The sequence below is a fragment of the Cygnus atratus genome, chromosome 10, assembly GCF_013377495.2.
Source record: "Cygnus atratus isolate AKBS03 ecotype Queensland, Australia chromosome 10, CAtr_DNAZoo_HiC_assembly, whole genome shotgun sequence".
Classification (NCBI taxonomy): domain Eukaryota; kingdom Metazoa; phylum Chordata; class Aves; order Anseriformes; family Anatidae; genus Cygnus; species Cygnus atratus.
Window position 1 is genome coordinate 12,593,470 of NC_066371.1, and position 139,674 is coordinate 12,733,143.

The 139,674-nt window shown below is 49.1% G+C and overlaps 3 protein-coding genes across 11 annotated transcripts; 1 reads left to right on the plus strand and 2 right to left on the minus strand.

The window, feature by feature from the left end:
* Window positions 1-3,165: 3,165 nt before the first annotated feature.
* Window positions 3,166-14,573, minus strand: ABHD6 (abhydrolase domain containing 6, acylglycerol lipase). Of its 4 annotated transcripts, none has more exons than XM_035546504.1 (10): window positions 14,416-14,518; window positions 11,995-12,070; window positions 10,232-10,375; window positions 7,894-8,050; window positions 7,390-7,503; window positions 6,976-7,108; window positions 6,065-6,222; window positions 5,385-5,439; window positions 4,935-5,035; window positions 3,166-4,466 (listed from the first exon to the last, which is right to left on the minus strand). In XM_035546504.1, the coding sequence occupies exons 3-10, from the start codon at window positions 10,348-10,350 to the stop codon at window positions 4,290-4,292; spliced, it is 1,014 nt and encodes a 337-aa protein (XP_035402397.1). In that variant the 5' UTR covers window positions 10,351-10,375; window positions 11,995-12,070; window positions 14,416-14,518; the 3' UTR covers window positions 3,166-4,289. The 4 variants fall into 4 exon arrangements, with proteins under 4 accessions (XP_035402397.1, XP_035402398.1, XP_035402399.1 ...); XM_035546505.1 differs by lacking the exon at window positions 14,416-14,518 and adding an exon at window positions 14,077-14,289; XM_035546506.2 differs by lacking the exon at window positions 14,416-14,518 and adding an exon at window positions 12,821-12,878.
* Window positions 14,574-19,998: 5,425 nt separating this feature from the next.
* Window positions 19,999-27,779, plus strand: DNASE1L3 (deoxyribonuclease 1 like 3). The gene is made up of 8 exons (XM_035546503.1): window positions 19,999-20,130; window positions 21,206-21,294; window positions 21,653-21,745; window positions 21,884-21,996; window positions 22,367-22,479; window positions 23,188-23,345; window positions 24,069-24,165; window positions 24,412-27,779. The coding sequence occupies exons 1-8, from the start codon at window positions 19,999-20,001 to the stop codon at window positions 24,538-24,540; spliced, it is 924 nt and encodes a 307-aa protein (XP_035402396.1). The 3' UTR covers window positions 24,541-27,779.
* A 2,974-nt stretch (window positions 27,780-30,753) lies between these two features.
* Window positions 30,754-103,002, minus strand: FLNB (filamin B). Of its 6 annotated transcripts, XM_035546502.2 has the most exons (47): window positions 102,508-103,002; window positions 78,767-79,015; window positions 77,721-77,818; window positions 76,711-76,858; window positions 74,055-74,173; window positions 73,268-73,345; window positions 72,444-72,606; window positions 70,995-71,192; window positions 69,139-69,276; window positions 67,901-68,027; window positions 67,153-67,289; window positions 66,567-66,760; window positions 66,105-66,218; window positions 65,440-65,583; window positions 64,969-65,092; window positions 64,546-64,706; window positions 63,872-63,962; window positions 63,448-63,617; window positions 60,958-61,075; window positions 59,945-60,207; window positions 58,746-59,343; window positions 58,339-58,512; window positions 57,798-57,960; window positions 57,281-57,441; window positions 55,842-56,009; window positions 55,015-55,101; window positions 54,054-54,177; window positions 53,242-53,398; window positions 51,433-51,622; window positions 49,264-49,511; window positions 48,521-48,595; window positions 47,687-47,789; window positions 46,685-46,825; window positions 44,997-45,125; window positions 44,301-44,474; window positions 43,991-44,149; window positions 43,418-43,621; window positions 42,645-42,797; window positions 42,205-42,327; window positions 41,370-41,636; window positions 40,770-40,907; window positions 40,564-40,679; window positions 38,557-38,689; window positions 37,292-37,468; window positions 34,577-34,795; window positions 33,417-33,620; window positions 30,754-32,579 (listed from the first exon to the last, which is right to left on the minus strand). In XM_035546502.2, the coding sequence occupies exons 1-47, from the start codon at window positions 102,854-102,856 to the stop codon at window positions 32,392-32,394; spliced, it is 7,956 nt and encodes a 2,651-aa protein (XP_035402395.1). In that variant the 5' UTR covers window positions 102,857-103,002; the 3' UTR covers window positions 30,754-32,391. The 6 variants fall into 6 exon arrangements, with proteins under 6 accessions (XP_035402395.1, XP_035402391.1, XP_035402392.1 ...); XM_035546498.2 differs by lacking the exon at window positions 55,015-55,101; XM_035546499.2 differs by lacking the exons at window positions 48,521-48,595; window positions 55,015-55,101.
* Window positions 103,003-139,674: the final 36,672 nt, after the last annotated feature.

A 139,674-nucleotide genomic window follows, 5' to 3' on the forward strand; every position in this document is an offset into this window, starting at 1 on the left:
ACACCCAGCTCCCGGCAGAGCCCAGCTGGACCCTGTGCTCTTGTAGGGCATCAGCACCCAGCCAGGAGAGGGTGGAGAGTGGGCACGGGGACAGGGGCAGCTCCTCCTCCCCGTCAGCGATGCGCAGGGCCAAGCACACATGTGCTCTGCCTTCCCCCGGCCAGAGGGAGTTATTTCCGACCCCTACAAAAATAGATTTGGGCAACATCTTAGATCCGCTTGTTGACATTGTATTGCTTCCTCGACTCTGCAAACGCTCCCCCAGGAGCCAGCCCAGCCGGGGCGTGCAGCAAGGACCGAACACCAAATGGGCTCCAGCGGGACCCGCAAACGGTGCCTGGATGTTCTGGGGGAGGCCCGGGGCCCTGCTGCTGAGGGTGCAGCGGGTGCAGGAGCACCGAGGCCACCCCTGCTCCCCTGGGTGCTGCAGCCTCTCCCCACGCCGGTCACTTGCTGCCACCTGGTGCCACCACGCCACAAGTGCTGACGCACGGAGCTGGCCAAAGCAGGGACCCCACAGGCGCGTTTGTCCACGTTGCTTGCAACAGGGCAAAGAAAGAGCTACAGGAGCAATGTTTCTTTGGTGGTGTTTTTATCATGCAGGACAGTGTCATTCCCAATGGAAAAATAGGGATCCCCAGCTTACACCAGCCCACAGTGATGCACGACGTCTCGCAGCTCCAGCAGGACTTAGTTCCTTGTGCAAGCTGTGGGAGGGAGCTCAGCAGCCACCCAAAAGGTGCTGGGACTCGGGATCCTGGCAAACAGAACACAAAAAGGAGGAAAAGAAAGGTGGGGGGGGATAAGTCTGGAAAAACAAAGGTGAAATTCTGTGCTTAGGTATGAATAACCAGTTGCGCAAAGGCAGATGACAGGCTCGAAAGTAAGACTGCAGAAAATGGTGGGGGTGAATCATGGCTGAGCAATGTCATGTGGGGGGGCTTGGGGATGTTGGTCGGGAGTTTTACTTTAAACCATGCTGGCTGGTGCGTGTGTTCTTAACATGCTCGTGAAGTGAGCCCCCCACTGTCTGCAGGCAGCAAAGCTGGGGACAGGGTTGTTCCAGCTCCGTGCATCGCCCCACCAGGTCCACGAGGGGCAGCTGGCAGAGCCTGCAGGGTCAGGGAGATTTTGTCCTGAGGACATGCAAGAGGGAGCCGCAGGGAGCTATGAAGACACTCCTGGAGTCCTGCCTCGCGAGGACTTCATGCTATGTGCCCCAGGAATGCAGGTCACCCTGCGCCCAGGTAGCCCATGCCAAGGTGACAGACCTCAGTGCTCTTCTTTGGTCTTACAGCCCCCGTGTGATAAAGAACACACCCTGTCCTCTTTGCTGGGACAAAGCACAGTTGTCACTTCTCTAGGCTGACTTGGAATAAGAGCACCTGGCAAAAAAAGGCACCACTGACCCTATTGATCTTTAGCTTGAATTCTGCATGAGAGGAAGATGACTGATCAGAAGCAAACACTGCCCTGGTGGGAGCAGCGTGGCGCTGGCCAGCACAGTTGGGAAAAAACATGAATCCCTGCTCTGTGAGCAGAAATCCGATGGCTCACCCAGTGCTCCCACACAGCTTTTCCCTGAATACACATTAAAAAAAAATAATAAAAAAAATCAATAGAGCAGTACATCAAGGCTGCGCGTGGGTCCCATTTTCCAGAGCAAACCAAGGGTTTCTAGGAAGTGGCTCAATGCAACGCCACTGCCTTCGGAGCAGCATTCTCACAGCTATTTGCTGTGCCCTAACATAATAATAAAAAGACAGCAGTTGCTGCCCCCCAGGACAGATTGGGCAGCCCCAAAAAGGGCCTGCCAGAAGGGGGAAAAACACCAACACCGACCAAACAGAAAAAACCTCTATCCCATACTGAAAAAAACCCAAACCAACCCAAACACAGATCCTATGCGTTTTCTTGGCGTTCCCCCTGCTGGTTTCAGCGGGGCAGCACGGCAGGGCTGGCAGGGCGCAGTGCTCTCCGCGGGCGCCCCGTCCCATGCAGGCAGGACGGACATGTCCCAGGGTGCTCCCATCCTGGTTTCCCCGGGATAAACACATTTCACGGCCAAGGGGGTTGCGAAACGCGTTGAGTCAGGGGAAGGTTCACCGGCCTGTTTGCAGAGCTGGGTGAAGGACTCGGGGGGAGCGGGGCTGCTCCCCAATGGCAACCTGCACCGTTCGCTCCTGCTCCCGGGTGCCACCAGCACCCAAACCGCAGCACCCACCACGGGACGGTGCCAGCAGCTGGCAGAGCCCCAGCTGTGTTCTCAGACACAGCCTACAGAGTGCTACAAAGGCTTCGAGCTGAGCGCCCAGCCCCATGTGTTTCTCCACCGCTTACCAAGGCCTGCAAACAGCCCAGGCCAGCAGCAGCACCAGGACACCCCTTTTTCCCAGCACTGAGCACCCAGGAGCAGCCGCCGCTGGCTTCATCCTCCCCTCCCACTGCCCAGGCTCACCCTAACTGGGACCCGCTGGGCTCCCAGTGCCCCAGCAGGGCAGCCAGATCCCCATCAAGCAGCAGGAGCCCCCCTGCCCCTTCCCAAGCCCCATTCTGGGGACACTGCCCTACCTTGGGGTGAGGAGTCCAGTGCCAAGGAGCAGCTGAAAATACTGGAGCAGCCCTAAATGTTGGGCAGTGCTGGGCTTTGCTGGCTCCCAGCAGGAAATGAGGGGCAAGCCCCACAGTGCCCCATCACCAGGTGTTTCTGATGTGTTTCCTGATGCTCTCAGTGGGCTCAGCTGCTGCCAGCCCCCTCCCCTAGAGGCCAAGGGTTTCTATCACCCAGGGACCTGCTGCCCCCAACCCCTTTCCCTGCGGCTGCTCCTGCAGAGACATCCAGCTACAGCCAGGAGCTGCTCTGAGCACACTTTTGACATGTTTTAAAGTTAATCACTGCACTTAAAGCCTAAATCTCCTGAGCTTTGAGGTTTTATTGTGTTTAGGGCTATCTCCACTTAAAAAAAAAAAGTGAAATTCCTGTCCTCTTTGAAGAGGTGAGCATAGAGCCTTCCCCGCTTGCCACCATCTCTCCTGATATTACCAAGCATCCTTGTGGCAAAACCTGGAACTTGCAGAAATGTGGAGAGAAAAGAAGGAAACAAGCAAGGCCCCAGTGCTGCCATCCCACACAAGCCCAAAGGAAAAAGAAATCACCACATGGCGCACTCTTTAAATTACTAGATTTTAATAGCCATATAAATCCCCTGAATACAGCAATCTGTGGCATATGAGAAACCATAGAGATCCAACAATTTTTTCTGCCTTTTACCACATAAAACTATCAATGATTTTTTTTTTTTAAATCAACTCCTGTAGTAGAAACAATAACCAAGCAATTAACACCAAATTTCTAATTTTCTAAAAGAACAAACGTTTCTTCTCTCAAAAAGAGCAGAGAAACCACCGGGGAGTTTCAAATATATGTACAGGTCGTAGTACCTCGGACCGATGGCAAGAAGATGGCTCAGAAATACAAGCGCCGGCAGCCTCGCGGGCGCGCTGGAGCCACCCGTTACTGCGACCACGCTTCCCCCTCTTCCATGCATTTCCAGCACCGTCACCACCCACAGAATTCACAGAATTCATTAAGGAGTTCGTTATTTACATTGGAGTGTTCAGCAGCACGACGGGATAGAAAAGAGCCGAGACACGCGCTCGCCCCTGCACTGGCTGCACGCGCAGGCTGCCCGGGGGCTGTTAAGGCATCACACATGCACAGGAGCTGCTCGGGGATTGGAGAAAATCCACTCGCCAGAAGTGTAAACAGGTTTGCACACACAGCCGTCTGCCTTCCACGCGTGTTTCTCATGTGTTCTGCGTGACTGACAAGGTAAGGAGCTACACGGAGGGCGCTGCGCCGGAGCACGGGTTCTCGCAGCACGGCGGCATGCAACGCGGGGTCTGGGTGCAGGGGGCACAGCGAGTCTCGGCCCGGGGCGCTTCCCCCTTCCTGCGCTTGTATACTTCAGGTAAAGGTCATTAACAGCTATCTGCAGGTAACTGGGATAACATGGGCTGCATAGGGAGCTTCAGCACACTGCATGGCTAGCGTTTTGTCATTTCAGCTCACTTTTACCTAGGAGTAGAAAAGGTACGGATCCTGTTCCTGCATCTACAAAGGTTGCTCAGAGTTCCTAGATCAGTGTGTCAGTAGTGCTACAGGTTCGTGTATCAGTGGCTCTGCCTGCCTCAGGGACTTTGGCACGTTCACCACGGTTTATACAAGATCCCTGAGAACTCATCGACGCTTCAGTAGGTTACGACTCCCAGGCATGGCGTCAGCCCCATCACGCCTGCTTTTTGCTGTTGCCCGTGCTGTGCAGCAGCGCCAGGAACTCCAGCATGAGGTTCGCCGTCTTCCGCGGCCGCTCCACCACCACCGAGTGTCCGCAGTTCTCCAGGATGGACACGTGGCAGTCCGGGATGGCGCTCGCTAAGAGGTGGGCACCAGAAACATCCAGGACCTGGGCATCAGGGAAAAAACAATCACTGCCACAGAGCTGGGCTTTCCTGGCCACAGTAGAAACCCTGCTGGAGATGCCTTTGCAAGCTCAGGCAAGATGCCGAGCAGGAACGTGGTCCTTGTGATGCCTCTAGGGGCTGGGGCCGTGCTGTACCCCCCTCCCTGGGGCTCTGTGCTGCGTGCCAGCTCATGCCTTTGCATGCCAGTGTCTTGCCCCCTTTCCCACCCTCCAGATGTCTTCGCTCTTCCCCCTGTAACCACACGGACACCCAGGGAGATGAAGCCCCACACTTCTCCCTTGCCACCTACCCACGGAACAGCACAGAGCAGCACATCTCCCCCAGCTGCCAAGACAACTCTGCTGGCATGTTATTCCTCTTCCTAGCCCACACCAGCCTTGGCAGCATTGATGTGGGTAGGGATGCAGATGCGGTCCCCAAGAGCCCAAAGCCAAGAGGTGTCTACGTACCTGGTCCTGCTTTCCCCAGATGACCTGCGTCGGCGCTTTGATCTTGCCCATGTTCTCCTGGAGGGAGTGCCTGGACTTCTCATCCACGATTTCTAAAAACACTAGGGTGGGCAGGGGGAGAGTCAGTCCTATGTGGGAGGCACACTTCGCAGGCAGCCCCTGTGACACCGGTGGGAACCAGCCTGTGGGCAGGGGCGACGGGCAGAACCCCGAAGGGCTGTCCTTGTGAAGGTGTGACAGAGACATCCTCCTCCGACCCCACCTCCCCACAGACACCGGTAGGAGTTGGACCAGCTGGGAGGACGAGGGCAAAGCAGCAGCTCCACCACCCACTCATCCCCAAATCCACTCGCCCTCTTGCTCCCTTGGGCCCTCAGCACAGGAACGTGGGGCCAGGGCGCCAGGGACATGGTGACAGCCCGGGGAGCGTGGGTGCCACCTTGCACTTACGTTTCCGATAGAAATCGTTGTGTGGGATGCGGACGTCAACCAGGCCCTGGAGGATCTGCAGGGAGAGCACAGAGACCTGCCAGTGGGGCCGAGCACAGGGCAGGCGGCCAGGAGCATCGCTCAGTCCCAGCACGCCCGGCTGTCACAGGGCACTAAGGGAACACGCCTTTCAGCAACAACTATTTCGGTCTTTTATGATGCAAAACGGCATTTTTCCTCCGATGGCTGGCAGGCTGTCTGTCTCAGCCATGACTCCGCTTTTCTTCCTTCTTTTATTCTTTTGCCAGAAAATTGGTTTTGGCATTATCTTACTGGTTTTTTTCTTATTCTCCAATCTACTCATCCCAGATTTCCTAAGGAAAACCAGCTAAATAGTGAGCCCCTAGCCAAGTTCCTCTCACCTCACAATGTGATGATTAACATTCCCATTGCTTCTGCTAGAAAAGCAACAAACAATCCCCCTCCAGGCCAGACAATAGCCTTCTTCTTTATTTATTTAGCACTTCCTGCCAGCCATATTTATTGAAAAACACTTGTACATCCCAGCCCACTGCCCAGGCTCACGTGGGGATATTTCAGCTGGTGCTGCTGAAGGACAGGGGGAGAAGCCAGCTGCTGGAGGACAGAGCTGGGCAGAAGCAACCCCACTTCCACCCCAAAATCCCCTTCTTGCTTCTCACCTGCTGCGGCACCTTGAAGCGAACATAGGAGCAGAGCTTCAGCATGTCGGCCATCTCCTCAGGCGTCGAGGGAATTAAAGGGATCCTGTCGATGCGCTCGGACTCCTGCAGCTCCCGGAGCTGCTTGACGAACTTGCTGTCGGTGGAACTCGGCAGACCTGGGCCGAAGGAGAAGGGGTGCACAAGCTGGAACCCACACGAGACCACCATGTGCCCAGCGGGCTGGTGCTACACAAGGTGTGTTCCCTGCAGGCAGGCACCAATACCTGGGGAAAACTGCGGCACGTAGCCTCATGCATACAGTGGGTGCAAATACCAGTACCCAGCCTGCCAGGGCCAAGGAGAGGACATGAAATTGCAGGAGTGCCCCACCCATGAGTGCCTCTGCAAGGGCTGTTCCTAAGGGGCTGGAAATCTGGCAGCAGTGCAGACCCCGCACAGGGGTCACGCATCCAGTAACACAGGAGGTATCAGCCAAAACCCCTCCAGAGAGGGAGGAGCAGGGCTCGTGGCGGCTAGGTGATGTTTTGATTTGCTTCGTTACTGATTTCTCATCTTGGAGCTGATCTGGTGCAGGGAGGAGCTGCTGGAGCAGCACAGCTGCAGCACAGCCCCCGGTGGAAGCCCTCTGCCCTGCACCCATTTGCCCCTGGCTCAGCTCTAGCTGTGGCACAGAAGGGCAAACTCCAAAGCCCTGGAGAACAGCAACCTGGGCAGGGCTGGGATTTCCTCCTGTGTGCTCTGTGCCCTGGCAGTGTGCCCTGCCAGAGAATTTCAGACTATACATATTAATTATATCCAAAATTACTGCACTAACAGGCAAGGTCTACTTTGCCCTCAGCACTGCTCTGGGCTTTCGCACCAGCTCCCGCTCGCTCTCCTCCACGTTTCCCCCTCCTCACGTTACGCACCCGCGGGGCAGATAAGAGTCAGGCTGCAGATGTCCTCTGGGTACTGCGCAGCATAGACTCCAGCAACGTTCCCACCCATGGAGGTACCGACCAGGTGGAAGGGCCTCTTGTTCAGCTTGATGCACTCCACGAACTGCACAGGGGCAGAAGGAGCATATTTAGGGCAGGGGAAGCAAGAGTGTGGGGTCATTAGAGAAATTCAACTCAAAACCTTGAGGCCAGTGGTCCTGGCAGCCCAGGAAGGGCCATGGGAGGGAGCGGGGCCATGCAGGAACCAGCATCTCTCACATCCCCGTGTGGTTTCAAGGCCAGGCACAGCAGGAGCAAAGCACCGAGAGCACCAGTGGCCTCACCAGTGCCGACACGCTGCAGGGCAGGCACAAGGAGCAGGACCAGGTGGCAATGGGGCTTTACCTGGTGGATCCTCTTCACTTGTCCCATAATGGAGTAATCGTCCAAGGCCGAGCGGGTTGTGCCCTCGTGCCCAGGCATGTCAACGCACACCAAGTGCAGGTTCTTGGGGAGGAACTGCCGGAACAAAACGGGGGCGATTACACCAGTGGGGAAATGCTGGGAAATTCGTGGAGGAAAGGATGGGGGCTGGTAACTGTGGTGGGAATGTGTTTTTTTTTTTTTTTTTCCTCCCAGCAGCCCTCGGTTACTCTTGCTCTAGAATAAATCAGCTCACATACCAGGGGTGAAATGCTGAGAAACCACAGGCAAGACTTGCTACCACTCTTACCCTGCATGTCAGAGGGATGCAAAGGATTCAACAGACACTGAGCACAGAGCTGGGGGTACTCCTAGCACCCTACAGACACCATCCCAGACCACGCATGCAGCTCTGCAGTCCCCGCACTGCCCACAAGCCCAGGACTGTTGATTCCCTAAGTAGTGACAGGAGGAGCGCCGCCCCACCTTGACTATGGACAGCCACATGTCCTTGTGGGCTGAGAAGCCATGGAGCATCAGGATAGACGGCCGGTACCCAGGTCTCCCTCTATAGGAGTAACAAAACTGATAGTCGTCGTAGTTGGCGTATCGGACCTGCATACCCAGCGCTCGACGCCAGTACCTGGAAACAAGGAGAAAATAACTCCAGGAGCAAGGCAAGACCAGGGCACAAGAGGACCTCTTCCCCATATGCCACCCCAATGATCTTTAAAAACGTGCTTACAGCCACACAAAGATTGGAGGTGGCCGTCCCCACTCAGGTGATACCGGCCTGACCCCAAGGAAAGCCAGGCCATTTCTCTGAAAGCAGGTGCAGACAGCTCCCAGCAGAGCAGGCTTGCAGCCTGGTGAAGGATGATGCAGTGAAATTACCAGCCAGAGGGGACCTGGGCAGAGATTATCAGTGACACTTTGGACACATGATGTGTACGTGCCGTCCAGGACTGAGGAGCAGGCACGGTTTCTCCGCATTTCCCCTTATGGCCAAAAGTGACCCTTGTCAGTGCAACTGCTGGGTGACTCCCAGCTGCCAAGATGCTTCCAGATACTTTTGTACACAACATCAAAATTTACACGAGACACAAGAGCAAGGTCACCAACACTGTGCTGGGCTGTCCTAGCTCTCTGCCCACTCAAAGCTTATGCATAGCGCAATCCTCTTTTATCATAATCCCTTTTTTGAGGGAGTTAGGGGGACTTAGGCAGCATCGTGGCCGTGTGCCGGTCCTACAAGGAGAAGTGAATTTCTCCCTGAATAAGTGTCTTAAGAGTGCTCGCCTCAAAGGCACCGGTGTAAACTACCGATGGGCAAGATGATAACATTTTTAGCAACTGATCCCGATGGATCAATTGAGCGGAAGACAAAATAATCTGCGCAAAGCTGAACTGATCCCCTGCAAGGTGTTAACAGGCTTAGTGGCAGCAGCTAATCCGATTAACCCCGCGGGTAGCAGAGGCCGGTGGCCCCGGGTGCCTCCCAGCCCCCATTAGTGGCGGTGGGGCACGATCAGCCACCGAGGTCCCTGCGTGGCCCTGTGCCACAGCAGCTGAGGATGCGTGCAGCAATGGCAGTGGTGACAATACAGAGGGAAGTGAGTGATGGGAGAAGGGAGAGGTGTCCCAGGGATGTGCTGCTGCTTTCTCCTCTCACTCAGCCCCTGAAGGACAATGCTGTGGGCTCTTCTCTCACCCCTTCTCAACACGAAGCTCCCCAGCGCCAGCCCCCCACCCCTCATTCCCCTGCCATCTCTGCCCACGTCCCTCCAAAGGCTTCACTCCTATCAAACCCCACCTGGCACAAACACCTTTTTCTGGCTGTGCTCCTCTGACCTGCAGCCCATCATTGTCCCCGCTACCCTCCGTCATCCACTCAGGACGTGGGAAGGAAAAATCCTTTCACTGACTGAGCTGGCAATGTCTGCACCAATTCCTGGTCCCTGACAAGCCGGCTCACTTAACTCACAGATGCTGAGATGTCAGATACGGGAGAAGCACATCACCTTTGCCATGTGAGGCTCAGCCCCAGGTCCCACCGATGGCCCTTGGCACCCCCCCTGGTTCATGAGGCGACGCATTGCCTCACCACGTGGTGTGAGGAGCTGTGTCCCCCTGTGCCGCTTTGGCTGCGGGGGCTGGAGGCATCTCACCCCCTGCCAGCTCCCAGCTGCTTTGATCAAAGTGCTGCTGGTGAACGCTCCCTCAGAAAGCTCAGAAAGACGGCCTTAATAGCCGAACAGTGGGGCAGGACAGCGGCCTGCTCTGTCAGGAGGTGACTTTGGTCAGGAACACCTGCGAGCAGGACGGCGGGAGCCACCATCTGCTGCTGGCACGTGCCGGCAGCCCACGCGGGAGGCCGGGTGAGACACCGGGATACTGCCCGACTCCCCACAGGAGCGCTAGTTCGGCTTTCCTCCGCAACAAACCCAGAAATGAAAGCCAACAGCATGCTTATCGCTAATTTCCAGGGACGAACCACGACTGAAGGACGTGGCGCCTGCCTGCTGTTATCAGAAAGGACAGGGTAAAGAAAACGATCGCTGAGACCTCTCTGGTGCCTCAGCGCAGAAGAGAGGGGGAGAATGGGGAGAGCCCCCTCCATAACTGCTGGTGCGAGGACAGGCCTTGCCCTCGGAGCAGATCTCAGACCAGGAGGGAGCGGGTGACCTCGGGGAGGCTGGGGGGCCCCCAGCCTGCTGGGGCTGAGGGCAGGAACAGCAATTCTTGGCCCGGCCACAGCCCCGTCCTTCCTAAAATGCCCAAGCCCCCCACGCTGAAATGCAAGCAGCCGGAGTAACTCACTCACCAGTAGTAGATCCGGATGAGTGCCGAGGGCCACAGGAGGAAGGAGGCCACGAAGGCCAGGATGGGGATGGCCAGGGTGCCACCGGCTATGACGAACATGTTCAGCACATCCAGGTCCATGCTGCTCCTCACGGCCCGGCCCTACCTGTGTGCATCGAGTGAGGGTCAGTCAGTGCTAAATGACATCTCCGCAGCCAGGACAAAAGGAAAGTGGCAGTGCAAGAGGCAAAGGAGAGCAAAAAGCAGTGCAGCAAACTGTCTTTCAGTTTTAAAGCTCAGTATTTCTTCCAGCTCCTGAATGATGTCTACTGCAATGTTATCCTCACAGAGCGCCCATCCCAAGAGGGCAATAAGCCTCCAGATGGGCACGGACTGAGACAGCGTTGATGGGGTTCAGTTTTTGCAGCGCCTGGCAAACCCACCAAACGCAGCCCCACACCCATGAGATGCTGGGGGCCCCACAGGGCTGCCCCCACGCCAGCTCCACGTCGCTTTAGGGTGCCCAGCTCCCTCCCACCTCCCCTGCCTGCTCCCAAATCCCCAGCACACAACCACTGACCTAGAATTCACGGTTTGAGCCCGGCTCCAGACTCATTACCGCTCCGCACGGCCACCAACTAATCAAGGGAGCAGAGCCTATTAGTGCTCTCGGGAAGTGATGGAAGAAACCTGGCAGGGTGCTCTTTGGCCACCCGCCCTCATCTGAGACAAATTCATCCCCGTCCCTGATACAGCATTGAAATATCGCTGTCCTTCCCCCTGCCCTAGAAGCATTTTGCCCTTGCTGCCATTCCCAGGTCCCACCCCAGCTCCCGAGTATCCTCAGGACAAAGTCTCCGGCAGGTATCGTGCACAAAGACAAGCGTTCATGCAGCTCCTTGCTCCGCTCTCCTGCTCATGGGCAGCATGGATATATTTTTCTCATTAAGGGATTAAACCCTGTTACACACACACAGCCTTTAATTCCTGCTGCTAACCAATGTATGCCTCGTCCATCGTCCATTTCCTCAGCGCTAGCTCTTTGGTCACAGTTATAAAACAAAACGTTTCCAGCGCCTCATGTCCCCCACCATCGCTCCTCCTGCCCCCCACGTTTCCCCACGTCAGTGCAGGCAGGGTATTTCTGCTTCCTTTAACTGTCATGTTATGCTGCAAAACAGGAACCAAGTCACCACGGTGATATCCTCTCCCACACCGACACTGTAATACTGAGTCACATTAAAAACACAAATTACATATGGCTGAGATATAAAGTTTAGAGAAGCTCTGTAGCAAAATCCAGGTTCTCCCTCTTCCCCAGAGAGAAAAGGGAGTAACTGAAATTTGATGAATACAGTAAATATTTGCATTAGACACCTCCCTAACAAAACCAAACATCAGTTACTTCTTCAAGCCTCGACAACACACATTATTTGTTTAATTAACATTTTCTAGAAAGACCTTTGCTCCCTGCGCAGCCTGCCCGTAAGCCCACATTTTGTGCAGCGGGTCCACCTTGTGCCCGGGAGCAGGGGGGCAGCACCCAGACCCACCCGTGAGCACTTGTTGCCTTTGGCTACGCCACTAAAATAGGGAAGAAATGAGGCACAGAAAATAGATGACACCGGCAGACCCACAAGGACAAGAAGCCCACAGCGGGGCCGGTGCAGGGGCGAAGCGCAGGCCAGGGGCCACTGCTCCCGGGTCACCACCTCGGCTCTTCCACCTCCAAAGCTCTTGGAAAGCAAAACACCAAGGGGAGAGGTGTTGGAAAGCCCAGCTTACTCTGCAGAGATCCCCTCCTGCTCCTCCTCTCGGCACAGGTCCCGCTTGCTGTGGGTGTCGGCAGCGCCCACAAGCACTGTCAGAAGAGGAAAACAAGGTTAGGAGCTCTCCTGCTTGCCTTCTTTCTGACCCTGCAGGCACGGAAAGCAGCCACTTCAGGGTATTTAAGGAAGCAGCTCCCCTTCCAGATACATCATCGTTGCCTTCTGACCAACCTTTCCCCTATTTGTGTAAATATGGTGTTTTGTGCAATACGGTGCTATCAGGGCGCCGGTTCCGAGCAGGACCAAAGTGCGAGCCGCTGGCGGAGCCAAAAGGAAAAGCCAGGCAGTGCAAGCGTGGGGCACAAGAGGATGGCAGTGATAAGGCTGAGTTCGTGGCAGGGCATGGGATGCTGAACCAGGGCCACCCGTTTGGCCCCCGCATCCCACAGCTGCTGGGAAGGGGCTGGGGGGTGCCCCAGAGCCAGGGGTCCGGGCAGGCTGGAGGGGTGCCCCCAGCCCTGCCAAGCCCCCGCAGCTAGCAGGGTGCACCACCGATGGATGCTGATGAGTCCCCAGGGCCACTGGCCAAAAGGACAAGTTACTGTGGGCAAGGTTGGGATCCCCATCAGTATTTTTTTTCTCTTTCAAGCTTGTTGGATCATCCCAGGAGGCCAGAGAAGATCTAACGGTGCAGCTCAGATGTACATATTGATTTTTTTCAAGCCCCGTGTAAGACGCAGCAGCAGCACATGCCAGTGTGTGGGATTAGAAACCTGCATTTAGCTCAAAAGGAAAAAAACCAACACCCAAACCCACAAATGTGAAGCAGCTCAGCTCGTTACCCAGGGAGACCAGGAGGCTTTGCAATAGGATTGGTGCTGCTCACAGAGCAGGTCTCGGCTGCAACAGGCACAGGGCGAACCTCTCTGATGGGACGAGGGCTGGCGGGGGCTGCACAGGGGTGCCGGGGGGGCTGTGGCCTCACAGTGCAGCCTGGTTCAGCAGGCTCTGGCTGGGGAGGGATGCACTGCACTGTGTGCAAGGCCGGGGAGAATTTTCACCCGGAGAAATCCCCTGTGCACACCCACTAATCAGACGTGTCAACATTCAAGTGTAAAGGTTACGGGTCCGTGCTGCACACGCAGGGCTGCTCCCCTGCACACTGCTCCCCGTGCCCACAGCTGCTGGTTTCTGACCTGCAGACCAACCAATTTTAAATCTCCAAATATCCAAAAGACCAGCAGCACATTTAAGCATACTCAAATTTTTGCTTGAAGAGCAAACATCAGGCAATTTTAAGTTCCCACTGGAGAAACGGGGGGCTTTGGCGGGCCTCAGCAGCTGAAAGAGGGCCCCAGGAGCCCTGACACACCACTACCCGGGTAGGAAAACCCAGCAACATGCAAATGAACATTTCCCTTGGAAACCACCTCCCCCTCATCAGCCTCAACACCCAGCAAAACACCACTGACCATAATCCATGACACCCCTAACATTACAGCTCCTCAGAGGTATGTTTTGCAGCGTGACCTTTCGGATACCAGTCAGGGTGCAGTTATAATTTCAGATCTGTTGGTATTTGCATGATCTCTGTCCATCAGCCAGCTCTCTGTCTTAATCCAGCCTCTGGAGGGCTGGAAGTAGGAAATGTGCCCTTTCACCTTCAATTATTTATAGACGGCAGGAATGAGATCATTATTTCTGCAGCGCCGCTTCATAAAGCGCCCTTCTCTGACCCACTTGCATCTGCACGGCGCGGCTCGCCAACGTGCGCGGGAGAGCCCCCGGCCCTGGTGCTGCACCCGGGGACGAGCCATCAACGTCACCGCCGGCAGCCTGGGGACAGCCGGAGCCGTGCCACCAGCCAGCTGATGGCTCGGGAGCCCATAACGTGTCTGTCCCCATGCCAGGAGCCCACCGCCGTCCCCATCGCGCTGCACACGCGGATGCGGATGCTCGGCGCAGCTGATGTCACGAGTGCGCCCGGACTCAGCCCCCCCCGGGGGTGGGGTTGGGGTGCTGGGGGCCACCTCTCGGACCCCCCTGCCGGCACACAGCCCCCCCCCCCCCCCCCATACATCTCCCCCCACGCACACACCCGAAACCTGCCCCAGCACAATGACGGCATCCTCTAGGCAGCGGTGCCCGAGCAGCATCACTGCTCTCCTCCCCTTCGTGCCCTGCTTTCCGATTATTATTATTATTTTTAATTCGAAAGCAAATTCTTTACGATTTTTAAATAAATCGTTAAAAATTGCCTCTCGCCTTCCAACCAAGGCCTTTCGGCTTCTCCCCCAGTCTCCTCCTCCCTCCCCGCCTCCGTCAATACCAGGGCCGGGAGGCACCGGGAGGCACCGGGGAGCGGGGGCGGACGGCGGAACGGTGCCCCCCGGCCCCAGCATTGCCTCCATCAGCTCCTCGCCCCCCCCCCGCTTACCGTGCCGAGCCGAGCCGTGCTGCAATGGCAGCGCTGGGCGAAACGAGGCGGCTCCGCTGCGCCCTCCCTTCCGCGCCGGTACCGGCGAGGCTCCGCGGGGGCGCAGCGGAGCGCACCGGCGGCGCTGGAGAGGCGGGGGGGATGCAACGGGGAGGTGCAAAGGGAGCTGCAGTGGGAGAGGAAGGGGGTTCAGGTGGGGTGCGAGGGGGTGGGGGGGGAAAGGGGGTGAAGTGGGGTGCGGGGGGGGATGTAATAGGGGTGCAAGGGGGGGGCTGTAACGGGGCTTCAATTGAGTTGTCCGGGGGGGGTGCAATAGGGTTGCAGCGGGGGTCTGTGAGGGATACAACAGGGGTGAAAGGGGAGGATATAACGGAGCTGCAATGGGACTTTAACCGTGGTGCAAGGGGGCCATGCAATAGGGGTGCAGTGAGGATGCAACAGGGGTGCAACATCATGGGGCTTCCGTGGGGGTACAAGGGGTACCACAATGGGAGCGAGTGAGGTGATGCAATGGGAGGGCAGCGGGGTTACAACAGGATCCAAAGGGACTGCAAGGGGGATGCAATGGGGTGGGAGGGGGCTGAAACGAGGCTGCAGAAGGGAGGTTGCAAGGAAGGCATGCTGAGGACATATAGAGGTATACAAAGTAAATACAGCTGGGGTGCAAGGGGGTGCACTGAGGATGCAGCAGAGATAGAGGGGTTGCAATAGGGATATAGGAGGGGATTTGGTGTGGCTGCAATGGGGTTACAACAAGCATATACAGAGGTGGATGCAACGGGTTACATCAGGGATGTAAACGGGATGCAGCATAGTGGCTGCAGGGATACAAGGGCAAAATCCAGTGCTGCACCCTAAACAGAGGCTGCACAGCCCTCTTGCACCAGGCCCAAAAATATGAGATAATTAAATTAGAAATAACATCAGCTCCTGAATAATCACAAGCAAACCACATCAAATTCTCACCATATGCACCTTGATAAAGCATGTTCCTTTGGCCTGCCTGGCTGGAAAAGCTGCAAGAACTGGCGCACACAGCTTTACAGGTCAGAGTTTACTCCAATAACCCAAAGCTTTTGATAACATGAGCTGTCAGAAGACATTCATCAAACCAAGTACAGGCAAGTTAAAGCAGACATAATCCAGCTGTGCTGCCAGCTCAGGATGGTGTCAATAAACAAAATCCTGGTTTCTAACTGGGCTGGTGAAGCCAAGGCACAGCTGTTTTAGGAGAGTCATTTAAAGAACTTCCCAGCCAAGTTAGGCTAAGCAAAGAAGAGCTCCGACTAAGGTGACCTAAGCAGGCATATGAGTCATTTCATGAGTTTCTCAGCGGTGTTTGCATCATATTTGTTTGTCCACACCTGCTGTGCCAGGCGCGGGGCTGGAGCAGCCCAGGGCACCTCCCGCAGGACACGTGCGGGCGGTGAGTTACAAAGGGGGTGTTTGGTGCAAGTCACCTGGCAGGAACCCCCTGCAAACAGCCGTGATGAACCACCACACTTAAATAGAGAAGCTGAAGCAGAAACTTGCAATGGTTTTGTGCTGAATCATGGTGGGAGCTAGCTGGGAGCCCACGTACCCTGTGCTGGCCTGTTCTAGCAATCCCAGCGCTGGTGCTCACATTGAAGACCGGTGCCTGCACTAACCTGCCCTGTGTGCCTGGTGTCTCCTCTCAGTACAGACACGGCCCATTTTGGCAGCTGAACAGGATGGGGGCACCCCCATCTCACCCCATGGCTGGTGGTGGTGTTTCGTAGCCAGGTGCTGGCCACCCTGTCCCTCAGCTGAAATTCTTTATTCCTGGTCCCAGCATCAGGAGCTGTGCGTCCCACCAGGGCAGGAGCACGGCTGTGATGTTGTGAGTAGAGGGGCAGATGACTTAGCATGTAGTCAGAAACAAAAACACATTTCTAAATCAGAATAGCCACAGGATTTCAGCCAGGAAAAAAATAAATCAGAGTTGGCTGGCCTTTGCCCTCAGAAAGGAGGCAGCAGGACAACCACAAACCATCTTGTTTCCCATAGGAAAGCGGAAACTCTGGCTGTACCCAGGCCTGGGTAGCTACGGATTACCAAAGCTCTGGCTTCACCAAGCTGGAGAGCAGCACTGCTTCACCAGATAAAAGGCTTCCACGCTATTTTCCACCGCTGGGTCACGCATCCGCAGAGAGCACGGCGCGATTACTTGCAACCACAAGCGACCGCGCGCCGCTCCGGTGATGTGAGTCACCTTCCTGGGATGAATCCTCCCTGCCTGCTCCCACTCACCGCACGGTGCTGCCAGCAGCCCCAGGGACACCCCAGGACCGGCTGCTGAGAGCACCTCACTTGTAATGACGGGAGGACAAAATGCAGCCCGGGGGCAGGGGCAGGCTCCCAGCACCTTCATCGCACAACCAGGGAGCACAGCAACAAGTGTACCTGGCTCCCACAGCGCTTTGAAGCAAGACTTTTAGCAGCTTTCAATGATACTTTTTTGACTCAAAGTTGTTGCACATATTACACGTGTTTTAATTGCATGTTTAACTGCTAACAATTGCTGCATACTAATAGTCACAAAAAAACCCTTGCTTATTTGGTGGCTGCAACACCTTTGTGTCTGTGTACTTCAAAGCCCTGTCTAATTGCCACGCGTCAAGGGCTTACTCGAGGGTTCAGTTCAGAGCATCCCAAGTTCTTCTGCGCCTCAGCTACACAGCCTTGCTCAAGAGGTTGAAAACATGATGAGGCACTCTACCTTGAACTGCCTTCGCAGGCAGGCTTTCCTGCTTTAAATCACTACTTGACCAACACAGAGGTATCACGTTTAAAGGAAAACCCTGTCAGAGCCCTGCACAGCAAGGATCTGTGCTCCAGCAGTGACGTACCAGGCAGAACGTGCACCTTCCAGACCTGCAGACAGACTGAGCAAGGCAGCAGACCCTGCTGACTCCGAACAAACACCTTTCACTTTGCACAGCTCATTTTCACCCCCAGCTAACTCTAGATTCCTGCAGGGTGATGTGAGGACAACTGTTTGTGTTACAACAACATAAAAAACCCTTCCCAAATGGCCATATTTGGTCTGCAGCCTGGTTGTGAACTTTAGCAACACAGAACAGCCTCATCGCTATTACTTATTAACTTGAAATTCCAAGGGATGGCAATAAAGCACTGCCTGACAGCTGTGGTAAAGCCAAAGGCCCTCACCCAGGCCGCCCCACTTGCCCAGTGCCACCAGTGACCACAGGCCAGCTCCCACTGCCGACACACAATGGGATGCAGCCTGGCCCATGGCTTCCTCCCCCTTGACCCTTCCAGTGGGGCGCAGGAAGCATCAGAGCCGCCAGCCCCAGCTCTCCGGCAGGGAAAACAACGCTGTGAGTGCCCCGCATGGCAGCAAGGGCCATGACTGAAAGGAAGCGTCTGCGCCTGAGGGGTGAGAAGGCTGCTCCAGACATCCCGTGTCCCCGCAGGGACTCCAGTGAGACACACAATGAAGAGACACATCCCATCCCACCCCACCCATCCCTCAGCACCTTCCTGGGAAGGGAAGATGATGGAGAGCTGAATCGCTGCTCCAGAAATAGCAAGGCCCCAACACCTGCGTGGTGCAGGGCAAGCAGGCAGAGCCCCCACCACCACAAGCTGCCCCCAGTCCCGCTGATCACACCCTCTACCCCCAGCTGGGGGAGGTTTTATGGGAGGGTGAATTAGGGAACGGCCTGCAGCTGCTGCTCAGGTGGAGGCAGCGTTTTCGTGCCAGCATCCCTCAGGGCAGGGGCAAACAGGAAAGGAAAAGCATCCCTTAGCGAAGCAAAAAGGATTCCTATATCTATGGCCAGTGTCAGGGGTGCTTGTCACCCATGTGGTGGCAGGGACAGGTACGGCACCCACAGAATGGCTGGAGGTGCTCTTGTGCAAGTCCGGGACAGCCCAGAGCTGGAAAGAGCTCACACTACACATTACAGCTTGATACGGAGCAAAGAGTACAAGCAGTAAACTGGGAGATAAAGCAGTGCAGGAAGGAGCAAGAGCCACCCAGTAACATTGCTGTGTTGCTGTCACCTCCGCAGAGGGTGACGCCGGCTGTACTTCTGATCAGGTGCGGCCTGGAGGGGAAAGTGGAGCTGAGTCAGGCTCTGACAGCAGCCACCCTTGGGCAAACACAGCTGCAGGAGGCAGGGCACCCGGTTCAGGACTAAAAACCCTCAGAGGCACCACAGCAAACATTTTTGACACTGGGGTAGCACAAGCAGGCCTGGCGTGGCGTTTTGGTGTCTCGGACACACACTGAGGCTGTGCCCCACACCACAAGCATCACAGGATGAGGTGGGAGGCAGGTTCACCCCCCTGAGCTGCTGCTCTCCCTCCTGGCCACCCACAGCTGGGAACACAGCAAATCTTTGGTTCCCCAAAATTACACGCAGCCATCTCTAGCCGAGGAGCTTCCTACTTACCTCCTTTAAAACAAGGCTACTCCTGAGCGTGGAAAGCCCCTTAACATCACTTTATAATTTACTGTTTTCCTGTGGAGTCTTTCCTGCCCAAGCAGGGCCCAAAGGAGAGAAAGCAGCTGGGACAGGCTCACTCCTGTCCCCCTGGTGTCCAGGACAGTTGCTGTTATTTCTGACCACAGCACAAACCTGTTTAATTAATTAGGTGGTGATTAGAGATTGTGCTTCTGGATATGGCATTAAGAGGGGCCCTGCCGCCCTTCCCCAGTACATGGCTGTGCAGGCAGGGCAGCGGCGCGTTGGGGCTGTGGGGCTTTCTCAGGAAAAGCAGAGAGGATGTGAAAGCACGCTATCAACCGAGAGAAAATTCCAGAATGCATAACACCATCTGGCCTGACTTCTTGTTATACCTCCTTTCCCATCCACTGTGCAGCACGGGTCTGAGCCACATGCAGGCTCCTTGGGCCAGCAGCCCAGGACTGCTGTTTGCTGGGGACACTTGGCTGGGAGATTTTGGGGCTGGGGCCATCACGTACCTGCCCGTTACTGGGCTGGGATGGCTGAGCCAGGGCGAAGAAGCAGAACAAAACATGGGCACAGTCAAAACCTCCATGTTCAGGGTATCCCACCACCATTCCCTCTCACCGGAGCTTTTGGTGCCCACCATTAGCGCCCTTCAGGCATCCCCATCTCCCCACCGCTGCCTCCTAGACCCGTTCACCACCCACCCCCTCCACCTCCTGCTCCTCCAGGTTCACCCAGGGAGCCTGGTCCTGACCCAGGGTGGCCCCAGCTGGTGGCCAGGGCTGGTGGGCACCCCACGGCGGGTGCCTCCCCACCAGGAGGGGTGCTGGGGGCCGGCAGAGCAGTTGCCTCTCTGGGACACAGAGGCCAGCTCAGAAAAGTGGGTTGTCCCCAAAGGGCAGAAGTTCAAAGTCTCAGTGCTGCCTTGGGAGATGGAAGTGAGGGAAAGGAGGAAATGGCAATTCCTGTTCGTGCTTTTGATTGACAAAACTGAGCGTGCGTTTTGACCTCTCAGCTGGCTGCAGGGGGACGGATGCACAAACACACACGCACATGCACACACACGTGTATATATTTATAGGCACACTCCCAGCGGCTCATTTTGTCCGAGGCCCTGAAGATGTTGCTCTTCGTCTTGTTCTCGCTCTTCTATTTCAGCCCATCTCTGAGCCTAAAAATCTGCTCCTTCAATGTGAGGTCTTTCGGAGAGACAAAAATAGGCAGACCTGAAGTCATGGATGTCGTGGTAAAGGTACGTTCATTTGCCTGGGGGAAACAGATGTGGAGCTTTGCAGGGGCTTCTTATCCGCATAATCTCGCACTTTATTTATTCATACTTGAATTTCAAGTAAAAGAATGAGTGAATAATTGAAACCATTTATACCGTTAGAGTGAAAATCAAGCCTGCAGTTGAGCAGGGCATTCACAGTTATTTTAGCTTGCGTGAGAGTATAACAGAAACAGCATTTGCTATTTCCTTTGGAAATTGAGTTAGGAAAAGAATGAAAATTTTTGTGCGCAGTAAAAATAGCTTTTGCTTTGAATCCACAGAGCTTTGTTTTGCGATACATTATTTACCTTGCTCATGTGCTAATTATTCTGAAATATCCTTGCCTAATTAAATGTATTCTCAAGATAGCAGAGTATCATCTTGGAGTGTGGTGCAAAACTGAAAAACCTGAGTGCTAATTTATTTAAACAAAACCTCACCAACTTGCTAGCTCTGTGGCAGCTGAAGATAACTTTTCCATTCTAGTGGAAGGAGCCAGGTTGCGGACTTGCAGCCTGGAAGCACCATCCGTGACACCACGGTGGCAGAGGACGTGGTGCCGGTGCTCGTAGCATGCCCACGTGCACCAAGCTGCAGCAGGAGGGGCTGCTGCTCTCTGTGCTTTAATCCCGCCGTTGTGAAGAGCTGGAGAAGAGGGGTTTGTTGCAGGGATTAGACCTGCCATTCGGGACTGTCTTTACTATAGTCAGTGCTACATGCAAGATAAAGTAAATGATGGCAGCATATGCATTTGATATGGTTTTAGGGGACGAAAGGGGCTTTTTCTCACAAATATCACCCGCAAAATTTGAACAACAAAACCAGCTCACACTGCAGCCCCAAAAATGCCCTACTCCCAAGTTCCCTCTCCCAGCTCCTGCGTGGGCCGGCAGCAGCACCAAAAGGAGAAGGGCTTTGCTCGAGTTGCTGCCCGCCTCCGGGACCCCGGGGGGCAGCGCTCTGCTCCTTCCACAAAGGACTTCCTTCGCACCAGTAACCACTTCTTTCTAGCCTCTTCCTAATGCTCCAGGCTTGCTTCTGCTCTTTCCTGTTGCAGATCATCTCTCGCTGCGACATCATGCTGCTGATGGAAATAAAGGAAGCCAAGAACAGGACGTGTCCCCTGTTGGTGGAGAAGCTCTCCGGGTAAAACAATGTGTTGTGCCCCTGGGCCAGCACACGTGAGGCATGGGCACTGCGGGAGGGCAGGAGGCCGCGCGGCCAGGCGGGCGTCCCTGTGCTGCACAGACCAGCTCTGACCACAGCCTGGGCTGGATGTTTCTAAGGAAAGCTTAAAAATAAATAAACCTCATAGCAGGCAAGAATTGGGCAGGACACTCAGTCTGTGCCCATCTCTAAGATGATTCTGTCTCCATATCCCCCTCTGAAGCCAGGCAGCCAGTCTCTCACCCGGGGCATAGGCGCTGATGTGAGACCCATGGGACATCAGCTCCTCTGCCTCTGGCAACACGGGAGTGAGCTAAGGCAGCTCCTCTCCTTCCAGCCAGACGAAAGGGCAGGAGGAGGAATACAGCTGCATGGTCAGCGGGCGGCTGGGCAGGAAGACCTACAAGGAGCAGTACGCCTTCATCTACAGGCAAGTGTGCTCGGCAGGGACAGCACGCCCGTCCGTGGCCAGTCCACAGCACGTCACCCTGCCCTCCTGCAGCATGGGGACGGGATGCACATCCAGCGAGCCACGAGCACCTCCAGGAGCTCTGCTATTCCATTGCAGGCAAAATCTGGTATCGGTGAAACAAACCTACCAGTACCCTGACACCCAGCCCGGGGACGAGGATGCCTTCTCCAGAGAGCCCTTCGTTGTCTGGTTCCAGTCACCAAAAACTGGTGGGATGCTCTCAGAAATGTGTCCTTCTGCTGGTGGCGGGGCTGGGGTGGGTAAGGGGCAGTGTCCAAGCCCCCGCCGCAGCACCTGCCCCTCAGCAGCCCCAGGGGCCTGGCAGCTCTGTCCTGCACTGGTGGCACGTGGGTCTGGAGCAGGTTTGCAGCAGCATGGCATGTTCTCACATCCCCAGCTTGGCCTCAGCACTCGTGCTGCAGATGCTGCAATTACCCAGCAAATGCCCTCTGATGTGCAGCCAAAGCAGAAGCTGTTTCTTCTTTCAGAAAACTCTTCTGGCTTCCAAGCCAGTCTCTTTGTGATTCATTGCGTGTTTAACCATTATATTATTTCCTTTTCTTTTGCTTTGTTTTTAAGCTGTCAAAGAGTTTGCTGTAGTCCCTCTGCACACCACACCGGAGATGGCAGTACGGGAGATCGACGAGCTCTATGATGTGTATTTAGACGTAAAACAGCGCTGGGACACCAAGGTTGGTTGCCACATGTGTTACTATAGCAGCTCTGGGACTCATTCACCCCGCACAGTACTCAGAGCCTGACAACCTGAAAACTGTTGACACTGAGCCCCAGATTTTGAGCATCTCTTTGACGTACATTCATTGAGGTCTCCACCTTTTGACCAGTAAATGTGATCCCCAGTAAAACCGCCACACCTCAGAGGGGTGCATTGCCTGCCCCTTCTCTGCCGGCCCCTTCTCTGGCTCCCAGCCAGGCAGGGATGGAGCTGGGAAGTGCAGGGCTCATCCTGAGCAGCACAGCCATCAAAATCAGGAGCTCATTGGTAACTACATTACAGCAGAGGTGCAGAACATCCTCCAGGAAAAGTACCTTTTTTTTTTTTTTTTTCATACTCTTTTCTGCTCTTCCGTTAATGGACTAGCGTGTGCTTCCCTAGGATTGTAAAATATTTAGGTTTTTCTTCTTATGTGGGTCCAGATCAGGGAAACCTCCCCTGACATCAGCAGTGCCTATCCCCCGTGTGCCCCGGGGGTGCCAGCTCGGCACAGGCAGCAGCAGGCTGGGTGCACGGCCCCTGCCAAGCCCCACAGCGCTCCTGAGCACTCGCTGCATGCACTGCAAGGGCCGCTCGTCACCTCTGTGGACCATGGAAACCCTTACTGGTCTTATTTTGAAGATCTATCCTCAGGACTGCCTTTGAAATCCCTCCTGCCTTGCAGAACTTCGTCTTCATGGGGGACTTCAACGCCGGGTGCAGCTACGTTCCCCGGAAGCACTGGAAGAACATCCGGCTGAGGACCTACTCGGAGTTCGCCTGGCTAATTGGTGACAAAAATGACACCACGGTGAAGAGCAGCACAAGCTGCCCATATGACAGGTAAACAGCTCACAGCCCAACCAATCCCTGCACAAAACACTCACATAAAAAAAAAAAAAAAAGTAATGGGAAGGTGTCACTGACTGTCAGACAAAGCAAACTGCGTTGCTTTGGGGATGGATCCGAAATCATCCCATCAGCAGGGAGAGTTGCAGCTGCCCTGCTGCAGAGGGGCCTTGGCGATGCCAGCTTTGTGCCACGGTTTCGTGCTGAGGTTCTTGTTATTGCACTCATAATCTGAAGGGACAAATGCAGAGCCTTGTTCTGCACAGCTGGTGTGAAGCCTCGCCCGGACCCGGCATACGGCAAGTCCTGCTGGGGCAGGCAGCTCCCTCGGCAGGGACAGGGCGTGCAGCAGCTTGCTAGAGCACAGGGGCAGCCAGGACTTCAACCCCTTTAACGAGCGCCTGCATCAAAGCCTGACTTTGGGACACCCCAGTCCTTGGTGGCTTCTGTCTCCAGACTCCTGCTTTGAGCTCTGTGGTGGTTTCGATGCACATCATTGCACGTTGGCTTCCAAGGCCAAGGTATTTGGGTGTCTCGCTGCCAAGGAAAGCAGTCAGACAGCTGTGGCACAAAAGCAGCTGCTGGCATCTCTCCGCAGCCAACCCCAGGTGGGGACAAACCTTTTGTAGCTGTGCCTGGGTGGAGGCCACCTCTCCAGCCACCGGCACGGCTGCCACTGGTTGTGGAACCGGTGCCCCATTCCCTTGCCCCTCACAGGATCGTGGTCAGCGGGGAGCAGCTCAGCCAAGCCGTCATGCCGCACTCCGTCAATATCTTTGATTTCCAGACGGCTTTCCAGATGACCGAGGAGCAGGTAGGCACAGCACAGCCCACGCGGCACCGCCGGGTTCCCCTGGGAGGGCCAACGCGGCGCACCTTGGCCAGCACAGAGCCATCTCCCTGCAGCAGGGAGGTGCAGATACGGGCACAGCTTGGGCCATGCATCCTCCCAAAGTGACACAGCATGCACGTGTCCCCTCCCAGCGCCACCAGAACCCCTCCAAACAGGGCCTGGAAGGCGCGTGGATGCTCCCAGCACCCCTGTGCCCATCCCTTGCAGGCGCTGGGGGTGAGCGACCACTTCCCAGTGGAGTTTGAGTTGAAAGCAAAGGGCGGCTTCTTCGACTGGATAAAATCCAAGTTCTCAAAGAAGAGGAGAGGAAGAAAGAATCGCCAGGCAAACTCATGAGCATGCTGGATCTGCTCACATGGAGTGACAATACAAGGATGCCACCAGGTCTTTCAGCAGACCAGCATCACTATACTCACAGCAAGTGCAATATTTAGCAGGGGAAAAAAAAAAAAAGTTTGTTAAACCAAAAATAAAGTGTGAAGGTGAATTAAACCTTCAGGTTATTTTCCTGATTGTAAGTGCAGCAAAAATAAATCATCTAGAAGCAGCACGCTAGACTTACTGTACCAATTACCCATGTAAAGCAGTAACACAAAATGCTTCCCCGTGCTTTATTTGTAACACCCGAGGGGCAGAGGCCCCCCACACTGGCTCCACTACTCCCTGTCAGCAGCAGAGGGGCTGCAGGACCTTTCTGCATCGTGTTGTGCTTCAGGGCTGCCACCAACAGGATGCAGGGCTGTGCGTGGCACCTTGCAATGTAAAACATGCAAAACGTCGCTGAATTCGACTACTTGGTCGGTCTGTGAAATGCAGAGCGCTCACAGCATCAAGGGCTTGGGGAAAGACAGAAGGAAAAGACAGATGGGCAGACAGCAAGAGTCCCTTCTCGGCGCTGACACAGCCACAAGGCAGCAGCAGTAACACACGGGTGGTCGCACTCCCGTCCCGCTGCCAGGTGCGCCCACCCTTCCTGGCTCACAAGCCTCAGGTGAGAAGTCTTGCAGAGCCTAGGTGAAAGGAGAGCAGGATCAAAATTGCAATTAAAAATCTGATTTCAGCACCCTGACATGGAAGTGAGCTAGCCCCCCCCGAAAAGTCATGGCAGCCAAAAATTCTCCAATAAACCAGATTTTAATGCTGCTTATTTAACCTCAAGGCACAGTGATCTGCTTTCTCAGATCAGCCTCTATTTAGTACAAACCCTGTCGCACAGAAGACATCTGAAATGTGCAAATAATCCAGCAGTTTGTGAGGGCAAATATTCACAGTCCTTAATCCACGCCCCTCATTTTGTCTGCTGACCAGGGGAGGGCTGGCAAACAAGATACTCTTGTAGGGGAGGAAAACAGTTTGGCCTTTGTGAAAACGGCCTGTCTGCGGAGAAAGAATTTGAAGAAAGAAAATAAATCTGGAGGAGATCATGCCAAAAGGGGGACAGCAACAGTCCCAATTTTCAGTAGCAATTAATCTGAAAGTGATACAGCATTTCATAAGCTCCCTTGATTAATGTCCCAGCCAAGGCAAAAGGAAAGAAAGAGCCTGATTTAGAACAAATATTTACATTGGGATTTTTACAGAAATGCCACTGTCTGGCTGACAGCAGCGATGTTTCATGTGAAGGTTGAAATCAATCTAAGTCTCTGGCCTCGCATCTTAGTCCACATGACAGATGCTTTCTGGCTTTCAGAAAGAAGCAATGCACACAGGAACAAAGCTCACTCCAGCAAAGTAATAATGGATATATTCAATCATGAAAAATATGTAAATATGACTAAGCTTTACTGAAAAAGGTTTATCCTTATTTGCAACATCGAACATTATGCTTTAGCCAGCATTTGAGAACAAGAGGCATGCTCAGCTACTAATCGCTGCAGTGGCTGCAGCCTGGGGCATGGTGTTAGCAGATGGCACTCTGTGGATGGCACAGAGGATGAGAATTTGACCTGCAGAGGGACATCTTCTGCAAAGTGCTGCTCCTTTGCACTTTTGGAGGACTCAGAGCAGACAGACAGCATCGCTTCATAAGATTGCAGAGGGGCTGGGAGGTGCCCAAAGCTTGTACGGTCAGTGCAGCAGGTCTCTAGATATATTCCTATGCTTATCCCACACATTCATCAGACAATATTGCAAATATATACATATAAACTTTTAACAGTTTATGCCTTCTCTGAATTTTCCACACCAGGGGATCATTACCCAGTTCTCCCAGCTGCAGAGAGGTTTTTAAATAGTTCAAGCCTCCGGGATCCTGGATGCTCTGCAGCCAGAACAAAGCCCCTCTTTAGATGAAGGAGGCTTCTGGAGCTTTATTTATGACCAAACAGGAGTTTCACGCTAGAAATCAGAAATGGCCCGGGGAGACGTTGTCTTGCGCGAGCCAGGTCTCAGCTGAGGGCTGGGAGAGAAACAAAGAGGCTGTTCTGAGGCTGGAAACTCTCCGCTTCCTCCACGAGGGCCTTGGCCAAGTGCAAACAAAGAGCAGAGGGGGTTCAGCTAAACAAAAGGTGCTGAGCCCTTTGGCCCTGGGCAAGCATCGCCATGCCTCCCCTCGGGTACCAGAGGCTGGGAGAATGGGGAAAGGGGTACTGGTGGCAGGAAGAACAGGGGGACACCAGTACAAATCTGCATGGGGATCTGGCCGTTTGGGGGGCTCTGCATGTGCCCCGGAGCAAACTGGCACAGAACACACTGCAGTTGAAAATGCAGCGCTGGCGGAGCATTAAGAAATGATAAATAAATCATCATCAAACAGAACGTGCTGTTTAACCAACTGGGGTCAGCAGGACTGGGGACTGTCCCCTCTCTGCAGCAGTACAAGCATCCCCAGCTCCAAATTCCTCCAGCACAGCGATACCCACGTGCAGCACAGCCCCTTCTTTGTGTTTACACCCATGTTTGTTTTGCTTTTCCAAAAGTTTAACTGTGCACAAATACAAACAGAAGCAACTCCAGCCTGCACAGCTTCCAACGCTCCTGCTGCTTTCCTGCTCCTGTGGCAAGGGGAGGCCAGCAGCAGGCACTGGCCACCCACCAAAGCCACACCAAACACGGGGTGTGCAGCGAGCCCCCAAGCTGCAGCCCCAAAGCAGGCTGTGCTGTGCAATCACCTCAAAGCAGGCCAGCAGCAGAAATATCAGAGGCAAAGAAATCAGGGAGCCTGCTTTCTTGGTCATTAAAAGCATTTCCACGACCTCTGTAAGCCCCATGCCCATGATAACACCGGTTTCTGCCTTCTGCAAGCCTCTCTCCACCTCTCGCGTGGGGAGCTACGCGTGCAATAAATATTATTATGGCCCCCCCTGGTGGCACCATTATAAATCCCAGTGCCTGTGGTGGCACTGCTACAAATCCCAGTATCTGCGTGGGCCCCGCGCTATCCGGATGCCCATACTGCAGCACCGCCTGCAGACCTGGCATGGGAAGGAGACGCAGCTCTGACCGCAGAACCTCACGGACCTGCATCCCCACACACGCCTCATGCAGCCCCTCCTCACTGACCCTCGAGAGTTGCCCCCAAAATGGCCCTGGTCTCACCATATCTGTAAGCGAGCTGGTCACAAACCCAGGCTGCAGTTGGAAACGCGCTGCGGTGACCATTAGGAAGCCTGCCCTGCCCAGCTGAGGCAGACAGCATCGAGAAGGTGGGATTTTTGGGGGGGTCTTCCTGCTCAGCCCCCCTGCCTTCCTGAGATGCGAGGCCACCTTTTCACCATCTGTCACCTGGTATAAAAGCATGAATGCCCTCTCTGTGCACTCTGGTTGTATATCAGGAAGGAAAAACAAGGTTAAATGCTTCAGGTGTCATTTTAAATATAGCGTCTCAGCTGTCGGCATTTGCACGGTATTTTCTATTAGGCAGAAGGCAGATTTATAGGCGTTAATTTACATATTGGCAAAGGAGATAGAAACCTTCAGTGAAACGTTCTGTAAATGCTGGTAGTTGGACTGGGACCTCCTTTCTGTGCCTCCGAGCTAGGAGGGGGCTTGGCCCCAGCTATTTTCAGTGACGCCAGATGCAAAAATCCCCCAATTCCCCCCAAAATCCTTAGGACATTGCTGTCAGAAAGAAATATCCTCGCAACCTCTCAAAGTAGGGCCAGCTCCTCCACAGGGCTCAGAGGACTCACAGGCTTCAAGCTCAGCATATATGTAAATATTTGCAGTACCAAGGTCCTGCAGAAAGGCAGTTCATCATAGGAAGGAGCTGTCAAACATACCTCTGGGTCCTGCTAAATTATATTTTGCCTATCAATTTTTTTAAAAACTCACATATATTAGCCTTTCATTCGTGTTGTATAAAGAATGCACTTTAAATTCACTCGAATTAATAGCGACACAACCATAAATCCAGCCTGATCTCGTGACATTGCCAGCATTTTTTCTAAGCATGCAATATGAATTCATAGCTCTGGAAACAAACCCTGCAAGCCTGGGAAACGTAGAGAAGCAATGGAAAAGCATTTTCCCAGGCGGCCCCGTGGAAGCAGGAAAGCACACGCAGGATTTCTGGCAGCAGGGCTGTTTCGATGCCCTTCTATGAGAGGGACCTGCTGGTCGGTAACTCAGCTGCAGCCTGTCCTGCTGCTTCTGCCCAGCTCTGTGCCCTGCCCTGCGTTAACAGTCTCACTTCAGCATCCCAGCTGCTGCCAACTGATGCCTGTTTGTACGTAATCTTTCTGGGCAGTCTTTGAAATGCAATTAGGACATGGTTTGTTTCCTTTAAGCAAGACAAGTGCATTAAAGTGCAGTGTAAAAACAACAAAAAAAGGCAAAAATAAAATCAATTCAGTTTTAAATACATTTGGACGCTAAAACTGCCCACAGAATAAAACAACTGGAAATTTCACAATCTTGCTTTCCACAGAATGACAATTAGAGGGGGGAAATGATTACAGGCTTTGCACAATCTGAATAAAAACAGTCCTGCTAAGCAACAGCCCAGTGATCTGCACTGCCGATGCATGTCATGAACACCAGAACAGCTCGATGCTTGTCAGGGGGTGCAGGGAGACCTGTCCTGGACACACGAGGTACTCTGCACAGTCCAAGACCCAGCGCAAGCTCCAGAAAAAATAAGCTAGGTTACCTTTAAAATATAAATGTATATTTAAGTTCCACAGGGCTCTCCTGCTGGTGGCCTGGAGCAGGAGCAGCAGTGCCGCTGGAGGGAGCCGGGCCTTAAGGCGCTGCCGCAGGAAGCCTGAGGTGACTGAGGAAAACACGTCCCCAGGCCAGCAGGCCACAGCAGATGAGAGGCTGTGGAGAAGCCACACTGTGGCACTACACACACATGCTTAAAAACCAGCCAGTCCGCTCAGAAGACTGGAATTAAGCAGATGTGTGGCTGCCTACGGAATTAGGGCCACCTGGTACCTGAGGAGAAACAACGCAAGTCCTGTTTGGACAAGCTCAGAAGAGCCCCCACAAGCCACGCAGCCTGTGCCAGGGCCCTGCCATGCCTTGGGTTTTCCTTTGGGGTTTTCCCCCAAAAGGATGCACGAATTTGGGCCTACATCAGTGGGGTGCCACAGGGCAGTGGGCTTAGAAAGGACGTCCTGTCCAGCTCACCCCGCAGTCCTCCTCCCAGTCTCTCTCCCAGGCAAGACCCCAGGGCATGGCAGGAAGGAGCACGGCGAGAGGCACCGGGACGCCAGTAACCAGGCACACCGACATCCCAGCCCCCCTGCAGCCTGCCTGCCGTGGTGTAACCCCTCAGACAAGCTAATGATCACAGCCCATCAACTTCAGACAACTCTCCTTAATTCCAGTTAATGTGATTAGACCAAGTGGTAACAGGCAAGAGGAGGCCTGACAAGAGCAGGGCGATTGGGTAACACCAGTTACACAGGCACAAGCCTCTCAGGTTTACTCAACCTGACAGCTATATTCAGGCTTTTTTTTTTTTTTCCTTTCAAAATTTTAAATAGGAGCTTCAAGCTGACACAGCACAAAGTTAATGAAACACAATTAACTACAAAAAGGAAACAATCTGATAAACCTTGGGCAGGAAAGTCCTTGGCAGCAGCTGCTGGCCCGCTGCCTCTCGGGTTTCAGTGGTGTTTCCAGTGGGAGCTGTGTTTGGGAAAACATCTGCTGGTTTCCATAGCCGTGTGCTGGAGCCGGCTGGCCTGAGGTGCCACGCCAGGAGCCACCTTCTGCAAACAGCCCCACGGTGCTGCTGGAGAGCACCAGAGAGCTGCATGGGTGCTGCTGGCAGCGATGCAGGAGCAGCCCCACAGCCCCACAAGCACTTCTGCTCTCCAGCTCCGCTGATCCCCCATCACCGCGGTCTGTGCAGAAAGACCTGGCACAACATGGTCACGTCCTGCCACGCTGATGCCGTGGCTTAAGCTTTTGCAATGTTTTGTTTTAGCAACAAAAAAAGTGAGGTTACAGGAAAACATACAATGGCACTGAAGCTAGGCCCAAGTTTTTGGATGCCTCCTGCATGGCTTGTGGTCCAGAGGTCACTCGGCATGTCTGGAGCTGCTACACACTGTAGTTTTGGTTTGGACTTTATGGACTACATATGAAAAGAACCCGGTGTTGTTTTTAACATGCACATTTTAATGAAGCAAACATTTCTATTTAATAAGTTATAAGATACAATTTTACAATCCTGCATTTTATTCCAGTTTATTTTGTTTTCACTTCCTAGTTTACAATGTAGTGAGCATTTCACATTAAGGCACAAAAAAGCACAGTAAAAAAACAAACAACCGTCCTTTATTTCCCAAATCAACTGTGCTCAAGGGTAGTGCATCCACAAGTAACTACAGAACTGTAAGCACGAACTTCTCCATAGGGACAGACAGTGACATTTCAATATGTTTTCAACAAATCCTATCTTCTCCTAATCACAGAGTTAAAGCTCATTTGGAGAGTTTTACTAAAGCCCCAGCAGCTGACAGCAATTCCGATACACACTTGGAAAGTAATATTGAGTAATCCAGGACAAACATATAAGTTACAATGGAAGTTTTCACTCCTTGACCCTAAGCATGAATCCCCCTCACAGCACTAAAGGAAATTTTGGAAGAGATGAGCATGCTTCAGGCACGTCCTTGGACTGAGATATAATAAAACAGTTTGCACCAAAACCAAGGGTTTGTTGGTTCTTATTGCCATTGTGTCAGCACATTTACACACCCACCCGCCCTCCCGCCCACTACCCAAGTACAGATGTGGGTCTCCATGCCCAGGAGGGGTTTGCACCATCTCCCTTATTGCCTGCCCAGCAGCAGCCAGGGAAACTGCTGATCCCTTCGCCATTATACTGCTGTGCTCTGACCTGCGTGGATTTTGGGTCACTCAGATGAGAGCTATGCCTGGCTTGGCAAGCTAGGGACTTTATTTAATGCAGCCAAACTGGGAGTTGTTCTTAAAAAGAAAATAAATCAGTAAGCGTGTTGGGAGTTACCTGTAAAGCAAAGTTTTAGAAATTTCACCAGAATCCCAAGCTAATTAAAAAACGCATTGCTAGCATCACGGCCAAAAAGCTACCTGTATAGATTTACAAAGCATTAACATAAAGGCTGAAAGCTCTCAGGAAATAATTTTAAGTCTGCTTTTGGTCTGCTATAAAAGATAAACTTTTCCTAAATGTAAACCGTTAGCAATGCATTTTCAAAAACATTTTAAATTTGAATGGTAAAGCCACTTTTAGTAGCCTTTTATTATGTTAAGCATTAAAATTGATCAAGTATACAAAGGCACCTATTACAGTACCAGTTTTATCTCATTTCTTTACAGAAAAGAATTTGAACTGGGGACAGCCCAAGTCATGTTCCATAACTAAAATGTAAAGTCTCCAGTCAAATAAAATCAGTAGTTAAGATACCCAATTACAAAGACAAATTCCAGTTTTCAATTAACATCTAAAGTCTTTAACATCCACAAGGGAAATTAGTGTCTAGTTATCCACATGATTCTCCAAACATTGACAGTGACCTGGACAGTACTGCAAAGGTACAATTTGAAGAGGATATTAAATAGATTTACATTATGTTGATAAGTAGAAGAGAAGTGAAATGCTTGTAAAAACAAAGTTACAGAATTTACTTCTGAGCGTATTGAAATGTGAGCCGTGTGTATCTAGATACTGCATTTTGCAACAGGACTGCACCCAGTATAACTCTACATCTGAATTGCAAACACACAGACTGACTCGGATGTGGGTTGGGATTAAGGAACAGTGATATGGAAAGGACTCCCAGGAATGTGCTCGTCGCCCCACTTCACCGCCAGGACGTAGTCACCCCTCTCCTTGACGACGTAGGTCACATTGTACTGATGGCTGCCCAAATGCTTGATGGATACTTCTTCGCACGGTATTGTAGGCCCGTGGACACCGACTAACAACATATTTGAACCTAAAGCAAAATAACAGACTGTTAGCATTCATAAGCTTAAACAAACAAGCGTGACGACTGTACCACAACATTAGCTCCATAATATTACCACAAGATTTTGTTATTTTAATTTACAATTCAGAGCAGTAATCTGAGGTATGGCTAAGGTAGTTTGGTTTACGAGGGAATTTTATTTAAAAATCCTCAATCTCATAGAGGCAAGGGTCTATTTGTGCACTTTGCTGGACCTGACACGCTACCATTATCTAATTACAGCACAGGAGAGATTAACGCTGTGAAAGCAAGCAGGCACTGCCTCTCAGGTACTTCCTTAGAAGTCAGCAGCAGAGACCAGCAAGCACAGCTGGCCTGTCATCTGCCCACCACAACACCTGCAGGTGGTGATCAGCACTCAGCTTATGGGAACATCTTGCACTACAGGCTGCGATGCACCAAGAGGGATGCTTAAGCTTAGCAACCTGCCTGTTCTCATGCCATAACCCCATTTTTCTTTCAGGTGCTCCTGGCTAAGAAAAGCCATTTGGAGAGGACGTGGAATCTTTATAGCCTCTTAAGATTGATTTGGTGAGCACCATGCAGCACTTAGAGTGTTTCTTTACAGCCAGATCAGCACCTCGAGCTCTGAATTTCAACTTCACAAAATGCTGATTTACAGCTGAAGCTGAAATCAGGTCTCAGATTGCTGTTAAGAGCCCTCATTAATTCATAGCTGCCAGCTCACAAAGTCATGCTCTTCCTCTTTCCTAACACAGAGTTTGCAATTAACTGAATGATGTTTTAATGCAAAAACCACCCAGCTAAGCCACCATAACATACAGCTGGTTCCTATACCCTTACCTGCTTTGCTGCAGTCCACAGAAAAGGAGCTTTTCTGACCCACAAAAGCCTTTGAGAGTCCTGCTCCCCGGGAAACCACTTTGCTGGCATCCGAGGTGGATTTGGGAATGGCACTATAGCAGGTTTCAGTTGATGACCTCGTCACTGACTCTACCATGATGGAAGAAGTTTCGTTTGCGCTGCCTGGGCTAACCAGTCGCTGTCCTGGAAACAGAAAAGACTTCTGACACTCAGATTCACCCCATCTGAAAGGCATCTAGCAGGAGGTTTTGAAATCCTCCTAGCAACTGGCATGCATTCTGCATCCAAAATGCATTTTCAGAGGAGCAATTTCCTTCTTCGGTATTTAAACCAACATCTTCCAGTAACACTGGCAACAGTCCCATCCCAGAGCCCTTAAGTGGTTAAGGACCACAGGAACTTCAGGATTCATTAAGCAAAGCTGGCCGCTGGAGAAGAGTTAATTGTGCTCCAATCACCAAAATGCCAAAAATGGCTTGAGTTGGCAGAAAAGCAGGTGCAATTTTGCAACAATCCATTTTGAAAGCAGAGCATGTCCCAGCACGGGGGAGTGCAGTCCCTACCATCTGCCCCCCAAGACCACCACCACGCCTGGGCACCAGGAAGGATTCCTCTAGCTTGGGGCAGCAGTAGAGCTAGCCTATGCTTCAACACAGCACTGAAGAGAAAGAGCTCCTAGATGTAAAACCAGCCTTCCTCACATCATCTGAAAGCCCCTAGACACTATGGCCCTTGGTCAGGCCACGGCAGCACCAAAATGAGACCAAGAGGGGCATCATTTGTGCTGTAAGTCTCCAGGTTTCAGGGAATGGGGAGGAAAAGTGGGTAACCAAGTCGTATTTCCCCACTGCCAATGCAACACCTTAGAGCTAGGTCAAAGGCTAGCATTTCCCCTGAAGTTGTTTTAGAGCTGAGCTGGCAAGCTCCACGACTGATGCTTCTGCAGCCCGCAGGCAGTTCTCAGCATCTCCCCAAATCCCTATCTAGGGTTTGGAGGTGATGGGGAAAAGTGTTTTTTGCCTCTCGTGTTTTTGGGCACCAGGCATCTAACCCTGACTGCTGCGCTATCTCAGAGGGTCATACTTGCTGAGTGACACAAACTACTTCAGGCACGCAGTAAATACTGGTTAGCTTTTTACCTGTAACCTTTGCCTTGAAGGGGCTGCCCACTATGTGGTTAGGTCCACCATATTTAACTCCAATTAAATAGTTTCCTGGAGCCATGGGTGTGTACATGACTTTGTAACCTTCTGGAGTTTCCTGGCAGTCCATTTTCACCTTTGATGGCCCTTCAATTGTAACAGAGAGGGTACCTGGACCAGCCTTGGTCGTGTTAATGAAAAACTCCGACTGCAACCCTAGAAAGACGTAGCACAGTAAGACACACTCTTCCTCAAAGCCGTTGTTACAAAAGCAGCCTCAGTTATTAAACAGGAGCTGATGATTTGATGCAATGGACAAGACAGCCCTTCAGGACCAAAAGGGAAGTGTCTCGGCATCAAAAGGCCGACTTAACAAGGAAAGGCAGGACTCTTTGAACGAGGGCCTTTCTGCTGGGAGCTGGAGCCCGCACTGAGGCGAGTTCCTTCGTGTCTAAGCTCAGGGAAGTTCAGAGCCGTCCCACCACACGGGCCATAAATCAGTGGTGAAGGGCCCACAAGAAAGCCTGAGAGAAAGCCCACAAGAAAGCCTCAGCCACAAGGGCCGAGAGGTCTCCTGGAGGAGCCGGGTGTTTGAACTGCTCTGCAACAACACTCCAAGCAGTCTGTGGAAACAAAAGCTTGTTTAATTACAGCATCTGGCTAACAGAGCTGAATTACTGCTCTTAATACTAAGCCAATGACACAATGCCAGCAGCACGAGAAGAATTTAAAAGTGAGGCTTTTAGTCCTCAAGTAATTTACTGTCAAACTGGCTTCAAATATTTACGATCTTTGGTTGCTGTATCAGACGCTGCTGACAAGGAATAAAGGGCTCGAGTGCCATCAGAACCAAGACAGCTATGGGAAAGTTTACTACAGAGAGACTGAAGCATGTATGTGTGGTGGCAAACCCGGGGAAGTTTCTAGCCTTTCTGCATAAGCAGCCGCTGTGTTGCAATGCTGGAAGAGCCTGGAGCTCCCAGAGGCACTGTCCCCGAGCGTGGCAGCAGGAAGCCTTACCAAGGAGGCCGGGCAGCCAGCTTGCAACACGCTCTGCTTAGCCACAGAGTGTTCCTGGTGCAGCCCCGTCCCCTCCCACACGCTGCTAACAGCAAACAGGCTCTGCCAATTAATACATCAGAAGCTGGAGGAAAATTAATTTCCCAAAGCAGCAAGCCTCACAGCTTCTCCCTGCAGACTCCTCGCTCAGGAGCTGCGGCTTTTTCCCGGTGCCCCATCTGAAGGCTGCCTTGTTGGAGGCTCCCGGGGGACACGTTTCAGGTGCTCAGCCCCCAGCTATCCGGGTCTGACACTGGGCCATTGTTCGAGAATGCTGCTCCCTTAGCAGTGGCCAGGATTCAACAAAGGGGCACAGAGTAACCTTGCTGAAGTTAAACAGTCTATTTAGATTAAAAACAACCCCAAGCACCTTTATAGACGGAGGAAAATTCCCCCGTCCCTGATGCATCAGTGGCTAGTATTAATGAGTGCTTTTGTTTCCACCTATTAAAGCAGCGCAGGCTGCAATATCTTTATTTTACACAGTATATCCATACGCTTCCAAAACTAACTGCTTGGTTTCTCCAGAACAGCACAAGCTTTGGCTGAATAAACACAGTACTTCTTCCAGGGACAAAAAAAAAAAAAATAAAAATGTATAAATAGAATCCTCAAAAGACAGCAGTGGATAGCATAAAGGGAACTAGCTGCTGCCTTGCATATCAAGGGGAAAAAAAAACAGCTTTATTCTGCTCTTCACCTGTGTGTGGCCCACAAAAGCACACAATTAAAAATCAAAGCGCATATTCTGGAATGCTTTCATATTTTCTTACAAAGACCAAAATCATACAAATGAAAAAAAAAAAATCTACATTCCTGAGTTGAGAACTGTCAGATGGGGCAGCCAAAGTAGATAAATAGGTGTCAGATTTCCAAGTAGTGTCAGTATTCATGCTGCATCTGAAGCATATATGAAATACTACAAACAGAACACAATTCATCATATTCCCTAGGTTTTACACATCATGTTACATTTAACTTGACATTTCTTAGAGGTGCAAGCACTAAGGAAAAGCTAACTGGGTACACCCTCGCACCCAGTTGATTAACAGGGGTATGCAAGTTAAATGAGACTCCTTAAACTAGTCAGCCGGCTGAATAACTGCATTCACTACAGGAAAAGCTTCCAAAAACCCTGTTTTGCTGTTACTTCTCATTACCAAGTTTCAAGACAAAGGAAAATAAAAACTAATCGACTACATTTGTTCCCCCCCAGTATTTCGCCCACTCTGGAGCATACATGCAGGGCAGTCACTGACTGCTTTCTGACAGCTGTGTAACTCTGCAAAAGCCTCCGTCCCTTGCAGGTTCACGTGTGGAACAGGGCCAAAGCATCTCCAGAGCTCTGGGGGACCACCTAAGCAGAGTTCGGCTAACCAGCTCAAGTGAACTTTTGCTGCAGTTGCTGCTTTACAAAGGTTTTAAGTTTATTAAGGCTCAGTGTAGCATGCAGACCTGCTAGTGATGGTTATGAGACTTCAGGAGCATGCGAGAAAGCAAAATTAGTCTGCACCCAGGTCAGCAGAGAATGTGTTAGTTCAGCTGCCTTAGCAGAGCAAGTCATGTAAAAATATGCCTACAAACAGCTTCTGGCTCCTTCAAGAAAGCCAGAAGGCCAACAGGTTTGTACAGGAGCTCTAAAAGAAGGGTTACCCGTGGTACCGCTCTCCAGGCCCGGTCCGTACGCCGTGACGAGCGCAGGGTTGCCCGCCTGCCCGGGCTCGCCAACGCGCACTTTGAAGGGGCTGCCCACCACGTGGCTTCCGTTGAACTTCACGTCGATGGAGTGGATTCCATTCTCGTGGGGGATAAACCGAACAGCGTACTTGTCTGCAGGAGAGAAGAGGCTTTTCTGACATTTCGGAGATGACAGCAACAGCAACTAAACCCAACGTGGAGCTGGTTAGCGGCCCAAGCAAGGCTTCCACGTTTCAACATATTTTGGTCCCAACATAAGCAAACTTGGCTTTACAAGCTGCTACGCTCCTATTTAAGTAGAAAAACGATGTATTTATCACAGGAGGTGTCACGGATTGCATTTTCACCTTGTCTACCAGAAACTGATCTCAGTTGTCATCCAGCCAGCAGCTTGAGTCTCAGCGTTATGTGCCTCACCCGCGAAACCAGAGGTGACAGCTGAATCACAGCCCAACCTGTCAGTGGCAGACAGAGCAGCACACTGGGCTTCCTTACGAAAAGCAGCTGGGAAAAAGCAAGTCAAGTTGTACCAGCAGGCTGAGCGTGCTGCTCTGACACCACAGACGTGGCACCTTTAAGAGTTATTCAGCAATTTGCTGATATTTCATGTTTTTCATTAACCCAGAGGAGTGACTGACCTTCCCCAGCTGGACTACAGCTAGACTGGCACAGTACAGACCATAATTCATTCAAACTTCAATTGAAAAAGAAAACCTCATTGCTGAAACAGGTGTTGAGCTTTCTGTAGCGTTTGCTTATATTCAGTTTCCTTAATGTTTCATATGAAGGAGTGCAAGTTAAAAATAAACTATTTGTCAAAGATGGAAGCATAGCTTTGAAAAATAAACTTCTTCACTGGCTAAATTCAACAACCACATCATATTTCACTCCCTTCCTTTACAAATAATATCGCCGTGCCTTCACTGGCAAGCCACGATTTCATGCAAAAACTCTATTTAGAGTTTGCCCTTAAATATTAGCATCTTACACAAGTTAGGACTCGGTCACTTCATTAGTTATCTAGGAAGAGCATGAATGTAAACTTGATTGAACAGCTCTTAATGAAATTGCTGACAAGGAGAAGTCATTCTCCAAGCAAGCTGCTCACTCCTTGGGTACACTATTAGCAAGCCAAGGGATTAAATCCAGACACTGTGAGGCTGGGAGAGTGTTTTTGCAAGTCACCCCATGTGTTTTGATAAACGTAAAGCTGTTCTCACCTGGCTCCAGCTCAGACACATGGCACTCTTCTACAGCTCCGGAGGGGCTGTGGACTTTAGCATCAATCTTGCCCTTTGCCCCATTCAGCCTTATAGCAAAGGATGCTGGCTGATTAACTTTTAATCCAGACTCCTGAGAATGCAATAGTCAGATTACCAAATTTAAACTTTTGTTTAAGATTAGTGGCAGGGAAATAACCATTTCAACATAATTTTTTAGATTTCAACAAAAAGACAGCGTTATGACTTAACAGTAACTCTCAAATCAGAAGTTTTTTCTTCTCTATTCTTTTTAAACTCTTATGGAGTGACTGATTTAAGTCACCTACATCCACTCAGTTGATTTTTTTTGATAGTATAAGACCATTTTTGGAAGCCAGATGACACTCTGCCAAATCAGGCACAGGCAGGTTTACAAGACTAGTCACCCATTATCACCGAGGTCAGACCCCTGTACGCAGGCACTTGATTTAAAGGATGTTTAAGTGATAGCTCCATTTTCAGCCCATTCATTCATTCCAGATTCATTCAGGGGAAAAGCCTCTGATAATCCAGTTGTCTGAAAGAGTAATAGGCATGTTTATATTTGCCACAAGAGGCTACATTTAGAACGCCACCACAAGATGTCTTAAAATGAGAAAGTAATTTAAAGCACGAAACCAGATGTTGCTGTGCTGTCAGACCATCGGCGCTGCGCAGCATTGCTTGCTGGAAGGTGACTCAGCTCAGCACCCATGCTGCACTGCTCGTCACAGCTAGAGAAGAGCTCTTGCAGCTATTAGAAGTAGTATTTTATGCCGAACATACATTACCTGATTTCATTTTCAACTAAATCCTGGAGAGGTAAATAAATGCAACTGAGTAGAACTGAGGTACAATATACAAAGCAAATCCCTGATGCAGGTTTAGCAGAGCGATGCTGCACACGGAGCTCCTTTACAGAATACTCAGCTTTATCTGCCTCTCCAGGACTTAATTGAAGTGAGTATTCCTGTCAAAGAGTCTTTAAATGAAACACAAGAGAAACATCAATACCACAGTGACTAATTAACGCCCTTGTAACTCGTTGGCAGAAGAGACACTACAGGAACAGGCTGTCACCATTTGTTTACACAGAGAAGGTGGAGAAGCCCAGGCAAAGTCCAGTACAGGCACATCAAAAATAGCCTCAACTGAAGTACTAATTGCTCGTCACCACTCAATGAGGACTGAGGTACAGTATATTTAGACACACACTTTACTCTCAGTCTCCTTTCCAAGTTTCTGGCTTTGGAGGTTTAAGTCAGACCTTTAATGTTACTTGTACTTTAATGCAAGTAACCACACACACAAAAATAATTGTAAGGTTAACAGATGAACCCGGACCAACTACAAAGCTGGAATTCTCTCCTACAGATTTGCTGCCATTCATGAATTATCTGAGCTGTGACTGTGGTTTCGTGACATCAGCCAGAGCGAATTCGTGCTCTGACTTCATCGGGGGGCCTCATCCATCTGCCTGTGCAGATGCTCAGCGCTCAGACAAGGCTGCAGTAATGTCCTGACCAAGCAGGCCTACACTGTCTCACCTGCAGAAATGCAGCTTTTCAGCCCACGTGCTGACACAGCAACTTAGTTATCAGCATGATCACTGCTTGTTCATTTTCATGCTTCAGTTCTAACTGGGCCTTCCCTAGCTAACTGTGAGGGAAAAACAAGTTTTAGCTCTACCAGTGCTGCTTCTAGAGCCTTTTATTTTTAATTCTCAAATGTTACTACCTGTAATAGACTTATTTTAGCCTTCTGCCTTCAAATCCTAGCTAGTTAAAGCTGGACCAACTCTACTGGCCTAAGTTACCAAGAGGCTAACTGTCAAAAACCTCTCTCTATCTGCAAGCTGAACTTGAAAACAAGCACCAACCAAGGCAAGGTTATCCCTAAGAAGAAAGAGCAACCATTTTGGTCTCAGAGAACAAGGACGAAATCAGTCTCTGTGGCAAGTTGTGGAGATGTTTCCTTATGTCTCACCTGAAGGCTAGTGACAGTGAGCCTGCGAGCATCATCAGACGGGGCGATGACTGGAACCAGGTAGGGGCTTTCAGGAATGTGCTCATCATTGAACTTTATGGACACCTCATAGTTGCCTGGGGGGAGAAAAAATGCAGTGAGTTTCCTTCATGTCTTTGGAAACAGCTTTCAGTTTTATTTCAGTACATTTTGGTCTTACTGTGTACCTGGCTCTTGAACTATGTATGATACACCACAAGATCCATCTTTATGGTCTTCAAAGGCAATTTCTGCTTTACTTGGGCCTTCTACTGCAATAGACAGTCCTCCAGCTCCAGCTTCCCGTGTCCATATGCTGAACTCAGCTGTTGAAACACACAAGAGCATACACAAGAGTAAGATCACTGCAGCTGGGTTTCAGCTTCCTTCTAACATACATCCTCTTTCTAATAGCAGCATCCCATAATTATGTGTATGAGAAATGGTACATTGAGCCATGGTGCCGGGTGATAACACTTGGCAGCTTTTCCAAGAGCCTTGAATTAGCCTATTAGCTTTGAATAGTACACTAACAACTTCAGGCTCATTCTGAGAGCAGTTACCCAAACATGGGTTTCCATACTGTGAGCTTCTCCATCTGCACGATGCAGCAGTATTATTTCTTTGCACATGTTTCTCCACTGACCACCCCCAGGCATGGGGCGAGCCTGCAGTGTTACACTGAGCTCTGCTCAGGCTCTCAGAAGCAGGACTTTCACAAAGGCCAACAGAAACCAAAGCACTGCACTGCAGACCCAGACACTGAAGCCCAAGAGCAGAGGACTCACCTGGGATGCCTGTCTCTCCACGCTCCAGCCCCGGGCCTCCAGCTCTCACTTTATGAGCTCCACCCTCGCCAAGCGGCCCCACGGTGAACTGGAAGGGGCTGCCCGGCACGGGCTGCCCTCTGTATTTGACATCCACAGTGTGAACTCCCATTTCTTGCGGTACAAAGCGGACGCAATAGGTGTTTTTGTCAACTTCTACTATTTCTGCATCAAAGTTTCTTCCAGAGGGACTAGTTACCTGGGCTGTCATGTCCGCGCAGTCAATTTCTAAGGAGAACAGAATACAAAATGCAGAAGAGAGGGACAAAGGGGCTGGGTACTTTGTTTTTTGAAGCAGAAACTGAGTTCAGGTGATAATGATGACAGCACAGATGACAGAACAGGTACATAGGTGCTAGGTTGTACTGTCAGCTAGATGCACGCTGCTGAGCAGCAAGCCTGACCAGTCGCAGCTCTCCAGGTGCTACAAAGGCAGATGAAAACGCTGGATAAGCCCAGCCAGCTTATACTGGTCTATGATTCACATTTGCCAAGCAGCAGTACAAACACTTAACAGATTATCTTAAAACCCTGGAGACAGGCTGAGCTGTGCAGCCCATCCTCCAGCTTGCTTTACACACAACAGATTAAGGTCTCCCTGTTATTTATTTCTCCATTTGCTGATCATGGTTATGCATATTTTTAACAGTTCATAGAGACCACACTACCAGTATTTCTTCCCTACACTGCCTTAACACGAGGATGACTTAACACTGAAGTTCCTATGTCCACTGCTTCAGGTACACCTACGCTATACAAGTGCAATTTATGGTTACGGGAAAAGAATGTCACTTACCTGGAATTTTTAGGTTCAGATCACATATGCTTCCAACTGTTGCAACAGAGGGAGCCCGTCTTGTTCGTGTGATGCTCTCCTTAACTCTTCCCTCACCACTTATCTTCACAGTAAATGGGCTGCCTGCAAGTGCCACAGCAAGTCATTCCTCTTTTACTCACTATACACTGCATCAAGGGGAGGAGTGAAAGCTTCCTCTAACTTGCACTGTATCACAGTGGAAGTTTTACAGCCAGTTTACAGTCAAGTCCAAGTGAAATACAGCCATGTAACTAGAACAGTTTTGGATGCCTGCTTGAAGGGTACTGGTAAGACCTCCTCAAATCTTCAGGACTTACGGTATGGTCCAGATCACACAGCCCACCCACAGTTCCAGCGTGCTGGCCAGCTAGGTAAGACCTTTGCTGCACTAAACAAAGGTGCCAAACACTCCTGCTTACCTGGAATATGTTCATCTGCAAATTTAGTAGACACAATGTACACGCCAGGTACGGTTGGAAAATAGGACACTTTGCAAGTTCCATCTTCAAGGTCTTCGGTTTGGATATCTACCTTGCTGGGTCCTTCAACTGCCAGCGAGATGCCACCATAACCTATAAAATAGTTAAGTTAACGTCACATTTCTACAGTTGTATCATAAATTTGACATAACATACTCTAAACCCAAAGCAGTAGCTAGTCATTAGCCAGCTTGTTTCAGAATTCAGGAGCTGCATGATGTCTTAATAGTACTTTGGTAGTCCTCATAGGTCAGATCACATTCAATGAATGCACATAATGCATTCAGCTCCTAAAACGCTCCGACCATATCCCTTTTATTTCATTAACATTGAAAAGTTAGCTTCAAAGACTGCAGGCAAGGCTCCACGTCAAACCAACAGGAAAATATCTTCCTCATGTCCTTCTTGCTGTACACTACGATTCTAGAATCAGCACCATCAAATGGAAGAAAAGCTTTGTCAGTCCCTCAGTGACAGTCCCTGTTGGCTGTAAAGAAAGACACTGGCCAAAATACAAAGCATTTTAGAAGTTCATAGCATTGCCTGAAGTTAATAACTGAGAACAACAGTGTATGCTTAATGTGCTCTTTGCATTACAAACAGATCTGCTGCTTTGCAGTTTGTGACCTGGTGATTCCCTGCTGAGGAAGACAATGCTGTCCTTCAGAGAGTGTGTCTCACAGCAACTCACAGTCCTGTGCAATGGAACTAACCCGCATCTCTTGTGTCTACAATGAAGTCACACATTTCAAAGGTTCGTCCTTCTACCAAACCACGTCCAAAAACTCTCGCTCGTCTGGCATCTCCTATCTCAGACTGGACCACCATGATTGTTACAGGGCTGTTTGGTACATGGCTCCCATTTTTCTTGATGCTAACCAGATGTTCTCCTACTTCCCGTGGAATGAATGAGATACCTACAAAGCAGAGAAATGTGACAAACTTACTCACTTTTTATGCATGTTTTACTTGATTAAAAAGCCTTAAGCATACCAAGCAATAAAGAACACTCTTTACACATGTTGAAGTGTTATTCTCAAATGGGCCACAAAGCCATTCACATATGCTGACAAACCAGCAGCTCAGTCACAGCCTGGAATGCTAACAGAAAAGGTCAGTATTCAGATCCTTCTGTGTTTCACCAACCATACCAAACAACAACAACCATTTGGTTTGACAACATACTTTTGGGAAGGTGCAGAGAAGAATTAAGTCATTTTACATAGCAAAGAAAACTGGAGTAGAGGCTGCTACACTGCTACCAGATGAAGACTATCAGAACTTACCAATGTGGTTATTGGGCAGCCTCTTCAGAAGACAAGGCTCATCACGACCTGATGGGGCTTTAATGCTGGCTGTTAGGAGACTGAGATCAGTCTCAGTGATGTCCAATAAAAAGTCAGCAGCAGAACCAAGCTTAACCTGGGACCGTCTTCTGTTATCATCTGTGGAAATACAGAGAAATGAGTCCAAGATATCAGGTGGTTAAATGCAGAACAAGTTGGGGGACTTCATGCTCTTGCTGCAAACCAGCCCCCCATGCTATCAGAGGTTAACTTTCACTCTGAAGTGCTTCCAGAAGTCTAAGCTTTATACCTGTAATCTTGGCTGTGAACGGGCTGCCTGGGATGTGCTTGTCATTGTACTTGACCAGTATGCTGTAGTTCCCGGGTAGAGTAGGCAGGTATGTGACTGTGCACGTCCCATCTTTGTTATCAATGCAGCTGATTTCTGCTTTTGAAGGTCCTTCAATAGCCAAGTCCAGTCCACCTAGGAAATAAGGAAAACAGCACTGCTGTAAACCTTCATGCACAACAAGATCAACGACTTTTAAAGAGGAAGATCCAGTACTTGGTACTGGAAATGCAGCTCAGATTTACCTTTTCCAAGGATAGCAGCAAAAAAGAGCTCAGGCCAATCCATCGAGGCCACGAAACCATTCAATCTGTTAGATTTACTTAATAGTGATTCTACATCCACTACTCATATTCCACCAAATCTAGGCTGCCTTCAGCTTAATTTTAATCAAGTGAACTATTTGTACCCTGTACCATATCCGAGCCTACTTCTCTCAGAAAGAAGTAATAAAACAGTTCAGTTGTTACTGCACAGAAGATGCAGCTTAATGAAAGCCATTTTGCATTATATTTGCATAAACCATTATTTGTATTATACCAGAGATTCTTATTTGGACAAATGAATGCAAATTATGCTTCAAATTAAGGCTGACACACATCACACTTCTTAGAAGTTTCTAGTTTAGAGTAGGATGGATTTAAAGAACAGACTTACCCTCTCCTGCATCTTCTGTGACAATGGTAAAGGTCGCTGGCTTATTGGCAACCCCATAAATGAGGCCAGGCCCATAAGCAGACACACTGCCACTGTTTGGATAATTCACATAGAATTGCAGAGGACTCTCTAAAGAAAAAAAGCAAGAAGCACTTTTAAGAATGAGTGGCCTGGACTACAAGTTTGAAACAGGCATCAAGCTGCTCTGACCCAATGGAATCTTAGGCTATGAATATACCCACATTTTTCAATGCCATTCTCACCATTTGGTATTTGAAGAACCTTTGCATGACTCTAGGGCACTTTAAAATGAATAATCCTTCCCCTTCATCTTCAAAAGATACCTCTCCACAATTTGTTCCACATTTAGTCATGACAAAGTGCTACTCTAATCACCACAGATAAGCTTAAATGATGTCGTAAAAGGGTCCTGCGCATCACAAGTTTATATTTAGCACATTACATCAGAACATGACTCAGAGAAGCGCTCTTTCAGTTCAGATACAAATCCTGAATTTCACTATTTCAGAATTAGGAATGAGCACTGCACACTGCCTGACTCAATGAACCTGAACTAGGGAATTTGAAGGGTATCCAGAAACACATTTGCCAGCCTCAGATTAGTAAAGCTGGTGCACAAGAACAAAAAGTACAGTCACCAAAAGCCAATAATAGTTTCAAGAAAAAAGGCACAGATAGCTCTCAAGTCCAAAATGAAATTTTGCAGCTGAGACAGAAACAAGCTTAATTCATGATAGCCATCAAGAAGGAAGCATTGCAGCATATCATCCTTCTCTGGCCAGGCACAGGCCAGTGCTCTCACTGAGCCAATACGTCAGATAGTTTGGCACTTACTGAGGTGCTACATCCACATGCACTACTGCAGATACTGAAGTAGCACTGTGCATCACATTATCTGAGCTCCCTGTTTCAGCCAGAGTTATCCTGTGTTTCCATGTACCAGCAGAACCAGCAGTGCTGATGGTATTTTGTCCCATGTCTGCACAAACTGCCATGGGGCTGCCCCTTTTCCCCCATGCAGCTGACATGCCTGTGGTTACAGGGCAGTGTGAGCTGCCAGGCGAGGCAGAGCGCCGGTTGTGGAGCTGGTGAATTAAGGACAAAAGAAGAGAAGAGAAAGGGAATGAAAGGCAGCGGTTTCTCTTTGTTAAGAAGCAGCCAGGAAGAAAGAAAGATTACAGCACAGCGTGCATGAGTGTTTTATTTTATTGCAATGAGATGGAAAGAGTAACTATAGTGTTTTAACCACTTAGTCTTCCCCACAGATGATAGCTTTTATGCCAATGCAGTTTTAAGGATAAACATGTACTGTAACTATTAGTTTTGTTGAGCACCAAGGCAGTAAATTTCAACCTGAAAAAAATGGTAGTTAGAAAATTGTATGTTTCTTCTTCATAATAAAATGCCACAAAAGCTAGCTTCCAAAACCAAAATCCATTTTAAGCCTGGCTGGTACTATTAAACCACAATGGAAGCTCGCGTGTGCCTGCACTTACTCCTTTGCTTTCGTTTCTCTTTGGACTGCCTGCAGATGAACTGCTGCTGAACAGTAAGATGTCCTAGGCAGCTTCTACTGCAGTGCATACGACTAAGCTACAGAAACCTTAACAGGGAAAAGATGCATCAGGACACTTGACTCAGATCTGTGTGTCTGTTATCAGACTCACCTGGGATGTGCTTTCCCATATATTTAATGTGCATTTCATGCAGTCCAACTTCAGTAGGAGCATATCTCACTGTTACTGTGCCGTCCTTGTTATCCACAATATCTGGAGTATCGGTCTTTCCAGAGGGCATGTGTACTTCACCTACAAAAAGCCACCATGTGAGTTACAAAAGGAGAAACTGCCTGCTTCCTCTCTCCCACCCACAAAGAATGGTCCAGCCTTTTTAAACAAGCATTTTAAATTGTTAAACTTTTTACCCACAGGCACAAATAGGAGACTAATGGGAACACTAAACAGACATGTTTTCTACTTAAGCTACATGAATACAGCACAGTGGTAGACATCTGGCAAACAGTCCTGTGACCTTACAAACTCCACAGGCAGAGCTGTTTGCTGCAGCCACTGGAATTTCCATGGCAAGCCCCAGGAAAGGCACTGATATACTTCATCACAAGACACCCCCTCTCTAAGATCAAGAATCCCTTCAGCAGGGGCAGACCAGGGCTCAGGGTGGGACTGCTGAGCTAGAGAGCAAGGGGGCCCCAGCCCACATGCACAAGGGCTTTGTGTGACTGGGGTGCTGCCAGATGAAGTTTCATGCAGAAGGGAATTGCTTTGGAGAAGGGAAGTGACAGGGATGCAAGATTAGATTTTTTTTTCAGCATCTGCACAAAATATATTCAAAGATAATCAAGGATGTATATAGTTGCTCCAGAGGGTAAAAAGCAGCAGCAGGTCCTGCAGCATGGTAATTCACAGCCTAGCGCCAAGGGCCATGGCAGCACCAAGAACTCCCTCGTTTAACTCAAACCAGCACATGGGTGTATCCCACTTAACCCTCAGCGGGTGCCACTTGATGTGAAATTAAGCAACTAAGTTACTGGCACAGTACAATTCTCCTCCACACGCTCTGACCTAGACCACACAGATTGTTAGCTGCAAACGGCTAAACACGCTAACAAAGAGCAAAACCTCTCCGGAGACTCTGTGTCCTTTGGGTACCTGTTATTTCTCCTTTCCTTACAGCAAAGGGGATAACCATATCAAAGGGCCTGAATCCCATGCCGTTCATGTCTCCAACCGGTACATAAGCTTCTTCCGTCACCTGCGGGAAGCAAAAGGGTCGGTCACATTGTGGATGAAGGTAGGCACGAGATAGCTGAGCTCTGAGCAGCTCCACCGCGAGCAGAAGCAGGACAAGGCGCAGTGATTATGGTGGTCAGGCAGCCCCTGGACTGGGCCCAGCTAGAGCAGCGGCCAGTCAAGCTTTCCTCCACAACACCACCACATGGCAGAGCAGAGCAAATCAAACACGGTGCGGGTGGATGGGAGGCATGCTGGAAAAAAGTGAGGTCAAAATGGAACACAAGAGCATGGGAGACAACGTAGTGCACGCAAGACCCAGAGTGGCTCCATCTGAAAGGATTTAGTTGCTAAGGCCTGGAAGAGAAAGTGATTTGAATGTGGCAGGGTGATTGCAACACAAAATTGACAAAAGAAACTAGTTTCACAATGCGACTCTGGACTCAAGACACGGTGCTATTTTACTGGGAAAACAGAGCAATGCAGTCAGGTTGCTTTTGCTAACAGGAGACATTGCAGAAGTAGAAGCTGTGGGCGTAATGATCCTCTTCGTGTTTAAGGTTATGGAGAGTTTACTTGGAGATTCCCTTCAAGCAACATGGAACAAGCAGGTCTGGATCCCAAGAACAATTGATCAAACAGAAAGAATGAATACAATGACCAGACAGAATCAAGCAGTTCCAAGAAGCAGGCCGTCATCTGAAATGGAACACAGATGGGGGAAACCAACCAAAAAATGTAAAAATTGTGTACCCAAGGGCGGAATCCAGCGGGGGGCGCACCCACTGTCTCCTGTGACCGCACGGCAGCAGCATCTGCATCTACAGCCTGGTTGGTGGTAAAGGCAGGTTAGGCGTTATTCCAGTGCCATTATCCCCACATTTCATGACAGAAGGCACGGCACCTGCCAGCTTCTGAACACTTTCCTCCCCCCACCGCCCCTCCCAGCGGTCCCACAACCATGGCCACCTCCAGCCGGGGGGGCTGCTAAACCACCTGTACCCACCACCGGGCTGAGGCATAGGGGAAGGTCACCGGTGGCACAGCAAAGGGACAATGCAGTTTGGGGGAGTTTGGGAGGGAAGCTGGAAAGCAGTGCCTAAACACGGGTCAAACTGAGTTGCACACCGTTTCTTAGTCTGGGGTCAACATTACAGAGTGAAAAACGGACAAGTCAGAGCACTGTATCTGATGACAGCTGAAATAATTAGCTTTAGAAGCTGATTACAACCACCCTTACATCATTTAGAAAGAGAACTACATAGTCAGGAAATGAAATATTTTGTTCAGGGCAGCCAAGCCTTCAGCCTCTGATAGCTTCTATCCCTTTTCACCTAACCACATTGCCTGCTCAAAATAAGCTCTGCGAGTAACAAGGACTCATTAGCTAGGCTAATAAATACCTAAAAAATTACACACACAGTTAACCTATCACTAAAGAAAACATGGAAGCAGGAATCTGAGCGGGAGGTATTTGTGGAGCAGAGCTGGCTTACCATAACAGTGAAAGGACTGTTGGGAATGTCCACCCCACCAAAGCGGACATAAATCACATAGGTTCCTGGTTTGGCAGCAGTGTAGAAGATATCGTAAGTCCCGTCCTCATTTTCAACAACATCTGCCTCAGCTTCTGTCCCATCTGGTGTCAGGACGGTGCAAGTCACTTTTCCCTTCCCTGCTGATTTGGCATCGACCACAAAACCAACCTCCTCACCAGTCTTCACAGTGGGTGCAATCCCAGGACCTACAAGGCAAGTTTTGTTACAGAAACCATTCAGAGGGCAGCCTTCCCAGGCAGGCAGCCTGGCACCAGAGCCCCACAGAAATTGCTGGGGAAGCAGACGTATGGCAAGGGACGCTCACAGCACTGGCCAGCACAGGAAAGGCTGGCGGTATGCAAGAGCTCACCACCCACCTTCCTCCTCCTCCGCAGTCATGGAGACTGGATGAGAATAGAGAAGAAGGAAGTTTGAAGGAAGCAGCACCTTACACATGCCCTTATCACCATACTCTTTATGCAGTGCCACAGGCATTATCTTTTACTGCCCTGGCCAGTGGCTTAGCTTTAGCTATCACTGCTTTAACCCCAAACTCCCTGTGCAAGCATCTGCACCACCACAGCCTGTAAAATGGCACAGTAGCAGCCATGGCCATGCTTCTTCTTACATTTACAGCAAACAATTTTCCACTGCTTTGCCACGCGTCCAAAACAATCATGAAACAATGCCCAAATCAAGCAGATCCAGCCTAAAGAGTGCTGTGTTTAAATGAGAACTATTAACTCTTGTTTGCAGTGTGTATTTGATACTCCTGCTTTTGACCACCGCTTGTTACTGGGTAAATGGCTCATTTTCAAATGGCAACGAACCTGCCATTTTAGTACCTGAACAGTATTCCAGCAGCTACTCCTACAGCGACTGCATTTCAGCTTGGCAGCTGAGAATCACAGCCACTTCTTGGAAATGGGAAATTTAACCTGGCATCTGCGAGGAATTGCCATTACTGTTATTTTGAATAGTTAGCGACTTGAGTTACTTGGAACAGTATCAGATTCAGCAGCCATTAGGCTCTGAACAATTTTTGTAGCAAAGGGGATACCTGCCGCTCTGTTCTTTCCATTGTGCCAGCAACATATTTCTGGTTTAAACAGGCCTGAAAGCAGCCAGCTGCTGGTCTGGCACTGGGCACACTCTCACTGCACAATTCAGGTCGGTACAATGCCCAGACAACTCTCACGGGTCTACAACCAGAGATTAAGTTTCCCTGTTCAGTTTGGTCTTGCCCAACATATTTATTTATAAATCACAGGACTTAACATTCAGTGATGTTGCTGTAACTAGTTCCTACCCCTTCTGCTCCTTCCCACAGCCTCTTGCTGCCTGGGAGGTGGCAGCTTGCCACGGTGGCCAGCCCAAAGCTGCATGATGACCGCTCTGTATGAGAATGGGCAAGGGCTGAAGCTGTAAATGTGCTCCACCAGCAACAAATTCAGAATTCCTCCCCTCTACCGAGGTACTGATTTTTGAGTTGTAGTAACTTTTTACCTTGAAGATCTCTCCTTCCACTCCCTCTTCCAAAAGTCTGTCCGTACTCTGGCCAACTTCAACCAGACAGAAAAGCAGCAGAAAACATACCCAGCCTGAGCAGGATTTGCTAACCTTAAAGTACACAGCCAGCTACTTTCACCCACAGCACAAATTCTGCTCTTGCTCAGAATGAAAAGCTTCTTGCAATTCTAGCAGTGTAAAGAGCATGAATGCAGTGAACATGTGCAGAGGTGTTATTCTTAAATCAACCTCACTGCAATTCTCAACAGGGCTTACCTAGGCCAAAATAAGCATCAAACTTCAGTTGCATCTAGCTGTTTATAACAACACCCTGGACGGTTTAAAAGATTTTGCTAGAGAATGCAAGAGATTCTTGTTCACTCCATGGGGTAGAGGGTTCTCTACCTTTATGAGAACCCCTCTTGTAAGAGCAGCCAGATTACACAAATCTCTAGTGTCTGCTCTTCCCCCCCTCAAATTAGCACTTTTTCAGAATTAACACTCATTAGATAGTGCACAGGGAGCACATGCAGCCTGTTGCATCAATTGTACCACACCCTCTGAAGGCAGCTTTACACCAAGTACAAACAACTGCAATACACAGGACCCAGCACACACCTGTAGCCAAACACTTGCTGGCATCCCCTGCTGGAGATGCCCGGATGCGGTAGGGAGAGGACGGGATGTCATCGCCACCGTACTTCACACCGATTGTATAGCGGCCCGTTTTGTCGGGGACGTAGGTCACGGTGTAAGTGCCATCCTTGTTGTCATGAATGTCCACTCTCTTGGGCTTGCCCTCTTGGTCCTGAGGAAAGCAAAGCACATGATCTAGGCACCATGAAGTTAGTTATGATTTCCTTCAGCAGGATAGCAAACCTTTCACAAACATATTTAGATGGTATCAAACAGGTTCAGAACTGAAGCTCAGAATCAAAGTACTAGGAATAGACTATTATAAGCACTGTAAAACAGTCAGTGCTATCAGCAGCTAGGCTTTGCTTGATACCAAAACCTTTAAGAGATGTAGCAAGCCATTTTAATTAACTTTGCATTAACTGTACGAAATTTTAGGCTTTGTTGTCATATAGCTGCTGGAAATGAAGAACACCTCCCACGTCCCCAAGGCACAGATCAGGAGTTAGACCAGGCATCTCTATCCTGATAAAGCACCGGGTTGCTTTGCCCAGCTGCTCCCTGAAAGGTTTGAGGTCAGGAAGTACTGAGGAGGGCTGACAACAGACTCCAGTATGAGGCATCGAGCTCTTGAGATACTGCAAGGTCTACAGTTAAAAGCAGGTCCGTGCAGTCCCTTCAAACACTACTTCTATACTGAATAGAAGAATTAAAGAGCTGCATAAACAATACAGACCTGAGCTTCAGCATCAAGCCTTCTTACCTAAAACCAAGATCAGTACTGTGTATAATGATTTGGACAGAGCTAGTCCCAGCTTTCAATGCAACTCAACAGCTGCAAAGCGTGAAGCACTTTAGAAAGTCCTCCACACCTGCTCACACACAAATCTACATGTTGATGCCATTTATAATTTATGGCTTAAACTGCCTGGACTACAGTATAAGCTGCGATGGACTTGAGATTTCAGGTACAGTGTGGAAGAGCTTGCTCCTATCAGAGAGCCCTGTGAAACATTTGACATTCAAGAGCTGAGAACCACAAGCTGTAGCAAATGCATTCCCACCGCACAGGGCTTGTGGAACTTAATCTTCAAAGCCATAGCCATGCTGGGAGCTCTGATAAATATCCCAGATCCTTTAAAGGGCACACTTGCATTCCAGAATAAAGCCAATTGTTTTGCAGCACCTGAGCAGATGGGACAGCACAGGAGCAAGAATGCAGAATGGCAAGTACAACCGGCCATGCCATGACCTAGGCATGCCAGGGCTGAGAAATGTGCTTTATGGCCCACTAAACAGAGACATTTTTGCTGAGGCCATGGAGACCAAGCATCTGAAACTTCAGGGAAAGCAATAACCAAGTCAAACAAAAAACATTCCTGTAATATCTCTTTAAATGGCTTACGACTTCAAGCAACCTTGAGGGAAACTCGTTATCATCACATAATGCTCAGTGTGGATGTTACATCGTGGCCTTGCTGAACTACACTGATAGCAGGCTGTCTCCATTTCAAATTCCAGCATTTCTGTAATCTTGTAAAGAACCTGTATTTATCTCTTTGGGGGCATTTGCAGAGTGTAAGGTTAATTATGAGCCGAATATAGTACAGGTGATGACTAAGACAGAAGTCTCAGAGAAGCAATTTCAAGAGTTTCACAAACAGAGCTTAAGGCCCAGCCAGCAGTCCAGTCTTCAGAACACCAAAGGCTGTGCAGACTTCATACTGGAGCCACTCAATCCCACCTAGAAACAATTTGTTGCAACCCCTGCATGGCTTTGCAATTACTCACAGTTATCTGTACAGCGAGAAGCCCCTGCCCGGCATCTTTAGCATCCACAGCAAACTCCACAGGCAGGCTGGCTGGTATGCCATAGGAACTGAGACCTGGTCCACTCGCTGTCACTTTACTGGCATCATACGTAGGAAGCACCTTCACCTTGAAGGGACTTTAAGAGAAACCCGTTATCAACCCCTCCTCCTAAGTCAAGGTTGATCATTGTTGCAGAACATACTACACAGGTGGTAGTATGTACACAAGGTAGTAGTACACAAGGGGCATTTGACAAACTACCAGCTTCATTTGAGCCTTTAGCCAATGGCCAACCAATCACTGGGACAGTTTTCCCTTCCCTCAAAGATTGATACAGGACACTGCTAACTCAAGAGGAGATCTGACATGCTGTGGAGCCTTTGAGCTACTGGGGCACACGCGCATCCCAGAGTCTCTGCAGTGCCTGAACCCACGGAACAGTGTTCTGGTTACTGCCCTGAGGAGTAGGTGTGGCTCTCCCAGTAACTGTCCGAAGTGGAAAGGAAAGCTTAAAGCAGAGCTTTGTCGCTGGGATGAACAACCTCAGAAAGATCACGGGCAGACAAGCTGAGACAGAGCCGGTGCTGAGGTGCAGATACACCTCCCCTCTGGCATCCCTGCTGTAGAAGCAGCAGTCTCAAATCACCGCTAAACACAGAAGCCGTGCATGTAGCTGCACTGGTTTTAGTAGAAAGGACCACAGCTAGTCCTTAAATGGTGCTCAAGTGCTTCGAGAGCACAATCAGGTCACGAACTCTTCAGGTTATCTAAGTTTATCCTCACCACCTTACCTGCGAGGAATCTCTTCATCAGCATACTTGACAGAAATCATATACGGTCCCTCCAGGGTGGGGGTGTACACCACTGTGTGGGTGCCATCTCCATTGTCTACCACATTAACAGGCTCCACAATTCCTAAAAAAGCAACAGACAATTCTCAGCTGCAATATTAAAACTCAATTCCTCACCAGCCATTTGATGCTCCAAGATGTTCTGCTGATTTACAGTTTGGAACAAGTTAAATTTCAAATTTTTTTTTATTTTTTTTTATTTTTTTGAATGAAGATAGTGGGCATGGATCAGTGATCAGTTTCCCTTATTTTGTATTTAAGAGCCATTAACTTAAGATAGATTTGCCATCAACTGCTCTCTGGGTGCCCGTCTTCTCACTGTAAACAAAAGCTAGCATGAAGATACTGGAGAAAAAAATCTGCCTTTTTGTACAGTCCTGGTCAAGAGCAATTGCTCAAAATACTCTGAAGATCTTCCCACGAAGAAAATGAGTAATGGTTATAATTGCCTGAACCGCCATTTACAAGATTACATACTGCTACTGGGATTCACTGCACAGAGTTGAGCCCTAAAGCCTGTTAGTGCATAGCATTCACCAATTTGAGTCTTTCACAATCAGGTATTAGGAAAGGCAGGCTCACTGCCTAGACAGGAGAACCCTGCAAGCTGCCAAAGTCCTAAGAAAGCAGGATCAATTATTTCAATTTGCATTAAACTAAACCTACAGCAGATTATGCGACATATCAGTCCAGATCGACACACAAAGCAGTCTACAATTACAACTTGGCTTGAAACACAGGAAAGATTAGCAGTATAGCGAGTGCAAAAGAAATGTATAGTTGTCATGCAAAGCCTGAAAAGCAGCACAGTTTGTTCCCACTCCCTCCTCCAGATGATTCTTGCTGTTGCCAGTTGGATTTCTGAGAGCCAAAGTTGCCAGTAGTTAGTAAGAGTTCAAACCTGTTGCAGTGTCACCCTTTGGATCACCTTTAAAATCCGAAATCGTTTTCAAAGGAGAGCTCGATCCCTGGGAATCCGTCTCATCCACTAAAATTAAAGAACCGTTACCTGAAAGTCACTTGCACCAGGACGACCCGATACTTGAGCGGTGAACTCTCACCTCCTAGCAAGGTGCAACTTAGAGGCATCTAAACAGTTCAGTAGGGGCGACCTGTACATTACCCCTTGCTACTATTCTAGTAGGGCTTAAAGTTGCCCCTCAGCTGTGCCTCGTGGATGGACAGTTATTTCACTGCTGGGCTCTGGGGATCTTTTTAGTGATGTTGCTCCACAGAGGGGCAAGGCTGTAGCAACGGTCCTGCACTGGTCTGAGCAGCGCCCTCGCTAACAGAGCTCTGCTGTGTGTTCAGCGAGCAGCAGCTGCCCTGACCGAGGGGCTCCTTGTTCTACGTGAGATGCTGTGCTATGCCAGCCAGCCCAGGTTCAGATGGAAGGCTGCTGTGAGACGTCGGATTTACTTGTTTATGCCTAAACCTAAGCCATGTTTGTTCATCGGTGATGCTTACTCATCTCACTTCTCTAACCTCTGAAGATTAGGATAAAGCGATTTAAAGACATTGCTCAAAGCAGCCCTGCACAACACACAGCTCTCCTCCTCTTACAGCAACACACGTGGATCAGCATTCCAGATGCATGCACCAGAAGAATGGGAACCAAGGGAAATGCTCCTACAAGGGGCATCACCACCCATGCAAGTAGGGCCAGTAGCATGATACCCACCCAAGTGCAGAGATGGGCACAGCCAGGTTGAGTTCTTCGCTTCTTACCTCTGGGTCCTGCCACCACCACCTCCAAGGGCGCTACTCCTGCCTTGCTGGTGTCTACAGTAAAGGACTGTGGGATTTTGGCTCGAACAGCTGTTCCCAGACCTGGCCCTGCAATCTTCACCTTGCTGGGATCCACAACATCCTTCACAGGAACCTTGAAAGGACTGCCTGGAAGTTAAGGCAGACAGTGTTAAAACAACACAGCTTTAACAGTTACAGTAAAATGCCCAAACGCCTGCAAGTGGCTGGCTCTGGCTTTGCAGGCTGAACCATTTTAATACCTTGGGCACTTCTGTGGTACCCAAACAAGACGAGTTACTATCAAAGACAGCACCAGTTCAGCCTATGCTATGCACTAAATCAACATAGAATAGAACTTGCAAGGCACAGGCAACTGATCAAATGGCAGGTTGCAGTACATAACTTAAAATGTAGAAATAACACTTTTAAAGGGGAATATATGAAGGGTTGTCAGACTGCACCTGGAAGTAGCCAGGCTGAGTGCTGCAGACTGCTGAACCCAAATTGTCTGCTATAACCCAAGTTTTAGTCCTCAGACCATCTGCTTCTGCTCTGATCACAGAGTAACAGTTGTGATTTATCAGCTTTGAACACCTGAGAAGAAATTCATGAAACCAACCAGAAGCACAAACAAAGCTTCACACAGGCACTTGTTTCTTTCATTTTTTAACAGTTTCAGTATGTTGATAAATAAAATGGGGCCAATAGGAAAAAAACAGCTCCCTCTGAATGCCTGGGAAAGAATATTAGATATATGCTGTATGACAGCACTAAGCACACAGTGCAGCAAAACGTGCCTGGTGTTTAGGAGCATTAATCACTGGTTTCAAGCAAAACATCCTTCTTTTAATTGTAAACTGCTGGCTTCCAGATGCATCTGGAACACTGCTTAAATCTACTTCAGCTTAATATCAGTGCAAATACACACACAGATTAATGCTTGCTTTCAGAAACGGTCACTACTCTTCCCTGCAGTGACCAAAACTTAGAGCATTTAATACAATCCCCATGACAATACACTTATTACACTGTCCATCCTCATGACAATATGGGCTTCATATAACCCCCATTAGACCATATTACTGCAGAACAGTCTGGAAGGCATCCAACAAACCAAAGGGCTATTTTCTTAACCTAACAAGTTACGCTGCACTTAAATCATGTCCTCCCTGACCCAACACAACCAGCATGGGCTATATGTGCTGTTTGTCAAGGCTAGCATCCCTGTCCTTATCCCACCCATCTGGACATGCTCTTTTGCTCCCCTCAGCCAGGTACTAAAGTTTCTTCCGGTACTCCCAAGAAAAGCAGAATGTTAAAACCTCAACATCCTCAGCAAGAGTGAGATGCAGCGAAGGCATCAAGTCCTTAGCTCAACACCTTCCCTCCTCAGAAAGCCACTGAGCAAGAGCTCTTACCAGGAATATGTTCTCCCCCATAAGTGATGTTGACATCATAGTCTCCTGGAACATAAGGAACATACTCGGCGCTGCAGCTCCCGTCCTTGTTATCTTTACAGCTAATTTTAGACTCTGAAGGTCCCTCAACAGTTATTCCTAGGCCACCAATTCCTGCCCCTCTGCAAAAGAGAAATACAGATTGTTAGAATTACCCATTTGTAGGAGCACTCGTGCTACCTTTAATGAAAATGCAGCAGCCTGACTTGTGATGTCCAGCCTTTAGTGCTCTGGAATGCAAAGCAGTTCAGCACACTCACGTTTTCCCAAAATTTTATCCTCAACCATTATCAGCTTGTAATCTCTGCAGAGCAAAGTGCTCAGTAACCTATGAGGTAGCATACACATTAATCAAGAGTACATAGTTTGGCCCTTTTATAAATATTTGTACTGGATTTAGCATCTTACATTGCACAGCCCATTACGCTCCTCCCTCCCTCCCTCAGATATTCTTGAAAGATCAAGTAGGCCTAGGTACCTGGTCACAACCGAAAAGGCATTTGGCTGATTTGTGAAAGCTTCTTTGAGTCCGGGTCCTTGCGCCTTTACACGTGACGGGTGGCAGCCCTCTGTCACGTTCACTCTGAAGGGACTGTTTGGCACAGGCACACCATCGTATGTTACGCTGACTGTGTGGGGACCTGTTAGAGGAGGAAAACACACACTAAATTCCCTAAATATTTTAAACATTTCACTTCTACAAGATCCTATGGACTTAGATGTCAGCAGATAAGACCATCCTCCTGCATTTCACAAAATTTGAGTAGCGTTTCATAACTGAGACACCACCTACGCACTGTTCTTCTGAAGCTAAGTTACAGTAAGTCATTTATTCAAGTTAAAATAGATACTTTCTGTAGAATTAGCTTCTCTACTGGCAAAAAAAACCTGCCAGAATGCAAAGTTACTGGCAGACCTCAACAGTTTGCCAAATGAAAGTGTCAGAAGAGATGTTTGCTGTTAGTTTTCCCCTCTCAAGTGGAAAAAAAGACAAAAAACAACAAAACAACAGAGGTTACCCTTTTCAAACGGCGTGTACTCTACTGCATATGTTCCATCAGCATTGTCTTGGATCTGACAGTCTGCGGGGGAGCCAGATGGGCTTGTGATCTGTGTCCTGATGTGGTCACCACCAGCTTTTGTTAGAGGTCGAGCATCCACAGTGAACTCAGTTGTAGCTTCCCGGAATACATCTGCAGAACAACATTTTGAAGAGTCACTTCAAGAACCACATGCATTTCAGACGACAAAACATTTCATGAACCAGCATGATAAACAACTCGTTTGGGAACATAACAAAACAACCCCTTTGAAGGTCACCATGGAAACACACAAAGCTGTTACAACTTGAATTGCTTAGAATAGCCTGTGTAGGGTAAAAGACCTTCAGTCCTACAAACTCTGACAAAAGCTGGGTTATTCTCACCTTTCCCTTCCACTCCTGGTCCAAACACTTTAACTCTGCTTGTGTCCACTGCTGGCTCCACTTTTACCCGGGCAGGGAATTTAGGCACTTGCTCTCCTCCATATTTCATCTTGATTGTGTACATGCCAGCCGAGAGAGGCACATATGTCACAGCGTAGGTCCCGTCTTTGTTGTCGTCAATCTGGACTTCAGCTTTAGAACCAGTATCCGACACCATGTCCACTCGAAGGTCACCAGGACCCGCTTCCGTACAGTCGACATTCAGCAGCCCTGCCTCACCTACTTTGCCACGTTCAAGACCTGGGCCTGTGGCAACAACTTTAGAGACATCAAATGGCATTTCTATGTCTGCTTTAAATGGTGAACCAGGAATGTGGACCTCTTCGAAGAGGATGTTTACGAAATACTCTCCAGGCTTTGTGGGCAGATAGGAGACAGAGCAGGTTCCATCACCGTTGTCTGAGCATTCAATCTTAGCTTCACATGGGCCTTCTACTGTCAAACCCAAACCGCCAGTTCCTGCCCCTTTGGTATCTATCGTGAATTGGGCTGGTTTTCCAACAAGGCCTCCTCGAAGACCTGGGCCATGAGCTTTTACCTAGAAGAGAATATGCAGTTGAGCTTAACTTTTCATGCTATTAATAGCACAGACCACCTAGACAGTCGTTTATATGTGAGACTTGACTAACAAGCTCTTAAAAATAGACAGAAAGCAAAGTCTCTGTCACTCCTCCCAGCTTTACTGTACAGTTGGTGTCTCATTACTCCAAACAAGTTTCTAGACAAGGATATCCATGCTCTTGCCACAGTTGTTTTTATCCAGCCACTGAATATAAGAGGTAGACATATTGAATAGTGGATAGCTGTAGACAAGTTTTCCTTGAAATTTATTTCCTTAGAAAGAAACATCTCAATTAATACATTTGATACAGTCATGAAGCCAACTTCTATTAAATTAGGAGCAACTCTTGCATGTGCCACACTATGCAAGATGCCTGCGGTATTCTTAATTAGTTCAAAATGTTTCCAAATGGCGTTTTAAGGATGACTTCCATGAGTCACAGAGTCTGCAAAAGAAACAACTCAACGCTCTGAGGAAGGATGTTCCAGGGACTAGTTCGGCCAAAAGTTTCATACCATAGCACACGATTCAGTTTTCAGTTATTATCTGCTGTTACAGCCATTAACCATTCCCTTACCTTGGAAGGATCTGGAGGTAGAGTGGCCTCCACAGTATAGGGGCTCCCTGGGATCGGATTGCCATCATAACTCACGTCAACCATGTACAGTCCTTCTTCTCTCGGGATGTACTTCGCCGTACTGCACTCCTTACCCGGAACTGGCTCCACCAGGCATGGCACAGCTTTCCTTGAAGGACTGGCAATATTAACATCCAGTTTACCTTGTCCACCAGCTCCTTTGGTGTCAATTACAAATTCCTGATCCTTCCCTACTTCCACTCCTGAAAAAAGTACAAAATCCATATTACTACATTGAGTACTTAATGTTTGACAATGCTCCAACAAATCCCTAATGCACATATCATTGAGGGAGCAAGCACTGGCAGAGCCTTACTCAGCCTACGCCCTTCTACATGGAAAAAAAAACCAACACAGAACGAACAAAAAAAAAATCAAACAAAAAATAACAAAGTGCCCTGGCTAATTGGAAGTTACAAAGCTACAGTGCTAAACAAGGCTGCAAGACATGGCCTAACAGTGTAATAAAGGCTCTTTTCAGGAACACAACATTTCACAGCCCTAAGTTGTTCTGCTTTCAGAAAATGAGACTGTATGAATGAAACTCCACACTGTAGCAGTTACATATATTTGAACAATGATCTAGCCCCAGGAAAACCAATTTCGTCAGCAGGTTCCTGGTTTGGTGAAAAATCCAGCCCTGTTCACCACAAGGGACTAAACCCCAACACAAACCTTGCTACATATTTTTTTTGTCATATTTTTTTTTCCAAAACAAAAACAAATAAAACAAAAAAAAGAGGAAATTTCAAATTTAGTCCTCTAAAGGACCAGCTAAGTCAGAGTAGCAATGCTATGAAATTGCATGAAGCTGGTTTATCCCTCGATTACAGCAAGTTAAAGAAAAGCTTGTTTCGCCCACTTATGTTATAGCAGAACATGTTGGCTGTTGCACAGACCTAGGAGACCTTTCAGAGGCAGGCTATGGGGCTTCCAAGCCCAGACGTACTTACTGTTTTCAAGTCCATTGACTTTAATTTTGCTTAGGTCAAGCGGAGCAGCAACTCCCACAGTGAAAGGGCTTTTAGGGATAGGATCACCACCATAAGTCACCGAGACCTTCATTGGACCCTAGTTGGAGAATTTATGAGTTAGATTAACGCCTCACTTCATACAGATGCACTAATATTCAAGCAGTACATAATCATTTCACCTAATCTGTTTTTTTCTCCTGGCATGGAGGCGGCACAGGCCGTCTCCCACCCTCCAGGCCCTGCAGACCAGGTATCCCACCCTGCTGCCCCGAGGCCAGGCCAGAGCCCGGCCTGCAAAGAGGCCATATTATTACAGCATTTCAAATACCAGGGCTTTAAGCTGTACAAGTCAGAAAGATTAATGCTCTTGTGTATTTTGGCTGAAATACCACACAGCCATGGCAAGTTCCAGCCCAAGATGTGTGCTCCTTTTATTCTCTTCTACCGCAGTCCATATTTTAGCTATATTCACAGTTTGCTTACTTTTCGTTCTTGGCTCGTTCAGCTCCCAAGTGAAATAATCATGGATGTTTCACACAAGCTAGTGAATAGCTTCCATGATTATTCTTAGTTGTTTTTAGAAAACACACACACGGGTAGCTGTAGCAACACCACAAGTGAGAGAGATAAGGCTGAGTAAACAGCATTAAACCAAGGATCCTCTGCTGCTGACGTGGTCCCTCAGGAATTTAACTACCTAGACAGTCCTCCCACCGCTCTTTAAGAGTACAGAGTCTCACCGCTCCTGCTGGCGAGCCCTAAAAAGGCAGGGTTCAGGAATGATCTACGCACTCACAGGCTGGAGGAAAAGCAACGCTACTAATTACTGTACAGTCTAATTTCACCTCTTTCTAACCACTGTTTTCCTACCATCGCTACCTGTGAGCATCTCCTGTCAGTCCACAGCTTTTCCACGACCCAACATGCTCCCTCAGATGCAGGTTTCCACCACACAGCCACGTACACACACACTCCACAGCCAGGGGACTTGTACTGCTCCAATGTTGAAACATTACCAGCTGAGATGCTCCCCAGAGCGCTGCAGAGCTACCCCTGCAGCATTAGAATGCCACGGTCTAGCAGCTGAAGCTATGTTATCACACACCAAGTGTTGTCCATAGGTTCTTCAAGGTTTTCTTATTTTTCCCAGCTTTGGGACTACACAAGGAAAGATGTGAAAGGCTACCAGGTCTGCCCATGGCTTAATAAAATCCAAACTCATTCACTAACAAAACTATCCCTCACACAGAGGCAATAAGCCAGAGGGTTTCTAATTCTGGCACCAGGGTGCAGTAACACTGAGGACAACCTATGCAGAGGACACCTGGTTTCAGTATCTGGCTTGTCTCACCTCTGCCCTTTGCATGAAGCAAGGTCACTGCTCACAATACACACCCGCAGGCTTCGGGTTACTTTGCTCCCTCCTGCATACCAACCCTGACTGAACAAGCAAAAGCTTCTCCAAATAGACACGCCAGCCACATCCTGAGATCATGCAGCTACTTTATTCAAAAACAAACGCTAGCTCTACGATGCGCCCAAGAATGCTAATCCGGTATTATCAGATAAATAATGCTGCAGTCCCCCATATCAGCCCATTTTTATACAGCTACATTCAAGGAATTCAGTACAGATGACCAAGAAGCTCACTTGTTTGCTCAGGATAGTAAAACACTTTCATCTCAGCACTACAGTGCCTGTGTCTTCAGAAATACATGAGTTAGGCATTCTGGAGTTTAACACCACTTTACAAACACACAAGCACAGCACAAGCAAAAATACTTCTAGTTATTAGCAGCTTCCACTTTCAGCTCTTTAATGGTGTTGCTGGAAGCATCTGTCTGAACCAAAATGTTAGACTGAAGTTATTTTCAACCCAAGGGCAAACCTCAAATACAGGCAAATACTTTGACGTGTTTAATCTGCAGTCCAGCTTCCCTGCTCAGCACCAATTCCTTCACTTTTCTACTTGTGTGGGGCAGTACCATTGCCCAAATGCTGTGCTTTTTCACCTTGTTCTGGTTTGCAGCAGAGCAGCTGCTCGCTGAAAGCTGGCACACTGCAGCCCCAGGATTACAGCACTGCAGACAGTGGCAGCAGCCAGGCCAGCTGTGCAGCAGCTGGCTCCGTTTCAGACCCCAGGATGGATCACCACTTTTCCTTTTCAACAGATAAGGCAGCACAGAGATATCACCAGTGTGGAATGACAACATGAGCTCTGTGCTGCTGCTTCAATAACTCACTTGGTCCCAGGAAAGAAAACAGTGAAAAGCTACCCATAACTAAACCAGAAATCTGTACCACTAGCTTCCAATTCACTCTGTCATGAAGGCTTTGTCTTAGCGGAACTGGACATCCTGGCAGGTTTTAACCACTAATTCCCCTGTGTACAGGCACCAGGGAAGGCAGTCATGGCATTACAGCAACATGAGACATTCTCTTTTGTATTCCTACAGGAGTCAGACCTACCTGCTGTATTGGGGTGTACCGAACGGTGTGGGAATAGTCATAGTTGTCAATGATATCCAGATCTGTCACTGCCTCTCCTGGCACAGGGCTGCTGAACTGCACATCCAGTGGTGCTTTTCCAGCTCCCTTGGTGAACACGGTGAAGTGTGTTGGCTTGCCATTTTCCACACCTGAAGAAAAATGTTAATTCTAATTTACGCAGAGCTCACGCACAGAAACTCTTCTCAGGAAGCATTCAGTACCTATAAATGCTGCTCAAGCAAAAAGCCAAAGGAACAGAGCCCTTTCCAATTGCCTGCCACCCCAACCAGCTGTATCCAGCACTGCATTGCTGAATCCCGGCAGTGTCCAGAAAGGCAGCAGCTACCCCGCAGCAGCTGCTCATGGGCTAGCACCAGCAATGCCATCTCAACCTAGGTCTCACCAGTTTTGTTCAGCCCGGGTCCTTCAGCTTTCACTTTGCTGGCGTCATGTGAAGGGTCCACTTTAACTCTGAAAGGGCTGGCAGGAATTTCCTGCAATAGAAAATGGAGCTCTAGACATAACCATGTCACTCTTCACTACCCAAACTAGACAGATAAAATGAAAGCAGAAACATCTTTAAATGGTTATCTCCAGCAGCATCTTAAGTAAAGTTTCACCTCACTTAAATGCTCTGCCTTACTGAACAGCAGCATTCAAAGTCTAGGACATTGTTAACAGCTGGACTGCTTGCAGGGGCCTCTCCCACTTCTTTCTTTAAGACCTTATTTTTATTCCCAAATTCCCTGGTGAGTAAGATAGGTTTTCTATCATTTAGAATGTAGCTTTGCCTTGCCTCTAGACCTAGGAGGTAAGCCATGACTCACACCACACTCACTATGCCAGCTCAACATGTTACTTGCTTGAACTTCATAGTCTCCAGCCATCTCCCCCTTATTTGTGTACCTTCAAGTATGAGAAAAGAGTTCTTAAAACACTGACTAGACAAGGGGCATGTAAGTGGAAGTGAAAAGAGCCATCTGTACATTGCCACAGTCAGCTGTTGAGTGCCAGGTGCTATGCGGCCAGAGAACACAGACTCTGGAAATATTAGGCTGTAAAATGAAGACTACAAACCTCTCCTGCAAAAAGCACTTTAATAGTGTAGCGCCCAGCGGCAGGTGGGGCATACTTCACTGTGAACGTATCATTAGCATTGTGGATAATGTCAAAATCTATGTCTTCTTCCTCATCGCTGACCACACGAGCATCACACTTAATTCCAACACTGACATCACCTAGGAAAAGCAAATGGCAGTTTTTCACCAGATGGTACAGACATCACTAGCCAAACAGCCAGCACATTCTGATTTCCAGCAGTTGCACAAGTCACAACGTTAACTGATGAAATGGATCACATCACAATTCATTTTAACGTCCTGTTGCCTGAGGTTTTTCCATTTAAAAAAAAGGAATACCAGCAGCAGGAAACAAAACATAACTCCCACCCCTGCATGACCTGCAGTTCTGATACCACAGCAAAACCCAGTTTGCCTTTACCTTCTCCTGCATCAGTGCAGTCAACAGTGAAGTGGGTTGGCTCGCTCGCTTTCAGGCCAGTTCTCTCCACACCAGGTCCGAACACCTTCACTTTCTGAGGATGACTTCCCTGACCTATTAGGACCTGTATGGATTCACAAGGGTCCGAATCACACACCTGAGTCATGCCTGAGACCAGAGTCAAGCTGGAGCATTACTTGGGCAGAGGCTATATGAAAACAGTACCAAAGTAAGAACAGACTGCCCTAACTCCCCCAGGCTGCGTCTGGATTGATATTAGACCTCCAACATGTGAGATTGCAAAAGCAGAAAGCTCTTTCCAAGTGGAAATATTCCCACAAAAGACAACAGACAGGCACACTTTCTTCATGATCACAGAAGGAGTTTATCATCCTAGATATAATGACAAGTAGTCTTAAGCACCAGTGTCCTACTTGGATAGAAGTAGTAATATCCCCCATCTGTACTTACCCTAAATGGGCTATTGGGCACGTTGGCTCCTCCCCAGACAACAGAAATTGTATGTTTGATTGGCTTAACTGGCACATAGGAACAGGCAAACACACCGTCAGGTTTGCTCTTTATCTGGATATCAATAGGGTTTCCTTCTCCATCCTAAAGAGCAGGGGGTATAAGCAGAAGGGTCAGGTACTTCAAAAATCTTTGTATAATTTGAATATCCCAAGACTTTCAAAATGTTTTTTTCCTCAGAACTGCAGCTCAGAAACACTGAAGAAACATCCAGATTACACTCCTGTAAGTCTTCCTCAGCTAAACTGCTTATTTCTAACATCATCTCACAATACATATTTCAACAAGTTCACCTGAGATTCACCGGCTCAAAGACACTCCAGGTGCTTTTGAATGACAACTCCAGAAAATTACAACCTGCCTCTTTGAGGAGGCTCCAAGTACAGGAGTAAAGCCATGTGTTTCATACTCTAGGGAGAAGTCACCATGTCTTGAGTTGGATTTGCTGCCTGACTACATTATACAGATCAAAGCACAGAGCTGCAACAGAATTACACACTCAGAATTAAGTGGTGTGTAATTGAGTAGAAATACTTAAGGTATTTTTCTCAATGGTTCTAAAGCCCTTTTGCTGGAGTTTCACATCTCTGCCTTTGGCTTTTTACCTGTGCATACATCTTCAGTGGTGCTTTTCCAGCATCCTTGGTTTCAACTGTGAACTCAGCAGGATTGTTCACTATACAGCCAGTTTTCTCTAAGCCTGGACCATAAGCCTTCACCTGAAAACAAAACCAAGAGTCTTAGCTTGCAGTCCAGAAATCAGCAAAATTAAGCTATTTATTTCTACAGACCTTCCCTTCCCACAAAATTCATGAAGCACGGGATACAAGCAGAGGCCTGTCTGAAAGTTGATAATTTTGACTAATTCAGCAAGTTTCCATTACATTTAATTGAAACCACAGCAGTATTATTAGAAAAAGCTGAGTAATATCTGGCTGGAGCATGGCAAATTCAGAGCTGTAAGCAGAGTCAGCTTAAGAGTCTAGTGTGTTACCAGAAGCCTTTAGAAACATCTCTGTAATAGTTTTATCAAGGACTCATATGCCACAGTGAGCTCTATACACTACCTTATCCGGGTTGAAGTCTCCTGAAGCTGGTCGGATGAAGGCCATGTAAGGACTGTCTTTTATGTCCTCATCATCACACATGATGTGCACAGCATATTCACCAGGCTCTTTGGGCCAATACCTTACGTCACATGAACCATCATTCTTGTCATCACATTCAATTTTAGCTTGAGAAGGACCTTCTATTGCAAAGCCTGAAAAAGAAACACTTATTTACCAACTGCACAATAGGTTTGTCGTGGCTGCTAATCTAACACTGTTTCCCCAAACTGCTTTTTATTAGCCTTAACCATTCCTTATGCTATCTCCCTTCTTCAGCAACATCATTTCCTTCTGTATCTCATCCCACAAAACCACAGAAAACATTCCCTGTCACAAGCATGCTCCTGTCTCTAGGACTTGCCTTCAGTACAGACTTCCGCCCTGATATATAAATTCGTGTTTAGACTAGAACATCTTACTGATCTGTTTTGGTTTGGTTTTTTGTTGTTTTTAGTTTGTTTTACTGCTTCTCACATTTCTCATTACTTTGTTACTGGCATTGCAATATTTAAGTATTTCAGGCAAACTAAGTAAAGTAACATACCAAGAGAGCCAACTTCTGTGCCAATGGACTCTACCACAAAGTCAGCTGATTTGCCCACAATCCCTTCATGCAGTCCTGGCCCCCAGGCTCGTACTTTCTGAGGACCTGCTTCATGACCTATGTGAACCTCAAAGGGGCTACAAGAGAAAAGAAAAGCACAGAATTAGAAACAAGGACACATACAGCATACATGCTTTTTCCCCAGGCATTTTAATGAGGCTTCACACTGGATTTCCCAAATTAACAGATTCTATCTTGTGGTGGCACAGCGCCCAGCAGACAGTCTTTCTAGCAGAGAGGTCATCTAATGTATCATGCACTTACACCTCACACCACAGATCCTGAGTGTCAAGTACTTCGTTTGCGCTGCTTGCTGTAGTCTCTGACACTAAAATAACAGATCCCTTCAGAAACTCACAGTGAAGTTCAAGCTGCAGGAGTTACCGGAGCCATCAAGGTTGTGTGTGTGTGTTTTTTTTTGTGTGTGTTTTTGTTTTTTTGTATTTTTTTGTTGGTTTGGTTTGCATTCACCATTTTGGGATTATCAAGACTCATGCAAATCACCTTTCAAGACTTTCCCAAAGCCTCTGCAGCCCTAAAACTGGCTGCAGATAAACTGTCACAGCAACTGCTGGCTGTAAACGTCCCACCAGAGCTTCTTCGAAAGTCAGCTTTGCTTTAAAAGCCTGCCAACTACACAACCTGCTGAATGACACAAAAACCTCAAACTACGCTACTTCTGACTCACCTTTTGGGGATGTTGTGTCCACCCCATGTAATCGTGACAATGTATTTCCCTGGGGTAGCTGGATAATATTCAAATGCATATACACCGTCCATAAAGCCTTTTTGTTTCACAAGCTCCTCCAAGCCCTCTGTTGAAAGATCAGTTCAGCATTAAACTTAACAGCTTCCATCCTGCCGTCAATTACTCAGACAAGTTCATGTTTTCTAGTATTTATTTTAACTTGTAAGAATAAATTTCTCCCACCAGAGGAAAAAAAAAAAAAAAAAAGGTCAGGTTATACAGGAAGTTAGTTCTAGTTGCCCTCTAGGACAAAGACAGCAAACACTTCCAGAAGAAATACAGCAGAAAGTATTTTAAGTTACCAGACTTAATAGGTTCCCTTGTGTTTTATTTTCTTAGTCTGCAGTATGATGCATGTCATATGTTAAAACAAAAAAGCTTAACATTTGTCAGACTTTGCAACCACAAGTATGCAGGGAATGCCTACTTTTCATTTTCTTCAAGATGAAGAATCTGGGGAGAAAAGCCTAATACACTAAAATTTACATCGCTACGGCTGCTGCTTCCCCCCGCCCCCCCGTAACCGCACGAAGCCACACAGTCAGAAGGCTGTGCGAGTGGAGGAGGTGAAGGCAATACAATGCACCTTTTAATACAGCCCCAGCCTGGGGGGAGGTGACTGACTCAAAGTACAACACAAACAAAGCCATTCCCTGAGCCCAGAAACGGGGAATGGGGAGCAGCAGCACAGCCACCACTGCTGCGCAGCCCCAGGACCCCCCAGCACAAGGCAGCGGCCACCAGTGCGCCCATCGCACTGCTGTGCTGTGGGCTGAGCTCGTGGCAGAGTGAAGGACCTGGGGCCAGATCCTGGCAGAACGTCTCCATGCCCGCCTGCAGGTTCCCTCGATCTTCTCCTTCCCTGTTCACGCAGTGCTGAGCACCCAGCGCAGCCAGGATGCTGCTCTAAGGCATTCCTAGCTTTATGAGGGCAGGTTTTCCACCTTGCCAGAGACCCTGGAGTGTGACTTGCTCCTACAGATCAGATAAAGATGCAATGTGAGCCCATAAAGCTTGGAGGACAGACAGTGGTGTGGATTTTCTCAGTTATGCTGTGGTGATGCAAACCCCACCAGTTCCAGTAGGCCACCATCTCCTCACTGCTCCTCCTCGCAATCTCTGCTTTGCTCTCTTCCCCAAAACCCATCCACGGCACAGGTTCACCCCACCACACTTACTTGGTCCTTTTATAGTCACGCCGATGTCTCCGCTGCCCGCTGCTCTCGTATCAACCTTGAAGTCAGCTGTTTCCCTGATGCGGACGCCCTTAGGTTGCAGGCCTCTACCGGTGGCACGACAAGCATTTGGATTGCAGGCTGCAAGGGAATTTCAGACATCAATGCAGCCTTTGATTCTCAAAACACATGCAGCCTAGCCAGCTTGGAACAACCTGTAGTTAAATGTTGACTCAGGGCAACCACAGCTGAGCTTGCAGCACAAGTCTTAATGTTATGGTAGTAAGAAGAACACATACAGAGTCTGCCTCACCATTGTCCGTGTCCCCCAGCTTTTGGACAGCAGCATTCAGTGCAGCCAGGTGACACTGAACCCCTACAAGAGCCATATAAGAAGTAAAGCAACTCTGAAGCCATGTTGCTTTCTAATTTGATGACAGTTACGAGAACAAAACTTTTCCATGGATATCACCCCCAGATATTCACTGTACTAGGCACAATCTTCTTTAGACTGTGCCACATGTAGAGGCACGCTGCAGTATGGGGTCAAATTCTCCTTTGCAGGTAAGCCCTCGTGAACAATGTTATTGTGCCGTTCTCCTTCAGATGCACCAGACTGGAACAGCAGTCACTACTGCAGCCAAGTTCTGCACTTGCTTCTTTAAGAGATGTCACATCAACCCCCTGCTTGCAGCAGCTCACACCCACAGAAGCAGAGCCATAAAGACCCCACAGACCAAAGTAGTCATGGGTCGGGGCAGAAGGTTACACATGGCTGAGCTTAACCTTAGGCTTGCCACCTTTACTCAAGTGCTTCTCCAGGCCTGCAGAGCTGCTACAGAAACAAGCTAACGCACACTTAGGAACGACTGTCGTTACATAATCCAACTATCAGGTGGTCTTCAATTCCAGAGACCTAGAGGGTTTGAAAAGACTTAGAAATCACAGCTTCCCGGCAGCTTAATCCCAACATGCGTTTCCCCACAATATGCCGTGCTTACAGCAGGAGCACCAATCTGCCAAGCTGCTCGTTAGGTTCTGACATGTTTCAGTAGCTTACCACTTTTACCCTCACCCCGGCAGCAGCCACACCACTACATGTCCCGTGCCGGACGGTACAAGCGCAGATCGCATGCCATCTGCTAGCTCTGAGAACTGGTGGGGTGGGAGCACACGTGAGCAAGCCTACCTCGGAGTGGGAAAGGCTGGTGGAACCCTTACACAACTGAGTCAGGCAGTTTGTGGTTAAGCAAGTTTCACTGACTGGGTCACACACCATTTCAGTTTGCTTGCAACTTTCTTCCCCAACCCCAACAAAAACAAAAACCCTTTTGGCTGGGACAAGCCGCAGGCTAGAAGCTTACGAAAAGCAAACATGACGGAGCATCCTGCACACCTCTTACCAACTATGAAGCCATTAGCAGTGAAGTCCAAAATTCCACAAATGGAGGGTAGCTCAGGAGAGATGAGCAGAGATCTAAAAGCATAGGAGCACGTAAGGATGGAACAGAAAGCAAGTTAGGTGTCAGTTAGGAAGGAAAACTGTAAATACAGTAATCTGAGGAACAAAGGTGGAAAATAGCAAGATACTGCATAGCTGCTTAAAACATCTCAACAAAATACAAAGGGCAGCTTAATGTTTAGAGTTCTAGGCAGAAAGAAAACTCTCACAGCAAAAGCAGTATTACTGTTAGGGAGCACTGTTTTGACCGGGTGAACACTCAGGTGACCCGGTGAAATCAGGTCTAAGATGTTGAAAGGTAAAGAAAAGGCCCAAGGCAACATTTGAGCATATTCTGTGATCGTACCCAACGTGAAAAGTGACCATCTACATTTAGGTGTATTTTTAAAAAGCATACCTTCTCCAACGAGAACATTGCAAGGAGTTTTGGGAATTGCCTCCCCTGCAAAAGTCACTTTGACAATGTGAGGACCGGCTTGAATGGGTTTGTAGACACAGCGGTAGACTTGGTTGCCTTTGTCTTCTACTGTAACTTCAGCAAGGCTTCTCCCCTGAGGATCCTCCACTTCCACGTTCACATCACCCACACCGGCACCTGCAAAGGAAACCAACCGAGCTGAGCCTTGGCTTCCCCACGGCAGCGCGCGGCGGCCAGGATCAGAGCCAGCACCTGGGCTCAGCTCTGCTGTCATCTCTGAACACAGCCTAAATTTTCAGCCTCTACTGACAGCAACCAGCTGTGGAAGCAGGGTGGGGACAAGACAGCATGGTGGCATCTCCACGAAGCTATCAAACTGACAGGACCAGTTACGTGGCCCTCTCCACAAGGTTTGTTACATTACTGGATACACATGTGGCCCGGTTATGCTACTGCTACTGCTCTGTCACAGAGTAGCCCATAACTTCAGTCAATTCAATTTGCTCATGCTTTGGAGCAGTTTAGATTAAGAGCTCAGACAACAGACATCCTGGCCTGGGCAAGGATCCTTCTCTGTATATACTCACTTTTGCTCAGACACCTGCTCTGTACAGGTTTTATTAAACTCATCACGCAACAAAAACGGTTTTCCAGACACTTGCAGAGGCCAGACATGCCTTTACATGATTCAGACCACTCCCTCGCTCAATTAAGAGACCGAATATAACACTTCCCCCCACCAAAATCACATTTAAATTTATTTCTGAGCACCCTCAGGTAGAAGGCAATTTAAAATATGATACTCAGCACATTTCAGTGTTTAATACTTCAAGTAACTACTCAAAGTAGTTTCGCATTGTTCAAACTGAATTGACAGCTGCAGCACCTTATTGACTCACTCCTCAAGGCTACAGCATTGGCCTAACAGCAGGCAACAAACCACGTGATGGAGATGTTCTACTGAAGACAGAAGTCCTCTAATAATTAGAAGAGTTTGAAATCAGTTTGTCAGTGAAGTGTGAACTCAGAGTAGCACTAGATCAGATTCTTTTTCGGTAACACTAAATACAGAGCACACTAAGCATTTAGTTTATTTACAGTTCATCCTTAAGAGGCGGGTATTTCACATCCCTGTTTAAATGAGTAGTGGGAAGAAACCAGCCAGGAACTTGCCTGCTACCATTCTGCAAGTTCATGGCAAAAATCTGGGTAATGCTTGGCATCTTCCTGCCCCAGCTCAGCTCAGCACTTCAAATGTTTCATCCACAGCAAAAGCCTCCAGAGCAGCTTATTATTTCACCTCTGAACTCAACAGGCTGCAAATCCTCATCTACTTTTCAGTTAGAGCTTGTTTGTTCCTCCGAGACTTAGGCTTTCTTCACATCTGAGGACACTGCAGAATTTCAGCCCCCCGTTTGTTCTGCTTACCTGCAGTGTAGAGGTCGAAGTAGGTAGGCTTGTTGGCAATGTTTCCTGTTGCCTCCAATCCTGGTCCCTTGGCTGTCACTTTGCTCGCATCTCCCTGCGCTTTGTCAACATTCACTTCAAAGGGGCTCTTCGAGATGTGCTGGCCGGCAAACAGGACCGAGACCTGGAGACAGACAGCGTCAGCTCCGACCCACGGGGCAGGGGCAGAGCTCAGCTCCACTGCCACACAGCTGAGCATGAGGCTGAGTGCATGCATGGCTCAGAGGCAAGAGAGACAATGTAACGGACAACCCAAATAGTTGTATCTATCTTTTCAGGCTGGCTGTAGGGACCAGCAATCAATGCGCCAAGCAATGGCATCACTCAGCAAAAACCTGCTTCTGCAGGCCCCTGGGAACAGAGCTGGGTGGAGAACCTTCTCTGCAAAAACCCCACAGCAGACAGTGTTATCAGCAAAGAAACACCTCACAGAAACAACCTGATACTCTCCTCTGCACTTCTGTGACAAGCCACAAAACTGGTTTCATGAGCTGCAAGAAGTGGCCCCAGGTGAGAAGAGAGCCAGCTGTTGCACTGCCTACAAACCCGATTCCCTCAAACACCCACACATGTTCTCCCAACACATGCACACCCTCCCCCTTGAAAAGGGGGCAGCCCAATAGTCCAGACAAAGGATTAAGGCCACATCAGGTTACTGCTCCTTTAGGATGCCCAGAGAGGCCCTTACACCACTAGTAAACATGCAGCCCTCATGGGCTCACACTAACAACCAGCAAAGCAGCTCATTTAGCAAGAGAATCCTGGGTATTTGACACACAACCCACCTTGTGAGGTCCGGTAACCTTTGGCACATACTGAACTGAATAGGTCTTGTTTTTGTCACTGGATGGCATTATCTTCGCCTAGGAAAGAAAACACATCTGCCTTCGAGCTGTGCCCATGCACACCAGCCTAAGACTTCACTGGGTAGCACTTGATACTGCAGTCAGCAATGTCAGAGCCACGTTTCTGCGGAAGCAGGTATATACTTGCTAACTCCCCATTCCATATGGAAAAATGATTTGTCTTTAGATGAGAACCACGCTACCTTTTCCCCAGCCCCCTCCCTTGCTGTTAATTGCTCTACTAAGGCAGGCCAAAACTGAGGAGACATTAAGTCCAATGTACAGCTGTATTTTTCTGGAATGTCGTAACATGATCAAGTGGAGCACTTGGATGAGAAATTTCTATAAACATTAAAACCAGCATTTTAACTCAAAATGATTCATGGCTTCTAAATAGCTGCTTTAGCCATTCTTGCAGAATGAGTAAGGGCAGTGATTTAGTGCTGTGTGTTATCTAAACCCCCGTCAGAATGTACTTGGCCACTCAAGCTAAAGCACTACAACTACCGGACGTTTGACTTGTGTTGCTTATTTGCAGGCAGTGAAGACTTTCAGGCTCACCCAGTAAGGCAATTATGAGGGAACACTTGAAGCTTACACTTTTGATAGATGGTACCGTGCAGCTTCTTTTTAGATTACTTATCTTGTGAAAGATGGAGGCTACTGCAAAAACTTCAGTGTGCAGACTAGCTTTCTGTTTTCCCAACAAAACATTTAGCATACACACCTCTTCCCTGTTTCCTTCTGGATCCTCTACAAAGACCATCAGGTCTCCCTGCCCAGCACTGATGGTGTCTACTGTGAAGATGGCAGGCTGCTTCACCATGTTCCCATGAGGCTCAATCCCTGCGAAGCAGATGCAGAGCGGCACATTAGCTGTTGCTACAAAACTCAAGAGGTGCTCAGAAGTGCTCAGATTTACCATTCTTCGAAAGCTGCTCAAACTATTTTGCCAGTAAGCTCTGTACAAATGGCATGCAGGAACCTCTTCAAACCATGAAAATCCTGCAATCCAGTACCACTTCCATTTCACTTAATCAGAGTTTCCTTATTCCTTAGCACAAGGCCTGCTACAGCATGCAGTTACCAGCACGGTTTCATCATCTCTCTATACTTAGCCCCAAGTCATTACACCTGTCATGGTGGTGTCAGACTGGGCGGGAGGAAGAACTTCCCAAAGCTGCTGGTCCAGACTAGCCCAGACTTATTTATCTTTCTTCCAAGGGAATTACTCCTCGGCTTATTCATAAAACCGTGGGCACTACTTCTCCATCATACAATTAGTGGAAAGTGCAATGTCTGAGAGATTATAAGGGAAGTGGTTGTGTACAACAGAATTCCTGAACTTGTTTATCTTTGGAAAACAATAACTTGAGAGCAATGCAAGGAAGATTGTGTTTTTACTAGGAAATCTGAGCATTCTGATAAGGTGTTAACAATTGACATATTCATTCTTTCAAACTAACCCCTAGATTATCATCTAGTTTAAACGGCTATAAATTCACTCTGCATATCTTCAATCCTCTGCACAGACATTACAATACAGTATTTGAGTATCCCTCCTCCTGCAGGCACAAAGACAAGGACAGCTCATCCTCGGAAGATGCTTTCAGACTGGACAGCATTAGTCATAGCACTGTCCTAGCCTACGTTTAATCTTCTAGATTTCTCTCTCTTCTCGGAGATCTGCTTTGGTTGGTTAACTGAGAACTCATCATGCGTCACTCATGATCTGCATGCTACCTCCACAGGCTCATTCACAGCAAGCCTGCAGACAGCAGACTCCCTAGGAGTAAATCACAGCAGTGTCCAGGGAGATGTGCTGCACCTAAGATTCACGTTAGGATGTTCTTACTTCAGTACATGAAAAAAACAATAATAAACAATTAAGACTGACCAACTTCACACTTGACAATTACCTTTTTCTGGAAGCATAAAGAAGTGTTATTTATTTGCTCAAAAGACCCTGCCCCATTTGGCAGTGCTCCTTGCTGTTGGAGTCACCTTTCAGTCCTGACACGTTACCAGTCAGAACTGTCATTTATATTCAGTGACTCGATTTTGACGATTAACTAACTATGGGAAAACATCTGTCTTTCAAGAAGAGCTGCTTATCCATTATATTTTCCATTACAATGGCTTCAGAGCACAGTATGCAGAAAAGCTGACAGCAAAATTATTTCAATTTTTGAAAGAATGTGAATGTGACTAGAGCCAGACCTAGCAAACTGATGCAGGCTGATCAGTCATTTACGCAGTCTGACAAATGTGTCCATGTGCTGTGGTTTGCTGTGCAAGCCACCACCAAAGGATGTAAACCTAAAGTAGGGAAACTGCTGAACTTCTGACTACAGTAATTGCTTATCAGTGCACAGGTAGCATGCTCATCCACTTGACTAGTTAAGTTTCAATAGAAAATCAAGTCAAAAAAATAATCAAGAAAAAACAAAACAAACTAAGGAAAGTCTCATTTCTTTCCATTCCATTTTTATACACCCAATTCTGAAATACACTAATTCTAAAAATCTTGAAGGACCAGCAGCAGGCTGCAGGTCTGAAACAAGACGGAATGGAGAACAAAGTGCACTGCATAAATTATGTCTTGCTACGTACCAAGCACATTAAACATAAAAGTCTGTTATTCATTTAGCTGTTACTGTATTCCAACCTAGAGTAGAACCACATCAGAAGTTATGGGAATTTTCTATTTAAAACCTAAGTTAAAAATACGAATGTCTATGCAGATTTACAACTGCATAAACACCGTGGACGAGTCATTCCAATTAGGAAATACAACCTTTACAACAAAAGCTCAGCACTATTTAGCATTTGAAGGGTTACCAACCCACCTGTGTGCATGTGCAAAGTATTCACACTTATCAATCAATTCAAATAACTCATTTAGAATTAGCATACCCTAATATGTATTGCCACCTGTCCGGAAAACTGGACTCTCTGCCTCTACAGAGTGCCCGCTCAGAGATGCACACAGATGCAAAGAGGTTTTTCTCTTTAAAGGAGTGCTGTTACCAGCAGAAGCATTCGCTGCTCTATCACTGACCACCAGCAGCAATACAGCCAGCTTAAATTTCATACCAGGGTTGTTTTAGCCCCCATGTCATGCTGCTTCTTCCATCTGTGGACTGCAAGATCAACAGCTTGCAAAACAGGTTCAGAGAGCTCGGGGAATTCACATGTTAGAACTAGGAGTGTCTTTTGGACTATATCCACGTATTTCTGAAACTAGGCACCACACCAAGAGTACACAAGTGAAACTTTGAAGTCTGTTACAGTAGGTCTGGAGTTCAACATAAGCAAAAAACCCCACCCAGCTTTCTGAAGAGTCAAATACTCTGTGCAGCTTAAGCTTACTGAGTCCTTACCTCTGCCATAAGCTCTTGCTTTCTTTGGATTCAGTTTGGGCTTTAAAGGAGCTCCTGGTTTCAGCTTGGCTTTAGGGAATTGTGACAGGTAAGTCATTACAGAGTGCTCATCCACATCAGGGTGGATAATTTCCTCAGGAGTAATAACCTGAAAGACAGTGCAATTAAGAATATGATATCAGTGCTTGGATACCGCATGTCAACACAGAAACAGAGCTACGGCACAAATTCTTGCATTTGAAAACTCCCACACGCTAATGTGCTTTCTTCCATTTATTTCCCTGTGATACACACTACTTCATTTATTATCTCATGGCAAGAAAATCAAGAAGCTCATTATGATCCCAATGTGATTTGGGAGGCAGGGGGTTTTTGCACGTTCATTATCTAGGGGTTGTCAGGAGACTGTGACAAGCTGAATGGTAGCAAGCCAAGACAGCTGCAGCCATGCTCACCCCAAAAAGCAGCACAGGGATAACTGAAACTGAGAGAATCAAGAAATCAGAATCCTGCATGCAACAGCCCTGAAGTGAGCCTTGTGACCAGTTTCTTTTCGAGCTCCCAAGGTACGAGCTGCTCCAACAGCTCCGGAGACTTCAGCACTTTTGTCCAGCTTTATCAGCATGAAAACAAACTGGTCTGCAAATATATTGTTCTCTGTTTAGAAGTCATCTTTGCAGATGATTTTGTAGCCCAGTGAGTTTTTCTTCTACAGAATTCAATGCAGCTGAACAGACTCACTCCATGGACTAATAAGGCAAGCATCACTAAATGTGCACTTTTCCCCCACTCCACCTACATGCTGCAACACTGGCTACCTTCAGCAGAGACACAAAGAAATAAAAACTCACAACTGGAGCACTGAAATATAATAGTGTTTTTCATTAAAATTTGTCCTCTCAGGCACTTTTGCTTAAATGAACTGTAACTTTTTCACCTATTTTTCCCAATCTCAGTTCAAGCTAGCTGCAAGTACAAAGCTCAGCGCTGCGCCTCCCGTAGTGCCTTACCTGCGGCACACCCAGCCAGTCATCCGCCTGTTGCATGGCCTCGCGAGCGTTGTCAACGGGTTTGCTCGGGTCCCAGGTCTCCCAGTCAGGGCACAGGCCTGCAAATACATTTCAGTCATTAGGTGTCATCTGCAGAGAAGCTTCCTTAGCTAAAGAAGCCAGGTATAACCTCTGTAACTACTTGTATTACGCTACCGTAAAGACATTTGGACCCTCATAAATGTAACCAAAATGGGCTGAGCAAAGCTGCTCACTGAAACGCTTCTTGGACAACCACCACCATCTCCAGGGGCTCTTCCAGCAAAGTATTAAAAAGCCGGTTCAAAAAGTCTCCCTCCCATCTTGCCTGTCAGCAGAAGAGACGTGTATCATTTCAGACAGCCACACAATGCACGGCTTTAAATTTAAATTGTGGAAGACACTGCCCTAAATTCAGCACAAATACATCTACGGATCCTTTATGTTCTGGTGGTTCTGCTGTGGCAAATTTCAGCAAGCAAATTTCAGCTGCCTGCCATAGAACCCCCGATAGCATCAGCGAGGCTGTATTACGAGGAAGTGAGGAAACTGCCTTTTTCACACTTCATCACATTGTTCGCTTTAAGCAGCAGAGCTGTAACTTGCTAAACACTGCAACTGCAGGTAGTGTGCAGCTTTTGGCTGCCCCGCTCTCCCTGTGCAGCCCTATTTTAAGAGGACACACGAAGCCTTGAAGTTGAAAGGCTGCTGGCACTTGCTGTGGGAACTTTCTGCCATTTGGGAGCCAGCATTTGCGCCTTCGTCCCATGCACCTGATACAAAACTTAGAGGCGGCACCTCCAACAAAGCAGTCATGCACTCTGCTTGAGGCCAGTATTTCTCTTGGCCAGGTCTTCTACAATGTGCTGCCCAGCAACTGGCCTCTTTGGAATTGAGTTTTCTCAACAGCCTTGCTGTTGCTCAACAGCCTCCAGCACAGCGCTGAAAAACCTCCTCTTTCATGAGCAGCAGATCAGGCACAAGAAGAGAGAGCAAGAGAACATTGACCATCAGAGCAAAGGACTTACCTGGAGCACAGCTGTCAACAAGAGCCCCCAGTGCTTTGCCATCCTGCCAGTTCTGGTTGAAGTTCGTGATTGGCAAGTAAGGAATTTTGTTCTGAATCCAGCCCAGCAGCCTCTGCTTCGGGGTCTGCTTTTTTGCATCATCATCACCCTCATCCTCCCACACAGGCATGGAAATCGAGTAGTGGAGGATCAGGGTCCATATTAGGCCAAGGATCAACTTCAAGTTTCCATCAACTATGGCTTTACTATCTGGAAGACAAAAGACATGCATCCCATTATTTCTCAGTATGTTCTTAAGTACTGCACTCATGTAATCAAGGAGAGAATCCTGCAGGCCACCACAAGCATGTGCTCAGCAACACCCTCTGTTTGTCCAAGCTCAGCCAAACAAGGGCTGCTCTGCAACGCTACAGGATGGCCTCAGACCAAGTGATCTTTTCATGCACAGCAAGTTATCAATACATGCTATCAATACAAGAAGGTCTTGACTTTCAAAATAAAGTGATTATAGGGAACAGCTGCCAAGAACAGTACGCACCAGGGCACTCCCTTTAACCCAATGCTCAGATGAAGCTGTTAATGCTCAGACAGTTTCACAATAGGTCAGTATGTCCCAAGCAGATAGTACCCTAACATCAGACCTTGAATGGCATTTTATCTTTGTGGATAGCTAACATCTCGTTTTGCTCAGATTTTATTTGCCTTTCTTTTTTTTAATATCAGTTTTGACTAATCTTACAGGATATGATAAGTGTCTGGCACATAGCTGCTCAGAGCTGATTTCACATTCACTCTGAGACATGAGATAGATAGCCAGGAAGTGATTAAGCCCCGGTGGATTTTAATTACCGGCTTGAGGTGAAAGTCTGCCTTGCGCAAGCAGTGCCATCTCCTAGCACCAGCCCCACAGCTGGCCTCGTGTCCCTCCACCTGCCTCCTCCCGTGTGAAGGGCAAGCTGTTCAGCAGAGCGAGATCATTCCCTAATCAGTTCAAAGGGAACATCTCCTGTACCAGAGCCAAAGGCATAACTACATTTTCCATGGCAGTGACCCCCAGACCTTGCTGGCAGGCTTCACATGGTGCCAGAGCTCTGCGAACTGGAACCACGGGCTGGAGCGTGCCAAGACATGACCAGCAGTGCCAGAGCATCTCTGTCCCATGGCAGGACCAACCCCCATAATACTGCACTGGAGCACACGGCTGGCCATCGCATCCTCATGCCAGAAACGTCTCTGAGCTTTAGTCTGGGATTTATCCTGACATCGGCATTTTTACTAGAGTGGATGCAGCAATGATTTAGTGTATTACACGTAAACTCGTCTCAGAAAGCCAGCCACATTCCCGGGGATGAAAGCCAGCAGGACAGCCACCTCGAGCAGACATGTTACTCGGGATAAAGGATAGCCCGTCTCGTGTTTACGGCACATAAATATGTCTCCGCACAGACGTGCCGCGGTCACTGCGGCAGCCGAGTGGCTTCCTCCAGCCCCACTGCCACCTCCGAGGGCAGGACACAACAGAGGTCCTTGAGCAGGGTTATTAAGAGCCCGTGCATGAGGGCTTCTGCTGCAGCACAGGAACCTCCATCTCACCAGGCTCGGCGGGTGGCTGCCCGAGGGCAGGAAAAGGCCGCAGCAGGAGCGGGACGGCTCTTCCTCCCCAGGGCTGGTGTCATTCCCACAGCAGTACTTGGTTAGCAAAGTCGGTTTGCTTTTTCAGTCTCCGCACTTCCTGACGCGCATAAGGATCTCATGATGTCATTTTTTCCAAGCCTGCTTGCAGGAGGACTTGTCTGCTTCCATTTGGGGTGGGGAGGAGAGCTGCAGAAGGCAGGCGAGACCCTAGCGGCGCCGCGCAGAGCACCCACGCGCCCTGCCTGCAGGGATGCATCCCGGCTTCCCACCCACAGCTCATCACCACTATCTCCAACACGCCGCAAAAGGACGTGCTGAGGTTCAAGAAGAAACCAGAGCCCAAAGCAACAGTGTGACGCTCAGCCCCACCAGAGTACTCAGTCTCCAGAAGAGCCAGTTCAGCACCACCACGCCTGCAGCCGTCCCCACCAGCTCTACGCACACACCACCAGTGTAAAACAACCACAAGTTTGGAGTGGTGAAAAACAAAATTGTTTCCGATGACACTTAAGCACCAGCAATTACGACTCCAGGCACTGTCGCGTACCCCAGCTCGGCCGGTTTTCCAGTGGAATTCCCCCATTCCCTGGTTTGCTTCAAGCCACTTTTCCTGGCGGTACCAGAGTGGAAAATGAATGATACAAAGAGCAGATCTTGCAGCACTGCTTTCCTACCACAAACGCTACTTTTAGACATACTTATTACTCATACAATCTCCACTGAAGCTTTACAGAGCCTTTCAAACTACGTTTCCTCAATGACTCCCCTGGAGCTCACGGTACATTTGCAGCAGAGACATCCACCTCCTGCGGTCACTCCCTCAGGATTACAACGCTGCTGCAGAGACCCTCCTCACACCTCACCCACCGAGACCACTGCAGGCAGTTTGAGGTAAGCATTTTTGTGAAAGCGTGATCTGCATGATTTACTTCATTCATGTTATGACGCCTAAGTGAACATCTGCAAGACCCACTTACGCATACGCTGGTGGAGCCACTGGGAGATGCCTGCCTTGGACTCGAGCCCAGCTGGGAACAGACACCCAGCTTTACTAGTGCCACCTAAGGCAACCAAGGGGGTCGGTGTTTTTTTTGTTTGATTTTTTTTTTTGCATTAGAATTCAAAATATTTGGCCTGGTACGTGCAAGTACCGCTGACGCTCAGTTGCAGGCTGTGAATGCTGCTACATGACCACTTCCAGAACATCTGCAAGCATCACGGCCAGAGACCTGGTCCACAACCCGCAGGCAGCAGAGCAAGCAGAAACCCCCACGTTCACCTTTACCAGGAACCTTTATCCCCACCTACCCCGTTCAACGCACATTTTAACTCGGGTTACACTAGAACTGCAACTCGCTTTCCTCCTGCGAAAGACGCGGACAGCAATCCAACCCCAACAGCGCCGCACGCCTCACGCCGCCTTCCTCCCGCGGCACGGCCTGGCGGCCCGCAGGGACGCAGCGAGGCTGGGCTGCCGGCGCCGCGCTAGGCCCTGCCGACCCGCCGGCTGCTCGGGAAGGCCTGCCAGCGGGACGTAAGCTGTTCTGCAGAACCAATGCCGGCGCTGAACAAGCAAGCACTCACTCTTCTGTTTCAAGAAAGAAAGAAGAAAAAAAAAAAGCCTATATATAGCCTGCTACATGAAGTTTTATGTAGGAGTATCCTGCTTCTTAGTCAGCTATTAGGATTTAAGTGACTGCCCGGTAGGGTAAAGAGGAAAACAGACCGAACCAGAGCTGGTTTGCTTCCCCCATCACACCTCAGAGTCTAGATTGTAATTCTTACCCTTTTATTATCCTATTAACTAAGTGGCAACCAGCCCAAAAAATGGATTATGGAGATTCCATAGGCCTGCAGTACACGCCACCAATTCCAGCCTTGAAAAGGAACCAAGTTTTAACTGCTCGAGCTGATTTATAATTGTTGCTCTATACTAAATATTAATATGATATGTTACACTTGGACTGTTAACACTGCAGTCTTTGCAGCACAAAGACATTACAGTGTCTAGTTCCAAGCCAGCAACGTAACTCATTGGAGCCCAAAACGTGGCCATCCCAAAACAAATGTGTGCCATTCTTACAGCTTGGGCCACAACAGACCTCAGGACCCAACATACCACATGGAAAAGAGCCAACGCTGCAGAACTTGGTGCTCTGCGTTCGGACCTGCAGCTGCCCCAAGAGAAAGAGCCAAAACTGAAACCTGGCCTTGATCTGAAGCTTGCAAATTCACCTCTTCTAGTACAGATCTCTGAATTCCACCCAGTTCTGTGCCATTACAAGCAGGATGGTAAGGTAAGAGTTGTCTTAGGGTCTAAATCACCAGATCGCTAAGTAAATTCAGCATCTTTTGCCTTTAACCTCAGCACCGTGGACACACTACAAATTTATTTGAAGCTTCTTCAGAGCTATAAGAATATTAGACTATAATCATTGCTTGACTTCAAGAGCTCGTGCTTCAAGTGAAATTCCTGTGTTCTTATACATCTTTCAGAACAGCTTCACTCATCCTGCTCAGGTTTTTTTCTAGCCCTGTCTACGTTCTTGATTTCAGTCAGCTTTATACTAGAAGCAGCATAGTTTTTGGAGTTTAAAAAAATAAATGAAAAGATCTTGTCCCATGTGCAGTGCTGGAGGCCCCTCACTCCTCTGCTAAAGAGCTTCCAAGTTGCAACATGGAAAATTCCAAGCAGATTTCTGGGAAAAAGGGGGAAGTCTTCTCCAATACGGCTGCTGCGTACTGGAACAGGAGCCCAGGCAGGCCATAAGGTCTCCATCCTCTGAGATATTCAAACTCAATGGATGCAGCCTTGAGCAACCTGAACGAGCTGAACCTACAAATACGTGGCTTGGACTATAAAGAAACAGAATATCCCGAGCTGGAAGGGGCCCACAGGTCATGTAAGTCCATAACGAGTCCATGATCCCTGCAGGTCTCTTCAAAATAAAATTATTCTACAATTTGAAAAAAAAAACTATCTTGCAAATAAGTCTTGGAATGGTATCTTTTGCTCATGTGCAAGTCTGCCTTACATTCAGACGAAGCTGAATTACACTCAGCTGTGGCGAGGCTCCTTGAACTCTGCCCTATAGCAGAACTGCAAGTCATTTTCGTTGGACAATTAGTGGAAGCAAGATAAGCTACCGCAGCAGACAGTTTCCTCACTAAACTAAGCTACTAACACAGACTATGATAAGTCTTGTGAAACAAATGAAGGACTGAAAAACCAACTCAGAGTAGTGAATTTAAAACAGTTTCTTAGCTAAGCTGCAGTTGCTAGATCATTCTCAGCAAAGTCATCTCAAGTTTTGCTGTTGGTCTTCACACATGCAAGTTCTGTCACAACCAGGATAAATATTCACATGCAGGTCCTCTACAAAGCTGTCGCCCTCTCCCATCTTGATGTCAGCTACATTTACAATTTAAGAAAGAAGACAAACCCAAAATGCCTGGTCCTTAACAGAAGACAAAGGCGTGGTTCCAACGACAGCACTTTCTCCGTATTTCCAGACACGGAAGGAACTTTGTATAGTGCAAAGTTCATCTCGGTTACTTTTCATCACTTATGCCCACATCTTAGGAATTTTAAATCCTGCTGTCCTGCAGCTTGTGAGCACTCTCCCACCTCTAATTATTCTCAAATGTTATTGAACAGTTATAGCAACTTGGGAGGGGAGAGCGGAAGTTAAGCACTCATTAGGGCTTTATATTCTGCAACAGTTAAAACTGAGCACGGAACCAAGCTTCAAAGCCCTTCTCCATGCTGTGCATGCCGAACAGAAGTATGCAGATGAGATGGAGCTGAGCAAGCTAAGGAAATTCCTTGCTGAAGCATACAGTATGTGTTCACAGGCTTACCGTGGCTGCTAAAGACATTAGCAACATCCTCTGCAGGGATAATATGTCTGTAAATCAATTACACGGGTTTCTCTGTGCTTTGAGAACATGCTTCAACCATTTCCTTCAATGACCCCTTAAGCCTAGGTGCACCTCTCAGCTCCTCAGGGCTCAGCGCAGAGCTGTCGCCTGGCCGCACACGCTCGGCTCACCCAGGGGAAGCACAGGCTGTGCTCGTCTCACATAGTTGGCACCACAGCCGCTGAATTCCAGCCAGTTTCTTGGATTCCCAGCTATGACCTGGTAGCCTCTAACGGCAACGCGCTCCAGCCCGACCGCATCGCGGCTTCTCAGCCGTGTTTGCAGTGTGCTGTGACCTGTGGGAGAGCTCCTCCTCTGCACCCAGCTCACCTGAACGCCGGCAGGTGGTCACCTCCTCACCTCCAGCTCCAGCTTTGCACCGTGCCAAGACTGAGCACAGCCACAGCTTTACTAACCAGCCTCAGGGCACCGTCCGCACCTTCGGGAAGTGTAAGTGACACCAGGCGCACATCGGCTCCACCAAGCTTTTCACAAGGGGAATTTTCCAAGGGGGACGGCATTACACTGGAGGACCAAAAACACTGAGCGTTCATCTGGACACAGGAGGATGGAAAAAGTGTGTTTTTTTTTTTTTTTTGCAAGAGGAGGGAAATGACTTTCCTCTGTGCCTACCAGGGTATCCAATTATTAAGAAATTTATAAGATTCCTCTATGAAAGGCTCACCTTTGTATTTAGGAGATTAAACCCTGCAACTCAGGGAAGGTTTTTTTTGTTTTGTTTTGGTTTTTTTACTTTAACTCGATTTGAAACCCTCCAGACCAGCGAGCAATCTTCAGGCAGCTACTGCATCCATGCCCCGGACTTCTCATTCCTGCACGCTGTGTCCTTGGAAGGATCTCTCAGGAGATGGAACAGGCAACTGGAAAAATAAGGTCAAATTCCACCCCCCAGCGTAGGCTTGACAAAAGAATCAAACAGGCCTTTAATACAGAAAGGACTAAAGAATCAAACCAGTTGGGCTCACAATGAAATACAGATTAAAACAGCTCTGCCCAACTTAGTGGGCACCTAGAGGCCGCTGACTTCTCACATCCAGAAGAGTGAGGTGTAAGCCAGCAGAAAAGGTGAATCTAAGCCAGCAGTGTAATAGCCACAGCTACCAACCCAGTTTCTCCAAAAGTAAGTGGAAACCCAATAGGGCTGGGAGGAGAAGTCATGAATTTCAAAGTTGGGAACTGTTGGGGTAGGAGTGGAGGAAAAACAAAAGACTACAGGTGGCTTATGACCAAATTCCTTCATACTCTCACTACACTAGGGCGTTTGTTGCCTTCAGAGCCATGTACCAAGTTATGGACGCAAGGAAAATGTGCCTTCAGAAAGAGCCACACGCAGCAGCTGCTGGTGCACACCTTCCTGACTCCTGCGGCAAGTGCTCCCTGGGGACATCCATATACCACCAGCTCTCGCAGGAGAAGGCACTGGGGACACCTGGGCTTGGTGGCACTGCCACGGAGCACGAGGACACACCGGCTGTGCTCAGGCCAGGTTGCTCAGGAAAAGCACTTTCAGAGATGTCAGGAGGACTTGGTATAGCCTGCAAGCTGCTGGGATGGACTGACAGAGAGCAAGGAAGCAGAGCAGAAGACTAAGAGCTGCTGTCCATGCTGGCTCTTTAAGACTCAGCTGCTCGTTGCCAAGCAGGTTTTGGTTTGCAGCAGGAGGACCAGGGATACAGACACCCAGCCACCAAGCCGTGCACAGGAACACCACACTAACGATCTGAACAATCTTTTCAGGGCAAAAAAAAAAAAAAAAAGTCAGTCTGAACTTATTCACTGCCAGCCAGCCCTGTGGGGCAGCGTGCCAGCCCCAGCCCGTGCCACCACCACAGTGTGACCCCAGGCTCTGGCTCGGCCAGTAAGCCCTGGCACGGCACTGCCGGAACCCCAACGCCGCCGGCTCCTGCAAGCCCCCCGCGGATCGCGACGGGCAGCAGGCCTGCCGCGACACGCTGCGGGCCGTGACATCACCGCCGAAACCGCCCGGCCGCGGCCCCGCGCGCCGAACAAAGCGCATTCCCTGCTGCTGAGCTCATCCCCACGCTCCGTCGGTGCCGGCCGGGCCACCGCGGCTCCCGCTCGCCTCCGCTGGGGATGTGCCCTGCATCGCTGGCCCAGCCACCCTCGGCTGCAGAGCCCTGCTGTTGGGTGGAGGAAGGAGCGGAAGGTGGCTGCGGCGGCTGGCAGCCCCTTACCAACCACCCCGTGCGATGCAGACGGAGGGTTTGGTTCACGAGGGGTGTTGAATCTCCCCACTGGCACGTGGGGAAGGGTGCTGGCAGCAGCTCCCGTCCCCATAGCGGCGAGTGACCGCAGCGAGCCCACGGGGGACGAGTGGCCTGGGAAAGGCCATGGAAGGCGTGGGAATGCGCCCACACTGCCGCACGTCCCCATCGGCCAGGAGGGAAGCACCAAAGGCTGGAAGGACAGTCGGCGCAAGGCATCCCAGCAGTGACTAATCATCCAGGAATTCGTGCGAAGGAAAGTCCCTGTGGCTTGGGAGTGAGCTGCTGGGAAGTGGATTGCTGTGAAGCGATGGAGAGGGGGCAAGGAGGAAGGTGTTTTCCTGCCTTCGCCATATCCTCTTAAGTTAGCCAGGAGAAATGCTCACCTCTGCTGCCGAAACCAAGCGCCGTGGCACAAACCACACGGCCCTCCTCCGGACGCGGGGCAGGGTGAGGGGAACGACCCTACTTCAGGTCTCTGCTCACCACGGGTCAGCACATTGCTACGGCACAGCGAGCCTCTGCCCTCCGCCACAGTGAGCTCGTACATCCAAGTCAGCAACACTGCCACCCGATTCAGGGGAATTAAGTTCCATTTTAAGCGAGACATGAAGATTTTAGACAATTTTGCATTTGACTAAGCTTAGTGAGAAATGTTTGTCTGATAAACTGGAGGACATTACTGTATGCATGCAAACAAAAAACGCCTTCTCACAACACACCACGGGCTTACACAACCAGAAAACCCAGCCTTGATCAGCAAGGCTGAACTGATAAAAACAGCCACGCAGTTAGACGTCTGCAAGTTTAACAACAAAACTCAGTATTTTCTCTGAAGGAGGAGAGCCCTGTAACCACCTCTGCAGCATTAAGATAGCCCTAAACCACCCTGGTTCGCATCAGGTTGCATCCAAGTTAAAAACCTGACTAGTTTTTGCAAAAACCTCCCAGGGCCATCAGAGACCCCAGCAGGCCAGATCCCGATGGCATTAACGCCATCACCTCCACGGAGCTCAGCCCCAGAGCTGTGCATGTCCAGTGCAGCAAGCTGTGTTGCATCTGCTTGGGAAAGGCTCTGCTTTCCCAAGAGCCCGACTCTTCCCATCTCCAGCCACACCTGAACTGGTCCCAGTTCACCACCCTGCTCCAGACCTTGGGTACGCTGCCTCTGTCCCCAGCACAGGCACCCCCACCGAGAGCGGCGAGGCCGAACAGGAGCAAGCAGCGCGGAGGTTTCCAGACGCCAGGGTGACCTCTGCGCTCCTGAGGAGCGTGTTTACTCACACTGCGGGTAGGTCAGGACAGTTGTAAGAAACAGCACGGAGAGCTGTGCCGAGATAAATGAGCCCATTCAGATAGGGCTGCCTAATGCCTTCTGGGCCGCAGACGCCAGGCACGGAGGCTGCAGTGGATGGAGTTCCTGAAGCCAAAACCAACACGTTGGAAATTATCAGAAGTGATTGCTGTTTGGGGAAATCCTTGGCCACAACATACACCGAGATTCAATTTTTCCACCTGAAAAGCAGAACCATTGTATTGTCACAGGACCGTCTGAAGGAAATTCCCATTCATGCAGCCCTGCATGGCTCCACCAATCCCCACTTTGTGCTGCAGCACCAAGGAGCTCAAGATCAGAGCACGCTTTGTGCTCCTGGGCTGGTTAACACGTCAAAAAAATATCCTGCCAGGTATTTCAGCTACTGAAAGGATTTGTGGCTTGTCCAAGCCTTGACGTTCTCTGATGCTGAGCACCTCACAGCACAGCTCCAGGTTTTTCTGGAAGCATTTAAGCACAGAAACCCTGTTACAGATGCTCTATAGCTGTCTGCAGCTTAGTGATAAACTTACCCCAGAACTTACCAGCAGGTCAGCTCCCTGTCCTACCACTTCTCCAAGAAGCGGGAGGAAACGTGATTAATCTCTACAATCACATCCTCACTACAGAGAGCGCCAGTTACTTTGAAAACCTCTCTCCAACACCTGAGCCATTTTAATGACTCATGTTGGCATTGAGGCAGGTAGGCACCCTCAGCATGACCACACAGCACCGAAAGCAGCCCTACAGCCACACGCTGCCACCAGCAAACACCCCGTCACCCCATCTCAGCCAAGGGTCAGGCTCAGCAACCACCCGCTGCCACTGGGTGCCACCACGATGGCACAAAGCGCCGGGGCCAGCTGTCGTTGTGCCTCCGAGCACTGCCACAAGTGTGTGTGCCCACCCAGAGGGTGACGAACCCTCACAGAGCAGGCTGCTCCCTGTGGCCACGTGCCCCTGCCACCCCTCTGCCACCTGCGGGAGCCAACAACCCTGAGCCCCTAGCTCTGTTCACACGTGGGGGATTCGTTCCAGGGTTTGAGGGTAGTTGTTGGGTTTTGTTTTGTTTTTCAAGTACGTTGCACGGCTGTATTGCTTTTCCACGACTGCTGTGAAAATGTCTTTGTGCTTTTGCATCCAGCTAGATGTTAGCTCCTCACTACCTTTCATAAACAGATACCTGCCCTCCCCTCCACTGGACACCGTGCCCATCCCATCTTCGGCAGCAATTCCGCACACCTGTACAGCCGAGCAGCACACACACTTCCACCTACATGGAGCACCAAGCACAAGGCTTGCCCCTGCACGGTCAGGATTTAAGACCTGCGTGCTGAACATCCTGCACAGGACAGCACTGGGTTTACACAGCTTCAGCCAGAAGCTGCTAACACCAGAACAGCCGCCTGGCTCGAGGCCCAGGGAATTCACCCGCCGGTGGCAGCCGCGATCAGACAGACCCCGTGCAAGAGGAGCCCTCAGATGCAGGAGAGCGCTGGCAGATCCACGGAGAGGCACGGTCGCATGGGTGGTCTCCGAGCACCTTAAGAAGGACCATATGGGATTAATGGCACAGCCTCAGCACACATCAGCCACGGCTGCACCACACGCGCTCGTGCAGAGCACATACCCACGCCTCCCGCCCCAGCACCCCGTCCCTGCCTGGTGCTCGCTGCACGGCAAAGCTCTAAGACGACTGCTTCGGACGCTCTCCAGCTCCGTGCATGGGCTCCCACCGCCTGCAGGCCCGCTGCTAACCAGCAGCAGCTCTGCCCATCTGACGCAGCCAGCCTAGCCCAACTTTGTCGGGAGCTGCTCACGCGTAACGGGCTCTGGCCGCTAACAGCGTTTCCGAACCAGGCAGCGCCCAGAGGGACACCTCCTTTCCTCTCCGGAGGCTGGACCTGAAGCCTTCCAGCTGGGCGCTCCGTACAACCCCTCCCAAGCGTTGCAAGCTCCCAGCCGTCTGCACAGCCTCCAGGGACAGCGCTCTGCCATATACGAGCTGACTGCGCAGGGTGCAGCCAGTTACCCAAATACCAGCTGCAGGACCCAGCTTTTCACCTGCAGTCTCACATTGTCCGCATTTGCAAGCCAATTGTATTTTGCATTCCTAACACAACACAAAAATAAAGGACTGGCTTCAGGGGCAATTTTGCTAGAACCAGAACAGCTGCTCTGCCTGGTTGCCCTCTGTGCCACCTCCTGACTTCGCACCCATCAGTAGCACTGAAGACAAGCTCAACTAGCAATAAGACTTATGCCCCGAGACAGTCAAAACTCACATCCCACAGCGAGGAGCAGCACCTCAGAGTTTACGTATCATTACCATTTCTGCACGTGCACACCGCAGGCCTGCTATTTAAGCAGCAGTCGGTTCCCAGGGATGAAGCCATGCCGTCCCAGCACAGATAACTGCACACAGATCCAGGCAGGCAAGTCCACTCTAGCCTGCACGAGACCTGTCTTTGCTTCTGGGACTCAGATATTGGCACCTGTGACCGTATCCCTTACAGTTACCCAGCAGACTACCAGGTATTTACACCTTGTTTGTTACCAATTCCTCAGTTTCACCATGAAAAGTGTTTAGTAGCATGCCTCGCTGCTACCCCATCCAGAGGTATTTGTCCTGTTCCCAAAAGGGACTGGGCTGCTCCTCATTGTTTCACTGCTCAGCCTGAATCCATCTGCTGCCCAGGCACTGCATCAGGAGCCTCAGCTCTTTTTCTCACAGGTAGGGTATGAAATATTCTGCAGCTAGTTAAAGCCTATGTTTAAGTAATAAAGTTGGTTAATTAAAATATTTAAGTTTCCTCTGCCTTAGGCAGTATTTTCAACCAATAGGCGCAGCAGCTAGTGTTAGGCAGTTTATTTTTCTCCTTGCAATTAAAAATCTGTTAGGTGTATGTAGCTTCAGTTATTTATCTCTATCAGAAGAGGCATCTCTTTAGTTTTAAGCACTAAGCTCACAGCTATGCTGCAGTACCACAGCGAAATGTGAAGTAGATTTACAGAAGCAGGTTTCTGTGCCACTGACTCCAGGGAAATTCCCTGGCTGAGTCAGGGGCACCAGGCAGAGCTTTACTCAGGAAACCCCGCACACCTCAGCTGTTCCCAGGGACCGAGCCGGCAACATCTTACTCATGGCTGCTGCTCCTGGCGTTGCGGCATCGCCTGCCAAAGTGGCGTTTTACCTGTTCGACAGCACCAAAGCATACAGCAGGCCCCAGTGCTACTGCTGATGACAGCTTTCTGTGAGCGCCTTGCAGAAAAGGTCCATCCTGCAGGAGCTCACCAGGTCAGGCACTTCTGCCGACTCAGCAACCAGGAGCTCAAGAGCAGCCCAGAGGCAGCACGCAGCAGGCACAGCTCGGCCTTCAGGACAGCCTCAGGGTGACCCAAGACCCAAGCTCGGGGCTCTGGTGTGCAGGCCGAGCCTGCTTCCACGGCAGAGCGAGACACCCCCAGGACCCTTAAGGTGTAGCTCCAAACCTCCACCTTTCAAAAAGCTCTTCCTAGGCTAAATCCTGACTTTTGGAGGCCTATGATTTTTAAGTTCCTATCACCCCCACAGTGCAGTGACAGATCTGGAAGCCCCCAGCTGGTGGTAAGGCACACCATGCCCCAGCTCTCCCCAGGGGGTGCTCAGCCAGGAGCCAACCACCCTTTGCCCAGGCTGGCAAATGTGACCCTAACAGAGGACAGCATGACCATCTTGCCTCATGGCATTGTAGATACCACACATCTATGGGTGGGAGCAGATGGAGAAGTATTTTATTAAGTGAAAGTGCCACACGTTTTGGGAGCATGCCATACTTTATGCCACGTGTTGGGAAAAGTCTAGGAATACGCCCAATAACTTTTGTGATATGCTCCTCCTGTGCTGAGGTTCACAGCAAATGAAGATGCCGGTGGCCACAGGGTTAATTCTTTGGGACAAGGTCTTTACAATATCCTTGCTCAGGAGTCCCACATGCTGCTGTCTCTATAACTGCAGATGTCTGCAAGTCGTTAGCTTGTTCACTAATGCTCACTGAGCAGCCACTAATCATCTGGCTGTGACAGCACCAAGGTCAGGGCTGTGCCGTCAAGCCTTTAAAGTGGCTGTGTGCTGAATGAAAAGCTTAAATTGGTGCTTTTTCACCCCCTTTGCACAAGGGGAGAATCTGAACCACTAGAAGACAACCTCAGAATTTTCCAACTTCTTTTTTTGTGCAAAAAAAAACTTTAACTGGCTAGCTGAGAGCTGTACCTGCTCCTGCACAGCTCCATGGAGCACTAGGGCACATGGCAGCACATAACTACAGCAATCCTCAACAACCTGATGCTGTAGTTCCTCAAGCAGACATCTTCTGCTTTTGGCAGCTGGGCTGAGCTGACAATCCTTGCTCTTCCTCACTCCTAGGTTAGGTCAGGGAAATACAATCAGTACAGAAGTTGCTTTACCAGCACACTCTGCCAGCTGGGGTCTTCTGTGGTAGGACTTCCTTGACCACCCACATTTGTTGCAGCCATTCAGTTGTCCACTATGCACACCATATCCTCAGCTAAGAGGATCTAGTTCAGTTCAAACAGCACTGGACACCACAGGGCTATGTAGTTACCACAAAGCTCACATTCACACAAACTGCTGGGAGCTTCCACACCCAGCACCATGCTAGCTCTCACTGTACACTTTCTTCTCACATACAGGCTTTGTTTTCAGTCTATAAAGAAAAGAAGATACTTCATTCTTTTGGACATGTCACAGGCATGGCCTCTCAGATGTACAGTTACTCCTGAACACTCATTTTGGTTTTTTTTGGGCAGCACATCAATGTGAGTGCAGCACAGACCAGCCAAAGGAGCCCATTAGGCCTAATAAAGTTTTGGTGGACAGCAAGATGCAGTGCTGGCAATTACCATCACCTAGCCTGAGTCCCCCAAGGAGCAGAAAGACATTTCCCCACTCACCCTAGACTGAGTATTTGAGGAAGATTCACCATGACTTGTTTTGGCCATTCAGTATAGACCTCCAACCTAGCCCAGGCAGTTCGAGCTACTTCTACACAGGGGGATCCCCACAAGGCAGTTTGTAAGAGGTCCTCACATGGTCAAAGTCAACAAGTCTATGGCTGGTAAGCTCTGTATGGTTATGGTAGCAGTCTGCACATCCACACTGGAAAGGGGAACCATTCATGGGTTGGGAGCATTATGATTTCATGGCTAGAGAAGATCCTACGGTGCCAGTCTAAAAGCTTCCACGCCTTTGTCCTCACATCCAACAGCTGCAGCATCCAGCACTCCCAAGGTTGGGCTGTGGCACTGAAGTTACATTTTCTCCCCAGCAGTCACCGGATTGTTTTTTCTTTATAGCTGTATTTTCACCCCAAGCCTAAAAGAATTACTGAAAGAAATAATCCTCAGAGACGACCAAAGCTGTTTCCATTTGACTTTTAATTAGACCATTGATTTTGTTCAAGCAGTTACATAAGCTATCAGACATTTGCATGCAGCCACACTGTTAATCAACAGCCAGAACAGAGCTGAAACAATGCGATTAGCATCCCAGCCTTCCCACAGTCAGTAAGTTAGGTCTGCTCAGAAACCAACACTTCCCCCACAGAGGAATTTGATAACAAATTATGTCTGCGCAAGTGACAACCACTCACAGAGAACCACTGCAACTAATAGCTGCTGCAGCAAACAGCAGATCTGCAAAAGCAGCCAGGTGTTGGAGCAGGCTCATCCAAGTCCACTCACAAATAACTACGTTTAGCATTCAACAGCATTCCCGCTCTAGTCTGTGCATCAAAACTTGCTTTCCTGTGTTTGTGGAGCAACTCAGATTGATGCAAAGATCACTCAATTTGGTGTTTTAGAGCAGGCTCAGGGATGTCAGGGCTACAGCTTATTTGTGAGAGCAATGAGAAGAGTTACAGGGTCTTGCAAAGAAGGAAACCCCACAGAAATCCACTGTCTAGCTATGAAGTGAGGTAACGCTTGGTATCTTGCACAGTCAAGCTGACAGTTTGACACCAACATTGTTTAGTAAGCTGCTGTTCCCCATTCCACGGCAGGGATCCGAAGTCAGATTAACTCAAGTTTTGTGTCTCGCACCACAGCGGACAAGGTATGTTTGTCACACTGCCCCTTACCAGGCAGGGAGATGCCCTCGGCCAGATGCAGGCCCAAGGCAGCACCACCATCTCGGGCACTTCTCTCCCACAGCCTGAGCCCAGGGACCTCCTTCATGCAGCAGGAGCGAGCGCACGTGCCTTGCAATAAAAAGATGATTGCACAGAGGTGAAGGTCTGCTCCAAGATGTGCATGTCATGGTTTTAGCCTTGAGACCTACACCAGCTCTGAGAACTGGTTTGCCAGTGGTTGGAAGTCCACCAAAACCGTGCTGCATCTACTTACCACTGCAGGATTGTTGTGAGAAAATGGCATGTAAAACAGTTAATTACACCAATTAAAGGAAGGATAGCTAGCACGTTAGTATCTAGCCAAAGAGAGCACTATTTCCTCTTCTGTGTTTGAATAACCTTCAGATTCACATATCATGGATGTTTGCTCAGAGCACAGGTCTGCTCCCCCCAGCTCTGTGCATTGCGCCCAGGAGGAAACATTTCAAAGCTTGTTTACATGACAGAGTTCACGAGCTGCCACCTACAGCTCATTTCAGCCCACCAACCACACCAGCGCTCTTTAATACAGTCTCAGAAACGCATACACATGGGTTTTGTCTCTTCACAAGGGTGGCCGTAGACTAATCAAGACCAGCAGGCAGCCACGAGCAGCCCGGTTGGCCTGACATGGCCGCAGGCAAGTCCGCAGCCACCCGGGGCACAGGCCCGCAGCAGCTGCCCTCCAGACCTCAGCACAGAAGGCCGGTGGGAACGGCGCAGCCAGGAGGCAGCAGGAAGGGTGGGCTCACAGCTTTCGGGTACTGCCCCGCAGCGGCACAAGCGCTGCCACCACACCCATGCTCACAGAAGACGGCCTCACGGATCCCACAGCCAGAGCAGGGAGCTGCTCGCGTGCACCTCAGCAGCGCCAGGACCACACCTGAGGGCAGGCCTCACCCAGCTTGGCCCTGACAGTCACAGGGACACGTTCTGCAGGGCACCTTCAGCGTATTCCTGCACTGACTCAGCTTGAGGGGCCACAAGCAGAGGCAGAGACGGCAGGCCACCACCCCTTCTCTCCTCCTTCACCCTCAGGGGCACTGAGGGCTAGGGCTGCTGTTCCGCTCTCATAACCGCTGTCTCCAGCAACCTGTACCACCCAGGAAGGGTTCTGGTTACAGAAGCTCTCAGTAAAAACAGCACTAAGTGTCGCAGCCGCCCCAAGGCTCCCACCCACCACCCAGCATCGGCCGCTCTGGGGCTGTTCTCCTCCTCCCTGCCGAGGAGAGGCCCCTCACAGCAGGCGGGCTGGGTTCCAGCACAGAAGCCGGTCTGTCTGTCCATCCGTGCCTACCTCACCCTCAGAGGCACCACCTCCTGGGAGATGTGCTGTTGCTGCCACGGAGCCCGGCACAGCTCATGCTGGAGTAATTCAGTGCTCTGACAAAGAAATGCGTCATGCTTTGCTGAATGCCCCAGAGCACGGCAGAAGGAGCGGCAGCCCATGATGTCACCACAGCCCGCGGCCATTTTCATGCTACTGCTGGGTAACCCTGGCAGGGGAGCTCATGCAACCTGCTGCTGCTGTTAGAAAGAACAGCTCATCCCTCCGCAAGAATAATCCCAGCCTGGATGTTCAAAGCTGCGCCAACAACCTGCAGGCTGATCACCGCAGCTTGCTGTATTTCAGAGCTCTTTTCTGTAGGTCAGTGAAATATCAGCCGAATTTACGCTTTAAAGTTAGAGCTCGCCTTCAGCATTGATTAGTTCCTCCCCATTAGACGGGCTGTCTGCTTCTGTAAGCTGCAAGGAACAGAAGAGGACCATCACCCAACAGACTCAGAGGAAACACCCCATTAACGATGAGGCTGCGCAGCTATGAATGATCATTCTCCTCAAAGGGTTTGTTAGAGAACCGTGGCTGCTTTGTTCAAGGGCAGTACCAGCAGGAGGCCCAAACCACCCCAATCCATCACAGCCGCAGAGACCAGATTGTGCTGCTCCAGCCTCTGCCCACCCCCGGGCAGCAGAGTGTCTGGTGTTACTCACCACAAGGCAGCCCATGCCTCCCAGGAACTTGGGCAAGGCTGCAGATGGCTGTTTGAAGTGGCCTAGCTTGTTTTCCCTAACAAAAAAAACCCCTCCAATTCTATTCCTGCAAGGGTCTTGAGTATTACAGTTGGAACATGCTAGCAAAGTAGAAGGCATTGCATACATCTTACTACAGATGTTAAGCTTCCAACTGCTTACAGCAGAACAGCGTCTGCACTAGGAATTGCAATCCATTGAGCCCACTGCAGCAGATCCACTCCTTACTGTGATGCACCAGATGCTATGCAGACACCCCCAAAAACTCAAGGTTAGTTGTAGAAGGAGACAGTAGGCTGAAGGAAGCTCACAGACAACATTAGAGTCCAGAGAACCATCTGGTTATGATGCAACAAACTCACTGCAAGGCTTTCAACTACAAGATCCTAGATTTACCTCTGACCTGTGATGTGTGTCCTTCCTATTACATTACAGAGTACTGGTCTTTATTCAGGAGGAAGGTTAAGGGGTAGGGTTTTTTTTTTTTTTTTTTGCCTGGTGGGGGGGATAAAAATCTGTACCAAGCAAAAGCAAGGCTCGGGGAACAAACCTCTCTCAAACTTCACTAAATTAGTCCAAACCAACAGGCAGAGCTTGCTCAGCCCATTCAGAAGATAACCTCAGACATCGGTTGACTCAACTCGAACCCAAGATTAAGTTCTTCAGAGGAACCAGGGCAGCTCACCCCACCCCACCCCACCCAGGCACCCGTTACAGGAAGGGCGGGTAAGCACCCACCGCTACCGCACTGACTGTGGCAATCGAGAAAAATATAACAGCAGCTAACGCAGACTTCACATCCTCAATACTTTCATAGCAACTGCTACTCATTTCCCCAAACATAATATAAAAGGGCATGTAGCTGTTCCCTGCTGTTAGCAGTTCAGCCTGCAACAAACCAAGCCTTGTGAGTAGTGCCACACTCACACAGTGAAAGCTGTAGGAAAGTTCTCAGATTTCCTTTTTGGGATGGGCAGTGCCTTTCCTTAGCCTTTTTTACATGGGTTGTGTTTTAGATTCTTCCCCTGACAGTTAACACTCAGCTACACAGCATTTCCTTCCTCCAGCACAGACATGCTTGGAACGTCTTTTTCTGTTTTGTTGCCAAGTCCAGGCGGATTGCAGAAACGCATCCTCACCTACTTCTACCTGACATGCATCTCCATCACTACCTTGGTGCACCTTGCCCAGAGGTGACAATCCCTCCTCAGGGGGAGTTGCTCTGGAACAGGGACCACAGCACCATCACGGTGCGCACACACCAAAAAGAAGGAAGAAAACCTCACAGCAGCCTAAAGGCTTCTCTACAGAAAGCCTGGCTACTTCATCCAGAGCCCAAGTCAGATGTGATGCTTTGCAAATGATAACTGCTGGGACAGGCTCTTCATGCACGTTGGTACCAAGCTCTAACAGAGCCAAACCCTGCATCTCAGAGCTTTGAATCCCCCTTTCATTACAGCAGCAGTTACAGGCCAGGTGCCCTGCCTGTGAGCGGTGTCCCACTTCGGGCAGTACAGGATGACACGTCCACACGCGGGTACACCCGATGCCGGTGGCAGAGAACTGGGCAAGCGCTGCAGCACAGCACAAGTCTGTTCACACCAGCGTCACCTGCAACAACCATTTTGCTCTGGTGCGCTTGCTTAGCATGTATTATTGGTCTGAACTTGGCACGGCCTCGTTCAGGTCCCACGCAGGCTGCACAAAGCCTTTTCCTGACGGGCAGAGAGAAAACAGAATTCCTCTAAAGCTTGAGGGATTCAGAGATCATTGTTTTACTTCCCATTGCTTGCAGCAGACAGCAAACAATACTGGGAATGCAAAAGCCCGGCCACACACGAGGCTAACCACATTCTTAGATTACAGTTGTAGGCTAGGAAAATAGTTATCCTGCCCACTTTAGGTTTAAACATCCCCACGTAAGTCAAACAGGACACAGCATTACAATATGGAACAGTCAAGACTTCAGTCCTTCTTGAATGGCTTGTATAGTTTTCAGTGCCTTAAACAAAAAAGCTGTTTAGCACATTAGTCTAACTGGTCCCAAGTAATTTTACGAAAGAATTTGATCACTTTACAAGTTTCCTCTTTACAAGTTTCCTCTCAGATGTAAAAGAATGCAAGAACAGCCTACCTAAGCTACTTTAAACTGTAACTTGGAGCAAATGGCTCAGGCAAAACCGCTTACTCTTTAGTCCAACAGTCAAATTACTGAAACACCAGGTCCTGAGGAGACCCAACCACCCCTTAAAACACAAAGCACCTCCAGTCTCCAGTAGTGAGGCCCATTGTCAGTCTATCAAAAATAATTTTAGAGGGGAAGGATTAAGTGTCATGTTTCCAAGAAGCAGAAAGCTGCTTCCAAGAAACACTGGATATTTTCCAGAAAACAGCCTCCAGGGCAGTCACAGGTAAGTGGCAGACAAAATGCAAGTGTGTTTTGACTACCTCCTTATGATGTGTTAATAGCACCTGGAGTGAGACAGAGAAAGACCCTAAGTGTATACAGGCTGAAAATACATTTGCCTTCTTTCAGGTTTCAAGCACCTAGCTCTAGGTATTAGAGGATAATACATTTATCTAGTTTAAGAAATCTAAGACTCACTCTGTCACCCCATAGTGCATCAACAGCCTAGGGATAAAAAAAGAGCTGTGTCCCAACCGTTTTCCTGGAATGACATTTCAAATGGGTACTCAAAGGACCCACAGGTTGAGACAACTCATCTTTACAGCATGCTGGAGGTCTGCACTACAGGGCACAGTGCACGCATCAAGTACTCAGTCCTTAGCCAAAAACCCACCTGAGACACAGGTTAGGATAGTCAGGCTAGGCCAGCAGATGTCTTTTCCAGAAGTTCTCCTGCAGCTGGGACATCAAGGCCACCAAGGTCCCCAGGAAGCAAGTACCAGCAGACCGTGATTACAACCCCATTCCCTCCTCAGCCACCTCCCTCCTGGCATGGTTCAGCTCCCTCTAGGCACTGCAGTGGTGCTCAGGACAACCACAAAGACAAACCTTAAAACCCAGCGCAAACTGCAGCTGACACCAGATCCCAAGAACACAGGAGCAGGCAGCAGCACTGCCACGCAGCCCCCGCTGCCTCTCCCCACCTTTTTACTCATGTTACTGCTCAGCATCCTGCAGCTGGGAGGCAAGTCAGATCAGCTCACTTATCTGATGAAAGTGCAACCCAGCAAAGATAAACCACATGTTTTTCAGTTTGATCAATCTGAGTGCTGCACTCTAAGATTACCGTTTCACCAAACAAACAAGCCGGCTGCTCAGCACCCGTCTTGCTGCTGCCCGTGACACAGCACTGCAGGGGCAAGCATTGGGTGCAAGCTACGGTACAGGCTTCAATCCATGGCCACAAACTGCCCGCCAGGCTTCAGACCATAAAGTCCTGATTCTAAGCTAAATCAGAGGACTCACTGCCTGATACCTGGTTTCTGGAGACAAGCTCAGTGCCAAACATAACCTCAATCCCCTCCCGGCAGTTTGCTGTGGCTTTTACCAAGGCACAATGTGGCTCCCATACAAAGTAATCTCTGGAGCCGATCAACTCCTTAGGCCCTTGTGCTCTGCATTCCTGGCGTCCTACTCTGCCTGTCACGCCGCACCACTCAGCACCCAGGAATCCGCAATTATCCTCAGTCTAGCAGGCAAAAAGAGCTAGACTTAACACTTGTTAACACTTCAGTAGCACAGCAGCCACCTCGCACTGAACAGAAGACTCCTTCCTGCCCAAGTCCCCTGCCCTAACTGCTTTTTCAGAGCTTTCAGTCCCACCTTTGCTGGCTGGCCCACAGTATGGACATGCTTTACATTTGTTCTTACAGTAGATCACACGGTCACAAACTTAGTTGCACTGAAGTGAAGGCACCTCACGCCTTGAGGAAAAGGCAGCTTGGAACTGCCCGTGGACTCAAACCAATGGCTAGATAAGGGGCAACAGCAGGAGAGGCTAACTCCTTCTCCCAACTGGTACAAAAAAAAGGTTGTGGTCAAATATTACAGATTTGATTGATTTCTCCACATATGTGGCTTTTTCTTTCTTTTTTTTTTTTTGGACAACATCTGAATGCCAAAATCGTTCAGTACCAGGCTTCTAGAAGCATGAGCTGTGGGACAGCAGCAGTAGCTAAGCCTTTGTGCATGGCTTCTAAAGCATTCCTGGAAGTTAAATAGTAACTGGAACAGGCACCGCATCCATTTAGCAGAGGTTTGATGGCATTATTAATACTAGAAATCCAGCAGCCACAGCTGTCTGTTTTCCCAACCGATTTGGCTCAGAGCTGGCCCCAGGTCCCGAAGGCCAACCTAGTCCTCGTAGTTCTCTACCTAAGAGCCCGTACTCGGACATAGCTCTAGGCCTCCAGATGACCTCATGTTTGTTCAGCAGCACAAAAGAGACAAAGTCCTAAATTCTCCAGAACCTAAAGCCAAAGGGAGAAAAGCACTAAGGGCAGGCAGTGTTTTACAGCCTTGGCTGTGCCTGCAGAAGGAGCAGTGTGGGCTTCAACCTATTTTGCTGAGCAGAATGCCGCAAGGTTTATTTTGAATGTCTTTTTTGGAAGGCAAGTTCAGGATGTTTTTTCAGGAGTGGTTCAGTTTATCCAGGGCTGTACGTATAGTAGGACTCCTGTGCTACTGCTTGGCTTCCGCTCCAGTTGCGCGGCACGAATGGGGCTGTAAACCCCTCCATGCAGAGGCAGTAGCAGCCACAGACACCTCATTCTCCAGAACTTCAACAAGCTGTTACTGTAAGAGGCAATACAACACAAGTAATCTCCAGAACAGTTAAACATGTCTTCAGTAGCTGTAGCCACCCTGCAGCTAAATCTTATCTTATAAGAGTGCTGTGCTGCTGCAGCAGTGTTTCTAGAAAGGAAATCACTCAAAGCCAGGCCTGACCAGACTAACCTTGATCTCCCAAACCCATATCCGTCGGGAAGCCTCACAGCACAATAGGAAGGCAGCTGGAGCAGCTAAGTTTTCCTAGGTCAAACAATACAATAAGAGGGAAGCGCTCGCCTGGCCGTTAAAGAGCTACTCCACCGGCCGAGCAGAATGGTGAGCTCCACCATCAGCAGCATTGAGAGCTGGCAAGAGAAAGCTCAGCAGAGAAGCCAGGCAGCTGCAAGTCAAACCCTGCTGTGTGAAGGGAATGCAGCTCTAAGTAAATAATTAGCACCAGCTCTGCTCCCAGCTGCGAGTACATTAGCTGTTCTCCCCTCCAAGGGGGGCCAGACATTTGGGACCCAAGAATCCTCATTTTGTCCACATTAGCAGTGAGAAACCACAGGGCACCCACCCACTCCACCGAGCACGTTTCTAGGGAGGGCTTCTGCAGCAACTCTTACCAAGTCTCTCCCACACCAGGAAAGTTCTTATTTTATTGCTGTTGTAGCTAATGCCTCTGAAGGGAAACAGCTTTCACCTTGGCAGAGAGTTTTAGACAGCCGAGCAGAGCTAAACTCACCCAAATTCAGCTGTGTAATTCATTGAGGCCAGAGTCATCAGGAGACAGTAATTAGAGTTATCTGGCAAAGAGCTAGAAGCATTCACATTCTTTCTCAGAGATCTCTCAGGCATTCAAATTATGGCTTTACAGATTGTGCTGTGGCCACACCTGAGCAATCCCCAAAACGGTCACCACAGGCATTCCTGAGGGATCAGCTGCCATTTGCCCTGCATACCAGCCGCTGCAGCTTCCCGAGCGGACTGCCAGCTACGCAGCAGTCGCACCCTCTGCTGCGGGATGGACAGCGAAGCCTAGCACCAGCCAGGGCGAGCATCAGCTCCAACCCCGATCTCCAGGCATTAGCAGAGCTCCTTGGGCATTTTCTACCACGAGCTACCGCAGCACAAGGATTAAGGAGAAAGTGCAGCCCTGCTCAAAAGCAGGATGTAAGCTGCAATTGCACTCTGATAAGCATGCACACTAGCCTGAGCACTGGCATCATCTACTGGGCTCTAGCATGTAAAAAGAGTCCTCTTACGCTCCTCTATCATCTATGGTAGTGCCTTTGGGGGGGGGGGGGGGTGCAGGCTGGGGCCAGCAGCATCCCAGCTGGATCTGCTGCCTGGGCTGACAAGGGACATCTGGGGAAAATGCTGCACAGAGAGAGAACGTGCTGCAGTTTTCCTCGGGAAGGCAAGCTACCTGGAAGCACAGCCAATGATACAGGAGAGGCATCAGGGGAGGATAACACCATAGTGCTGACAGGCAGCTGGGGGACACAGCAGTGGCACAGGACCATGCACACAGCTCGGGAGCAGCACCCCACTCTGCCCGGCGAGGGGACCCCACAGCCACGCAGCACCCAGGGGTGGCACCCCAGCCCAGGGAGCAAAGGTTCTGCACGTTAAGCCTTAAAAAAAAAAAAAAAAACGATATAAGAAGGCAGCGGGGGGGCACTCACCGATGGAGACCAGCTTGATGCTCTCCCGCTCCAGGAACTCGAGGGCGACGGAGACGTTCTCCAGCTGCATCTGGCGGAAGGTGGGCCGCTGGTGGTACTTGCGGTACATGCGCTTCTGGCTGAGCACCTCGAGCAGCGCGATGAGGCGCAGCCCATCGCTCAGGTCGTGCTGCAGGTTGCCGATGCGCTTGTTGACGCAGCGCAGGTGCTCGTTGCACCAGCGGGTGAAGGTGTTCTGCTGGATCCGCTTCCAGGGCGCGTCCTCCGCCAGGTCCTTCTCGGTGGCCGGCATCTCGCCGTCGGGCTCGGCCGCTCTGCGCCCGCCCTGGCCCCGCGCCTGCGTGCTCATGGCGGGCCCCGCTCCGCCTCCGCCCCGCCCGGCCGCGCCCGCCTGAGGGGAGGGGAGGGAAAGCGGTGGAGGAGGGAAGGAAGGAGCGCGGCCTCGCGGTTGTCCCGCTCCTCCTGCAGCCGCCTCAGCCCGGCTCTGCCCGGGCCCCCGCGCCGCCGCCCGGCCTTTATCCGCGGCAGCGGGGCCCGCCCTCGGCCGCATCAGCCGCCCGCGCCCCGCCGGGCTCGGCCGGGCCGGCCCCCGGGCTGCGTGGGGCCGTGTGGGGCCGCTGCGGGGCGCGGGGCTGGTGTGGGGCCGGGGGCGGCCCCCGGGGCACCGGTGTGGGGTCGGGGGTTACAGGCCCCGTAGCGCTAACGTGTGGGCGGGGGGCTGCCCCCATGGCACCGACACAGAGCCAGGGGTGCGGCCCCTATAGCGCTGCTGCGTGCCCGGGGTGCAGCCCCCTGGCACTAATACACGTATTTGGCGTGCAGCCCCCCTGGCACTAATGAACATATCCGCGAGTACAGCCCTCCTGGCACTAGTACACATACCTGGGGATACAGCCCCCCTGGCAGTAATACACATATCTGGGGGTGCAGCCCCCATAGCACTAATACACATATCTGTGGGTACAGCCCCTATAGCACTAATACACATATCTGGAGGTGCAGCCCCTATAGCACTAATGCACATATCTGAGGGCACAGCCCCCCTAGCACTAACACACATACCTGGGGGTACAGCCCCTATAGCACTAATGTGCATACCTGTGTGCGTATCCCCGCTGGCACAGGTGCACAGCCCCCGTGGCACCTGGGCACGAACAGAGCTGAGGCCAGCAGTGCAGCCACCAGTGCAGCCCCTGTATGCGCACAGCCGCAGCAGCACGGCACCCCAAAGACAGCACGGCCGGCTGGGGGTACAGGCAGCCGTGGGTGGGTGAGCCCAGGCTGGGGCCTGCCCGGCACCGAGCTGTGCGGCAGAGGCCGGCAGAGCCAGGTCTCTTTGGGCAGGGAGGGGTTGGGTTGTCTGTAAAATGCTGCAGCCACCGGGCGCCGCCGTGCAAAGTACAGCGCAGAGCAGCGGAGGCTGTGGGCTTGCACAAGATGCAGCACGCTGCTGGGGAATAGCACCCACCGTGCTGACAGACGCTATCTTATCAACTGCTTAAACAAAAAACAAACTTCAAAAAGCGAGCAAGTAAGGCTTGAATTCTCAGGGGTTTCTCTCTTTTTTTTCACTTTTGTGACTGATTTCCTGGCGAGCCACTCCCTGCCGACATACAAGGCTGAGACTTGCCGCTGACTCATTTGATGACAGCAAAAAGTCAACAGAACTATCCCATCTGCAGTTGCTACATGCTGACTTGGTAGGGGTTGCTGAGAGTCTCATGACACTTAACTGGTCAACAAAAGCCGCAGGGAGGTGCCTTTGCCCATCCCTGCCCCGAGGGATGCCTGAGCCCACCCGCGGGCCACATCCCGCGCACTTACCTACGGCCTTGACTCTGCTCCTGGAGCTGCCCCGCTGATTCCAAGTGTCCGCGTGTGTCTATTTCATCAAGACCGTCACACCGAAAGATGTGAGAGTCTGTCGGAGGAAGCACATCCATTAAAACACAATCAATAAAGTCTAATTTCATTAAATGACCACAGCCACTCTCCACTAAAATTAGAATACAGATTTCCAATGATTTTATCCCAGTTTTATTCTAATGCCTTTACTGAACTGAGGCACTGCAGTTTCTCTCCTGCTCCTTCCTCCAGACTCTTAAGTTTTATTTAATAAACTTGTTCACAGGAAAATAGGAAAGAAGCAAAGATGAAGGTGAGGTAAAGTGGGAGCCGTGCCCAAATTTCCGTCCCTCCCCAGCCAGCAGGCAGCATCGCCTCCTGTTTTACAGTTATCTCAGAAATCAGAGATCAGATTTAATGTACCAAAATGATGAGGTGTGTCTCATGGCACAGCAGCCATTGCCTTTTCCTCAAATTATTGACCGAGCAACAAAGAATTTGAATAAAAAACGCTTATGGAGTGTCAGGCTCCAACTGAAGGACTTTATTTACAGAGCAGAAACAGCAGCAGGTCCCGGGGGAGACCTTGGAAGCTCCCTGCCATGGGCACAAACTGGTCCAGCTCAGGAGAAAGTTGGCTGGGAACAAGGAGCTGAGCCTTTTTCCAAGGGCTCCTCTCCTGTCACCCTATACTTCATCTCTTAATAGATGCTAATTGCTTATTGACTTTGGCCTGGGTTGGGGCTACTTAGCAACCATGCCACATCCGGATTAGCTGATTGCTTATAACATTTTAATTTCAGTTCCTTTCCACTCCCGCACCTAGTAATGCACACTCTTTAACAACACTTTGTGCCCAGGCCACGCTGCAATTTGGAGCTTCGGTCTTTTTTTTTCCTGTAACAAAAGAAGCAAATAACAGTATCAGGACCTTAACTGTTAACTTACGCTTAAAGTTTTCAGTGGAACTCGTCTTTTCCATAGAGCATTCAGAGAAAGTTCTCATCCCACAGATTATTGTGCAATGGCACACTCAGCACACACAAGGACGGCGGTTTCTCTGAGTGGTTTCGCACCGCTCCATCCATCCACGCGTCCCACCAGCAGCTTCAAGGCATGCACTCGGATGTGAAGCTGTAACCCCAGGCTCACCCCACCAGCATTGGGGAGAGGCAGAGCCCACAGCTGGGGCCAACTGTGCTGCTGCCCCCAGCCACTGACCCCAGGACCCGCAGGACAGAGCCTGTGTCCTACAGCTCGCGTGCGAACTGCTCCAGTGCTCCAGCTTTTGCATGAGCAGAAGAGAAATAAAAGCAGCTGGACGGCAGCCTGAGGGGGAAGAACTCCCAGGGAAGTGGCCACCACTGGTGCACGTCCTGTGGCCATCCAGCACCCATGGGGGAGCAGCACCAGGTTGCATCAGCCGGCCGTGACCACCAAAGGCAGCGGCGGCATGGTCGGGGCTGCTGCTGCTGGGGACGGCAGCAGGGCAGCGGGTGCTGGTGCTCTGGGTGCAGTATTGCGCTCCAGCCCCTCTCCTCTGTGCATCGCAGGGATTTTAAACAGAATCCGGCCTTCTGCATCCCGATTGCTTTCACAATTTTGGGAACAAAGACTGCTTTATGGGAAGAGAATGAAAAGAAAGCAAAATAATTTCTGCTCTGAGGACCAGATCCTGTTTCCTTCCTTCCTTCCTTCCCGTTCACAGATGGTGTCTGAGCTGTGGTCCGAGCAAGGTTTCTGGCTGCTGGGCAGATGGGGTAGCCCACATGTGCACCCCCTCGCCTGCCCCTTTGTGATCGGGGCAGGAGGGCACCGTGTCCGGGAACTGTCCGGCCGTGGCTGTGGCCACTGTGTGGTGCAGCTCCTCTGGCACCAACACCTGGTCCTCTGCAGCCTGTGCAAGAGATCCCCCGTGTGCTCCGCAGCCAGGCTGTTCTTGGGGTCACATCTGACCTAAAAAACTGGCTTGACTTTGAAATGAAGTTGGAAGACATTTTAACACAAGCGAACACATTTCCTGTACTTCATTATAGATGAACTAATGTGTGCCTTGCATACCTTATACTTACAGGGATGATGTGTGTGTGGACATACGTACACATGCAGGGAGAGGGAAGGCGATTTCAACACTACACACTGTGGCAAATACTTTTTTCTTCTAATCTGTCCAGTTTGACAAGGAACTTTCCAACCCAGCTTTGCTCACTAGACACAGATATATGGAAGGAAGAATAGAGTCATTGCTTTTTCAGTTCTCTTTAAGTGGTTTCAAAAAAAAGCAGCACTGATTTTTTTCCAGTGTTTTAAAAATACTCTTCCTCCCTCTTTATGATAATTTGCAAGGATGGGCTTAAAAAGACCCTGTTTATTCTGCACCGGAGGTCTTCCACTGTCCCACATTCATTGTTTTATCACGGAACTGCTCAGGATAGTTTGCATTTGAAAATGCAGCACTGACAAATGGGATGAATTGTAACGGCATTTGGTTCCTTTACGTTTTGCAGAAAGACACTGATGACTGTCCCAAAGGAGAATATGGCAGCAGGCTGTGCGAACCCACGAGGAATTGCTTTGTGGGCAGGAATAAACAAAATCAGGAACATAGGTTACACCTGAGGAGTAAATAAAAGTTGGCCAGCCTTTACAAGACTGCTGCTGCTGCTCCTGCTGGATAATCCTTAATGGAAATTAAACCCCAGCACAGATTATTGATCCGACACGTCAGGGCCCTGGATGTGTGCTGTGTGACCCCATGGTGCACACTCATCATTAGATTTTGGAGCATCCCAATGGGGGGGGACAGCAGCTCTGATTGCTGACTGTTGCGTTCAGGAAAGGTCTGTCTAAACCTCCCTTGCAAAAGCAGAAGGGTGTGGGGAGCAGTGGCAAGGCTGGCACTGACGTCCGTGGCCAGGCAGCGCATGACGGGTGACTAACGGGGTCTGAGTCTGCTCCAGAGGAGCCAAGAGCATCACGGCCCCGTGACAGTGCGTTCCTGCACTCCTCTGAACCAGGGATCCCCCATTTGGGGCACTGTGCGTGTCCTCTGCTTTACGCAACATTCAGCAATGGCTTGCTTTTATCACAGTGGACAAGGATCAGAATTAACCTCAAGTGGTAATCCAGGGTTGGCACAGCTCGGTAAGAGCAGGCAGCAGCGGGCTGAGCATTCAGGGCTGAGTCTTTGCAGGTGGAGGGGATTTCTCCACTGGCAGATCATATTCCTGTTAGCCCCTCTGCAAGCAGAGGCTGCATCTTGTAAAGACTTTGGTGACGCTGCTAATACACGAGGAGGGCTGACTTTTTTCCCACACTGCAACTAACCCCGCACAAATGGCTTTGAAGATGCACTGCAGCCCAGCAGAAAAGTGTTGGGAAAAGCCAGCAAGATGCCTCCATCCCTTCCAAAGGCTTCTGTCAAACCCGCTGTGCTGTGAGGGTTTGTGCCCCAGGGCTGCCCAAGTTTGGGAGTTGTCAAGGCAACCGCTTGGAAAAAGAACTGGGCCATGGGCTATAGCACCCGGGTAGCTTTAGAAATTTATCAGGAGATTTTAAATATTCATAAGTTTTTGGCATGTAATGGCCTTACCCAAACACAGGACAGCATTGTGCACTGCAACAAAAGCCATGTGCAACAAATGCCGTAAAATAAACGACCACATGATCAAAACACTGCACAGATGTTAATCCTCACAGTGCCCCAGGGAGTGCTCCACCAACCCAGTGCTCCACCAACCCAGTGCACCAACCCAGTGCTCCACCAACCCAGCCTTCACCCAGTAATTTCAGCGAAGCTGAGGCTCAGGGCAGCTAAAGCTTTGGCTCCTCGTGAGCCACAAACACCATAATCCTATGGGATTTCGGTGGCAGCTGCCACTCACCAGTGTGGCCAAGTGACCGAGCACGGCATCGCCACGCAGCCAGCGGCACTCGCCCCGGCTCGGCTGTCACATCCAGGTCGCAGCCTCGCACCAAGGCTTCCCAAGCATACCACACATTTTCTTCTCCCCTTACACTATTTGCTGAGTTTTAAAAGACAACAGAAGTGTTTCTTCTCTATTGATGAAGTAGTCATTAAGCCTCTCCTTTCACTACCCTGATCTCTACCAAGCGAAGCAAAACCGAGACAAGTCGGTCAAGTCAAAGCATGAATTCAATGGATTGCGTCATGGGCTGTGTTCTCCTTATTCAGCAGCTATATGGAAGGCAAAGAAGTTCCGCATTATACAAATATCAGCTAGGACATCTGATACAACTTGTTCTCACTTTTTCCAGCTTCTTTTTCCTCCTCCCTTTGTTATCCAGGATTGTGAAGGCAGCAATGTGAGAGCATGCAGCAGTGGTTCAATCCAAATCGGGCAGAGGGATATCTTTAGGCAGAGCGATCTCTAGAAACATACTGAAAAATATAAGACTTAGTCCTGGAATTTGTATCGAAATTCATCATTTGAATGTCTACTTAGGCAACAGTTGCTTGCAGTAGCAGTTACGTCTGGGGCATTTTTTTCATCTCCCTGTGTCTGGAAGAACATGATTTCTCTTCTGTACGTAGAGGTCTCACTGCATTATGTATGTATCCAGAAGCTGGAAACAGTGCCAAAAGCAGCCATCCATCTGGCAAACACGGTGCCTTGCCAGAACTTACACTGCTGCTGCCTGTTGGATCCCGGGAAGGCTCGCAGCTGGGGTTTAAAGCTCTGCTTTTGACACAGGCTGTGAATGGCCCAAGAGCAAGCCTGCTTGTGCCTATTGCAAGCCCGTGGCAGCTGAGATCAGGGACACAACCAAACTGGGACCCATCGGGTACGTGCTGGGACAGAAAGCACAGGGGATTCCCCAGGAGCGTCTCATTCAGGAATTCACCTCCCTTCTTCATCTGAAACACCCTCATTGCCTGTTCCTATGGCAATGCTGCAAAGATCATCAAACTTTCGAGGCTCTTAAGAGCAGAGGAAGGCGTGCAGGGGAACTGGCATCTGGGGAAGGATGTTTAATTTCACTTCCAACCCCTGCATATGGCTTTAAGTGAGAAGTATATGCTCTGAGCCGCAGATAGGCATCTCCGTTTGCAGAACCTCCCTAAAAGTTCTGCAGTGCCTGAGGAGGATGCCCGGCAGCACCAATGTCCCCATGGCCGCTGCTCCCAGCAGAAGCCCCACCGCGCAGCGGGGCCTGAGCGAAACGCAGCTCTCCCAAATCAACGTGACTCGACATAGCAAACGCTAAGTCAAAAAATGATTTGAAATAGCAACTCATTTTTAAAATAGCTCAGGATCTGATTTCATGACCTAAGAAGTCAGATGCTGTAGCAGAAACACAATGCTCCAGTGTGCGTCTAATCGCGGCTTCCTGCCCGTATCAGATAACTGCAGGCGCTGTGCTCGTTTGGCACTTCTTGCGGTTCCCTCCAGCTCTACCTACTGCTCGTATTTGCCTTCAGAGTGGCTGCGGCTCTCCCCCTGAGCCGGTACACCCTTTTTTCTCAGAGTTTGAGCTCCTTTTCCTGTGCTTTTACTCCGTGAGTCAGAGTTTTCAAGAGTGACGGTGTAAAACCAGAATAAAACTGCTCACCTCCGCCAGCCCCTGCGGCCCGCACAAACTCCCAGGTGTTCCCCCGTTACTCCCCCAGGAGCTGTTTTAACCTGGATGGAGAAGAACAGCTGTATTTGGCCAAGCTCCCCCTGGGGACAGCTGGATGAAGCATAGGAAGGAACACTTTCCAGGGGAACAGTGTATATTTTTTAAACAAACCGAAGGCCTTCTGTGTGACATAAACAGAGCTGTTGACTTCTATGCAGCCAGGGGGGGGGTCGTTCGGCGATCCTGGTGCTCGCCCCAGGACACGGCGGCTGCGTGGACGAGCGGTGGTGCAGAGCGTGAGCAGAGCCACGCGCGTCCTGGTGAACTCAGGGGAAAGGCACGACGCAGCACAGCACTCGTATCCATCGTCTCCGCTGTGTTGTTCTCTTGAGGGTAAATAATCGACCAAAAAAAGACTTTAAATGGTTTTTCTTTCTGCAAAAGGCTGACGTCACTAAACATTTCTCACAAAAAAATATTCCCAGACTGAAACCTTGCACAAGAAGCCTACTGGCTGATTTGGAAAGCTGCTTTATGAGCCCCTAGAAGGGCCGATAAGCCTTGGCTGGAGCGCAGGGACACAAAGGCAGGGCATTGTTCTGCTGCTCAGCCCACTAGGTACTGGCAGCCTGGTCTCGATCCAGCCAAGCAATTAGAGTATTTGACTTCCTATATAAATGCTTGGATGCATATGCATGTGAGGCCATATACCTGGGGGCACTTCTCTGCTCAAACGGGAGCAAACCTTTTAAACGGGATCCCCGTGTGGCAGCCGGCCTCAAGCCACTGCTCCTCTGTGCAGTTGGTGTTATCACCTGCAGCACAGCTATGTCCCGTGGCTCAGCTCTGCCCTGCAGTACTCTGCAAGAGGAGGACAACTGCAGGGCAAAACCTGCAATTCCCGTGGCCCTGCTGAAAAACTGGGGATAATGGTGCTTCCTGGCTTTTGCAAAGCAGCTCCAAGAGCACCAGCTTAAAACGAGGCGATAAAAGGTATGCCCCTGGGAGAAGAGGGCATAGAAAGGTGCTCCTGGTGGAGTCAGCAGGGAAGCCAGGCAGCTGTGCCTCTCACTGTGCGTGTGCCCAGCAGAGCTGAAACAGGAGATGGGATCAAGGATAAGCCCGGTAACACGCTGTCGGATTGAAAAGGACCAAAAGTAAAAATAGATCCCTTTCAATCAAACAACAGTGTATTTCGAAGGGCAATTCAGCCTTGCTGGAGTAATGGGCACGGCACTTCACGGCAGACACCTGGTACAGTGCTTCCAGCTAGGAACATTGCCTTCATAAATCATACGCTCTGTTAAAACACCAACAGAGCAGCTGGCAATACAGCGGGGGGAAAGGAGCCCTACTGGTCCTGCTCATCTGGAGGGAGCACAAACAAAATACAATGGGGCTGGGGCTTTGCTCGAGAGCCTTTTTTGAGGGTGGTCCCCGTGCCCTGGTGCTGGATGCTGCATTGCTGCAATGGTGCTGCTGGAGAGCGGAGAGGGAAGAGTGAAACGTGGAGCCAGCAGCCTCAGGTAAGCGGCTTCAGCTTTCTGCCACAGGGATAATGCTTGGTGGCCACCAGGCACCTCCAACGGCCCTTGTTGGCTTTCAGTCTCCCTGAGGCTCGAGGCCAGAGGCTATTCTGGTTACCAGCACCCCTGGTTTGCAACAGCCGCCAGCAGGGCAAAGCGTAGCCACCAGCAGCTCCCTCCTCCTTCATTCTGCACAGAAATGGTCTTCTGGACCTATCTCCTTATTGTTGAACCTTGCACATAAAACATTTCTTCAGTCCTTTTGGTCCTGTGGTCCTTCGCTGGCTGGCAAGCTGCCGATACAACCGTGCCTTCCTCCCACTCCCCCGCCAGCCTTGGTGACGGCATGCCCAGGCACATGCAAACCGAGGGCGGCACTGGCCCGCTGCGTCTCCTGCAGTCCTCACAGCAGCAGCGAGTTTTCCTTCGCCGAAGCAAAATCCTCTCTCTGGCTCCTCGACAGCAGCGAGCTTCCCGGAGGCAGGATAGGGGCATAACGAAATGGCTGCAAACTGGTGAAGTGCAGCAGCAGCCCAGCCTCACCGATGGTGTCCGGGGCTGGAAGCCTGTGGGCAGAGGGCACTTTCCCTTCTGGGAGAATCCCAGCCCATTTGACGACACTTAGAGGCACAAATCCACATGAAATGCATTCATCTGCCAGCCCAGGAGGCCGGAGGGATACAGCCCCACTCCCGGGTGCGTGTCCCCAGTGCGGTGGCTTCGCGGTGGGGCTGTGGGCTGGGAGGGAAGGGCAAGCTGCGAGGGCAGCCTTGCTGCCAGCCCCACGCCCCAGGAGGCATAAACCCCAAATGCAAACATTTTACAATGCTGCCATCTACTGCCACCAGCCTGGCCGGCCCCACGGGCTGTGCCCGGGGCCAGGGACACCCTGCGGGCACCTGCGGGCACCACCTAACTTTTCCTTACGGCTGCTCCTTGCAGCCAGCCAGGTCTGGTGCTCTGAGCATGGGACAAGCCCCAGAGAAACTAGCCAGCGGTTCGGTTCGATGAAAATCCCCACAACGGGGAAATCTCTAAGCCCGAGGCAGGCGAGCAGCTCGCCTGCTCTCCCCACGCCTTGAGAAAGGCAGCGGTTCGGTGGGAGGCAAGGAAGGGGATGTGCTGCCCCTGCCGCAGCCTGGGAATATCTCCTAATGCCGCAGGAATGCGGTTATGTCATGGCGAGTCCCCCACACGCCCTGCCACTGCCTCGCAGCCATCCGCCAGCACAGCGGGGCTCGCCGAAACCTCGGGGAAGCATCGTTACGGCTGAAATCGAGGCGCAAATTTCTGCCGGTGCGGCTCCTGGCTGCGAGGACCTGTGAGCCCCAACAGCCACTGACTGCGGCGAAGTCACACCGATGCTTCCCAGGGCCAGGACCAAGGTGCTGGTACCTGGCCCGTCTGTGAGAGCCGTAGTTGAGAGGAGGGGGGAAAAGGTTTTTAAAAAGCCTCCCGTTGAGCGTTACCAGGGGCAATACTTCTGACTCTGCAGGAATCCTTCCTGCCGCATTCACTGGCAATGACGCACCCACGGGAGGGTGAAGCATGCCCGAGACGAGAGCCGCTGAAGCCCCCTCCTGCTGAGCTGCTGTTTCTGAAGATTTGTAGCTCTTTGTCCAGCGGAGGAGCTTTATTATTACGGAAAGAACATGAGATTTTTATGAGTGATTTTACAAATTAGTTTCTCAAATTGTTTGCAGCAGCACGAGAAACGTTGCGGTCATTAAAGTTCATGGAAAGTATCAAATGTTCGTGCGCCGCGAAGGCCTTCCTCGTGCAGCAGGAACGAAGCAAAGTCAGCCCCGGCGTGTTTAAATGCCTGACCTCGAGGTGCCGTTCGTTAACTCCCGGTAAGCGCACGGCCGCTCCTTCTGCCCAAGTGCACAGGGGTGAAACGAGCAGGGAGCCAATCCAGCACAAACCCAGCTACAAACGGGATTTTCAAAACAAATTACTAATTATTTCCATTCACCTCATTTAATTTGGGCTCACAGAGAAACGCTGCTCATCCAATAGTCCAAAATATGTCATGTATTAGGAGCTCAGGAGTCCAACCCAATGAATGAGTCATCACCCAGCGGATGAAATCTCATATCTTCATGGCTGCTCATAAATAAGACAAGCTCAACTTTATAGTAAGTCATAAGTAAACAATGAACTATATGAAAATCAGAGTCAGCTGTGCTATAACTGCACGGGCACGGTGCCCACGCAGAAATGAAAAGCAAATGTGATACCATCACCGTCTGGCTGTGGAGACTCAGTCTGGGGCCGAAGCTCCAGCAGGGGTTTTCATGCTCGTAGCAGGAAGGCTGAACGCCCGAACCTCCGAGGTGGCTGCAGGTGGCTGCTCGCAGCACACGAGGCATTATCATAGCTAACACCACGTCTGCAGCCCCGCAACCCGGCCGGGACATCCAGGCAGGACGGGAGGGGAAGCAGCAGGTGATGTGCCCGGCGCCCGCTCTGCTCAGCACCCTCCTGGCCTTGTGCCCCCACCACCAGCACCCCTCAGGGGATTTCTGTTTTTTCAGACGCAGCCTTTGAAGCCTCCCAGGTCCTCGGGGGCTCGGTGGGGTGCTCCGAAAGGGAGGTGTCCTGCTGCTCCCTGCCCGACCCCTCGCCTCTTCAGCGCAGCCGAGCAGCTCAGGCTTCCACGAGCATGGCGGTAGGGCCAAGACGGTAGCTGTTTGACTATAGGAAGGGGAGAGAGACCAGAACAGCCTTTCCCTGAGAGCAATGCTCCAGTATGTGCCAAAATACACAGGGACACGGGCTGCCTTGCAACTGTCCCTGCAGAGCAGGGGCCGGGGCAACTCAGGATATCCTCTCCTCTCTGCAGCGATGTCCGTAGGCACAGCGGGAAACCGCCAAGATGAGGCAGAAGAATGAAAACCCCAAAGAGGCACACGCCCGGCCGCAGCAGACTCACTGCAGGGCAGGGAATGCTGCATCTCGTGCCCATGGCCTCGCTGCCGGCTCTGCCCACCAAGCACGCCCTCAGTGGGAAGCACGCTTTGTTTTCCCAGCCCTGCTACAGCTGGGACAGGGCAAAGCACAGGCATAACCCAACTGGGGGCACGACTGCACAAGCCCCCACCTCTGCTTTCCCTGCAAGCAGGGGTCCTCTGTGTGCACGCACCTTTTAACATTGTTAATAAAGTCGCCAGTTGATGAGCAATTTTCAGAAAGAATGCAAAACTTGCATCAGTGCAATATTACCTCTAATCAAGAGATCTTCACAACCCTCCAGAACAAATGGAACTTCATATTTTCCATATGTAACCATCCTTGTCACCCAAAGCACTTTGTGTTCAATATAAATACCAGCTTTCATTAGAGGAAAAAAAAAAGCCTTGTGGTGCACGGTTTTCCTGGAATTACATATCTCTGGTTCCCTCACTCAACATGTTTAGAATTAAATCAGAAAACCTTAACTCACCCTCTAATGATCTGTTTGTTTCCAGATCCATATTCCCACAATATGTTTGCTGACAGCAGTTGGGCTTTTTGACAAAAGACAAGCATTTTTTCCCAACAATGTATATTTGATTTGTTCTGGTGCATTACAAGAGAAGAGTGCAGGCTGTATAAGCTGTCACCAGTAACATGATTGCAAGGCTAAGTGTAATTTATTTAGTACAAACTAAATGTTTATACTAAATGTTCTTTGTTCTGAACATTATCACTTCAATGTTCAGCATTTTACGAAGAGAACAGTGAAAAGGTTGGGTCCTGTTTTGAAAGGATTTTTAAATTTAGCATCGCTATGAATCGGAGCCAGAACCCCAGTGCATGAAGCTCTCAGGAGAAGGATCGTAAAAGCTGCTCCCCTCAGCTTCAGGCACTTCCAGACCGCCCCGTTCAGCTCTGTGTTTTGTGTTCGATGTAAGGAAACCAAAATAGCTCTTGAAAGGATACGCTGCTTCAAATAAGCATTACACTCTGAATAATGTTGCATGCAATATTTTGACATTACTGTAGCTTATTTCCTTCTCCCGCTCCCTTAAAAGAAAATTCCATTCAAATTCCCCTAGCTTCCACAAAGCACTTTGACAGCAGCAGAAAAGGAAGGGGCTGTGATGAGACCCAGTCTGCCCAGCATCTCTGCAGCCCCGCACCTTCTCACAGCAGGACAGCACTGAGCCGGGGCACGGCGGCTGCAGCACCGCGCCACAAAGCAGTGAGAGCCAGCAGTTAGTTGTTGGACAAGGGGCTCGCAGCCGAGCATGAAGCACACACAGGTTGGTAATACCTGGGGAGCCCCAGATGTGGCCTCTTCTAAAAGATATGTTTATCTTATCTTTTTCTGGGTGTGGCCAAGTTCCTCTACCAGCAGGGAATTGCACGCTGCTGGTGGCATGAACAGCATCGCCCCTTATATGCACCTGCCGGTGCTGGACACGTGGCTCCAGCTGTGACATCCACCGCTCACAAAAAAAAATGGGGAGAGGGGAGGAGGATGGCTAAAGCACAGGACTCACCTCGTAGCAAAGAGCCTCAGGAGCCTGATCTGGGACGAGCCTCGGTCACTGCAGCACCTGCGCGAGACGAGAGGGCTCAGGCGGGGGCTCCCCCCCGAGGCAGCTGCAGCTGCGCAAAGCGATGCGCTGCAGAAACAAGTCCCCAACAGGGGCAACCTGGTGACCAACCAACCCATGCCCCTACTCACTTACTACAAAGGATTTTCCACCACTACACGTTGAAAAACCAGCATCAGACGTTTCTCTAAAGCTAGCTTAAGTTGGAACTATTGGAGCTGGCTGTCTCCCCGCTACGCTGTACCTCATCGCTGGCTTCGCAGCCCCTCTTCCCCAGGGGGTCATTTCTCCTACGAACAGCATCTCCAAGTCTTACTCCTAGAAAGAACTAAATATCTTACTTCCATTTCTACAGAATTATTCTTATTTGCTTATGGTAAAGCATTTTAGACCCAACAAATGAAATACCAGAAAGTTTATCTGGAGAAAGGAAATACTTTCTGTGGAATCCCATTTGCCCCCCGCTGAGAGGATGACTCACAAGGCTGCGAAGTCCCTCGGCAGCGCACAGGGGTGTTCCTCTGGGGTGTGAAGCTGGCCCTCCTTAATCACAGATAACGCCTGCATGGCACCAGCATTGTTCTGCTGCCAGTGCCCCATCCTAAATAGGCTTTCAATGGCAAAAATGCACACTGAGATCCAGAAGGCAAGTGACCTTTGTGCTTGCGATTCCGAGTTCGGTTACGCTTACTTTCCTAATTAACATATAGGTATTCCTTTTTGTTGTTGTCGTTAAGACAACTTTACTTAGTTTTAATAGGCTTTTTTGTTGTATTTAAAATGTAGAGGAAAAGAGAAAAAAAAACCACCATTGTTCTCCCACATGTTTGTTTTCACTACGACTGCTAAGAGGAAAAGCCCTCTACAAAAACAGGATGCAGCAGACTCCTCTGCTCTGCAGTACCCCGCAGCCCCCGCGCCCTCCACACTCAGGGCATATTGCAGTGTTCATCAGGCGTCCACAGAAAGTCATATGGAAATGAAAACCATCAATGGGAGTTTTATTACCCTCCTGAATGGGAGTGACATGAGGTCCCTGCTGAATAAACCCCACCAGCCTGGGCAGGTTCTGCTCCCTTTGGACAAAGCACAGGCTGCCTATAAAGCAGACGTCTTTCCCTGCAACCCTGCTTACAGACAACAAGGGGTGGATGGGGATGTCCATGGGGCAAACCCCACTGTTGTGGGAAGGCATCGAGCCAAGGGCTGCATGGCAATAGCCAAGGCACCCAGTGGTCTCATCCCATGCCCCTGCTCAGGTGGCCTACAAGGCTGAGCACAAGGGACCCAGCCGATGCTGCCCAGGTTGGGCACTACCGGCCCTATAGGACATGTCTCCAACCCCCTGGAGGCTTCACCCCAAACCCCACATCTCTGGGGTGCCCTCGGGAGCAGGATCCCACGTGCACTGCTTTTGTCCCAGTCTGATCACTGCTTCCCCTGCCTGCTTCTGGACCGAACACAAGCGGTCCTGGGCTGTGCCAGCAGCCTGCAGGAAAGGTGCCAGAAGCCAGGCAGGAGGGCTCGCTGCGAGCGCGTTCCTGCAGGCTGCTATTAGGGAGATGATAAAAAATCCTGCTTTCTTTCTCCCAACACATTGGCTTTTGGAGGAGCTCATCATTCCAGAGAATAACGCTGACTTGTTCTCGGTGATACGGAAGAATAAATCAAAGGCGGTGGCCAGGAGAGCTGCGTTTCTGTAACCAAGAGCCGCATCTCTGGCCAGAAAGCACCTCGTGGGAATCCGATTCTGGCGACTCAGGGGCCTGTAAAGAGCAACTCGAGCTTTTCCGACTCTGAAACACGGTGATTGCAATTCCATTCACCCTACTCAGAAACTACCACTTAACAGCCATCCGTCTGGCAGCCTCCTTGAGACACCGAGCCAAAAGTGTTATAATAAGAAAAAAAAAAAAAAAGTGGGTCTCAGATTTTAGGGAAATACTTTTTCTGGTTTCTTTCTAAGGAAAAATATATAATGCTGTAAGGTTGGAGGGTATTCTTTGGGGTGAGGGGAACAATTGGCTATTTTAGTTTTAGGTTTATGGGGATGGGGCACTGCTCGTTTTCCTTTGAACTAAGCATAATGCTTGTTTCTGCAGCTGAAATAATCGCCTTTGATCCAGCCTTAATTTCTGAACAAGAGGAATCACTGCTATAATTCCAATATTTTACAATGTAAATGATATAGTAAATGTTTATACAAAAACCTTAGGTAAGACTCCGCTGCTTTATCACCGCAGAATAAAGAGAAGCCCAATGACGGGCACGCTGCCCGTCACCCGGCAGGTACTGCCTTCGTTCAGTAAACCAAAGGGCCGGGGAGACAACGCACACCTCGCACCACAGCTACACCCGCTGTCACTTAGGACCAGACCCTGACACTTCCAGCCCCCAAAAGCCCCTCTCCGTTCATGCCGAGATCTTTCATCACTTACAAGCTGTAAGGAAACACCCGTCAGGAGACGAAAACCCACATCCATCGCTTCTTCCTCCCACACCCGCACCATGCAGGGGGCTCCCCCCGGCACCACCCGGTCCCCGGAGCCTCTCCGCTCGTTCCCAAGACCAAGGCCCCGGCCGCCCCCCCCCCTCCCCCGGTACCTACCGGGGGCTGCCCGCTGCGGGAGGGCTCCGGGCGCCGCTCCGCTGCCGGCCCGCGGCCGAGATCCCTGAGGCGGCGGGCGGGCTGAGGGAGGGGCGCGGGCAGGGCGGGCTCGGCCCCTCCTGGGCCGCACCTCGGGACTGTTGGGGGGCAGCCAGCCCCTTACCCCCACGGCTGGGGGTGTGTGGGTACCGGGTGCCCTCCCTCGGGCCCCGGGGTTCACGCCCGGGGAGGTTTGGGGAGCACCGCTGGCAGCACTTCTTCCCCAAAATGCCATCTCGCCAAGCAGGGAATGGCTTCTGGGGGAGAAGCCCAGCTCTGGGAGAGGGTCCTGGAGTGCCCCAGCAATGGTCAGAGACCGCTGGGCCCTACCTGGGCACCCAAATCCCAATGGGTGACCTGGGGACAGGGCCAAGCCAGGCCCAAGCTGACAGGGCGCTTGCTCCTGTGAGGGAGCGTCTGGCCCTGCTCACACCCAGTGTTCCCCAAACCCATGTGTACGTGGAGAGGGTAGGGCTGGTCCCCAGGAACTGAACCTCCCGTTACTTCCAGCAAGATGTGTAAAACCGCTACATGACAAGTCCTGACCTCCATGTTCCTCCTGCTCTGTGCTGCCATAAAGCCATTGCATTTTGGGGGCAAGCATTTTGGGGCACTGCTTTCTGCTGGGCTGTGTCCCTAAACCAGCTCTCACCTTGACCTATCACACACACCCCTACAGGTCATTTTGAGGTTGTAGATGGGAACCTTTGGGCTCCAGGCCCCCTAGGAAACTAAGCTAAACCCAGCCTTCTCTGAGGCTTCCTCAAAAACCCCTCATTCTGCACGAAATTGTACCCCCATGTAAAGCTCTGCTGCCACAGCTCACCCACCCCCTGGCCCAGCCACCGACCTCAGCTTCATCTCAAAGCTGAGTTTCACCCCTGTGTGCCACAGCTAGTCCCCAGGTCCTGGAGTACAAGAAGGATTCTGCTCTCATTGGGGACCAGATTTGGGTTTGGGTCATCTCACTCGGGAGCGGCCTAGCGGGCGGCAGCCTGTGCTGTGGCTGGGGTTACTGAGCCAGCAACGCTGCAGTGCTGCCTGAGGGACAAACATCCTCCCCCCGGGGCAAGAAGCGGGTTCAAACTGTTTAGAGAACAAAACTCTGTTAGAACGTTTCATTGGAGTCTGGGGAAATTACTTTTAAAATACACACACATCGCATTAGCAGCAATAATATGCTTTTTAAAAGTCCACTGTAAAAGTAATGATGTTTAGGGACAGAGCCAATGTTTCAAGCCCTTCTGTATGGAGATCGCATCAGGCGCGTGGTTCATGTTCCCAGGTTCTGCAGCGTGAAAGAAAATCCTCTGCTAGCTTGCTAAATTGAGATAGTTCAGTTGTGTGATTGTTGGAACTTGGAAAACTTCATTAAAATTGGGGGTTTCATTAACAAATATAGGCTTTTCAGCTTGTACCTAAACTGCCCTTCTCCTCAGTCATCAGTGGGCTCTGCTGCCATGATGCTTAAATGAGCTGTTATATTTAAATTATTAGAAGATGACAAATGAAACCAGGAAATAAAGCATCCACAGGACCTGTCCTGGCAGCTGCCTCAGAGCACTACGTTGTGAGGTTTCCACTCACCGGGCAGACATCGGCTGCTCACCTTCCCCTGCAGCCAGGCACCACAGAGGCAATGCAGCCACCTCAGCACCTGGCCCTTGCTGATGTTTCGTTAAACACTGGTGACTTCTCAGCTGAAAGCAAATTAGGTTACCTCCAAGTGCATCTCATGAGAGCAGAAGCAAGGTCTCCTCGCCTTCACCTCCCCGCGAGGAGGCGGCCATGGAGGGGCAATCACAGCTGATTTGGACCCTGCATGGCCCAGGACGCACCATGTGCAAGCACATTATATATCACTTTTACTTATAGTTACCTGCCCTTGATGGCATTTTCTAGGGGAGCAGGAGCTCTGGAGAAGGACCAGCCCCACAGTCGTGGAGATGATCCCATCTGGAGCACAGAGATGGGTGCTGCGGCAGTGATCTGCTGGCATGCATGCTGTGAAGCCAGCCTGAAATTTCCACAATGTCTAAAATAATGAGTAAAAAGTATGAACAATGAGAAGAGAATGATGAAATCCAAGTAAACACTGCTAATGGATTTTTTCCTAATTTCTTAAGCCACCTCCTACATTTTTAATGAAACAGAAACATCCAAAACTTTCCTACTTGGAGATCTCATTTCCTTGTTAGTCAGAAATGCCCCAGATACTTCTCCGTCTTTGTTTTCAGCGGTTGGCATTTCACAGAAATGACTAAAAGCATTCATCTTTTTGTTAAGAATACACTTTATTATTATTATTTATTTTAAGAGGTGTTTCTTTTTTCTCTCTTATAACAATCCTAAGTTTTTCTTTTTTGATATGGGAACAAGCATTTTTCCAAATTTCAACCAGCACCTCAAAGAAACTTTTCACAGAAGGGGTGGAGATATGAAATATTTCTAAGATCCAGTTTTCTTTGATTTCCAAAGAATTTGATTTAAGAGCTAGAAAGCTGTGAAAAACAAGCCCAGTGAGAGAGCAGTAACACAGAGCCAGGTCCTTCCTAAGCCTCTGAGACCCTTTCAAGTCAGTCTGAAAACCTCTTTGTTAATCAAAATAATTGCATGAGAACCCATCAGGAAATTCTAAAACATTAAAAATGAAAAGTTGGCATTACAAATTCACCATTGTGGCTAAAAAACAGATTATCTCCATCAAAAACTGTGGGAAAGTTTGCTTTGCAGCAGTAGGGGCAGAAATAAATATTTGCCCAATCTGTTTTGTTTAAACTAAAAACATGCATACATGTGCAGTGTGCTTCAATTAAATGCTATTTTCTCCCCCCTCCCTGTGTGTGTCATCAAACTGCCCCCATGACGAGCTCTTACAGCATCTCTCCCAGGAGTTGGGCCAGCGGGTCACAGGGAGGGTTGTGCCGTGCCAGGGAGGGATGGACCATTTTGAATTTTAAGCCTTTTTTCTTCGGCCTCACCTCCGAGCCCATTTAAACATAGCTTGACCCAACATGGGGACCGGGAGCAGGGACTCCTCTGCAGCCACCCAGTGTTGTGTGTCCGCCCCGACCGACCTCAGCGCCAGGGTCAGGATCCTCAGCCATTTCGAGTTGAGTGGCCTTGCTTGAGGAAGGGAGCAGATCGCTTGGGGTCACCAGCCTCAAACTAATGGTTCCAAACCCAGCCACACACAGCCCCACAGTGGTCAGGAGCTTCTCTTGTCACCTACCCCAAGAACAAAGTCCCCTGCACCAACAGTGGCTCCTGCAGGGACACATCCGGACTTATGAACGCTACATGTCTCCACTCTGGGCTCTCATTCTTAACATCTGTTCACAAAGTTAGCCATGTGCTTTGTTTTGAAAATAAGGTCCATACTTATAAACATGTCATTTAAAAATTCATCTGTTTAAAAAGAACAACACCTCCACTCCAGCAGCCCTTCTGGTCCGCTCCTCGGTGGCAGCAACGTTCAAAGGGGTGAGGAAGAGAGAAAAGCAATGGCTGGACTAGAAATGAATGGTTGCCACATTTAAAATCACCTGCTGGAACCAGCCACAGAAGAAAATGTTTCAGGATATTTTGGGAAATAAACGGATGATGCCCATAACCCACTGCTGCTCCCGAGGGGGCTGGGGGCCTCTGGGTGCATCACCCCAGGACCCCACTGGAGCAGCTGCTGATGCTGCTGGCATCACATGAAAGCGCAACAATTCTGTGTGTGGTACAAAGATCCTTTCAAAATGTGTTCTTGCCTGAAACAACTTGCAGCTAAACAGAAGCACAGCTTATTTTGTCCAGATTTAGCAAGTCTTGGCTCTCTGTCAGCTTGGGAGGTCAGGGCCTCAATGCTTCTCCCCCTCGAATCATGAGGAACGTGGCCACAGGCTCCAGACGGGAACCAGACCTTACCCTACGTGCTCATCTGTTGAGCTGACACCTTTTAACGTCGTAGTGCTTACAGCAACAACACACGTGGTGCAGCTGAGGGCTGCCACAAGGAGCAGAGCAGGAGGGGCAGACAGCAGCAGCTCCCCGCGGGAGGTGACAATGCTCACCCGCTGCTGTGACCGTGCGTGTGCCTGCACCCAGCACCACTGGTCGTGTGAGAGGAAGGTGACTGATTTGACACAACGCTGTGTCTGAGCAAGGAGTGGTGGCTGCTGACAGGCTCAACCTGGGGGCGAAGACACCTTCCTCCCGCCCCTCAGACAAACCGGAGAAGCCCAAAGGCAGTCGAAGACACCTCAGGAGAGGAACAGGGACCAGCGGGGAGCTGTGCTGGGGAGGAAAAAGGCCATGGAGCAGGATTACAGATGAACACCACGTGCGGCGTAATTAATCGAGATTAGTTTTTATTTTACAGCACGAGCAGCCCGCAGGCTCAGCATGTGGCGATCTGGCCCCACGAGCTCCCAGGCGCGGGACTGGGCTGGGCGCCTGCGCTGGGAGCGCTCCAGGCTCGACGTCAGCCCGCGGGAAGCGGTGCCGGTGACTCACCGAGTGCGTGCTTGCTCTGAGACTGATGAACCCCTGCCCAGCACTCTGGCCCTTTCCACGGCCCTGCTCCATTAATCTTCCGGTTAAAAAGCGCGGCAGCTGCTGGCGGGGGAATTTCCCACGGAGCAGAAGGGTCCGGGCCCGCAGCCCCCCGCACTAACTCGCTGCAGGGCTGCGGGGATTCACGGCTCTGCCTGTGGCCAGAGCAGGGGCTGGCCACAGCATCGGGCAGCTCATGATGACATCTTTGCTGCCATGAAAGATCCACCTCGGTGCTTTTAGGCAGATTCCAGCTTCTGCAAGAGCAAGCTGCCCGGCCGCAATGCTCACAGCCGACCTCCCGCCTCCCCTCGCCCCTGCCCTCTACAAACCACAGAGATTTGGGATTTTGTTTTCCCTAGATTACAAGTTGCTGTGTGCTGGCGCAGCACCAGCGTGCTACCCCCAAAGGCTCACCTACCTTTGTGCTGTGAGCAATAACAGGACTTTGCCAGCCTCAAAAACCTGAAGCACGGTTACACACCATCTGCTAACGCTCCTGAGGCGCAAGAACTGCCCGGGGCCACAAATGTCAGAAAGACCCAGGACACTGGGGAGACGGGCTCCACCGAGGAGCTACACGGAACAGAACTTGGTGTCTCCGTCCCTTCTCATCCAGGACAGACTGTACCTAACACGGTATCTTCAGGCGGAGAACTCTTTGGTCACACTGGGGATGGGGACCTGGGGAACAGGATGACCAATGCAGCCAAGGACTGGGGTCCAGTTACCACACAGCTACTTTACTCCATCCTTTGACTTTATTTTATATCCATATTTCTTCAATATAATAGAATACAACTTATTTTACATAATGTATACAAACTATATCACAGTGCTTTACAGAGCAAAGCATGAATTACACGGTAAGAACTGGGAGAAAAATGATGGGATCCTCTGCACTGCCAAGCCCACTGATTTCCCTGTGGAAAATATTTTTCTCCCTAGTCAGTGACTACTCCCTGGACACCCTCAATCTACTCCCACCTGACTACGTCCTGCCCCAAGGTGACCGTGGCTGTCACCACAGCACCGTCCCCATCCCCAGCAGGAGGGCAGGGCTGGGGCTGCTGCTGCCTGTACTGAGGCTCCCACTGCTCTCATCTCCATGTCTCACAAACCATAAAAAGCAGCTGCCTTCTGAGCATCACAGTTATTCCCAAGGTAATTATTGCAAACTCAAGGAAAGAGAAAAAAAAATGGTACAACTCATTCTTTTCTCCAAGGATGAGCTTTGAGCTTTTTTTTTTTTTTTTTTTTTTTTTTTTCCATAACACATGGGTGGCCCCAGATAAATCTCTGGGTTTGGCAATGCTGCTTGCTACATTTATGGAAGCAGTAAATCAGTTGCAGCTCCACAGTAACAGAGCCAGGGCAGGACATGGACCTGTCTCCTCTGACAGCTTTTTTTTTTTCCTTTTTGCAGCTGCTTTATGAACACAGCTAGGAAAAGCACTCAGAACCATCACTCAAGATATTATGGGATACTGTAAGTGATGTTGGATTGATGACTGCTACATCTCTAGGAATGAAAATACTGACAAGGGGGAAGGGGGTGGCTTTTCTGGAGGTGGTGGGCAGCAGAAGCTGCTGGGGGGGGAACGCAAAAAACAGGGAGACAGCAAGGAGAGACAGAGGGAGACTGGCCTTGCTGGTAGGAGAAAAGATTAGACAGATCCCCCGATTGATCTCTGTAGGAATCCTGAACGAAACACACACCTACGCAGACACATGAACACGTAGCCACAGAAGGAAGGTACTGGCTATGGCTTCCCACGACGCCTGCGTCACTGCAGAACATCCCATGGTGAACAGGGCGCTATTTTAAAAATTATTTCTAATGAGTAATAAGAATAATAAAACACCCATTTTCCATTCTCTAACCTAACGGAATATATAAGTTCACAGCATCTGTACAACAATGTCACATCCAGAGCATTTCTCCAGAATTGGAAAGATCAGGTTCCCTTCCTGAAAGAGCAAAGTTGAACACACCCACGGCAGAACTGATGACAATGTGCAAAAAAAAAAAAAAAAAAAAGAGTACAGGAAAGCATGTAGGAATGTTTCTGTGTCACTTAATTTAGAAACATAGGTCAAACATACATTTGATGGGTACGAAAAAAGGGTTAGTGGACAAGAAAATATAGATGTTTCCTAAATTCTAGTCTGCTTCCTCTCCTAATCCCTTCCATTCCAGTTCTCAAGCTGCCACACGTCAATGAATCAAACTTTGACCTCAAACCGTGCAGCAGGAGAATTAGTTAAATGCTTGAACTAAATATTGCTCATAAAAATCTATTTCATTTTCTTAACTGCAAGCTTTCCAACTGGGAAAGGAGTTTTAGGCCCCGACACAGTCTAAATTGGTAGGAATAGAAGTTTCTTTTCTATCCCAACCCAAATAATCTGGAAAAGATACAAACTTGCACATGGAATTCTTTTCCAGGAGAAACTCAGCATGATATTTGCTTAACCAGGAGGAATTCTCTACATCTAAACGATCCTTGAATGATCTCTTCATTTCTGACCACACTTCCTCTAGTCCTTGAAACCACTTCAAGTATGATGGGTCTCTGCTGACCCTTGCGGCTGCCGTTCAGCGTTCCAAGAATTCCTCCTGACCAGGACCTGGAGCATCTGCTGCAGCATCTCTTGGGCCCAGCAGCCCTGGGACAATCCCACCTCAGCTTGGCTGCCAGGTCAAGCACTACTGTGAGGTCATTCCAGCAGAAAAAGATCTCAGACCATGCCTGCACATCTGCACTCACCAAAAAAATATTATAATAATTTGTAAAAAATCTAACATGTCTCTTCCATTTTATAATGTATTTATATCATAATATAGGTATAATCCCTGGAGCAGAGCAGCCACAGCCCAGTGAGTAAGCACAAAATAAGCACATGCCATGGCCTCACAAACAAAATAAATGCACTGCTGGATGACATCTGGCCACACAGGTGGAGCCAGGTGAACGACAGCTTCCAACGTTTTCAAGAACAGATTAAGACTTGGGGATAGAAATGGGTCCCACCCAGACTCATTTTGCTTTTAATCAATAGTTACATGAGCTTTTACCTTTATTTAAAGTTTGGATAACTGAAAACTGATAACCATAGTCTCAAATATTAAAAGAGCAAAGTGTTTATTAAATAAATATTGGGTAGTCATTATGAAGCTTCTCTTCCAGAGAAGGTTATGACTATAATTAAAAAAAAACATTCAAACCCTAAATAGAATAGAACTTCAGTGACTGTGTCTTGGCCCCATTTGTCAGCGCATCACACTCCTTTCTCTTGGCTCGCCACCTTACGAGCAGCAACCATTTCTCAGACCGTGGAGAGGAGGTTGCATCTTCCATACAAGCAGGCAGAAGACTATTGCATTAAACTAACGAGGGAAGCTTTGCCTGTGGAAAATACCATCATTCAAGTTTCCATATTGGTGGCATAACTGGAATATCTAAGTAATCGTGCGAGTGTTTTCTTGGACTAGTTTTAAGATTACTGCATGAAAGGAAACGCTTTGAAGTTCTGGCGAAAATGAGAACTGGAACTGGTGGCTTTGTATCCTGCTGGGCCTTTTATGGGCCATAAGCATATATATAGAGCAGTGATTAGGTCAAGCTTTTTTACTGCTTTCAAGAAACATTTCTACATCTGAATTCTTCCTTAAGAATAGAGAAAAGGAGGCAGCAGCTCTCCCTGTTTTGCTCCTGGCCAGCAGAGGGTGGCTTTACGTGATGCTCTGCAGATACACAAGGAAGGGCTGAAGGATCTTGTAGTCCAAGGTCCGCTCCCTCCTGCGCAGAGGCATAAGGAAACAAGCCCAGAAAGACCGTGAACTTCAGGTGAGCCCATCTCTGTGGCCTGTGCACATGCAAAGACAGCTTGCTGCCTTCTCCGCCACACAGGCCTGCTGCAGCCACAGGGAAGATGTCCTGCAGACCTTGTCTGGTGACTTCTTCTGAACCTCTGCCTCGGGCCTTAGGTTCTTGCAGGAACATGGAGTCACAGCTGAAGAGAAGACTGCAGCAGAGACCCTGCTGGCCTTCCCCAGTGTGGGTGGCACTCTGTCAGGCAGCTTTCACTGCACACAGGGTCAATTCCTATCCGCTGTATCCTATCTGCCTCCACAAAGCCATTAAGACATGCAAACAAAATTCACAATGATGTTATTTTGATGTGTAAACAACAACTCATGGCCAAGACAAAAAAAGGCAAAATACTGAGAGTCTAGTATGGCACCAGTTAGCTGAGAATATTCTTTTTCCTTCACCCTCCTTGCTTCAATAGGATCAGTACTTTCTAATGCGATCTTCATCACATCATCTTAAAAGATTACTCAATTCTGTTGAAGCGTAATGAACTGCGTTGTAAAGTATAATTTCCTAGGATTTCACACTCATGATACTCTAAATTACACTGACTCCTGTTCCAGATGTGCAAAAAGATGTGCTGAATTTTAAAGGACAAAGAGAAGATGCTATTAAATACCCACTAAGTTAGCCCTTCTCTAGAAAGTGCTATATGTAGATATAATGACCACTGAAAGAATCCGGAAAACATAGACCATATCCTAAGGCAGTGATGCATCAAACATGTGCTGAAGCCCATAAAAATAAGTTAAAGGCTGTGTTGACAGACAGGATGAAGGGAAAATCTGTTTCTGGGATTAGTAGTTACAAAAGGTCTTCCAGATTCTGGAGGAATCACAGAATGAGATTTCCAGATGGCTAACCAGGATCTTAGGAAGACCAGAGAAGAGGCATGTGTCCCTAAAGTCACCAGGCACAGAAAATCTTCTGGGTAAATGGTATCTCAAGGTATTCCTGAGAACCTTCACATGAAGGTGACACCCAAAATATCCAAATGAGGGCAGGCTCTCCAAAAGCGGTCAAAATCTTCTAATGTATAGTTTCCCTCAGATTTTAGCCTGAGCTTGGGTATTAGAGTAAGCAAAACACAGCAGATAGCACAAAAAGCAAGTGTGTGGCCCCTTCCAAACCATCTCAGCAGCGTTGGAGCCCTTTGCAGGGCCAGGTGCCGGGCTGATGGGTCGGTCTGTAAGCGTTTCTCCCTCTCTGGCTGACAGCTTGGCAGCGCTGCAAGCAGCAACAAGGAAAAGGCAACAACCAGATGAGAGAAATCAGGAATCTGACCCAAAAGCTCGTGAGACAGACCTGGCTTAAGGCCAGAGAGAAGTGGCAACAGCCACCAGAGTCTTGTGTCCTTCCACGAACAGTACAAGTGACGTTGCTTGCTGCCACGTGAGCCCATGTCTGTGCACAGAGTGCTAGGAAACGGGGAGCATGTACCTGCTTTTCTCATGACAATTCAATAGAAATCTGTTCTTTTTGGTAAACATGGCATAGAAAATCCAGGTGAGGAGAAAGCAGGGCTTTCTCTCTCCAGCAAGCAGAGGTATCGGTGCACTGCAGCCGAGGGCCAGCCTGCACCGAGGTGGAGCCCGCCAGGCTGCGGCTCTCCCCATCGGAGCGAGTTTTCTCCCACTCAGACACAAAACCGATGCGTGAACCCAGCCCGGACAGTGCTCTTGGCTGCTGACAGGACAACTTCAAAAGCTGAATGACAAGCTGTAGAGCAGATGTTCACCCCTGGCAGCAACTACAGCCGTGCCGTGGTGCATCATTTTGCTTTTTAAGCCACGGCCAGAAAGGATGCGCGTTTCCTACGGGCTGTGTTATATGAAGGAGGCTGAACCTGAACGTGGTGATATTTTCTGACAGACACCGGCAAACTTCACCAGCAACCTTTCTCCGGTAGGAAACCAAGAGCTTCCCTGACAGTTCATCAGTGCCCTGAGCACCAGCACCTCTCCGAATGACTAACACACTGAATCACAACAGCAAGGCAGCGGTTCCCGCTACTTTATGGTTCAGGCATCATTTACAAAAGGCCTCTGGAGGAGTACAAAAACAGATTTCTGGAGGAAGCCTGAAGAGGACAAAAGAGCTGCCTGTGTTTGCCTAGCATTTCCCAGCAGGCTGCAAGCAATAATTTTCACATAGTTTTAAAAGAAAAAAAAAAAGTGAATAGTTTTTGCTAATAAATTACAGTTTGATTCACAAAGCTGATCTGGCTCAGGACACAGCATCTCTTCAACATGCAATGTGAAGATGAATCACATGTAGCTCAAAAGGACATCGTTCTTAAAATTTGCTCTTCCAGAACTATTTAAGGTTCCTGTCCTATAATAAAAGATGATGTCATTCTTAATAAATGTAATGGTGCTCAGATCAAACCTAGGAAACCAGTCTCTTCCCTCTAAGAGTTTAGTAACCATGTTAACCTTCTTATCAGGTAGGAGAGTGTAAAAACTGGCCATGGTATAAATAGAAGCATAGATAAAAAGAAAAATGTGCAAAAGTAACCAAAAACACATACTTGACACATACTTCTTTTGTTCCTAGAAAACTGGCTAAGTCAAAAGTGATATAGTTCTCATTGCTCTCCCTCTGTCCAAGTTAAGGAGATTAAACTTCCACACAGGAGAGCTGTAACTGAAAAGTATTGCCATTATTCTAAGCACAAATAGCTTTTTCTCTAATACCAAGCATGCATGTGGCCTCCCCTCTCCCCCCAGCTTACATTTTATGAGAGTTTGGACAGTCAGAGAAAACTCTCCTTCCACACGTTCAGGATGTTAAGATTTCAACCTCCTTGCAGCAGGAAAATAAAGTCATCTTCTTTGCAATGCCACCACACTGAGCATACACACAGCACTTAAAGAGTAACGCATGAACTGATCTCTGCCATTGCTGAACACTGCAGTGATCCCGAAGCACGTCTTGGTCCTGTCATGTCTGCAGATGCTCTGTTAAGGACTCCAGGGACATAGAGCAATTACTAGGGTTTGTTTCTGCTTTCCAGGAGCAGTTCTGTTTAGGAGAGAATAAAAAGGGATTATTTTTACCTTATCATTTGGACTTACAGGGTGTGAATTGAGTATGTCTTCCCACAGAGATGCATCTAACAGCTAAGTGTTATAGTGCCTCTAACAGGGGGGGTTCCTCCCAGGCAGTGTACCCAGCCCTAAAGGCTAACGAGGGTGAAGCATAGGGCCCAATTAGCAGCACAGCTGGGGGCTGCATGGTCGATGCCACTGCTGTGTTCAGGCCACACACTGAGGGCTGTCCAAAGTTCTTCTGGTTTGGAGTGGTTTGTTTGTTGGATTTGTTTTGCTTTAAGACTGTTATACTTGACATCTGATTCTGGTAAAAATAACAAACCATCTCATTTTACTTAACCTTAAATTTACATTAAAACAGTACTGTAAACTGCATTGTCTGAATCTGTGGGACTGTAAGAAGCCTCTATAAGGCATTTTCCATTTGCATGTGTATAGAGAAGAAAACATTTAAGTGAAGATAATTTTTTCCATATATATTCTGTACCTTATTATATACAAGAGAGAACGAGACAAAACAAAATTAGAACAAAGATTCTTTGAAGTTTCCAAAGAATCTTTGCCATAACCATAGGGATAGCTAAAACAAAGCTCCATGGATGAAGCAACGAATGAAGCGACAGATGCATCGAGAGCGTCTCACTCAGAGCACAGGATTTAGCCAACACAATACCGAGACCTTGCAGAGGACGTGCTGACACCAACATCCTATTTCCTACAGCAGAAGAGGTCGACAGGTCTTACCTTCTCCTGACGCAGTCACCCTTCATTATGCCCCACAACAAAGCCTGGCTACGCCTGCCCCCGCGATGGCCCCGTACCAGGGCACACAGCACACGTACTGCGCGAGGTGACCGCCGCTACACCTCACCCTACGTTTCCTGCTGCAGCGATGGCCGAGGCAAAAGCCTCTGCTCCCTGGAGACCACGGAGACTAGAAGGCCATCTCTAACTAAACACCCTGGACGTGATTGCTACCTTCTTTATTGTTCACCCGCTTGATGCTGCGAGGAAAGCTCCACGTCAACCTGATGTTGCTGCAAAAAGCAGAAGCCGCCTCACATGGGCCCGGCCTCAGCTGCTCAGGCAGCACTGAGAGGTGGTGACCTTGCAATGTCAGTAGGAAACCTGGGCCTCAGATGAATGCCAGGAAGGGGACAAGAATGGAGCAGGCTTCCCAAAAGGTTCAGGCACGGAGCAGGAAGGCAGATGCTGTCTCCGGGGCCCCTCTCTCTGGCAGTGCTCTAAGCAGCACCATCACCTCACTGCCTCAGAAGCCGTGCCTCCTGCGCGAGGCAGGCCAGCTCCCTGCCATGCAGTCTGCTGGTGGCTGCAGGACATCCACCAGGGAGCACCAACCCAGCATGGGAGGCAGCAGGACAGCAGGCAGGGACCAAGGACATGGGGGTGCTCCTCTTAAGGCTGTGAGATGCTTCCCTCCTCTGAAGCAAAACCCAGGAACACCCCTCTCCTTCCCAGACCTGCTCGCCTCACCCTTCCCTTCCTGATGCCCCCCGTGCCTCTCCTCTGCATGCTGGGAGAACTTTCCCCAAACACACAGTTTCTCCCCCATTTCCTTCCTCGCAAGACACCTGGAGCTTCCTCCTGCAGCAAACCCTGCTGACCTGCTGCAGTGACACCGGCCAAGCCTCGCTTCCCAGGCCCTCAGCTGGTTGTCTGTGACCTGGGAACAGCCACACAAACAGCACGGGGCTGCTGGGGTGGTGAATTCAGAGACAGCATGCCTAAGGATGTGAGGGCTTTTACATGCCGAAGATGACAGGTAGATTATTTCAGCAAAAATAGCCTGACATCCTCGAGGAAAAACAGAAGCAGAAACTACTGGCAAGGACTCTCTCGAGAAAGCTGTAGGGGAAGTATTTTCCATCATGAAATGTGGGATAAAATGCATTTGAAATTTCTGTTTTGACATCTCAAGCTGTTACGGGAAGCCCCTTGTTGAAGGGAGTCAGTTTTGCATGCAATAAGCAGTGTAGCACCGAGACAGAAGAAAACTCCTTTCCAGTTTCAATGCCAGTGTAAAAGTTATTGAGAGGCAGCCAATATATTTGGGGATGCTTTTTACACTGCCCATTGCAAACAAAGAGGTGCCTCAGCAGAGATCTGCAGACACAGCAATTACCATTAATACCGACTCCAACTGCACCCTTTCAACACAGTGATTTTTAAAAGCTTGAAATGCTTTCAGTTTTGCCTGAATCCATCCCATTAAAACAGAACTGAGAAGCACAAGGCTTCATTCTGCTAAGACAGACTGCACAGGTGAGTTTTATACAGTGCCCTCCTACACCAAGCTGTTTCTGCTGTACTGTTCACTTGATTCAAAAATACAGGTAAACACACAGCTTGGATGGCTGCTAGAATGTGTAGTTGTAAAATCAAAGTTGCATATGTACACTTAACACACAACTTGGACTCCAGCTGAAAGCCACAAGGCAGACTACAGGATACTGAGATACAAAAGACTGTGCTTTTCACCAGAGCGTAAAAGTTCAGAGCGCAACCACGTGGGCGCTGCTCAGGTTCAGTTCTCCCACCCTGGATACTTGGACATGCTGGAGCAGATGTAATCACATTTACCGAATCAACTTTAGATCCCACTTCTCCAAACCCACCAGAACCCACATTTACACATTGAATCATCTTAACCTGCATGACTGCACAGAAAGGCACAGATGGAAAAGCCAGATGCAAGCGAGGCCATTAGATCTGGCTGTGTCTGTAGACAACCACAACACAAAGCAGGGGTAGAAACAGCCACCACCAAGGAAGCGTGGTTGACTGGATGCCAAGGCCTCTCTAAATGCTGCACTTGGCTTGAGCTGCTTTTGAACAGGTGAGCTACCTGCATACAAGATTTGGATAGCAACAGACCTCAGAAGGATTGTCTTTCCATTTTTCACATTCCATGAGACCTCTTTTCACTTTTTTTTCATCTTGATTAGTCAGAACACGGAAGGGTGAAGTGGTGGTGTCCGTAACCAGCGTTAACAGGATGTGACTCCACCGTGACTCATCAGCCTCTTCATCCTCAATTGGAGACGGCTGCTTGCACATGTATTACTACTACCTATGGTAATCCTCGTCAAGACAAACAGGCAGCTTTGCATGCTTGTCTCACAGGTAGCAACGTTCCCCTTAAACAGTTATAACTTGGTATTTTCACAATATATTCATACCAAAAAGGACTGAAGACCTCCAATACATGCTCAAAATCTAAAAAAAATAGCACAGCAGCTTCCCAGTGAAATGTCCAAGCCAGCAGGATCTAGTTAAACCTGAATCCCACTTACAGTACACGGAATAAAAAAAGTTGACCCTTATAATTGCAGAATATAACTAAATACCCAATTATTGATCTTTATTTTTATTTTTTTTAGGTTTTAAAACTTACCATGCTTTAATATTCTTCAGTGAAATGTTTTTCATTGGAACTGGAAAATATTTACATTAAACAAACCAAATTAACACCACTGTTATATGAGTTAGTGTGCATATGAGTAGAATTGAGATGCTTTTGAGAAAGATCTCTGCCAGTTCAACAGCTGCATCTTCCATCCTGATACACATTTCATCAATGCTTCATCAATGAATTTCCTTGCCCACCTAAGGGCGCTCAGTAGCAAAGACTCCCAGCAGACCCAGACCCACTTCCCGAGCAGATGCAGGATCATGTGCATCTGATAAAGAGATTCAGTTCCACCAAAGAAATATCCCCAAAGCACTCTTTCTGATGGAATTATTCCAGTATTTGTTTCTTAATTACCGGGGAAAGCATCAGCTTAGAACAAATATACATTTTTTTTTTACCACTCTCTCTAGATTTGAAATGAAAAACACCTTTTAAGTCACAACTTTTTTGCTGCTTTGGTATTAAAAATCTCCTCCTGAACAGGGGCACGGATGTACTTGGGAACACCCTCCCTCACTGCGTACACAGTGTAAGGTAATAATAATGGAGATTGTTAATCACCTGTTATTGGCTAGGACATAATTGAGAACATATAAACATGATATTATGCAGCAGGTGTGTGATGGCAGCAACATGAAATTTGCTGTTTAAACAGACTGATGAGAGCCCTTTACATCTGAACATTTTGGAAACTAGGGAGGACTTATAGTTCAGAGAAATCTCAGAGGAAGGACGTACAGACGTACTACTGTTGCAACATGTAGGGCCAGGACAGCAGAGACGCCGACACCTGGCCAACCCCAATCAGCAAGTGTGATGAAAATGACCGTGAAGTTGCTGCAGGCTATGTGTTCACTTACATGCGATTGCAGTAAGTATGAAATGGGAAAAAATACTGAGCAATACATTTCTATTACAATGCCCAGCCACAGTCAGATCACAGTTAAATTCTGCAACACAGAAACTGCCAATGAACTTGACTGCTATATACAATTGAAAAGCACACCTTTAATATCACATCTAAGCAGCCTGTAATACTGATACTGAATTCTCAGGAACAAGAAAACCTTATCACCACTTTCCACCCATAGAACTACTCAGAAAAAAAAAAAAAAAAAAAAAAAAAAACTAATTCAGTGTTTGTCTCCTTGGTCTAAGGATGAGTACTTTGCACTGGCATCTGGGAGACAGGCATCAAAGACAAAGTTACTGGCAGACAGAGTAATATCTGCTACCAACAGCATCCATGAAAAGCAGTTAGACATGTTTAACACTATAGGCTTTTTTTCTTTAAAAGCCAACATCTACTGCACCTGGTAGAATGTTTTAATGTTAACTCAAAATTTAACTTTTTAGAAAGAGAAACAGAAAAGAGACAAGCTAGCTAGGCTTTTACACCAGGACTTGACAGGGCCTGGTGTGCAACCATGCTAACTCAAACCCCAGCCTGGGCTGGATCCAAAGCATGCAGCAAACATGGAAGAGACTTCCTTCCATGAAAATACTAGAAAATATACTGTGAAAATACCTCCACTGCCACAGCTAACCGAGAGCCACCTGCCTGCCCTCAGTGAGTGCCCTTCTGCCGAGCCAGCACTGATCAGAGCTCCACAAGTACACGGGATTTACAGCACAGGTTAGCAGCTGTAGGCTTTTCAGTTTTCTTACAGGATGATCCATGAATGATGTCCCCAAATCTGTGAAGGATGTCACTAAACAACAGGCAATGCCTGCACAAACTGGGGCTGCACTCGCACCCTGCACCAAGTACCTCCAGCCCACCTTGCCCTGGGTTTGTGTGCAAAAACAAGCACTGCTTGGAGCCCTGCTTTACCCTGAAGCAGGGGAGGAAATGTCGTGTGTCTGTGAACCCCAGTTGTACCAAATAAACAGGTGATTAAATCCCAATTTATTTTAAAAGTAAGTTTTAACTGGCTTCCTTAAAGAATTGTCGTCTGTTGCAATAAAGCAGTGCTGCATGTTACTGGGAAAACGTAGAGTGCTGAAATTTGGAGTTAGACTGAATGAAAGACCATGTACAATACAAATCAACTTTCTGTTGTGTTGTAGGTTTATTCTTGTAAATTTTACTGTTTATTCATCCCAAAAGATATTGTATATTCGGAACATTTTAAATACGAGTTACTATATTCTTCAAGACAAGTATTGTTGCTGCATCAAAACTGATGACACATCCAATAAAATATTTTCCAGAGTAAGAACTCCTAACAAGAAATATAAATATAATATTGACATAATGGTTTAGCATGAAACGATTAAAATAACTCCATTTCATACCGAAGCCCTTACTTAAACACTCATTGTGTGTGTGTGGTGATTCTAAGAAATTCCTATCAGAGGTTACTGAAACAAATACGAGCTAGATTTTGGATAAACTTTATTCCAATGGAACGGAACGATCACTTTTCTCTCGTTACTCATCAGGTTTGAGAAAATTACTTAAGCTTTGGTTTATCTTCATCAGATATGACAAAGAGAGAACATGCTTAAAGGCACACCTGCATTTTCAATATATCTCCTGCCATAATGAAATAATTACATCTCCATACTAACCTTCCTTTGCATGGTTGCTAAACGCAAGCAATTGCAATCTACTTTACCACACGCAAGCGCAGTCTCAAAGAGCAGTTATACACATGCACATGTACCCTTGGTGCATTAGAAGTGTTACATTGCCAGCACTGGAAATAACGCTCAGACAGTGTCTGTAGGTTGAAAAATTTAGACAGTCACATGAATAATTTGGAATTAGAAATGCCTTTGAGAGGCAAGTGGCAGTAACAAGCAGCAATATAGCTAGGAGAAAAGGAAAAGACAATATGGTCTTGGGAAAATGACTGGTTCTGCTTCACCTCTAATCGAACCACATTGTGTACAGAATGCAAGAACATAGAATAATTTATACATAAAGCATTTTTTTTAAAAATAAAATCCAATTTTTGTAAGTTTTTAAAAAAGTAAATTTATTGGTGTTACTATAACAAGACTTCTGTAAGTCATTTGACAGCCCAATAAAAACGATCATTACATTACTAGCACTGCTACTAATAATCCAGATTAAGAAACAGCTGACATTGCAAAAACGAAGTGAAGTAATCATTGCGTGTTTTCTCTACTGTCCTGCAGAGATCTGGGATTTGGCTCACTCCCATGCAATAGTTTTTGATCAATAATGTAGAAAAGCTTCAACAGTCATTGCTGTTAAAACCCGAATGGAAAAAAAAAAAAAAGACAAACCAAACAAAAAATAATAAAACCAAAAAACCACTGATGATTTGGTGAACAGTAATGGGAACAGCTTTCTGTCTTGTGCTGCCCACTTACAGCAGTTACTGCTGAACAATCCTGCAGTCAGACACCACACGGCTGGAGCAATGTGAGGAATGCACGGACTTGATTCGCAAGATTAAAATCCAAATGTTAGAGAAGCCAGTGAATACCAGAAAGGTCCTAGGGATCTGGTAGGCAGCCAAACAGGATTATCAGAGTGGGATACAAAACGTATTATTTATCCCATGTTAGTAGGTTGTCACTGTAAGAGCATGTTCTGTTCTGGCATCCCTTCCAAAAAAATAATGCTCATACAATTAGATATAAATTTAGAAGCTGACAACAAAAATCGGAGGATAATCGGAGGAACGAAGAAAAAAATTAAACTCAATCCATTCATATAAAATAATATTAGAAGGTATTTTGATCATGGAGTGTCAAATCTCTGGATCAGGACATTTGCAGTAGTAGAACATCCTTTAAAAGATATATTGAAATCTAACAGCTGGGAGCCAAAACCAGATGAATTTAAGCTTTTTTTTTTTTTTTTTTTTTAAAATGAAGAGTACAGTAATTGCTCAAGTAACTTACCTAGAGAGGTGACCAATTCTTTTCCTGAAGTTCTTAAATCAAGATTTCTTTCTAAAATATGTGCTGTAATTTAACTTGACATTATGTTTCTGACATTAAAATCAGTGAAGTTTTATGACTGCGATACCCAGAGCAGTAATCAGATATGAATTCCCTCCACTTTTGAATGAATGGAAATTTGAATCTCTGATGGCCATTACCACTGAAACTTTTGTTTCTTTTGCTAATTTGCCTTCTACATTTCCAAGCCAAATTCTGGTAATATGGTAGCAGCTTTTAAAGCAGTAACGTGTACAACCCTTTCCCAGCAGAAGAATCTGGCTCTCTGGGCAAATCTTTGCTTACTAATTTGAAATAGCTGGCACAAAATAAAAACCCAGGGAAGCAGGAAGGACTGGGAGACACATACTGCAGCCTGATTCCTGCCAGAGGAGGACGGACAGAAGGATGGAAGAAAGGAAGGATGGAAGGAAGAAAGGAACTGTGCATCCAGAAGTGCACACACAGAGGGACTGGGAACAGCAAGGCACCTGGATCTGAGGAATTCAGCACAGTTGTTTGCTAGAAACAAATCACCCTTAGAACAGATCTAAAGGTATACGCTTGGAAGACAGAAGGGGAGAGAGGGAATATAGCTTCTAATTCTTTCCTATGACCTACTGATATTTTAAAGAAAATTCAAACTCTTGAAACAAGTTGCTAAGGGCAGATGAAAAACCAGAGGGGATAAAAGGCCCCAGGGGTAAACCAGCCAACCCGCTGCAGAGCTAGTGTGAGCTACAGCAGCTTCCCGAAAGCCCCTGGGGTTAGGGTGACCTGGTGTTTTAAAGCACTCAGGTGCTACTGGTGGAATGAATCTGCAGGGCATTTATTACAGAGAAGATTGAAGCTGAAGAAATGACTCTTGCCAACGATAGAGCCACACAGATTAAGACAGGAGACATTAAAAATATTACGTAAAACACACTGAAAATTTGAACAGATGATATACTTCAGAAGACTTGATTGAAAAAAATTTAAGAATATACCCTCAAAATACACCTTTGCCTCAGCTATCAGTCATTTGACACTAAATCTCCCTAAGACTGTTTTATGAGAAAACTCTGCAATATATTGTGCAGGCTCACAACTCTCTATTTAGCACCAAAACATCCAGAGAATCTGGAATAAGGGTCAGGAAGACACTGGAAGAACACCTTTAGTTCAGCTGCAAGGAACAGCAAAGTTACAGTATAGTTTTTATGTTGTACATCAAATGCCTGTTGCTGTAGTAGTCCCCAGGAAGGCAGAATTGCTATTAGAACTTAATAATAATAATAATAAAAAAAAGAAGTGCCTCATCAAGATTCCAGAGAAAAACTGAAGAAGCATTCAGATATTTTATTATGATAGATCTTCCAAATTGAACTATTAACCAATAAAATAACTCTCAGATGTATTTTCCTAGTATGAGAAACCTTTTTAAAACCTCAGAGTTTGGTTCAAGCTCAGAGCACTTATTTTACAAGTAGATTCAGAGCATCTTAAATGCTTGTGAAAAGCTGCTCTTGTTGCAGAAATTCCAAGGCTTAGCTAATCAAGCCTCAAAACTAAAAAAGAAAAAAAATCTGAATGTAAAAGAGCACAGATATTTACCATAAACAAACACAATGAAAACCAGCTGAAAAGAGAGGTTTGTGGACAGACTGCTTACAAAACTCCACTTGCTGCTTTAGTGTCAACGCGCTGGAAAACAGTAACTTCCCATTCCCCAGCCCTTCTCCAGGGATTCTCAGGGAGTGAACTGTGCTGATTCCTGATCATTTTGAACATGCAAATGTCAAGAACTCCTGGGAAAGGCCATGTATTAGGGAAACACAGGTATAATTGTAAGCATGAGCACCCATGCAATGTGTACTACGCATCTGTGTATGCAATGTAAATATGCACACATGCACGTAATTAATCTTTCTCCTTTAATACAGCCATGTTGGGTCTCAAATTTCAGCTCTCTGATGCACTAAAGATTTCTGAAAACACAACATTTGTCTTTAATACAAAACCAGGCCTACGTCACAGGCAGTGTTGCTCTGTATGGGGCACCCGTTGGCAGTGGGGGCCCCCCACCGATGTGGGTCCAAAGGAACTCAGCCCCTTCCCCGCTGCGAGCCACGAGGGACTCCTGCTCCTGGCCTCTGCTCCACCTCCTCACACCACACCTACATGCTACCCGCAGGGAGGAGGGAAGAGGATCA

Bases quoted from the DNA above. Each gene is read 5' to 3' on its own strand.
- ABHD6 (XM_035546507.1), bottom strand. From the start codon at position 10,350: ATGGACCTGGATGTGCTGAACATGTTCGTCATAGCCGGTGGCACCCTG. The intron at 8,051-10,231 runs GTGAGTGAGTTA...CCTTGTTTCCAG, and splicing joins CTCATCCGGATCTACTACTG to GTACTGGCGTCGAGCGCTGG. The intron at 7,109-7,389 runs GTAAAGCCCCAT...GCCCCTGTGCAG, and splicing joins AAGTGAAGAGGATCCACCAG to TTCGTGGAGTGCATCAAGCT.
- FLNB (XM_035546502.2), bottom strand. From the start codon at position 102,856: ATGAGCACGCAGGCGCGGGGCCAGGGCGGGCGCAGAGCGGCCGAGCCC. The intron at 74,174-76,710 runs GTAAGGACTCAG...TCTGCTTCGCAG, and splicing joins AGCAAGAGCTTATGGCAGAG to GGATTGAGCCTCATGGGAAC. The intron at 63,618-63,871 runs GTGAGACCTAGG...ATTTTTCTTCAG, and splicing joins ACCCGGGCTGAACAAAACTG to GTGTGGAAAATGGCAAGCCA.
- DNASE1L3 (XM_035546503.1), top strand. From the start codon at position 19,999: ATGTTGCTCTTCGTCTTGTTCTCGCTCTTCTATTTCAGCCCATCTCTG. The intron at 20,131-21,205 runs GTACGTTCATTT...TTCCTGTTGCAG, and splicing joins TCATGGATGTCGTGGTAAAG to ATCATCTCTCGCTGCGACAT. The intron at 22,480-23,187 runs GTTGGTTGCCAC...CCTGCCTTGCAG, and splicing joins AACAGCGCTGGGACACCAAG to AACTTCGTCTTCATGGGGGA.